General features: G+C 43.3%; 5 protein-coding genes and 1 non-coding gene across 12 annotated transcripts; 4 read left to right on the top strand and 2 right to left on the bottom strand.

Moving 5' to 3' along the window:
• Positions 1–36,277: 36,277 nt before the first annotated feature.
• On the top strand, positions 36,278–58,529 carry col1a1b (collagen, type I, alpha 1b). Of its 2 annotated transcripts, XM_024388104.2 has the most exons (49): positions 36,278–36,494; positions 38,235–38,438; positions 39,139–39,170; positions 39,688–39,723; positions 40,382–40,477; positions 41,156–41,227; positions 42,252–42,296; positions 42,707–42,760; positions 43,091–43,144; positions 43,507–43,560; positions 43,770–43,823; positions 44,096–44,149; positions 44,268–44,312; positions 44,565–44,618; positions 44,902–44,946; positions 45,071–45,124; positions 45,663–45,761; positions 46,017–46,061; positions 46,255–46,353; positions 46,648–46,701; positions 47,039–47,146; positions 47,972–48,025; positions 48,422–48,520; positions 48,757–48,810; positions 49,056–49,154; positions 49,353–49,406; positions 49,603–49,656; positions 49,846–49,899; positions 50,023–50,076; positions 50,283–50,327; positions 50,577–50,675; positions 50,927–51,142; positions 51,343–51,396; positions 51,550–51,603; positions 51,741–51,848; positions 52,398–52,451; positions 52,619–52,672; positions 52,851–53,012; positions 53,361–53,468; positions 53,611–53,772; positions 54,140–54,247; positions 54,586–54,639; positions 54,759–54,866; positions 55,098–55,151; positions 55,479–55,586; positions 55,715–56,006; positions 56,246–56,436; positions 56,600–56,842; positions 57,252–58,529. In XM_024388104.2, the coding sequence occupies exons 1-49, from the start codon at positions 36,413–36,415 to the stop codon at positions 57,396–57,398; spliced, it is 4,383 nt and encodes a 1,460-aa protein (XP_024243872.1). In that variant the 5' UTR covers positions 36,278–36,412; the 3' UTR covers positions 57,399–58,529. The 2 variants fall into 2 exon arrangements, with proteins under 2 accessions (XP_024243872.1, XP_024243873.1); XM_024388105.2 differs by lacking the exons at positions 51,741–51,848; positions 52,398–52,451.
• Positions 58,530–59,726: 1,197 nt separating this feature from the next.
• On the bottom strand, positions 59,727–72,216 carry sgca (sarcoglycan, alpha). The gene is made up of 11 exons (XM_024388106.2): positions 72,097–72,216; positions 71,589–71,717; positions 69,406–69,554; positions 66,646–66,715; positions 64,167–64,365; positions 62,406–62,574; positions 61,815–62,023; positions 61,655–61,681; positions 61,296–61,475; positions 60,462–60,488; positions 59,727–60,342 (listed from the first exon to the last, which is right to left on the bottom strand). The coding sequence occupies exons 1-11, from the start codon at positions 72,131–72,133 to the stop codon at positions 60,336–60,338; spliced, it is 1,203 nt and encodes a 400-aa protein (XP_024243874.1). The 5' UTR covers positions 72,134–72,216; the 3' UTR covers positions 59,727–60,335.
• Positions 72,217–74,055: 1,839 nt separating this feature from the next.
• LOC112224507 (neurabin-2) lies at positions 74,056–98,230 on the top strand. 2 transcript variants are annotated; one of them, XM_024388103.2, is made up of 11 exons: positions 74,056–74,601; positions 74,738–76,338; positions 91,594–91,726; positions 92,044–92,164; positions 92,548–92,652; positions 94,753–94,885; positions 96,365–96,517; positions 96,622–96,675; positions 97,075–97,304; positions 97,540–97,633; positions 97,889–98,230. In XM_024388103.2, exons 2-11 carry the CDS (start codon positions 74,875–74,877, stop codon positions 97,937–97,939), a joined length of 2,538 nt encoding a protein of 845 aa, XP_024243871.1. In that variant the 5' UTR covers positions 74,056–74,601; positions 74,738–74,874; the 3' UTR covers positions 97,940–98,230. The 2 variants fall into 2 exon arrangements, with proteins under 2 accessions (XP_024243871.1, XP_042162102.1); XM_042306168.1 differs by having other exon boundaries at positions 74,056–76,338.
• A 686-nt stretch (positions 98,231–98,916) lies between these two features.
• Positions 98,917–104,311, bottom strand: LOC112224506 (histone-lysine N-methyltransferase PRDM9). Of its 5 annotated transcripts, none has more exons than XM_024388099.2 (7): positions 104,122–104,311; positions 103,729–103,831; positions 103,509–103,607; positions 103,041–103,312; positions 102,530–102,597; positions 102,255–102,445; positions 98,917–102,059 (listed from the first exon to the last, which is right to left on the bottom strand). In XM_024388099.2, exons 1-7 carry the CDS (start codon positions 104,173–104,175, stop codon positions 99,940–99,942), a joined length of 2,907 nt encoding a protein of 968 aa, XP_024243867.1. In that variant the 5' UTR covers positions 104,176–104,311; the 3' UTR covers positions 98,917–99,939. The 5 variants fall into 5 exon arrangements, with proteins under 5 accessions (XP_024243867.1, XP_024243868.1, XP_024243870.1 ...); XM_024388100.2 differs by having other exon boundaries at positions 103,521–103,607; XM_024388102.2 differs by having other exon boundaries at positions 103,729–103,824.
• Positions 104,312–104,512: 201 nt separating this feature from the next.
• trnag-ccc lies at positions 104,513–104,583 on the top strand. The gene has a single exon. It is a non-coding gene; the product is annotated as a tRNA-Gly (tRNA).
• A 788-nt stretch (positions 104,584–105,371) lies between these two features.
• fbxw10 (F-box and WD repeat domain containing 10) lies at positions 105,372–126,546 on the top strand. The gene is made up of 15 exons (XM_024388464.2): positions 105,372–105,949; positions 106,953–107,138; positions 108,317–108,562; positions 111,928–112,055; positions 113,511–113,624; positions 113,853–113,959; positions 114,175–114,378; positions 114,659–114,780; positions 115,520–115,674; positions 115,904–116,046; positions 116,166–116,324; positions 123,762–124,048; positions 124,507–124,707; positions 124,850–125,558; positions 125,713–126,546. The coding sequence occupies exons 1-15, from the start codon at positions 105,412–105,414 to the stop codon at positions 125,939–125,941; spliced, it is 3,528 nt and encodes a 1,175-aa protein (XP_024244232.1). The 5' UTR covers positions 105,372–105,411; the 3' UTR covers positions 125,942–126,546.
• The last annotated feature ends 17,633 nt before the right edge of the window (positions 126,547–144,179 follow it).

Below are 144,179 nucleotides of genomic sequence, written 5' to 3'. Positions count from 1 at the left end.
TCCTGGTAAAATTTTAGCTTGAGAAATCGTTTTTTGGGGGTAGAATGGAAATCTTTAACAGTATGGCACTAAATTGTTTCCCCCAAATAATTTGATATTATTTGATACTTATTCCCTGCAATTCTACACATTTTGTAATGACTTATGCCATGTTAATATTACATCTGGATGAAAATGACCAACAAAATCAATGGGAGCACGCCTGGAGCTCAGGGCCCCTGGGCACGTACCATGCGTCGGCATTCAGCCATGATTACTACAAGTTTAGATTGCTGGCTAGACCCTTGTGCCCGGGGCCCCCTAGTGCCTAGGCGACTGCTTATGTTGCTTATGCCTGGAACCGGCCAAGGAATTTGGCCACAGGAGGTCATGTAAAAAGAATGCCTGTCGTGCCTGGTGTTTGTACTGGAGTGAAGATATCTTAGATACAGAAATGTAGGAATCTTACATCACATGCAAGCTAAGTAGTTACCCGTAGCAATTGTAAAGTGTGATGTGAGAAACATGGCCCTAGTTTAGTGATACTAATTTGAATTAGACAATGAAACATTTCAAACTATTGTCAAAATTGTGCCAACCCAGGCTTATTTAACTTATTTCTGCTTCTCCAATCCCCAGTCTGGTCTGGCACCATTACATGACAAACCACATGTTTATAATTGGTTCTAAACAAATAAATTCAGAAGTAAAGAAACAACTGATAAACATATCAAATAAATGATGGGGAGGTAATGTCCATGCTTCACATATGCTATCTATTACAGCTGAGTATATTCAATATGTTCTGAATTGAGTGTTGAATCTGCTTAAGTGCCCAGTTCCTACGAAAATGTGTTATTTCTTATGCACGCCTGTCCTATGCAGTAGTTGGTATTCAGACTTACCTTATGAAGGTGCGTAACAGGCTTTGCAGGAGTGGTTCCCTTACGCACGGTGAATAAATGTAAACACCAGCAGCATACCACCCTGCATCCCTCTACTGGCTTGCCTCTGAAGATAAGCAGTGTTGGTCCTGGATGGGAGACCAGATGCTACTGGAACTGGTGTTGGAAGGCAATTAGGAGGCACTCTTTCCTCTGGTCTAAAGATAATATCAAAATGCCCCAGGGCAGTGATTGGGGACATTGCCCTGTGTAGGGCGCTGTCTTTCAGATAGGATGTTAAACGAGTGTCCTGACTTTCTGTGGTCACTAAAGATCCTATGGCACTTATCATAGGGCTGTTAACCCTGGTGTCCTGACTAAATACCATCATGGCCACCTAATCATCTCTCGTGTAACTATTCCCCAGATCATTGCTGTAAATGAGACTGTGTTCTCAGTCAACTTACCTGGTAAAAGTGTAATTCAACTGCTGAAAACCCTCCCACTTGCTGACCAACAGATTGTCTTGTGGAGTTTTCATTCAATGGGGATTTTAGTACAAGACATCCCTTTAAATACTGTGTACCTTTAATTAGAATTTTGTCGACAGACTAGAATACATCAAGAGAACGGGTTTAGAAAACAGGGATCAATGAAAGAATATCATCTACGCATCTTCGTCTCCCTTTCAACACCAACTGATAGATAAAAAAATACTCTGATCTTGTAGATTATTTAGGCATATTTTAAGGTTAAGAAAGTATGTATGAATCATAAAAAACAGGTTTGGAGAGCACTAAATATATTGATGAATAAAAAATACTGTGTTGTTTGATTCATTCATATTCAAGTTCAATCCGTTAAATATTGGATGGTGTAAAAAAGTGTACAATAGGGGTTGAACTATAGTCCTATAAATCGACCCTAATTTTCACTCATCATGAAGCTGTATGACAACGATCCACTCGTTGTGAACCGTGTGCCAGGCTCCAGGTTTAACCTGCTATGTGTGGTCTGAGTTACATAATGATTCAAATAGGCTACATGACCCAAATTATTGCACAACGTTAGCCTAACATGATCCACTATTGCTAGCGACCCTCAGGAACAACTACACTGTGACGCCCTGACCTTAGAGATCCTTTTTATGTCTCTATTTTGGTTTGGTCAGGGCGTGAGTTGGGGTGGGCATTCTATGTTTTGTGTTTCTATGATTTTCTATTTCTATGTTTTGGCCAGGTATGATTCTCAATCAGGGACAGCTGTCTATCGTTGTCTCTGATTGGGAACCATACTTAGGTACCCTTTTTCCCACCTGTGTTTGTGGGAGGTTAACTTTGTTTGATGGCACATAGCATTGAGCGTCATGGTTTGTTGTGTATGGTTTATTGTTTTTTTTGTCTGCGTCATTTGTAAATAAAGTCAAATGTACGCTCACCACGCTGCACCTTGGTCCTCATCCTTCAACAACTGTGACATACACGGTGGAATGAAATTATGCAAAATGGAAGAAAACTAACACTAAAGTGAGTTATAAATGTATGTGGGTATTACTAACAGTGGCTCCTGATAGTGACTAATATTTAACCTGACACAAAATGGAGAAAAGCCAGGGAAAGGGTTATAATTAAAACATTGTAGAACTCAGTAGGTTCAGCCCTACAGCAGCCTATAGCTTGAGTTTCCAAATTGTATCTACGCAAATTGAGGGCACACAATTAAAACTCATGAATTAAAACTCATAAAAACATATTACAACCTATGTGTTGTGTGATAATGGAATTGTTTACTCTATAACCTGTTAATTCAAAGACCGAGACAATAAGAAGACACAGTGGCATAATAAATTCAACCACACCTTTGTTTTATTACAAAACCGGATAGCAACCTCTGTCCAGTGAAGTTCATTAAGTATATTGCATGTACAGTAACAGGAAGTTACATGACCTACAGCATGGTCAAGCAAGTTCATGTTTCTGACATTTTCGGTCCGCTAAACAACTATTGCAAGTCGCAAAGAAAACAGGAGCTGCCTCCACTATTCAAGCACCATTTCAACTTCAACATTTCAACATCATCAAATCACCTCTGCTTAGTCTAATACAGTGACAACTAAAAGATTGTAAAAACAATTTAGTTCAATCAATGTAAGCTAAGTATGATGTGGCTCTCCATGGTTCTGATTTCTGTGCGTGCGTGTGTGTGTGTTTGTGTGTGTGTGTGTGCGTGCGCGTTCATGCAATTACAAGAACATGTTGACCCCCCTACTTGTAGAGAAATGCCAATGTCATCCTCTTATCACTCTGTCATACAGTACATGTTTTTAATTTGTCATTGTCCTAGGCTACCTGGCTAAAATGCTTGCTCGCTAGCCTAACTTCCATTCATGAGTAACGTTAGCTAGTTAACATTAGCCTTCTACATCTAGCTACATATTGAACTTTCATCCTCTCAGGCCAGGGGCACAACAAATGTATGAATTAATGGTTGAATCTGATTCGCCATTACAATCATTGGCCAGTACAGAGAATGAAGTAACACCAAATCCCTATCTCCATCCATGGCTAATTTAGGAAAGGGATCATTTTTAGCTAGCTAGCTAGCCACCGGAGGACAACAATACGAGATGCAACAATTAAAGTTTTTCTGTCAATGATATATGCTCTCAATGTGATTTGATAGGAGTGACGCCAAAATCCAAACTGGCTTCCCTTGACACTTTCTTTTTGTGTGCCAGGACCAATCACAGTTGAGCTCGTTCAGTTTAGCTCAACGCTGATTGGTTCATTTTTATACTTTTTTTGTCAAGGGAGGCCAGATGCTCGCTGGCTTTCCTTGCCTTCAATGCTACGGGCGGCTTCCCTTGGCAGCCATGAATACACGCCACTGCAATTGTTACACTTCCTGGGTCGAGCTAGGATTTAATTTTCATGCAAAAATCGCCATGTATTTTCCAATGAGGTTAAATAGTGCACAATAAGTAAAGTGCACTGATTAATTTTACCTGTGAGAATGCAACAAAACAATCATTTTGATAAATCAATCAGGTTCACTGCCGTTACTATTTTTCCCTGTAAATGTTTTGTTACCACAGCTGAAGTCATACAGCAGACCTCTGCTAAAACGGATCCAGCAACATGAAACTAAGTGATTCCAGATGCAGGAGGAATTGAACTCGTGTGTCTATGAGAACAGAATGATGCTCTCCTTTCCTTCCTCAATCTGCCATCCCTTTCTCTCACCTATGGTCTCTATTCAATCCGTATCACAGAAGTTGAGGGCTATAGCGTGGTTGAAATGTGAAGGTCATTTCTGATGGAACCGACATATGCAGCGTTTACCATGAATGCAGTTTCCTCTAATGCGGGAACATTGCCTTTAAATGTTCATTCAGGCTATAATACGGAACTTCAGCGCTAACGATTCAATCAAACCTTTTATCTTCATCACTCGCATGCCTGAACTCAACTTAACAGTACCTGAGTCTGCTCCCTCCTATAGCTGGAGGCATCATGAGGTACTATTAGGGGTCTTTGGTATAAAACAAAAGCAGGCAAACACATGGATGGTAAAGCTGTGTTTGAAACCATGAAGAGATCAAGTTTCAAGAATATGTCATGGAAAAACTTAGACTCATTGGGATGGAGAAAAACTGGAACAAAAGCCAACCAATGACTGGAAATGGGAGAGCCGTTTAGAGGACTAGAAAATTGTTCTATGCTTTTTTTTCTTCAGCTTCTTGCCTGAATACTGTACTCCAATCCTCTGCTTTAATCAGTAGAAAGTACAGTAACTCAGTGTAACAAACATCATAACATACGATATAAATCCTACTTAACATGGAATAATAACTAGTAAACATAACAGCTATGTAAGTATTCAGAAGTGAGTCACTTTAAATGATCTAAAACTAATTTATTGTACATTGAAATAATTCTCAAAGAACCTCAACATGGTAGAAGTACTGTACATATCACCCAAACTGTACAGATCACCAGGCCTGGCTGGCCAGTTAGGCTCTAGACTATATCCACAGTAAATCATTCATTCCCTCCAATCCTAATAACATTCCCTCAGTAAAGACAGGGATGGGCAGGGCAGGGCAGGGTGCGTCAGGGCCAGGAGGGGAAAGGCAGGGAGAGGCAGAGACTCATTTGGTGTGTGTTACTTCTCCCCTATAGTGAGCTGATGAATGATGTAGAATCATGCACAAGGCAGGTAGAGACAGGAGAGGGATAGAAAGACAGGGGGGGGGGTGATAGAGCTAGAATGAGAGGGGAAAGGGAAAGAGAGAAGTGGAGAGAGGGAGAGGGAGAGAGAGATTCAGATTTGGAGATGTGGCAGTGAGGGGGGAGAGATGGCTTGTGTATCTCTCTCAGCTCAGGCATGAACAAAGCTAATGAAATGTTTCTTTTTGGGAAGGTCTCCAACTGTCTGTATCTGCATTGAGCTCTGAACCTCTGAGAGGGATGTACAATGGAAAGATTCACTGATGTGGTGGTGAATGGACAACTTTCTATATTAATTCTCCCAAATGAACATTTATTTGTTAGGCTACATTTCTAGAATGACTTTCCTTCTCACACTCAGCTGTGCGTTTTAGTGATAGTGATGATTGCCAAAGTCAATGCAGGATATGGCTACGGCCGGGTTTCTTGTTTTAAAGAGGGGCTACTCTGGGAAAGCTGTTTTGTGAAGGAATGCTGTCTGCTCAGTCTCAACATGCTGAAGATTAGAGGGTGCAGGTGTTTATGCTTAATGTCCTCCATTAATGTTCCCACTGGGTCAACAACAAAGGAGTTTTCTGTGGCTAAAATCAGATACTACCACTGTATGCATAAATAATAACTATACATGCAGGCTAGAATTGATATTTTCTGCAACATGGCACCCTACTGCATACTGTATATCATAGGCTACATTCTTGTAGTTTAGAATGTTCAAAGATGTGTTTTTGTGAATGTTCACACCCAGACTATAACATTTACTGTATACAATTTTCAACGCCCCCTCCTCCAAAATTGTCGCTTAGGGATTCTTCCACTGTAGTAGGTGCATTTGAAAGGAGGATAATAGTAGTCATTTGTGTCATTTACAGGGAAAGAGGGAGGGGACAGGATGCTTTAAATATACATCTCTGGGTGGGGTACTGTAATTCTGAGGTAAAATATCCTGTACCTATCAGAGGCAAGGAGGAGTCTCACCAAAACCTATGTGTCCCAAATGGCACCCTATTATCTAGATAGTGCACTATTTTTGGCTGTGTGGGGCCTGGTAAAATCTATATGGGAAATAGGGTGCCATTTATAATACAAAATAATTTGGTGGATGCTTAAATTTGACATATTTGAAACAAATGGAAATGTGTTTTTTTGCATATCCCCATGAGAGTGGGGTCACGCCCTGCCATTATCAACAGCAACCCTGGAGAAATTAGGGTTAAGTGCCTTGATCAAGGGCGCATTTGCAGACTTTTCACCTTGCGGATTTGAACAATCAACCATTCGGTTACTGGCCCAACAATCTAACCGCTTGGCTATCTGTTGTTCATTTGGAACTCCGATAATGTCTGTGTAAATAATAATGTGGGGCGGCAGGGTAGCCTAGTGGTTAGAGCGTTGGACTAGTAACTGAAAGGTTGCAAGTTCAAATCCCTGAGCTGACAAGGTACAAATCTGTCGTTCTGCCCCTGAACAGGCAGTTAACCCACTGTTCCTAGGCCGTCATTGAAAATAAGAATTTGTTCTTAACTGACTTGCCTAGTAAAATAAATTATTTTTATTTTTTTTTCCGATCCCTTCCAAAGTTCCATTCCTCCTTCCTTCAACTCCACATCTTCATCTGACTTGTATAAACCCAGAACAAAGAGGAGCTATGCTGTGATGACTCATTCCCTGTTTAAAGTGGGCTGCTCAAAAATGTTTTTCCGCTTTCAAATACACATTTGACTGCAGAGTAAAAGTATACTCACAGGCTACATCTGTGAGACAAAAGCACGTCTTTCCTTAGTTTGAACATAACATGTCTGGTTCCCGTAGTCGCTGAAGTGAACATGGAGCATAATTCATGGGACGTAACAATTGTGTAAACATAGGGAGGATAAAAGATGGTAGGAGAGGAGGTGGGCTAAAATAAATCAAGTTTAAAACATTAATATTTATGTTGAGTCATTATTAGTGGAGCTATTCTCCTAAAAACAGAATAAAACATGATCGACATTACATAATTATTTGTTGAAGACACAGGAAAGACAAATAAAACATACTAGATAGAATTCTATACGCAGCATAGAATATTTGTTTCTTACACTCTTGACAGTAACAGTGCATGCGTGGCCGTGGATTAATCCAACATCCAAAATGCAACATCCATACAAACTAAAGTTGTGTAAGTGCTCTCTTCTGCCCCTCCCTTCTCTCTCTCTCTATCGCCCTCCCTGCCTCTTCTCTCTCCCTCCCCCTCTCTCTCCCCCTCTCTCTCTCTCTCCCCCCTCTCTCTCTCCCTCCCCCTCTCTCTATCTCCCTCCCTGCCCCTTCTCTATCTCTCCCCCTTTCTCTCTCTCTCTCCCTCCCCCTCTCTCTCTCCCTCCCCCTCTCTCTATCTCCCTCCCTGCCCCTTCTCTATCTCTCCCCCTTTCTCTCCTCTCCCTCCCCCTCTCTCTCTCCCTCCCCCCTCTCTCTATCTCCCTCCCTGCCCCTTCTCTATCTCTCCCCCTTTCTCTCTCTCTCTCCCTCCCTCCCCTCTCTCTCCCTCCCCCTCTCTCCCCCCTCTCTCTCTCTCTCCCTCCCCTCTCTCTCTCCCTCCCCCTCTCTCTATCTCCCTCCCCCTCTCTCTCTCTCCCTCCCTGCCCCTTCTCTATCTCTCCCCCTTTCTCTCTCTCTCTCTCCCCCTCTCTCTCTCCCTCCCCCTCTCTCTATCTCCCTCCCTGCCCCTTCTCTATCTCTCCCCCTTTCTCTCTCTCTCCCTCCCCCTCTCTCTCCCTCCCCCTCTCTCTATCTCCCTCCCTGCCCCTTCTCTATCTCTCCCCCCCTTTCTCTCTCTCTCTCCCTCTCCCCCCCCCTCTCTCTCTCTCTCCCCCTATCTCTATCTCCCTCCCCCTCCCTCTCTCCCTCCCTGCCCCTTCTCTATCTCTCCCCCTTTCTCTCTCTCTCTCTCTCCCCTCTCTCTCTCCCTCCCCTCTCTCTATCTCCCTCCCTGCCCCTTCTCTATCTCTCCCCCCTTTCTCTCTCTCTCTCTCCCCCTCTCTCTCTCCCTCCCCCTCTCTCTATCTCCCTCCCTGCCCCTTCTCTATCTCTCCCCCTTTCTCTCTCTCTCTCTCCCTCCCCCTCTCTCTATCTCCCTCCCTGCCCCTTCTCTATCTCTCCCCCTTTCTCTCTCTCTCTCCCTCCCCCTCTCTCTCTCCCTCCCCCTCTCTCTATCTCCCTCCCTGCCCCTTCTCTATCTCTCCCCCTTTCTCTCTCTCCTCTCCCCCTCTCTCTCTCCCTCCCCCTCTCTCTCTCCCTCCCCCTCTCTCTATCTCCCTCCCTGCCCCTTCTCTATCTCTCCCCCTTTCTCTCTCTCTCTCCCTCCCTCTCTCTCTCCCTCCCCATCTCTCTATCTCCCTCCCTGCCCCTTCTCTATCTCTCCCCCTTTCCTCTCTCTCCCTCCTCTCTCTCTCCCTCCCTCTCTCTCTCCCTCCCCCTCTCTCTATCTCCCTCCCTGCCCCTTCTCTATCTCTCCCCCTTTCTCTCTCTCTCTCCCTCCCTCTCTCTCTCCCTCCCCATCTCTCTATCTCCCTCCCTGCCCCTTCTCTATCTCTCCTCCCTTTCTCTCTCTCTCTCCCTCCCCCTCTCTCTCTCCCACGTTGGCTCTAAGTGTTGTTTCTTTTTCTCTAGTTCGATCTGAGGACATGTTTTTTCTTCTCTCTATTTGCACCTCAGCCAAGCGTACTCCCTCTGTTGATGTGGCAGGCAGGCCTGAGAAATAAAATGGTGATCTGTATTTGTGTTGGCAAAGCCTCCAGGACAAAAGGTGTCATTCTCTTTTCACTGGTGTTTATTTGCATGGCTAAATAGGTGGGTTGAAACAGGTGAAGGCTCAAGAGGCCTCCCTGACCTGCACCTCTAAATATTTTATTGAGCATAGCAATTAAAAAGGTGGCGAATGAACTCACTAATTAGGAATCAAAGTCATGGCTGGAATCCCCCTCAATAAGTCAAGTTATTTAAAGGTATTGTCACGCATGGTCTTAGTATTCTGTGTTCTCTTTATTATTTTGGTTAGGCCAGGGTGTGACATGGGTGATTTATGTGGTGTGTTTTGTCTAGGTTTTTTTTGTAGGTTATGGGATTGTGTTGAGTGAAGTATTCTAGGAAAGTCTATGGTTGCCTGGAGTGGTTCTCAATCAGAGGCAGGTGTTTATCGTTGTCTCTGATTGGGAACCATATTTAGGCAGCCATATTCTTTAGGTCTCTTGTGGGTGATTGTTCCTGTCTTTGTGTTTGTTGCACCAGATAGGGCTGGTTTCAGTTTTTCACGGTTTCTTGTTTTGTATATTGTTCTATTTTCATCTTTATTAAAGATGTATAAAAATAACCACGCTGCGTTTTGGTCTGCCTCTCCTTCACCAGAAGAAAACCGTAACACAAATTCAGTGGAAGCCTTATTTTAGTGAGTGTAGGTGGGCCAGAGGCTGGATCTAGGATTCTGATCTATGCGTGTTGCCATGATGTGATGTAGAGAAAGGAAACAGGCGGCTAGCTTGACCCCATTCAAAGGTCCAGCTGAACACGAAGTTTGGAGAAACTAGTGGCTCATCTAAATATGAGCATCTGTCCACAATCAGAAAACTAGCAATCTTTACATAGCCAATCAGAGAATTAGTATCCTCTGGCTTCATCCATTCCTAATTCACAAGTGACTCACTTTCACCTTATCCCTTTTCCAGTTAAACATGTGACGTGGAAACTTCAAATTCAGACATTTATTTATAGTTCTCTTCTTTTTTTAAACTCTTGGCTCAGTTGTCAGTCAGTGTGTCTCTCCTCCCATCAACTCCTCCTGTCTCTTCCCATCCCAATCTCTCCTCCACTCCTTTCCTCTTATTCCCCTTTGTTTTCCTCTCCTCTCTACCACCATTTCTCCTCGCCTCCTCTCCTAGTTAAGAGTGTTGGGCCAGTAACTGAAAGGTCGCTTGAATCCCAAGGAGGAAAAATCTGCCATTCTGCCCTTGAGCAATGCAGTTAACCCCCAACAACAACTGCTCCTTGAGGGCCGATGATGTGGACGTCCAATAAGGCAGACCCCGCATCTCTCTGATTCAGAGGGGTTGGGTTAAATTCGATCGACACATTTTGGTTGAATGCATTCAGTTGTTGAACTGACTAGGTCTCCCCTTCCCTCCTCTCCTCTTGATTTCTTCTGTGTATCTTCCCTGGTATTTCCTCTGAAGGGTTTCTGGTTCCCAGCTGACAGATAGAGGGGCTGTTGGCTGGGCCAGGGCGATGGGATGTGGGATGTTTGCAGTGGATCTCTCTGTCTGGTAGGGGAATATGGAGAGACACAGTTGGGCTGCTCCCGAAGTTTTTCTCTCACTCACCAACAGAATACATTTTTACTTGCTCAAGTCAAATGTTTGTCCATTTGGAACAGAAGGGAGGCAAGGGAGGGTGGGGGAGCTTTGCTGGTGAGACACCAAACAAAGACCTCTCCCTCCAGCCTCGTCACCATGACTACACACTGTCCTTATCCCTGATGATTGTCTTCCGGTCCAGTACTGTTTATCTCTTGTGTCCAATTGAAGGGGCAAGTGAAAACCTGTATCCGTTTTAAAGTTGTATATCTATAGCCCATGTTATTCCTATTTACCTATAGCCCATTTTATTCCTATTTATCTATAGCCCATTTTATTCCTATTTATCTATAGCCCATGTTATTCCTATTTATCTATAGCCCATTTTATTCCTATTTATTTATAGCCCATTTTATTCCTATTTATCTATAACCCATTTTATTCCTATTTATCTATAGCCCATTTTATTCCTATTTATCTATAGCCCATTTTATTCCTATTTATCTATAGCCCATGTTATTCCTATTTATCTATAGCCCATTTTATTCCTATTTATCTATAGCCCATTTTATTCCTATTTATCTATAGCCCATTTTATTCCTATTTATCTATAGCCCATTTTATTCCTATCTTATCTATATTCCCATTTTATTCCTATTTATTTATAGCCCATTTTATTCCTATTTATCTATAGCCCATTTTATTCCTATTTATCTATAGCCCATTTTATTCCTATTTATCTATAGCCCATTTTATTCCTATTTATCTATAGCCCATTTTATTCCTATTTATTTATAGCCCATTTTATTCCTATTTATCTATAGCCCATTTTATTCCTATTTATCTATAGACCATTTTATTCCTATTTATCTATAGACCATTTTATTCCTATTTATCTATAGCCCATTTTATTCCTATTTATTTATAGCCCATTTTATTCCTATTTATCTATAGCCCATTTTATTCCTATTTATTTATAGCCCATGTTATTCCTATTTATCTATAGCCCATTTTATTCCTATTTATCTATAGCCCATGTTATTCCTATTTATCTATAGCCCATTTTATTCCTATTTATCTATAGCCCATTTTATTCCGATTTATCTATAGCCCATTTTATTCCTATTTATCTATAGCCCATTTTATACCTATTTATCTATAGCCCATTTTATTCCTATTTATCTATAGCCCATTTTATTCCTATTTATTTATAGCCCATGTTATTCCTATTTATCTATAGCCCATTTTATTCCTATTTATCTATAGCCCATTTTATACCTATTTATCTATAGCCCATTTTATTCCTATTTATCTATAGCCCATTTTATTCCTATTTATTTATAGCCCATGTTATTCCTATTTATCTATAGCCCATTTTATTCCTATTTATCTATAGCCCATTTTATTCCTATTTATCTATAGCCCATTTTATACCTATTTATTTATAGCCCATGTTATACCAATTTATCTATAACCCATTTTATTCCTATTTATCTATAGCCCATGTTATTCCTATTTATCTATAGCCCATGTTATTCCTATTTATCTATAGCCCATGTTATTCCTATTTATCTATAACCCATTTTATTCCTATTTATCTATAACCAATTTTATTCCTATTTATCTATAGCCCATTTTATACCTATTTATCTATAGCCCATTTTATACCTATTTATTTATAGCCCATGTTATACCAATTTATCTATAACCCATTTTATTCCTATTTATCTATAGCCCATGTTATTCCTATTTATCTATAGCCCATTTTATACCTATTTATTTATAGCCCATGTTATACCAATTTATCTATAACCCATTTTATTCCTATTTATCTATAGCCCATGTTATTCCTATTTATATATAGCCCATGTTATTCCTATTTATCTATAGCCCATGTTATTCCTATTTATCTATTGCCCATGTTATTCCTATTGATCTATAACCCATTTTATTCCTATTTATCTATAGCCCATTTTATTCCTATTTATCTATAGCCCATTTTATACCTATTTATTTATAGCCCATGTTATTCCTATTTATCTATAACCCATTTTATTCCTATTTATCTATAGCCCATGTTATTCCTATTTATCTATAGCCCATGTTATTCCTATTTATCTATAGCCCATGTTATTCCTATTTATCTATAGCCCATGTTATTCCTATTTATCTATAGCCCATGTTATTCCTATTTATCTATAACCCATTTTATTCCTATTTATCTATAACCCATTTTATTCCTATTTATCTATAGCCCATTTTATTCCTATTTATCTATAGCCCATTTTATTCCTATTTATCTATAGCCCATTTTATACCTATTTATTTATAGCCCATGTTATACCAATTTATCTATAACCCATTTTATTCCTATTTATCTATAGCCCATGTTATTCCTATTTATCTATAACCCATTTTATTCCTATTTATCTATAGCCCATTTTATACCTATTTATTTATAGCCCATGTTATACCAATTTATCTATAACCCATTTTATTCCTATTTATCTATAGCCCATGTTATTCCTATTTATCTATAACCCATTTTATTCCTACTTATCTATAACCCATTTTATTCCTATTTATCTATAGCCCATTTTATTCCTATTTATCTATAGCCCATGTTATTCCTATTTATCTATAACCCATTTTATTCCTATTTATCTATAACCCATTTTATTCCTATTTATCTATAGCCCATTTTATTCCTATTTATCTATAGCCCATGTTATTCCTATTTATCTATAGCCCATGTTATTCCTATTTATCTATAGCCCATGTTATTCCTATTTATCTATAACCCATGTTATTCCTATTTATCTGTAGCCCATTTTATTCCTATTTATCTATAACCCATTTGGATGTTTATGGTTTACATGGCTAAAACATGTATGTGCTGTGCCTTGCTAATCAGGTAGACAGAAGTGGAATTTCATGCACTACCTGGCTATCACAAAGTTTAGACTGGTCTTTATGTCAACATAAACCAAACAACTTCAGCCCTAAATTCCATAGAGCATGGGTGTAATTATGACAGCAATGACAGGACCCATACTGTTTATATCATACTTTTCTACCACCACAAATGGATTACAGCAAAATACCACTGTAGATCCCCATGAAACAGACAGGGTGTGCCCAATTCACCTTAAAAAAACTTGCCCTCCCAGTGGGCAAAACTGGTTGCAATGGTGTCTAATGTCTTTAGTGAAGTCATGGTCAGGTTGCAGATAGGTATGCACAGGTATGCTGATTGTAAAAGGATGTTTTATAACATGCTTTTTCGGGGACTTGTGAATTCCAATTTGAGACACTGAGAAGTTGTAGTGAGAAAGACTTCAGGCAGACACGTTTCAGCCTTCGCACTGCCTGTCCTGAGCTACTTGGCTGCTGAGTCACAGATGATGTTCTATCTAGTTTCAATACTGCAGTCCAAGGAGCATCTGGTTTTGTCACACATCAAACATTTTCGTGAGTTAGTAAGCCAATGAACTCGCCTCTAGATAGAGGCCCTGCAAAATACATTAGGCAGCAGAGAGAGAACAGAACCTGTGAAGTTAGTTTGGAGTGCTTTCAAGTCTTTTCCACTGAACAGATATCCTTACCTGTTTTAAAAACTGGAATTGAAATTGTGTATGTCTGCCGCTTGGCATCGTAGAAAACACTGTTAGAAAGTAGCTGCTGAAACAGATAATATCGGCTCAATTTGTAACTTCTTTATGGGACTCCAGACATTGGCATTCACATAAGTGTGAGGTCCTTTAAATCGAAATCTCCTGCTATTCTGATTGGTCAATCGACACTATGGAAGTTTGGATTGCAGCCCAAGGTGATAATATAGCTGTTTAGCTTCTTCAGGGAACAGGGATACAACGCTTGAGCAATTAGAATAAAAGAATCCCTAGCTGGCTGTCAACATTAGAATAAACTGAATCAGTATAGATAGAATAAAAGTGGGAGCGCTGTGGACTGAATTTCTAAAACCAGAAAGTTCACAAAATGGCTGCCCTTTAAACATCATCAGTGTATCATCCAACCCTCTGTTCAAACACTAGCCAGAGCAGACAGGGAAGGAGGTACCTGGCAGGACACCAGTAATAATAAAAAATGAGAAAATTATATTCAAGGCTGCAATCTGTGTGGTACTAGGCCATAAACCAAGTTACCCAAACCAGTCAGTCCTTCTCTCTCTAAAGCCTCTAATTTGGGGACAAAGTATTTTAGTAGTTTATATTGAATGTGTTCTCTGTGCAGAGTCCACATCACTTGAGGCAATGACCTTGCGCTATTCTCTTTCATATGCCACTCTTTTTGGGTAGTCTATGGTATGCAATCCCAAATGGCACACCCTATTCTCCGCATAGGGTTTGGTCAAAAGTAGTACACTAAATAGGGAATAGTGTGCCATTTGGGATGCAGCCTAAGAGTCATCTGAGACTGATGGGTTGGTTAAATCTGCTCTTTATTTCAGGCGTCTGAATTATAGAGCACTGCGTTATGGGAAATGAGTGTCTCTGTGCTATGAGAACTAAATGGGATTTTCTAAAGAATATGATAGAAGAAGACAATGCCTATCCTCTAGTGCAGGGGAGACATGTCACTTCAAGAAGTGAAAAGTACAGTAGCTCTTCTACTACTTACAGTAGAATCATGTCTATTTAGGTTCTGGATAGTCAGCCATTTTGGAGCAGATTACTTTTGTGTGAGCCCATTGTTACGTATTTTGCGTATGTCTTTGACCCTTGCAATAGGAAGAGCTAAACAGAAAACGCTCCGTTGATATCGGGTAAAGAAAGTCAGAATTCAAATAAGCAGCCATTCTGTCTTTAAGGGACATTTTAATGACTGCAGTTAACTGAGGAATTGGGCCGGAACGGCCACTGGTTAAAGGGGCAATCTGCAGGTTAAACAACAAAGTGGGCACCCGCCACTGATTTAGAAAACAGCTGACGGATAGAGCTGGAGAAATTTAGCCACTCTCAAATTCATATACAGACCTATGGATGCAGACTGACCATCCAGAGATTTAAATGATTTACAGCGTTTTCCCCCCCAAATAAAAACAATGGAGTCATTTTTTTTGGGGGGGGGGGTTCTGATGGGGTACAACAGTTGGAACTAAGCTCATGAGGCATAATATATTCTTTGAGAATCGATGGGTATATATCATTATTTAAAAATCCCCCAAAATGTATGTAGCAATCGCAGATTGCCCCTTTAAATTGCAGTGGCCACATTGAATGGTAAGAAATGGAGGTTGAAAGAGAGAACCTAATGTCCTAAAAATCTTCTCCTAAAATGACATACCCAAATCTAACTGCCTGTAGCTCAGGACCTGAAACATTGCAGTTAGATTAACAAGAATTTAAGCTTTCTGCCCATATCAGATATGTCTATGTCCTGTAGAGGTTAATAACAAAGAGGACCCAACTGAAGATTGCAACAAAATATGTATTATTGCTCCCATTTATCACATAGACTTTTTAAACGTTTTTTAAAAAGCTTTAAAGATGTCCTCCAGTGATTTTTGGACTTCTACTGTTGAAAAGCGATATCCCAAGTTTAAATACAATAAAGTACCCATACTTAAGGGTAAAAGAGGCTAACTGCAAACTTCAACTCTACTCTACTGTGCTGTGCTCTACTTTACTGTGCTGTACAGTACTGTCCAAAGTTTTGAAACATAGATGTCTATGATTGGTTCATATTTGGTCCAGACCAAATCTGAACCAATTATAAACGTCTATGTTTGGGCTAAATCAAGGCTGGCCCAGACCGGACCTGAACATCTAAATCAAGGCTGGCCCGGACCGGACCCGAACGTCTAAATCAAGGCTGGCCCAGACCGGACCTGATCTGAACGTCTAAATCAAGGCTGGACCGGAATCGATCTGAATGTCTAAATCAAGGCTGGTCCGGACCGGACCTGATCTGAACGTCTAAATCAAGGCTGGCCCGGACCGGACCTGATCTGAATGCATATGTTTGGGCCAAATATAGGCCGGTCCAGACCATACGTCTGAGGACCTCTATGATTGGTTCAGAAAAATCTACGTCAGAGGACCAAAAGAAAGACGCCCACAAATACATATTAGCAACTACTTTTGACCAGGGCCCTAAGGTCAAATGAATTGCACATGAGCCTCATATGTGATGAGCCACATGACAAATCATAGTCACAACACTATATTTCCCATGATGGGAAACTTCCATCCATGCTAATTGAGTCAGTGTGTCTCTCACTATGTAACTCAAAGTAAGGTTAAGTCCCAAATCACAGCCCATTTCCTATGTCATGCACTATTTTTGACCAGAATGCACAAAGTAGGGAATGGGTGCCATTTGGGACACAGTCCAATAACATTTGGTAACTCAAATAAACCGTAAAGAGGGTCTGCTGCCTCCAGCCTTGGCATCCTATTGTAGTTCTGCCCACCAATGACCCATCTCCAATCCCCATCCCCCAAGCAACATCTGAAAGCTTTAAGCAACACATTTCCTGGGTGAAATAGGAGGCTCTGCATAAATCTTGGTTCTCGTCTGCCCCTGCGTCACAAAAGAACATGTGGCTGGCACCAGGCGAGCCTCAAAGCGCACCACATGAAATATCCTCCTCACAGGCCTCCATGACAGAATCCTCCCCAAAACAAGGAGAATAGACTAATACAGAGGACATGGGATCACAGGTCAACGACAGTATAATGTCCAGGTCTGCGTCCAACTAGTGCACTACATAGGAAATAGGGTGCCATTTAGGACACAGCCCAGGTTAATCCCGGCACCCAGAACCAAATCTCCGGTGGTAGGCTATACCACTCACTAGAGGCTATGTTATGACTAGGTTGAAGAGGACCACAATTGTGGATGTTGTGTTGTGCTTTTGCAAACTCTCAGCGTTTCCACAAAGTCAAACCAGTAAAATGAGACAGTCCAAATGGATCTCATTCTTTACTGAAGAGAGGATTTAGAACAATAAAGAAATAATTCAGTGGATGCAAACATGTGCCAGCAATAACTTCATTTTGATCTCTATTCCCAGTGAGAACAACAGCAGCAGGGAGGAGAAATAGTCTAACGTGGCAACCAATGTTATACTGATCCAGTGGATGGAGGAGGAAGGGGGAGGAAAGAGAACGGTTGTGGCCATTTTAAAATAGGAAAAGGCTTATTCTCTCCCTCCACTAAACAGTGGGTTCAGGGAAGAACACGTATTGAGTTGGATGTTAGGGGAGGGAGAATCAACCGCGGCGCTGAATTCTTTTCCATTGAGGTCACTGCTGCTGCTTCTCTCTCTACCATTCTGATATACTCAGCGAGCAGAAAGAGCTCCTGGTCTGGTCCCTCTGTAAGCTGTTTCAGCACAGAGTTGGGGTGCTGGGCCTCTGTCTGCACAAGCTCAGAAGAGTTTCCGTCTGATGGTGCTCTCCCCATGACCCACAACAGGTAGAGACACAGAGAATCTGACTTTTCACAGTATACCCCTTCACATAGGTCTCATTGGTTTACAGTACATTCCTGTACTGTATATACTAGCTTCAACATTTTTACCTTTATTTAACTAGGCAGGTCAGTTAAGAACATGGACTATGTCAAATTATACCATGGCATTGTTGAATACACATTTCTGATTGGCTTGAAGGGCATTATAGGGCGTGCATTATTTCCCAATTATGCACAGTATATTTGCACGGTAGAATTCAATGGCTATAGTTCTTACATGTTCTATGTTTGTGCTGCTTTTGAAAGCAAACGTTGAATTGAAAACATTATTGGCATTGTTGAATTTGATTGTCATAATAGCAAGCTAGGACTGATGGTTTGGTTCGCTAAACTAGCAAGTCTGTTAGGTCACCAAGGCAACTACTGTTACTATCTCCTAAACTGTCTAGCTATTTAGTGGATGTTGGACACGTTTCTACCTGCAAATGAACACATTTCAAAACGTGTTAAATTATAGCCTTGGTATGAAAGGGATAATCATCGAGGGGCTTTGCATTCTCTGGAAAATAATGCAACTCAGTTGCATATAATAATGCAAAGTCATTCATTATTTTCCAGACAATGCATAACCCCTTGCTGATTATCCCTTACGTGTTCTCACTGGTGAATTAGCAACTCAACCAATACATAGGCACTATTCAGGTATATGTCAGATACTGATATTGGTCCATGACAATTCCGTATTCCAGGTGGGCGCCAGCTGACAACGTCACATTCACATTTGGCATTCTAGTGAGTTACAGTGATACAAAATTACATGCTATATTTCTTGCTCATTATTTCTTGCTCACACATACGGTTTGCACATGTATGAGCTTGTGGTGCACACAAGTAGACACACAAACTCACTCTCAGAACACAGCAAAATCACTAGTGTACATTTAACTCTTAAAGTGTAAAAATGACACTATTGTCAGTGTACACGAGTTCTACTGTACTGAGGTTAAAATAATACTTTTGAAAGTCTTAAAGCTTTAACTTTGTTGCACTGTTCCCCATTTTACTCTTAAAGTGTTCAAATGAACTCAATTGTGGTGTTTGCATAGCTCCACTATAGAGTAATACGCAACACCTACAGTGTAAAACATAACACTTGATTTAGAGTAAACTGGACTCACTTTGCTTAGTGCTGACTCTGTTACACTTTCTCAGTGTAAGAAATGAACACCTGTAGTTTTACAGTAAATCATTGTTGGGTGTTGTTTTAACACTGTATGGTGTAACACCTATTTAGCATATTCCCCATGGTGCCTTTTCTTTTTAAGTAAATTGTAGCGTTAACACCCATGACTGTATGTGTTAGTGACAGAGACTGGTTGTCGGGGCTGCAGATAGCCTAGTGGTTAAGAGTGTTGGGCCAGCAACCAAAATGGCACTGGTTTGAATCCCTGAGCTGACTACGTGAAAAAATCTGTCGCTGTACCCTTGAGCAAGGCACTGAACCTGAATTGCTTCTGTAAGTTGCTCTGGAGAAGACCTAATTGAACTAATTAAAGGACTGTAGCTTTCACCAAGTGAGTTCTTGGGCAAACATTATCATTAAACTGAGACAATAAATTACTAGAATCATAAGGCCTTAATAATGGCCTAGTTTTACCATAACATAATGGTGTTAGGAAAGTCCTGGTTTACAGGCCACATCAGGCATGTAAGTCACATTCTGAAGTGACTTGTAATTCCTGTTGGAATCCAGCCAGAGTTAAGATAGCCAACAGATCAATTTTTGTATTCATTCTGCATTCAGAATGACTTTCAGGATTAGGAAACTTAATTTTAAAAAACACACTACTTAAACCATTTCAATTGGAATATTAAATTTAGTAACGGGTGCAATAAATCAAACTAACTGATTGGATTAGTTTACAACAACTAATGTTATTTATCTTTGTATAGCATAAGATGTATCAATCCAGAAACGTACATGCAAAAACACAGATATTAAAAACAATCCCCCAAAACTCTGCTTGCAGTAGAGCATGCTGGGAAATATGATAATAATGGGTGTGGTTTTAATGATACCTTTTACTCTACACAATGTTAAACTATAACTCTGGTTATTAACACCAACACTGGGGGCTGTTTTACACCACTGAGTGTTAATTTCACTCTTACAGTGTTTTAATTTTATCACAGTGGGCTAAATCAGGGTCACACAGAATGTTTGTTGGTAGCCTTAAACAAATCTACTTTGAAACAAAAGTATACACCTCACACACACGGTTATGGGCTTTAAAAAAAGAAGACACTTGTACTATGTCAGTATTCAATTTTGAGTTTGCATCCCAATATTACCCTTTATATACAGTGCATTTGGAAAGTATTCAGACCCCTTGACTTTTTCCACATTTTGTTAAGTTATAGCCTTATTCTAAAACGTATTAAATAAAACATCAATCTACATACAATACCCAATAATGTCGAAGCGAAAACAAGTTTTAGAAATGTTTGCATATTTATTCCAAATAAAAACAGAAATATCTTATTTGCATAAGTTTTCAGACTCTTTGCTATGAGACTCCAAATTGAGCTCAGGTGAATCCTGTTTCCATTGATCATCCTTGAGCTGTTTCTTAAACTTGATTGGAATCCACCTGTGGTAAATTCAATTGATTGGACATTATTTGGAAAGGCAAACTCCTGTCTTTATACGAACCCACAGTTGACAGTACATGTCAGAGCAAAAACAAATCCATGAAGTCAAAGGAATTGTCCATAGAGACAGGATTGTGACGAGGCACATATCTGGGGAAGGGTACCAAAACAATTTTGCAGCATTGAAGGTCCCCAAGAACAGAATGGCCTCCACATTCTTAAATGGAAGAAGTTTGGACCCATCAAGACTCTTCCTAGAGCTGGCCGCCCGGCCAAACTGAGCAATCGGGGGAGAAGGGCCTTGGTCAAGGAGGTGACCAAGAACCCGATGGTCACTCTGACAGAGCTCCAGAGTTCCTCTGTGGATATGGGATAACCTTACAGAAGGACAACCATCTCTGCAGCACTCCACCAATCAGGCCTTTATGGTAGAGTGGCCAGAAGGAAGAAGGACAACAGAAGGACAACAACTCTAAGCACACAGCCAAGACAATGCAGGAGTGGCTTCAGGACAAGTCTCTGAATGTCCTTGAGTGCCCCAGCCAGAGCCCAGACTTGAACCCGTTTGAACATCTCTGGAGAGACCTGAAAAAAGCTGTGCGGTGACGCTCCCCATCCAACCTGACAGAGCTTGAGAGGATCTACAGATAATGATGGGGTATTGTGTGTAGATTGACGAGGGACGATTTTAGATTTTAGAATAAGGCTGTAATGTAATTTTTTTTTTTTAAGTCAAGGGGTCTGAATAGTTTACGAATGCACTGTACATCAAAGAAGACTGAAATATAACAAGAGCGTTTGACATAGAAACACAGAAGTATTGTTTATTAATTATGAAATGATATATTAAAAATAATAATAACATTCAACCCATGAGTCCACTAAAGGGTGATTTGGTCATTTTACTGCAGGAAAGGGGTAGCTCCTGAATCTACACTAGAAATGCTGCACTGAAAAATCGTCACCGGCCAATTTGCTGTACATGACAGATGGTTCATTTCCCACACTTCCTGCTTAAGAGGGAATACCACCAACACAACACACAGTCAAGAGGCAGGCCTTTTCTCATCATTCATTAACAGCCTCTCGCTGATGTCATGTAAATCTTTATGGCCGTTATGGGCTCTGTAAAAATAAGTTGGGAGTGAATAGAGACTAACCTTTGAACATTAACCTTTGAACATTAACCTTTGGACTTTAACCTTTGGACTTTAGACATCGAGGCAGAGAGGTATAGTGCAAAACTGGTGATGCACAACATTATTTAGATGGGTGATAATTCCATCCACAGGAGGCTCCTGAGAGGAGGATGGCTCATAATAATGGCTGGGATGGAGCAAATGGAATGGCATTAAACACATGGAAACCATGTGTTGGATTTATGTGATACCATTCCACTCATTCTGCTCCAGCCAATACCTTGAGCACGTCCTCCCCCATTAAGGTGCCACCAACCTCATGTGACTCCATCTTATACAGTACATACCAGTGCAAACAGTATAGACAGCTCTTATTATGCTGGTGAACTTTTCTCATTGTTTGTCATTGTTTATGCTGAATCCCACCATGTGAAGTTATGTAATTGCAAAAAGCACTCTAGACTTCTTTCAATACTTGTTTTGATTTCTAATAGGTATTTATTGTGAGGATGTTTACTTGTGAGGGAATGCTATTTAGGTTTTTATAAGTTCACTCTGACTGCTGTTGAAAGCCATCTAGGGTTTACAAGACCGATCAGAGTAAATACACACCATATTTTCACTACAGGAAAATAGACCTGTTAAACTAAGGTTGCTATAACAAAGACAGAAAAAATATTTTTGATTCAGGAATTAATTTACTTGTTCATTGGTAGTTTATGTTTCTTAAAAATGCATCAATGATTTTAAGCATCAGTGTGATATGGTAGATCTGGAACATGTTTTTGTGTGTGCAGTTCTTTTACATTACAAGGAACACTGTTTAGTTGAGCCAATCTCAATGGGAAAAGAGTCCCCCTCCAAAGTGCGTTGGCTTAGATACCGGGACAGATGTGTCTGAGGAACCGTCACGCAGCTGGACCGATGGATTTACCTGCTGTTCTGTAGAGAAGCATAGAATAGGGGGCAGAATATGAAGAGGGAAAATGGGAAAGCAGAGAGGGGAGAGAAAAAATAGTACGCTAACTATGGCTGCCATGTGCTACAGTATCATAACATGCTGTTTCTGTTTGGAAGTGAAGATAAATATGGGAAAATCAGAGGAAAGGGAGGATAAAGTATGCTAACTGTGGCTGCCATGTGAGATGATCACATGCTTGTTTTTGGGCCTTCTTCTCAGTAGCCTGCTGTGAATCAGACTAAACCACATGCCTCTGCTGAGGTAGAGGTATTTCATTTTTCATATAGTATATCAACATGGTAGCAGTCGGTTAATTGAACTTTCCACATGGTAAATTCAAATTCCACATGCTTTTGTGCAGCGCTAACACAAAGAAAGGAAACAAAACCCTTCATATGAATAGCGTGTCTCACTATAAAAGCATCCCTGCACAAAATGAGGTCTTAAAAGGTTGTGGTGAGTTTAGTTTTAGCATGAGAGGAGAGCGTGAGTCATCCGTAAGATGTGCACATTTTCCTCCCAGGGTTCCAATCTTCTCCACTTCCCATCCTGGCTGAGTCAAGGGTGAGGTTTCCCCATCCCTCTTTCTTTCTCTCTCTCTCGCTCCTTTTTCTTTCTTTTTCTTGTTCTCTCTCTCTCACTTTTCTATCTCCCTTTCTCTCTGTCTCTCAGTTCCTCTTTCTCTCTCTCCCTTTCTTATTCTTGCCTTCTGCCCTTACCTCTTCTTTCCCCTTCTCTCAGACTATGAACATCTCTCCAGAGCCGCCTCAGGATTTATGAGTGCTTGCTTTACACTGGAGCGTCAGGTAACCGGGGTAACTGAAGAGATTTCCAGACCAGTCTTTCTATGAGCTCATTTCCCCTAATCATTTTCACATACTCACCTGTTGACATGGGCCTCGGTGTAATGTTTGGCCTTGGCGTAATGTACCTCGTCTGAGACGTTTTCCCCCCAGCCTGTACACTGTACTATAAGTTAGGGTTTGCAGTTGAGGACGATCTGAATTCAGTCTAGGAATCCAGACTTAATTTAAACAGGGAATTTCAAGGCGAGATCTTTATAGATTTCATATAAGTTTTCAAACAACTGACCTCATGCAGAACTTTTTTCATGATCATTAAAGCTAGCTGGACATATAAACAGCAAGACAGCCTCAATAAAGATGATTTGAAGGAATTAAAGGGAACAAACAAAAGATAAAAGGAGTTAGAAATAAACTGTGAAACCCCCTTTTCCCCAGATGTTTCTCTGGCATTGAACCAAGATGGAGATGGACAGCCTGCCAGGGCGAATGGAAATTATGGCTTATGTCGAACAGGCTGAGAGTTTCTGAGTTCCTCTGCATATTTCCAAACCTTGAAACCCTCTGCCATGGATAACAATGACTGCATAATCCATTTGATAAAATGTAAAAGATACATGATTAGCGTCAGCACTCTTGAGGACAGTCTGAATGCCACACAGAACAGCTTGATATAACGGTTTTGGGGCGGTTACATCGGAAAAGCACTCAGCATAAGATTTCAATTTGAACACCTCACATGCAAAAAATGCATTCCTTTTTCTCTCCTCAAATGCTCAACCCCACCCAAAGCCAGACTCCCCTATTCTCCGACACAATAGTCTCCCCCTCTGTTTGGGAGGGGGGCATATAGTTGGTCATCACTCATATCTGTTGACGGCTGGCTTTGTGCTCCAACGTCTCTCTATGACAAATGAACTAGTTGAACCATCAGTCGGTTCCCTTATAGCAGTGGAGTGGATGCATTGGATACAATATCTCACCTTTTCATACAAGAAGTCCTTAACTCCCCCAGAACCTTTTTTAGATCAAGAATAATCAGCTGCATGTACAGCCATAAAAATTATTAACAAGTTGGAAAAACTCTTAGCTCTGCCATAGACATTAAGTATGAACAAGTTGGAAAAACTCTTAGCTCTGCCATAGACATTAAGTATGAACAAGTTGGAAAAACTCTTAGCTCTGCCATAGACATTAAGTATGAACAAGTTGGAAAAACTCTTAGCTCTGCCATAGACATTAAGTATGAACAAGTTGGAAAAACTCTTAGCTCTGCCATAGACATTAAGTATGAACAAGTTGGAAAAACTCTTAGCTCTGCCATAGACATTAAGTATGAACAAGTTGGAAAAACTCTTAGCTCTGCCATAGACATGAAGTATGAACAAGTTCCACCATTGCCCAGCTGTGAAGAAGGTTTCAATTGATGAATGTGTCACACTGCGTCCAGACCAGCAACACAACCCCAGAGAAACTGCGCACTGCCTGGTATGCTTTCTTCACCCCTGTGTTTAGTTGTGTCATGCCTGCCCGCAGAGCACCAGAGGCAGCAGCACCAGCCTTGCACATTATCTGAAGTTAGGGAAGAATTCAGTCATATTTTCCATGTACTCAGTGTGTCTGACTCTGAATGTCTGAGTGGTGGTGGAGCGGGAGTGGGATGAGTGGAGAACACAAAGGCAGGGAGAGAGGGCTGGAGGGCGAGAGGGATGGAGGAAGAGAGGGATGGAGGGAGAGAGGGCTGGAGGGAGAGAGGGATGGATGGAGAGAGGGATGGAGGGAGAGAGGGCTGGAGGGAGAGAGGGCTAGAGGGAGAAAGGGCTGGAGGGTGAGAGGGATGGAGGGAGAGAGGGATGGAGGGAGAGAGGGCTAGAGGGAGAGAGGGCTGGAGGGTGAGAGGGCTGGAGGGAGAGAGGGCTGGAGGGAGAGAGGGCTGGAGGGTGAGAGGGATGGAGGGCGAGAGGGCTGGAGGGTGAGAGGGATGGAGGGAGAGAGGGCTGGAGGGTGAGAGGGATGGAGGGAGAGAGGGCTGGAGGGTGAGAGGGATGGAGGGAGAGAGGGATGAAGGGAGAGAGGGCTGGAGGGAGAGAGGGCTGAGGGCGAGAGGGCTGGAGGGTGAGAGGGATGGAGGGAGAGAGGGATGGAGGGAGAGAGGGCTGGAGGGAGAGAGGGCTGAGGGCGAGAGGGCTGGAGGGTGAGAGGGCTGGAGGGAGAGAGGGCTGAGGGAGAGAGGGCTGGAGGGAGAGAGGGATGGAGGGAGAGAGGGATGGAGGGAGAGAGGGATGGAGGGAGAGAGGGCTGAGGGCGAGAGGGCTGGAGGGTGAGAGGGATGGAGGGAGAGAGGGCTGGAGGGTGAGAGGGATGGAGGGAGAGAGGGATGGAGGGAGAGAGGGATGGAGGGAGAGAGGGATGGAGGGAGAGAGGGCTGAGGGCGAGAGGGCTGGAGGGTGAGAGGGATGGAGGGAGAGAGGGCTGGAGGGTGAGAGGGATGGAGGGAGAGAGGGCTGGAGGGTGAGAGGGATGGAGGGAGAGAGGGCTGGAGGGTGAGAGGGATGGAGGGAGAGAGGGCTGGAGGGTGAGAGGGATGGAGGGAGAGGGATGGAGGGAGAGAGGGATGAAGGGAGAGAGGGCTGGAGGGAGAGGGCTGAGGGAGAGAGGGCTGGAGGGTGAGAGGGCTGGAGGGAGAGAGGGCTGAGGGAGAGAGGGCTGGAGGGTGAGAGGGCTGAGGGAGAGAGGGCTGGAGGGTGAGAGGGATGGAGGGAGAGAGGGCTGGAGGGTGAGAGGGATGGAGGGAGAGAGGGATGGCGGGAGAGAGGGCTAGGGGGAGAGAGGGATGGAGGGAGAGAGGGCGTCCTCCAGCAATGGCAGGTTCCAGAGAAGGAGAAGAAAACTCGACCAAGACAGAGGAAAAAGACCTTCGCTACAATTTGTGTTCAGGCTGAGTTAAGGACAGAAAACACAATGCTTTCCAGAGGTATAGGTTTTTACCAGTATGTGTAATGTCTTCCTAAACACCTGAACATTCTCCATCAAATCTGACCAAATCTGCTCACTAGGTTTAGAGGCAACTTAACCAAATATTCATATGAAATGAGGTTTGTGTCTGAGTGCTGTCTTGATGGCTTATTAAGAATGAAGACCACAGAGGATTAAGGTTTGGAGTCCTCACTACTTTTCCCATGGCCTGTTGGGAAGGTAGCACCACAAGGGGAGGAGATTCATTCAAAAGGGAATATGGTACCTCTTTCTTTATAGGCTATTATTTAAATAACAGCATAAAGTCTTCAAGTTAGTGTTTTTTCCCCCATTTGTTTCCATTTTTATGCATTCATTGGTGGTAAATCTGTGATTCAATTATCTGTCAATGGAGAAAGCTCTCATGAAATAAAGAGCTAAGAGATAAGTCATTCCAACGCCCACTAACTACATGGATCCACCACCATGAGGTGAAATTCATGGCAATACGGTTATCCCAAAATACAATAGAAGCCCCACCACTGGTATTTATGAGTCTGTCCAGAGATATACTCCTACAGTATGATACAGTCCTCTTCCAACATTCCATCCCCAGCTTAAGCAGAAAACTACCACCCTGGATGAAAATGACTAGTATGGAGACGACAAGAGTGGTGCTCCACTACCACCACTCTTGTGGTCCCCTGAAGCCAAACCCATGGGATTTGCATGATTACAGTCCATTACGACACCACTGGCAACACAGCCAGCCCCAGGTTAAGTGAGGTGGATTGGGTTAGGTGAGGAGCATCCACCCTGTAATAAATGTAATTGAGCTTTTCCCATATGCTGCAGATAGACGTACCCTCCTGATAATATTGGACTCTCACTTTGAACAAACTAGTACAGAGCTTGATGGTTTATTTTCACAGAAGCATTGAACACTCCAGGACTACTAAAACACCATATATTTGACCATGTAACTCTCTCACTCTGAGAGAGAGAGATGAAGAGAGAGAAATGGAGAGAGAAATACTAATTATAAAAATACTTGAATCAGTTACAGAACCATTTTAATGTGTATAGTATTGCTTTCTAGGTGTTGTCCAATGAATTCTGTAACCACTCCCTCTTCAAATCAGGGCTGATTGGAAAAATCTGTTCAAAAGAGGACATTGTATTATCATTTCTTTGTACTCCCTGATGAAGGACATGCAGCCGAAACGCATCAGAGTTTTTAAACTTTGTTTCCATTGAACATGCCATAGAAATAAAGGCATTTTCATTAATTATATTATATGAAGAGTGCCTTGGTCCTCCTTTCTTTTTGATGACCAGTTATAGAACCCATTGCCCTTTATGGTTGTGAGGTCTTGGGTCCGCTCATCTACCAAGATTTCACAAAATGGGACAAACATCAAATTGAGACTCTGCATGCAGAATTCTGCAAAAATATCCTATGTAAAATGTAAAACACCAAATAATGCATGCAGAGCAGAATTAGGGCGATACCCGCTTATGATCAAAATCCAGAAAAGAGCTGTTAAATTCTACAACCACTTAAAAGGAAGCGATTCCCAAACCTTCCATAACAAAGCCATCATCTACAGATAGATGAACCTGGAGAAGAGTCCCCTAAGCAAGTTGGTCCTGGGGCTCTGTTCACAAACACAAACAGACCCCACAGAGCCCCAGGATCATGAAACCCAACCAAATCATGAAAAAACAAAAAGATAATTACTTGACACATTGGAAAGAATTAACAAACAAACTGAGCAAACAAGAATGCTATTTGGCCCTAAACAGAGAGTACACAGTGGCAGATAACCTGATCACTGTGACTGACACAAATTTAAGGAAAGCTTTGACAACGTACAGAGCATAGCCTTGCTATTGAGAAAGGCCACTGTAGGCAGACCTGGCTCTCAAGAGAAGACAGACTCTGTGCACACTGTCCACAAAATGAGGTGGAAACTGAGCTGCACTTCCTAACCTCCTGCCAAATGTATGACCATATTAGAGACACACATTTCCCTCAGATTACACAGATCCACAAAGAAAACAAACCCAATTTTGATAAACTCCCATATCTATTGGGTGAAATACCACAGTGTGCCATCACAGAAGCAAGATTTGTGAACTGTTGCCACAAGAAAAGGGCAACCAGTGAAGAACAAACACAATTGTAAATACAACCCATTGTTATGTTTATTTATTTTCCCTTTTGTACTTGAACTATTTCCACGTGATATGACATTTGAAACGTCTCCATCATTTTGGAACTTTTGTGAGTGTTAATTTGTATCGTTTATTTCACTTGTGTTTATTATCTACTTCACTTGCTTTGGCAATGTTAACATTTGTTTCCCATGCTAATAAAGCCCTTAAATTGAATTTTGAGAGAGAGAGAGAGAGAGAGAGAGAGAGAGAGAGAGAGAGAGAGAGAGAGAGAGAGAGAGAGAGAGAGAGAGAGAGAGAGAGAGAGAGAGAGAGAGAGAGAGAGAGAGAGAGAGAGAGAGAGAGAGAGAGAGAGAGAGAGAGAGAGAGAGAGAGAGAGAGAGAGAGAGAGAGAGAGAGAGAGAGAGAGAGAGAGAGAGAGAGAGAGAGAGAGAGAGAGAGAGAGAGAGAGAGAGAGAGAGAGAGAGAGAGAGAGAGAGAGAGAGAGAGAGAGAGAGAGAGAGAGAGAGAGAGAGAGAGAGAGAGAGAGAGAGAGAGAGAGACTGGACTCGGAGCAGAAATTAGGTACAGCTGTCTGGCTGGCTACAGAGAGTGCAGGACAGCACTGCTCAAGGTCTCTTAGGGTTTCCTTATTACATTCCATGACTCATTTTAACATGATATAGGCCTGAATAAATCTACCACACACCCCACAAGGCTGATAAGGTATAGGAAGATATGAGTTGAAAGCGAAGAAGAAGGCCTGTGCCTACTTGGGGTAGATGGACATTTCGATGCACTTCTCTACTCATTCTTACTGAGAGTGTTATATTAATCATCTATGTTTACACAGAACATATCTGCTTGTAGGGTGGCTTGGAAAAATAACTGCAGAGATTATGGAATATGTCGGTTTGTGGCAAGTTGCACAGTATCTAAAGAAAAAGTTGGAGTGTTATCAGGATAACACTACTTAATGTTTTTACGCTTCTATCGCTTCTGACTTCAGAAAGAATAAAGATCTTAGCTACTTCAGATCTATTATGGCAACAATATGTTTTCTTTTACATAATAACAGACATTAACATTTAAAAGTAAACATTTCAGGCAATCATATCCCAAATACAATTTGCCCATTCCTAACCTACAATTTGTCTGGAATGGTTGGGATCACAAAAGATGACTGCCTTCATTTTAGAGGACATAACATGTCTGCATGGAGCCAGGTTAACCCAAATCCTGGGCTCCAAAAATCCTAAATCGTAATGAGCTGGCCATTACATAGTAATCATTATGCATTATGAATCATTTCTTATTCAACTGATACATCGGGGGACTGTTCCGTGCCTCTAGCTATAGATGAACCTCTCAGGGTTCTAAATACGACTTTGTCTTCACAATGATTGATAGTATCAACCAGATTTTGGCATCACAATTATTTGGAGCAAATCTCGCATAAGCTCCATCCGTTTCAAGTAGAAACACGTGGACAAAGCCAGATGCTGTGTTGCTGCTTGCTACAGTGTATAGCTCAGAGGCTTGGAGAGGAATGCTCTGTTTTCTGCCTTTAATATTACCTTTAAAACTATGCCTGCTACAGTGCTCCAAAGCCTAATGGGCTTTAGGCTTTAGTTCAGATATTAGATTCCTATTACAGTATTAAAAGTCTTCAAAGGTGCTTTTTTGAGAACACAATTTTATTACATTCACGTCCTGGCTGACTTTCTGTTGTCTTATGTCAAGAGTGAGATGTGTTTTGACAATAGTGTCTTGGCCACCATTCTCAACCTAGCCTATTCTCTGTAAGGGATGAGTATTGGGTTTCATTGTGGAAAACAGTAAGTCATGTCAGAGTAGACTGTAGCAGTTGCCACTGTGGCATAACGCCTTCTCTCTCACACAGTTACTCTTTGGTTATGACTTCTATGGGCCAATGAAAATATTGGGATTTCCTCTTTGTTCTTAGAGTTGTAAGGATTCTGGGCATCTAATTCAAACGAGGGGGTTTCCTGTTCCTCCTTTCATTAAGACTTGGAGGCTATAAGTCTCCACTGTTGATAACATTACTGTAAGACAGTCATAAAGACGTCCTTCTCCCAAATCCTATTGTCAGACTTTTATTTTAATATAATTCAAAAGTAAGGGTATCTCATTTCTCCTTTTTAAAGATGTGAAGGCTTCCTCCTACCAAATACTGTAGACTTGTATCTAAAATCCTTCTGGCAGTTTGTGAGGCAGGTATTTTAGCAGTACTTGTGAGAAAAAGGTTGTCCCTGGAGACCATACAGACTGCTGAAACGCCACACTCTCATCCAGTCTGTTTCCAAACTGACCACAAGCCTGAACCTTGACACTGTGACCTCAGAAATATAGATTACTATCAATTCAGTCCAACAAAAATACCAAAATCACAAGTTCTGCTTATAACTCCGTCCTGCAGGTTTCCTCCTCGTTTCACTGGAACGGCAGTGTCTTAGCATCTTTAACGACTATGAATGTTACAGAATGAACTAAAAAGGCAGGGATAGACCATCACAAACTCATCGTGCATTTCAGTTGTCTTTCCATTTACTGTAGCATAGCTTTGATGTCCAACGCACTTAAATAAAACATTGACATTCTGATTAAGTGTTTGAAACTCACTGTTCTCACTCCATGAACTTCCGTTCCAACTGAAAGCAAGACCTTTCCCATTGCTCTGGTCCTAAAATGATAAACTTAGTGAGTGATATTAACTAACAACAGCTGCTTGATATTACTGTACAACTAGTACACATTTCTCCCCAAATTGAATTTGTTAGTTGAGCCAGACATTGAGTAGTTGGAACAAGCCTGATTTCTACTCAAAGATAGTGACAATGGGACTGCAATAACCAGATATCCCTATTTTGACAGGACACATTCATGATTACAGAGGACTGAAGGGCAGACGCAAACACTGTGTGACGGCTGGAAAGAAAGAGGGCAAGATTGTGTGTCTGCATTTTTAATTGTAGTTGAAAATACACACGCACACGCGTGCACACACGCACGCGCACGCGCACACACACACACACACACACACACACACACACACACACACACACACACACACACACACACACACACACACACACACACACACACACACACACTATCATTATCCCTAACATTCTCTCTCTTATCAAAGGAGATTCAGGAAGTGAGTTTGCTTGTATTGTGGCTTGAAACTTCTGCCTCAGGGCACCATGAACCATATTCATGGGTTATTATGTGTCCCTTGTAAACAATGGCTTTATATAGTAGGCCTGTAGCAGTGAATTGTGAAGCACGTTAGTAATGAAATGATAAATGTGTAATAGACTGCTTATGAAGAGTATTCACAATATTATCAGGACATTGCACAATACAAGTACTTTCTTAACCACAGAGCCACAATGACAGTGAGCACAATTGATCTTAAATAGGTGACATAAGATTTGATGAAATAGGTGATAGAATTCAAGTAATAGTAGAGATCAACATATAGTACCAGTCAAAAGTTTGGACACACCTACTCATTCAAGGGTTTTTCTTTATTTGTTATATGTTCTACACTGTAGAATAATAGTGAAGACATAAAAACTATGAAATAACACATATGGAATCATGTCGTAAGCAAAAAAGTGTGAAACAAATCAAAATATAATTGATATTTGAGATTCTTCAAAGTAGCCACCCATTGCCTTGAGGATAGCTTTGCACACTCTTGGCATTCTCCCAACCAGCTTCATGAGGTAGTCACCTGGAATGCATTTCAAGTAACATATGTGCCTTGTTAAAAGTTAATTTGTGGAATTTCTTTCCTTCTTAATGTGTTTGAGCACATCAGTTGTGTTGTGACAAGGTAGGAGTGGTATACAGAATATAGCCCTATTTGGTAAAACACAACGAACAGCTCTAATAAGCAAAGAGAAACGACAGTCCATCATTACTTTATGACATGAAGGTCAGTCAATACGGAACATTTCAAGAACTTTGAAAGTTTCCTCTAGTGCAGTCACAAAAACCATCAAGCGCTATGATGAAACTGGCTCTAATGAGGACCGCCACAGGAAAGGAAGACCCAGAGTTACCTCTGCTGCAGAGGATACGTTCATTAGAGTTAACTGCACCTCAGATAGCAGCCCAAATAAATGCTTCAAATAGTTCAAGTAACAGACACATGGCAACATCAATTGTTAGAGAAGGCTGCGTGAATCAGGCCTTCTTGGTCGAATTGCTGTAAAGAAACCACTACTAAAGTACAATAATAATAAGAAGAGACTTGCTTGGGCCAAGAAACACGAGCAATGGATATTAGTCTGGTGGAAATATGTCCTTTGGTCTGATGAGTCCAAATTTTTGGTTCCAACCGCCATGTCTTTGTGAGAGGCATAGTAGGTGAACGGATGATCTCCACATGTGTGGTTCCCACCATGAAGCATGGAGGAGGAGGTGTGATGTGTGGGGGGTGCTTTGCTGGTGACACTGTCTGTGATTTATTTACAATTCAAGGCACACTTAACCAGCATGGCTACCACAGCATACTGCAGCGAAACACCATCCCATCTGGTTTGCGCTTAGTGGAACTATCATTTGCTTTTCAACAGGACAATGACCCAACACACCTCCAGACTGTTTAAGGGCTATTTGACAAAGAAGGAGAGTGATGGAGTGCTGCATCAGATGACCTGGCCTCCACAATCACCAGACCTCAACCCAATTGAGATGGTTTGGAATGAGTCAGACCACAGAGTGAAGCAAAAGCAGTCAACAAGTGCTCAGCATATGTGGGAATTCCATCAAGACGGTTGGAAAAGCATTCCTCATGAAGATAGTTGAGAGAATGCCAAGAGTGTGCAAAGCTGTCATCAAGGCAAAGGGTGGCTACTTCAAAGAATCTAATATATAAAATATATTTTTATTTGTTTAACAGTTTCTTGGTTACTACATGATTCCATATGTGTTATTTCATAGTTTTGATGTCTTCCACTATTTTCTACAATGTAGAAAATAATAAAACTAATGAAAAACCATTGACTGAGTAGGTGTGTCCAAACTTTTGACTGGTACTATATGTTCAGAAGTGTTAATGGAATTGAGAATTAGGTTATTGACAGATGCCTGTCTCCTAATCAATTGTTTGAACAGACAGTCCTTCTCCTCAACTTTCATTTGGTTTTTAACATAACAGACAGTAGAGAAAACTGTTTAGAGCTACAAAATGGTACCTGCAGAAGGCTGTAAACATGGCCCTGCATATGGAAATAAAGGGCAAACCACCCATAGACAACAGCAGGTGCAGGAAGGACAGAAAAAACACAAAGTACTGCAACTGTATGGATACATGTTGAATAATTTCTGAAATATAATGAATATTTTCTGCAAGGCTTAACCTGTGTCCAGGATACCAGCCCATAGAGTCTTTTGTTTTACAACAGTAGCTCAATAACGTTTGAATAATAATGCAGCAAAACATTTCATTTTCCCCTCTGATATGACGTTTTTTCATTGTAATAAGAACGTTAGACATGTTTCTAGGTTGAATGCCCTTAGTGACATACAGCAGAAGAAAACCCGAATGGGAGAAGGAATGAGGTCAGATGTGGCCACGTTTATAGAAGCTGCAACGTGTCCTCTCACTGAGAGTGCAATGAGAGGGCTTTGTAATACTGCCACATTTTCTTCTCTTCTTCTTCTCTAGCGTCATCGTACACGTGGGAGGGGCCACTCAGATTTGGATAAGCTGCATTATGCATGTCATGCAATTACAGTGCATTCAATGCCAGCAGCGATCGTTGTGCTCGATTGTATGCCATTCAACAGTCTTTGTCAAATTCGTGTCAACCATACGCTGAATGTGATGAGTGAAACAAAATCACAAAATGAATGAGCCTTCTATCTCCTGAGAATAAAAACAGAATGTTGGATGCACATTTTAGGTATTTAATTTAATATAAGTTTTCTTCAATAGTAAACACTTGAATGAGAGTGCATTACAAGTAATCTATTCATTTCTAAATCATCTCGACAACTTCACAAACTCATAACACATATCGTTCAAAACATCAGTATCTCAAGCTTCCCCCGGGGCATTTCTATAAGTCCTCTATAACTGGGCCACTCACATGCCATATAGTCTATGTCTAATCTCATCCTAATACAATTCAATAATGTTAACATCAGTGCAATCAATCAATACAATGACATGAGGCCCCTGACCCATGAGAGATGGAGGGTTCCCTAGCCAGCCTTGCATAAACAATTAACATCTCTGTGTGTAAAAGTCTGTGCATATAAGTCAATCAACGCTTAAAGTAATTGTCCAGTAAACATCTCACGTTTAAAAGTTCATATATAATAACTCATACCCAAATAAGGTCCTATACTCATATTTGTGGCCAATGCATAAATTGGAGGAAATAAACAAACACTTCAAAAACCCTACATCATACTTGTATCTCAAACAGATTTCTAAAACAAAATGCTTGCTATTTCCCCATAGAGGATGATGTCATCCTCCTGAGGAGGATGAGCTGGCCAATCAGCCTTCTACTTGCATGAATATTTTTTATGACTTGTATACACCCACAACATTCCAACACAGAACAGCTTATTTTTAACATACTATTTTAGAAGTTGAACTATTTAACTCAAATTGTAATTAATTGTAGGTCATATTTCATAGAAATCTGGAAACACTGGTGACTTTCTGTGCAATCAGATAATTATTCTGATCTTGCATTTCATGACACAGTCCTGAAAAACATCCCCATCCAACAACATCTCAAGATTCACAACACAAAACCAGCTGTTATGCCACATAAAAAAGTCCTTAGGCTACAACACAATTGAAACAATAAAACACTTAATTGCATCTATCAGATATACAGTGTTGGGGAGTAGTGAACTACATGTAGTTCAACTAGTAATTGAACTACATTTTGCAGTAGCTTGGTGGTAGTTGAACTAAATTCAAATCTAGGTCATGTTTTCAGTAGTTAGTTCATGTTTTATATATGTAGCAGTGTAGCTAACAACTGGAACTACACACTACTTTTTTTTTTTTTGCAAAATAAAATATGGGTGAATAAGGCAATAATGTCCTCTCATTTTCAACATCAGACCTGCCTAATTCTCACTTGAAACATAGTTTTTGTGTCTACTAGGCTAAATGACACATTCTGTTAACATCTGATCATATGTTCTTGCAATTTGGTAGTCTATGATATTTCAGATGTAGATATGATAATATATTACAAAGTAGTTTAGATGTAGTGAACTACTTTCCCAAACTAACTTTAGTTAAGTAAATTATATTTTATTCATTAAGGTTAGCTTTAGTTTAGCTGAACTCCTTCCATTGTAAAGTCATTGTTAGCTTGGTAAAGTATATTTGCAGAGCAACTTCCCCAACACAGATATACAGCAGGGAATATAGCCTTCTGTTTTGACTAAGAGAAAACAGATTCCAAAGTGTTGATCAAAACGATGGAGTGTTCTCCACATCTTGCCTCAAGTTGAACAAAAGTGGTCAGTGCAAAGACCATCCACCGGGTCGGGTAACCGTTTGAAGATGAAAAAGGAAAAAACCGCACCGGTGTTTGAATGTCCACGTTTTAACCAAAATGTGAACTTGTTTGACACCCTCCTCCCCCCTTGTGAAGGAGGGACTCCTTTCACTTGTACAAGTTATCTTCTGCGCCCAGGACCTCCCCAAAAGTTTGGCATATAAAAACCCAGTTCACTCATTTGTTTAGGCAGTAGGGAGGTTCTGTCAGGGTCTGGATTGGAGTAACAAAGTGCCGGACCCTACTTTTTATGGTTGGAGTCTGAGGAGTTAAAACAGGATTCCCCTTGCCTCAAAGAGTCTACATGTCTAATATTTAGACATGTTCAGCTTTGTGGATATTCGGTTAGCGCTGCTGCTCAGCGCAGCAGTGCTATTGGCAAGAGGTCAAGGAGAGGACGATAGTAAGTATCACTTTATATGAGATTATGGGACACAGGGACGCTCGCAAGAACAATGGATAGCGCGTAAAGGGACCGTTCTATTATGTTTGGGATGATGTAAATAACGCTTACCTACCCTGTGGGACACCTGACGTTATATTGTCAGCAAATATCATCAAAGGGGTTATATCATTGCTTTCGGAGCTCCGAAGCTCGATGCATTGAACAAGGATTGTATATTTTTTTGCTTCCATGGCTGCTGTTTTCTCTGGCGTGCAGACACATGTTCAGTGAGCCCCATGCGCTCGTTTTTCACGCGCTATTTCATGTCCTCCGGCAAGGGAAATTCTAGCTGTTGCAAAAGCTTGGATGCGCAATGATGACATGATGTTAAAATGGAATTGGAATAAAATACAAATCTACAAACCACTTGAAACAATTATATTACTTATATATTACTTACAAATAAGAAATAGGGAAATGTTTTTCAGAAAAATAATAAAATAGTATTGGCATTGACGCCTATCACCAAAATCTAGGAATTATATTATGTACAATGGCAACAACGAATTGTGCCTGGACTGAAACAAACTCCTGAAAGATTAGGCGATAGGAAAGCCATATTCCCCATTAGCCTACTAGTATACATGGAAATGTGTAGCCTATTTAATACACTTCATGGCATCTGCAATAAGAACTTTCCATTGATTGATTTATAATAACTTTAAACCAGGGAGGCTAATTAAGTGAAAATAGTTGTACTATGACGTCTTCAGGAATTGTCTAGACATCAATTTATCAGATTGGGTGGGTATAGCTAGGGGGGGTGTGGCTCGGTGGATTATAAAGTCATTGTACAGGCTTGGAGCGCAGCTCTGTGGCAGATATTGGAAATGTTGGCTTCATCACCAGAATGACAAAACAAGCCTGGGCCGACTGCCCAAATCACCACACGAACCCTCGCCAGCACACGAACCCTCGCCAGTGTGCCTTGCTTGGCTACATGTAGGATATACAGGCCTGTATGACTTTGTCTATAGGCCTAGGCCTACTTCATATTCTTTCGCTTGTAGTTCAAAGTTCAAACATAGGCCTGGGTAAATGTCATTACACATTATGCATGCCACGAAGATTTTCATGCCATTTGGAAACTTTTTTATGTTTTGCATTTTCACCAACCACGTCACAACTCCATTAGACATCCCCATGGCCTTTGGCCAATACTGGTCTACTGCAAAGGCAACAACCAGTGCAACACAATAGGACATTCAGATCATTTATGTCTATAGTTTGGAAAACAATGAAGAGAGAACCCTGTCTCTGTAGGCTACTTTCTCTTAAAAATTCTCTAAATCTATGATATATCAAAAAATATTCTCTAGTTGGGCCATGAGCCTGGGATGTTGGTAGGTATAGGCCTTGCTAATCTTATGCCTATGTCATTCATTGGGAGTGGTCTCCTAGGATCCTACATTATGACTACCTGTGGCAGGACTCGAGTTTTACAGCCATGACTGGTTTGCTATTTTTGAATTGTTCGTGCATTGTGTCATTCATATTCAACTGGATTTGGGTCTAAATTACACATTAGAAGAAGTATTCTTAAACAGTTTGTTCTGTTTAAATAATGTATCATTTTTTATCAGACATTCAGACAGTATAATTGCAGCAATCGTTTGCTTTTGAAATGCTCACTTCTGATAGGTCTATTCAATTGCCATGTGACTTACCTTACGTTTCCAAAACTCTCCATCTTCGCAGGCGGATTCGGCAGCTGCTCGTTGGACGGCCAACAGTACAACGATAAGGATGTATGGAAACCAGAACCCTGCCAGATCTGCGTCTGCGACAGCGGAACCGTTATGTGCGACGAAGTGATTTGCGAGGACACAACCGACTGCGCCGACCCTATCATCCCCGACGGCGAATGCTGTCCTATCTGCCCCGATGACTCCGAGAGCGAGGGTAGCCTACCTTTGATGACCACTTACACCTGTGCCTTTTGGTAGCGTTCTGGCGCCCCCAGTGGCACCAATAGGCTGCAACGTTTCCAGTTATAGACAGAGGGGGACAAAGGGAACCGGGCGGGCCTTACACAGCCTTACACGCTGGCCATTACTTAGAATGGACTGTGGATACCTCATTGAGGATAAGCAGCAAAAAAAATCACATCGGATATTACTATTGCTTTTCTTTCCCCCACACCTTCTTTATGAATGGATTAACCCTGTTCAATGCTGGAGATGTGGATGTGCAGATACATTTTACACTCACATCTTCACTAGGCAAGTCAGTTAAGAACAAATTCTTATTTACAATGACAGCCTACCGGGGAACAGTGGGTTAACTGTCTTGTTCAGGGGCAGAACGACAGATTTTGCTCCGGGATTCAATCCAGCAATCTTTCAGTTACTGGCCCAACGCTCTTACCACTAGGCTACCTGCCGCCCCAAGGCAGGTATATAGGCCTAATCAGCATTAGGCCTGTAATGCCTTCACACCCTGCTATATGGGATCCAGCCATACATTAATTGTCAACACGGTATTATTGTACATTGAGAATCATTGTTTTACAGGATATGTTTTTTACTACCAAGTTCATGGGTGATATGAGTTTATAAGGGGTAATAATAATATGATCTCTTCCTCTTAATTGATTTCATAGATCCCCAGTTACCAGAACGTCCTCAGCCAGAGGTATTTATGCACATTTTACAACTAGTATAGATTGTGTTAATTATGTTATTATGTCATGTTTTATATGTGTTATAACACATGTATTATTGTGTTATTATGTCATATTTTATATGTGTTATAACACATGTATTATTGTGTTATTATGTCATGTTTTATATGTGTTATAACACATGTATTATTGTGTTATTATGTCAGTGAAAAATCAAATGATCAATGTATTAACATTATTGAATAATGATTGAACTCTGGCCTTCTTACAGGCCTCATAAATAAGCCCATATGTTCATTATGGTTCATATTTATTCAAACTGTGATACCTTTCAACCCTGCTGTAGGCCTACCATGTAATCCTCCACCAAAGGTTCAATGCCTTCATTTATGCTAGGCCTACTCTACGTGTGTACTGACTCTAGTAGTTCATAGCCCAGTAGGCTTACACCGCTCTCATTGAAGTGTCGTGCAGTGAAACAAGCACTGCAGCACACCTGATTCTCTTCCTCTTGTTGTACATCCACAGGGACCACAGGGAGGTGATGGCCCCAAGGGTGACGATGTAAGATTTAAACGGTTTATTTTCAGAAATAAAATGAAATCATACAAACATACATATATATATATATTTACTAAGGGTACAGTTTTTCCATGAAAGACAGGGGGAAAATCACGGTGCATTAGTGTCACTGATTCTTTGGATGAAGCATGGCTTTGTGGAAGGTTGAGGTTGAGATTTGAATTGTAAAAGATTGTAAAAACAGGTGGGTATTTCAGAAGGGGAGGAGCTGGGGTTTAGGCAAAGGCTTTGACTTATCTGCTGTTTCTGTTCAGTACAGATTTAAGTACCTCAGCACAGAAAAGCTATTTTGCAGTATAGTTAATACTATGTCATTTTAACTACTTAACTTATACCAATCTTTCAAAGTAATGATTGACATTAGTTTCTAGAGACTGGTATGTATTTTTCAAGGATTTGACCTATTGACCTATCAACCTTTGGTGGAACATTGACTTTTGCATCACAGGTCAAGTGCTCCTGTGGGTGGTAAAATCCAGATGTAGCTTTCTAGCACATGGAGCCCCAGATTCAATAATTTGAGATTTTTGTTTTGTGGGGAAAACAGCAGAGCCAGAACTGCTATTCATGGCATGCTTATCCATCTCTCTGTCTTTGTTACTAAGAACCTATGTATCTGTCTGTCTGTCCATCTCTCCAGGGTCCTGAGGGTGTTCCAGGTAACGATGGCGTGGATGGCCAGCCTGGCCTGCCCGGCCCCCCAGGCCCCCCTGGACCTCCTGGCCTTGGCGGCGGAGTAAGTTACCGCCATGACAAAATCATATCCAAAGGCTATTTCCTGTGGATATTTACCAGGCACTACCAGTCTAGTACCAGAGTTATCCATATCCATGGTTTTTGGTATGCCTGAGAGGAAATATTAATAGATATCTAAGTTAGAGAGTAGTGAGTGTATGTCCCTGCTCCTTTCAGCACCAGCGGTGTGTGGACAGCTCCCTAGTCTCTAAATCTGGTTTGTGGAGGAGAGGAATTAGACTAGAGACAGAATACAGAGGCACACAATAAACTGTTATGATTGTTGAGACAGTTGGTAGTAGAGGGAGACTATTCCTCCTTCTTGATGGTGATGATAGAAGTGACTAGCCACATTGTATGATTCATTGTTTCATGTATCAAGCTGTTATTTCCCCCTCTGACTAAGGTTGCATCCCAAATGGAACACTATTCCCTATATAATGCACTACATTTGACCAGGGTCAGTAGGGCGCTGGTCAAAAGTAGTGCACAATATAGGGAATAGGGTGCCATCTGGGACTCAACCTATGACTGAGTTACAGACAATTTTATAAACAGTTGTAACCAGTTATGAACAGTTGTAACCAGCCGTTTTGTCACCTCTATGCTGTATGCTTAAGAAACATCCACAACTTAAAGAAATGAGAAAACAATTGATTATTTATTTCCTTTCCTGCAGGTCTTCTCTCCTCAGATGCACCATGGTTATGACCAGAAATCCAGCGGTGGCCAGGCCCAAATGGGACAGATGGTATGAATGTCCTCATCTTGTCTTCCTCTGTGCTGTTTTAGTGATCAAAGTGGAGCCACATTTGCAGGCTAAATTGAGCTAAGAGGTCTGGTCTCAGGCAGTATCAAGCACCATTGTGAACTGTATGCAGCACATACTAGATGACAACATTTATGTTGTCTGGATTCAGAAATGCACAACCATTATGTAAGTGGTCTATACCAAGCCTCTACAAAAGCAGTCTTCAGAGCAGTGTTTAAGATATATAGTTTAAGGTACCAATTACTTCACAATGGAAGAAGTTACACTACACTATAGATACCCATATAAAAAGTAGTTCACTACATCCAAACTACTTTGTGAAAAAATATATTATCTAAATCTGAAATGTCATAGACTACAAATTGCAAGAACATATCACTCTGGAGTCAGATGTTAATAGAATGTGTAATTTAGCCTAGTAGACACAAAAACTATGTTTCAAGTGAGAATTAGGCAGGTCTGAACACAGAACCGCCAAGATTTGAGTTGAATTCAACAACCACCAAGCTACTACAAATGTAGTTTAATTACTAGTTGAACTATATGCAAAACCGTTCGGATGCTACAGACAGAAGTTGATACATCAGCCGTACCGAAGTGCCGTGAAGCTTGTGGGTGTCGTGGAGCAAAAACAACCAACATGTACGTGTTCGTGAGAGTCTCGCCTTTTGATTTCTTTATTATACAGAATCGATTTCCGCGGGGGCGCACACATCAACTCTAGCTAGATGGTATTGCTGTTTTGAAGATCATGGATCCTGTCATGGTTAGGTGACGATTTGCCTATGCAGTGTAGTTTACACTAAGCTGTACAGTACAGTACAACACTTTCAGGTTTGCAGTAGTCCTCTGGTAGTGATTGCTCACAATGATCAGCTATGTATTTTATGCTTTAGATTACAATACCTCACATATTCACTTCATCTCAATCAAGGGAGGTAATGTACTGCTACCAATGGTGTAATTTATGAATTGACTAATTGGTTGTTGTGTTTTCCATCAGGGCCCTATGGGGCCCCGTGGTCTTGCTGGCCCACCAGGCAACACCGTAAGTATCCTTTCATTATTTCTTTTCATTTTCAACAACAACAACCTCACTCATCCCATGTTTTATAAGACAAATAACGAAACATGTATTTGAATCTCTTTTTGTTATACCAGGTGTGATATATAGGTGTAAAAATCATTCCAGTTATAACATTTGTTGTACATACATTTATACAGTATACAGTGTAGTATATTTATATTTGACTTAAGTAATATATATCTTATAACAATACTTCTTATAGGGCCGGTTTCCCAGACAGATTAACCTTGATCCTGAACTAAAAAGATCATTCAATGGAGATTCTTCATTGAGCATGTTTTTAGGCCAGGAAAACCGGGCCGTATTACTAATAACAGTAGTGTATATAACCTCTGTCTCATGGTTGGATCTGTGTTCCTGTCCTCCACCAGGGTCCCCCCGGTCACCATGGTCCCCCTGGCGAGCCCGGTGAGCCTGGCGGTTCTGTGAGTATCCAAAAATGAGAACTTCCTGTTGATTTAAATATCAACTGACACACATTCTGAAAGCACCACTTCCTGACCATGACCAATAGTTGTAGTAGCAGCCCCCATACCCCCAAAAAGCCCCCCCCACAAACACACACACAGACACACACACTTCATCCAATTGTGTTTACTTTATATTTCACTGAGCCCTGACATTTGTGATGTACAGCAGTTATAGTAACTATACTCATGCACTAGCAACCTTTGCGAACCAACATCGACACACAATATCATCAATTTTGAAAGGACACACACACACATCCACTCATCTTTGTTTGTTCCTTGTAGGGTCCCATGGGTGAACGTGGTGCAATGGGCCCCCATGGCAAGAACGGAGATAATGTACGTCATATATTTTGCACGATCTCAATTTTCATTCTATTTCATTCCATTTGTTAGATCTGTAGCTCGAAAGCCCTGTTCATTTGTAAAAACAGAACTCAACATAGACTTGTCTAGTTTTCCCCCTTTGCAACTTACACCACAATATTTTCCCCAATGTATATTGTATTGACATGTTATCATTACATACATTTTAATAATATAATCATAGTAATTGTATCATCCATTTTTTATACAGTTTTTTTATGCCACATTATTATCACTGTTTGTATTAGCGGCAGAATTATTCACAGTGAGAGGACCTCTCTGTCTCTGTGTCTCTCCATTAACCTCTGTCTCCATCCCTCCTCTCTACTCTACAGGGTGAGCCTGGCAGGTCTGGTCGCCCCGGTGAGCGTGGCTCCGCTGGCCCTCAGGTGAGTAGCCCTTTAACCCTATAGGTCAAGGGCCAGTAGCTCCTGTCAAAACAGACCTGGTTCATATCAGTAAAGGACCTACAGGTCAGATTTGTGTGTTTGATGAGAACCATTCTAATAGACCAATAAAAATGCATTTTAGTTTCAACACTGAAAAGGCAACACTATTTTCTTTAGTCCACAACATTTCTTCTTCTCCTATCCTACAGGGTGGTCGTGGAACCCCTGGAACTCCTGGCCTCCCCGGCATCAAGGGACACAGAGTGAGTAGTATAAGGAGGAGGAGGGACTTGAGGATTCTCCAGGGTGAAGTTTATCCTAGGTACAGATCTAGGATCAGCTTTCCCTCCCCAAATCCTTTCCCTAACCATTAGCAGGGGAAATGAATAACTGACCCAAGGAAAGCTACTAAGGGCAACTTCACTCTACTCCCACGATGATATGATGGCCATGACATTACAACTTTCCTACATTACACTCCTAACCATACAGAATAACAGCTAACCTAACAAATGCTCTTTGATATCATCCTCAGGGTTTCAATGGTATGGATGGCGCCAAGGGAGACGGTGGCCCAGCTGGCCCTAAGGTTAGAAGTCTATCTAATGATATCTATCGCCATGTGAGTCTATCATTACCTGTTGTGGAGAACTCATCTGTTCCCTGGTGTTTTCTTCCTATTTTTCTCTGTATCCCTCCGACCACAGGGAGAGGGTGGTTCCCCTGGATCCAGTGGCAACTCCGGTGCTATGGTGAGTATCCCGTTCATATGACAAATACACTTTGATTTCATTTAAGTAAAGCTCTCGTCTCATTAAACACATCAGAGCCCATTAACTCTCGGGAACTTTAAAGATATCAACCTGCTTTCCAGGAGTAGCAAAGACTAAATCATGTCCGTTTTTTAAACAAAACATTATGGCCCAGTGAAAGTAGCCAGCCAGCATTACTGTACTATCTAGCATTACTGAACTCCCTCTGCCTCACCCCTCCCGTCTCCCCAGGGTGCACGTGGTCTTCCTGGTGAGAGAGGCCGCCCTGGACCTGCTGGCTCTTCTGTAAGTACCACACTGCACTGCCCTCACTTCATTTGATTGATAGATTGTTTGATCACAACATGAATCGCAGAAAAACCTTAGACACTATCTCCAATGACACAGAAAAGTCTGAGACTTGATGTCATGTTGATGTATTGCTGCAATACCCCTAAATATCAACTCCTTTCTTTAATGCGCAGTATGCTTACACTTGTTCACCTGGCCAATATGCTTTCATAAATTGTTCTTATCAGAACCAGAAATAAATAGAATTGATAATCATTTCCCCCGCTTCTTCCTCTAGGGTGCTCGTGGTAACGATGGTAACTCTGGTCCTGCTGGATCTAATGTAAGTATCTTTATTACTGGTGACTAACCTGTCAACCTGTCAAAGCAATTCAGGGTACACCATTCAGTGTCATGTGTTGGTCCTGACTATGCGAATTTAACAAGTGTTTATTTGATCTTTTCAGGGACCCACTGGCCCATCTGGTGCCCCTGGATTCCCCGGAGGTGCTGGAGCTAAAGTATGTCATACCCCCCACCCCAACCCGCTAACCCTAACCCTAATCCTCTTGTTGCATCTCAATTCTCCCAAAGTGTGCCCTTGTACAATCCTCACCATGCATTTTCAAAGCACTGGATAGAGGCAGTTTCACCCATATTTCTTACACCAGCCTTTTTCTCTCAAATCCATGATTTAAAGTGAACAAGTACACTCTTAGGGCAGAAGGACAGAGAATTAGAACCCAGATTGAGAACCTGATCTGATATAGGCAGTGGCCACCAGATGGCATATGTACACCTCGTCAGTACAGAGCTCTATCAGAGAGGAAACAATGAGAAGAGTGAGAAGATGAAGTCGTACAGAATATGAATGACATAAAAACAACAAATTATTAATTATTTTCCTACATTCCTATGCACACACACACCCACACACACACACACACAATCCCCCCTCTCCGTCCCCCTACACACACACACAACGGTAACATCAGTCACAAAGACTAAATATCCAGTATGCATACGCCATCCTAATTCCCTCTCTGCTGCCCCCCTTAGGGAGAGACCGGTCCTCAAGGTGGACGTGGCTCAGACGGACCCCAAGGATCTCGTGGAGAGCCCGGTAACCCCGGACCCGCTGGTGCTGCTGGACCCTCTGTGAGTACTGTTGTGCATGCATATGCTTGCCCTGATATGATTATTTGTCCTGGTTGCTAATGCTTATATGTCCTTATCTTACATACTGTATATCCTTATCCTTATATATATATATATATGTGTGTATATTCTTATGGTTTCCCTCATAGTGCACCATCTAACCTCTGACCCCTGAAGTTTACTGTAATATAATGTCCCCCAACCCCTTCCCCTCTCTCTTCCTCTCTTTTCCCCTCTTCTCCTCTAACCAAACAGGGTGCCCCTGGAGGTGATGGCCAAGCAGGAGGCAAGGGTTCCACTGTAAGTATGAGCCATGTGGATACATCAAACTGATTGTTCAGATGATCTATGATAGATTATGTTCAAATTAATACGGGTAATACTTCATATAGAAATGATAATATATGCCAATATATGCAAAACGACTAACAGTATAGTATGTCCATACTGGTACTGGTACACTAACGTTTGTCTCCTCTTGTCTGTCCCAAAGGGTGCTGCTGGTATCTCTGGTGCTCCTGGTTTCCCAGGAACTCGTGGCCCCGCTGGACCCCCTGGATCTGGTGGTGGACCCGGCCCCAAGGGTAACCATGTGAGTACCACTGTTACGATCACTATTTTGTAAATTGGTCAAATAGCATTTAATGTATACGCTCGCTATGCTGCATTATTTTGTGATGTGCTTGTGCTATTTTGAACAAGCAGTCATGGCGAGTATTGTTTTGTAAATTGGTACAACACAAAATTCAATAGAACACAGTCATTTAATGCCTCTCTATGGGGTATAACTTTGTAGCACTTCACTCCATTTTGTGATGTGTAATATTGACCAGGAAGTAGTGGTGTGTTACCTGATGTGATTTGTTTGTTTGTTTTTCCCTTACAGGGTGAGCACGGAGCCCAAGGCCCCAAGGGAGAGCCCGGTGTAAAGGGAGAGCCTGTAAGTCTGCAATGAACTCTATGATATATCACCTATGGAAACACAATCTTGCACACTGTATTTAGCAATCAGCTTACCATGTCTGAAAAATTTAGAGCCTGTATCCGGGACACAGATTAAACAAGCCCAGTTCTGGACCAACAAGCATCTTCACTGGAAAATCCCAATGAATGCAGCTTTTTGTTCAGGACTATGATCAATCTGTGTCTGGGCCATAGGTGTCTAACCCAGGTGTATAACCTGTTTCTTCTGAAGCTGTTGTTAGACTGGTGAGTTTACTGTACTATGGGTCTGGTCTCATGTCTGACCCCTCCTTTCCAACTCTTTCTCCAACCAGGGTTCCGCTGGTCCCGGTGGACCCCCTGGACCCTCTGGTGAGGAGGGAAAGAGAGGCGCCCGTGGTGAGCCCGGTGGAGCTGGTGGTGTTGGACCCCCTGGAGAGCGTGTACGTTCCCCACCTCTGACTCCTCAGCCCCCTTCTCCTATGTCAGATAACCCTTCCCTGAAGTGCCTCTCCTCATAACAAATGTGTCTCTACATAGACAGATTCATTTCAAAGTGTTTGCGTTTTGTTTTCTCCATATGATGACAGTAAATATGTTTATTTATTTTAGAATTTGAAAAACCATAAACCAACCATCAGAGCCTCATCCACCAGTCTATACTACTTAGAGCCTCAGCCACCAGTCTATACTACTTAGAGCCTCAGCCACCAGTCTATACTACTTAGAGCCTCAGCCACCAGTCTATACTACTTAGAGCCTCAGCCACCAGTCTATACTACTTAGAGCCTCAGCCACCAGTCTATACTACTTAGAGCCTCAGCCACCAGTCTATACTACTTAGCCTCAGCCACCAGTCTATACTACTTAGAGCCTCAGCCACCAGTCTATACTACTTAGAGCCTCAGCCACCAGTCTATACTACTTAGAGCCTCAGCCACCAGTCTATACTACTTAGAGCCTCAGCCACCAGTCTATACTACTTAGAGCCTCAGCCACCAGTCTATACTACTTAGAGCCTCAGCCACCAGTCTATACTACTTAGAGCCTCAGCCACCAGTCTATACTACTTAGAGCCTCAGCCACCAGTCTATACTACTTAGAGCCTCAGCCACCAGTCTATACTACTTAGGCCCACAACCATCTGCATACTGTAGAATACGTTGAATTCCCAGGGGTCAGTGTTTGTCAGTCAAGCCCTGATTTTGTGACATGGTGTGCCTGTGCTATGGTCCCATGTGTAATTTTGGTCCTGTTTCTTCCAACAGGGTATGGCTGGTATGCGTGGTTTCCCCGGCTCTGATGGAGCTGCCGGTGGCAAGGTGAGTCAACAGTCAGATATAATGATAATGATATAATCCTATAATAATATGTGTACCTTGTGTATGCGACCAATACACTTTGATTTGATTTTAATAGTTAATAAACCCTCAACTATAAAGCCATGGTCTAAGAAACATGACACCTGGTGTGTGGAGTGAAGCGCCATGTTTGGTCATACATGACATGAAGGAGTACTGTAAGCATCGTAGCAGAACATTGTATTGAATCTAGAAACACATTTTATTCAGCACATGATCCTTAAATATGCTGTCTGTGTGTGTCCTTATGGTTACCCTCATATAGCACTATTTCACCTTTGAGCCCTGGAGCTTACTGTAATGCTTACCTATCAAAACATGGCGCAGACATCACCAATTGATCTTCCTATGTGATAGGGTGGCCCTGGTGAGCGTGGAGCCAATGGACCAATGGGAGCCCAAGGTGCCACTGGTGAGGCTGGTCGTCCTGGCGAGCCTGGCATGCCTGGATCCAAGGTGAGTGGTACCTGTCCACATCTCTCTCTATTTCTCTCTTTCTCATTGAAAAAACAAAAAAACGACCATCAATTCACCATGTGACCTTTAACTTTACTGTAAGAGCATGCACAGTTTAGGACATGATATATCATTCACATAGATTTTGTGCAGACTTGTAGTCTTTGAGTATTGTAACCTGTATTCTCAGGTAGAATTTCATCTAATGAGTTTTCTTCTCTCCCTGCCTGCTGCAGGGTATGACTGGTAGCCCTGGTAGCCCCGGACCCGATGGGAAAGTTGGCCCTGCTGTAAGTACTACTGACCTATTCACTGCAAACTCAATGCATCCCTAATTACTATATTATTACTATGATATATAATAAACTATATTGGAAAGAGGACATTATCGAGAGGACACGTTTTGTCCTCCACGTCTCTTAGTCGTGATGCAACGACTGTGGATCATGTGGTAGTCATGTCATTTGTTCAATCTGGAAGGCACCAAACCCTTTCATAACATGTGTGATCCTTCTCTTCTCCTGATGTACTGTAGGGTATCACTGGAAACGACGGTCGCTCCGGACCCCCAGGCTCCTCAGGAGCCAGAGGTCAGCCTGGAGTCATGGGATTCCCTGGACCCAAAGGACCTGGTGTGAGTAAACAAACAAGCTAACAAACATACAAACAAATTAACATTAATTTCCCTCCTAAATAGTTGTTACTAACTAATTATTTTCACCATACTATTTCATATACTGAACAAATCTAAATGAATGTTAGGGGTCGTGTGTTCAGTGTGTTTTCTGACACACTGTATAAAATATAAATGTTGTCTGTCTCTTCCGTATAGGGTGACAATGGCAAGCCCGGTGAGAGAGGTGAAGCTGGAGCTGTTGGTGGTCTTGTAAGTAAAGCTATACTTATACCTGAAACAGATAGGATCGATCCTTCATACTGTGTCCTTTATGCGATATGGGCCCAATTTTGGACTGAAGTCCATGTTAAGTCAACTTATATCAAGTCAGAATAGGGCCCTTTGTCTATAAGCCATTTGTGTGTTTTCTTCGGTTTGTAATAGACGCCATCTTGTTTCTGTCTAGGGTGCTCCTGGTAAAGATGGTGACTCTGGTGCTCCTGGACCCCAAGGGCCTGCTGTACGTATTCACAAATATCTTTCTTAGAATGAATGGTACATTTAGCCACACACATCTCCAGTACATTGTCTCCTTCAATATTGGATTGTCTCTTAACACATTGAGACACATTTGTATGAATTCATTCATGAGCCACCCAGACACCATACTTAAACTGCGCGCTGATATAGTTCCCCCCTTGTGTTCCAGGGTTCTCAAGGAGAGAAAGGAGAGGGCGGCCCCGCCGGGCCTAATGGATTCCAAGTAGGTTACCAATCACAAACCTAACCTCCACAATCATTACTTGTCTCCATATTCACATTTTCAACCAATAATGTTTCATGTTGACCTGAAATCCCAACCACACCTCTCCCATCTTCCCTATAGGGTCTGCCTGGAACTCAGGGAGCTACTGGTGAGCCTGGCAAGGCTGGTGAGCAGGTAAGTAGTACCCTCCATCACAGAGGTCCTATAGGTTCTAGATGTAATTCCATGACATATTGTATTGAAATTGGAAAAGTATATCTTATATACTGCTGGAAAGCAAGTTTTTTTTACCCAAATGCAGTTGTTGCTATAAAAAGGGCTATAAATACATTTGATTGATTGATTGATTGACTGAACCCCCCTCCCCTGTCGCTCCACAGGGTGGGCCCGGTGAGGTTGGAGGTCCTGGCCCCAGTGGATCCAGAGTAAGTACAGTACCTTACTGCAGCTCTGAATAGGATCTGAACCCCCAGAAGCTGCCATCTGTCTAAGCTTCCCTCTTCAGTAGCTGTTCCATTACTAAACATGATGTTCACGGTCTTCTCCTCTCCTCCTATCTTCTTCTGCTCCTCTCCCACCGTCTTCTCCTCTCCTCCAACCTTCTCCTCCTCTTCCCCCCGTCTTCTCCTCCCCACCCCTCTTTTCCACCTCTTCTCCTCCCCTCTCTTCCTCAGGGTGACAGAGGTTTCCCAGGAGAGCGTGGTGGCATCGGATCTGCTGGCCCCGCTGGACCCCGTGGAGCCAATGGTTCTCCCGGTAACGATGGAGCTAGGGTAAGAGAACACTGGCGAGCACAGATACAGATGACGTCATTGATTAAATAATTCACTTGGTCCTTATGTTGATCCAAGGACTGAGAATTACATTAGGCCCCATACAACCATATCATTAGTCATTTTCTTATTTATTTTTGCACCGCAACAAATATTTTTCTGGATGTAACATTTTTTTTGTTGATATATTATTTGGCCATAATGTGAAAGGAGTTTTAATGTATGTGTCTCTGTCTACCATATTTGTTCAGGGTGAGAGTGGTGCTGCTGGTGCCCCTGGCGGTATGGGAGCCCCAGGTCTGCAGGGAATGCCCGGAGAGCGCGGCTCAGGCGGCAACTCTGGTGCCAAGGGAGAACGAGGTGATGGTGGCCCCAAGGGAGCCGACGGTGGCCCTGGAAAAGACGGCATGCGTGGTATGACTGGACCCATCGGACCCCCTGGACCCACTGGTGCTCATGGAGAGAAGGTAAGAGCAAAATGCTGTTTGGATGATACGGTTTGATTACTCAGTAAACAGTGCAATATCATTTGTTGAAAAACTATAGTGTAGCTACAGCCTTGATGTATAACATTCTTTTTTAAAGTATTAAGTATTCAATTGAGACAAATATGAGATAGTTTTATTCTCATCTGGTCGCCACTCTCTCTTTCTCTCTCTGTGTTTAGGGTGAGGGTGGTCTCGGAGGCCCCCCTGGCCCCACTGGAGGTCGCGGTTCCCCTGTGAGTATCTTTCAATGACATACTACATCTTCATCTGCTTATGACGGTGATGTAATACGCCAAATGATGGCACGCCATTTGTCTTTATCACACTGTACAAGCTTTTCATTCCCAACCTCTGACCCTGTGTGTTTTCCAACCATAATCCTCCAGGGTGAGCGTGGTGAGCATGGTGCCCCTGGACCTGCTGGATTCGCTGGACCCCCTGTGAGTAGCATCATCACCCAGCCTGGTCCAGTCCAGAACACTCTGAAGCTGGTCACTGTTCTGTTTCCAGTGGAATCCCATAACCCAGTAATGACCAGTCCTGACCAGTCCTTTCCACTTCTCTCTTCCCACTTCAGGGTGCTGATGGTCAGCCTGGCAACAAGGGAGAGACCGGTAACAACGGCCCCAAGGGTGAGGCTGGTGCTCCCGGGCCCGGTGGACCTGTTGGTGCTCCCGGACCTCAGGTATGGCTGTCTGAGGCTGTCCAATCAGCTTTAACTCCCGACCCCCCAGACCCTCCCCCCCAACTAGAACATTTTATAATGTGTCCAACTGATGCATACTTATCATTTGCATTCAAATTTCCAAGATAGATAGAAAAATACATTTTTCATGTTGCTGTTTGTTCCTGAATCAACCAATTCAGGATCAGTTTGCAAATATACAGGACAAGTTACTTTTAGCTAACAGGGCACCTGTGTACAACATATATATCCTGAAACGTACTGTAATACAGTGACCGATTTAAAAAGTGCTGAATAGGTGACTGAATAGGTGATGTGACTGTTAGTTTGTCCTGTGTTTGTTTTTATTTGATTTAATTTCACCTTTATCTAACCAGGTAGGCTAGTTGTTCTCATTTACAACTGCGACCTGGCCAAGATAAAGCAAGCAGTTCGACACATACAACAACACAGTATTAAATAATATAGTAATGTTCAGTGCATATATTTATTATCCTAGGTTCTATTTATTGTCTTTATGGCCTAAATCCCTGCTGTTTGTGTCCTCAGGGGCCCGCTGGTAATTCTGGTACTAAAGGAACTCGTGGTGCACCTGGACCCCCTGTAAGAACCTCAAACTTCTCCTCAAAGCAACACTTTTAATTGCTTTCAACTGAACAAAAATGTATACAAAACATATAGTTGTAAAGTATGTGTTTTTTTGTGAAAGCTATTCTGTTATCTCATGTGTGTGTGTGTGTGCGTGTGCGTGTGTGTGTGTCTGTCTGTAGGGTGCTTCTGGTATGCCTGGTCCTGGTGGGAGAGTCGGTCCTCCTGGTGGAAGTGTAAGTTCACCTAACCAAGGTCCTCCATCTTCTCAACAATCTACCAAACAGTCCCATTCATGCACACTGAAACATATCACGTTTGGCTTCTTGAGTTAAACATCTTTAACTCACATACTTTTATATTTTAAAAAATGTTGCTCTGAACAAACTCGCCTCATCTCCTAAATGTTTTCAGGGAGCCCCCGGATCCGCAGGCCCCCCCGGCCCCGCTGGTAAAGAGGGACAGAGAGGTGGACGTGGTGAAACTGGTAATGCTGGTCGCCCTGGTGAGGCTGGAGCCGCCGGACCCCCAGGTCCCTCAGGAGCCTCTGGATCTAAGGGTAACGATGGTCCAATGGTAAGTAAAGTAAAGTAAACATATATAAACAACAACAGCAGCAATAAACAAAGTAGTAAACAGAACAACACATCAAATACTAAAGGGATGAAGGGATATTGGGCCAAAACAACAATTATTATATATTTCAAGCATTACAAAACAAAATAAAAACTATGTAATGTACCAGATGGAATGTTAAAAAACAACAACTATAAAACAGAAAAAAATACAAATTAAAATCTGTAATGCTACTTTATTTGTAACATATGTATGTAGTCAAGTTTAAACCATGTTGATGCATCTCTTTATAAAGGCTTGTTCTGTTTCTCCCTGCTGCAGTGAATAATCTGTCATCTTTTTCTCCAGGGAGCCCCAGGAACCCCCGGACCCGGAGGTATTGCTGGACAGCGTGGTATTGTGGGTGGCCCCGGAGGAAGGGGACCCAGCGGTACTGCAGGAATACCAGGAACAGCTGTGAGTGTTCCCATCAACAACAACCCCCCCAAAACACTGACCATATTACTCTTAACCTCTTATCAAAAGTATTAACTCACAAAAAAAGCACTTTTGTCTTAGCTTTGTCTTAACCCTTGACTTGTCCCTTGTCCTCTCTCAGGGAGAGCCCGGTAAGCAGGGACCTGGCGGCCCCGTCGGTGAGCGTGGCTCCCCTGGCCCCATGGGACCCCCTGGCTTGTCTGGTGCGCCCGGTGAAGCTGGTCGTGAGGGTTCCACTGGTCACGATGGTGTTTCTGGTCGCGATGGACCCCCCGGCCCCAAGGTAAGCTTCCACTATCAAACCACCTGCTACACTGAACCTCTGTTATAAACAACATTGCTGCTGGATAATACATATAAACAGACTATTTGTCTTATAATGTATACACTTACTGCATTTTTAAGTAGAGCTTTTCAAGATGCTCAAAGAGCTTTACAGTGTAAGAGAGGAAACTCACCTCATCCACCAACAGGAAACTCACCTCATCCACCAACACTTGTCCATATCACTGGCGACATTACCCTGATGGCTCTTTGTCTGTGTGTGTGTGTGTGTGTGTGTGTGTGTGTGTGTGTGTGTGTGTTGTGTGTGTGTGTGTGTGTTTGTCCGTGTTTGTCCGTGTTTGTCTGTGTGTGTGTGTTCATTGCAGGGTGACCGTGGTGAGAATGGTAATGCTGGTTCCCCTGGTGCTCCCGGACCTCCCGGTGCCCCCGGTCCCTCTGGTGCTTCTGGCAAGTCTGGTAGCCGTGGAGAGTCTGTAAGTACCTCTTCTCGTCAATTTAGGGGTCGACTATATTAACATTCAGGCCTTAGAATTATTTATTTTTCATTTTGGACATTTGTTGGACTAGCTCGCAATGTTACCCTGACATACCCTGGGATACATCAATGTTACCCTGACATACCCTGGGATACATACCCTGTGATACATCAATGTGCTGTATATGAGCAGATTAGTGAATCACCATTCATTCAGGTATTATTTATATATTTTATTATATGCAGTTATTCTTTACGCACGTATCATTATCCTTGATTCTCTCTCTCTCTCTCTCTCTCTCTCTCTCTATCTCTCTCTCTCTCTCTCTCCCTCAGGGTCCTGCTGGTCCCGCTGGCCCTAACGGTCCTGCTGGTGGTCGTGGTGGTCTTGTAAGTTTTCTGTCAGCATTTTGGCATCCATACACCTTAACCTAATGCTTTGTAAGGCTGTCCGATATTTATTGGCAGTGTTGAATACCTGTTTGACCCCTTGGCCTATCTCTCTGCAGGGACCTGCTGGTGCTCGTGGAGACAAGGGAGAGGCTGGAGAGGGTGGAGAGAGAGGCCACAAGGGACACAGAGGTTTAAACGGCATGCCCGGTCTTCCTGGACCCTCTGTGAGTATACCAGGCTTATTATATTATACAACTCCTGACTAATCTAATGGATCATATGTTAAAGTAAGGTGCTACTCTTTATGCTTATGTACTGCCATTTTAAAAGTCGTTTTTATCGGATTTGAGGTATTAAGGAAGCATGCACATTGTCTCTGGGTTGAAGATCTGTTGTTCTCTAGGCTTTACCATGGCTGATCTAATGTGTGATTAATGTGATGTGTCTGGTTCTAGGGTTCCCCTGGCGAGTCTGGGCCTGCTGGACTTAACGGACCTTCTGGACCCCGAGTGAGTGTGAAACACACTTCAAGCCCACCAATAGAACATGAATCAAGGCTGATAATACAATATACATATGTCATGTTGTGTTCTTTACCATAACAACACGATTACACACATCAGATTACGCAGGGATTTCCGATCTATTCCTTTATTAAAGCGATGTTGCCGGTGGAGTGGAAGGAATAGGACCTCTAAATGAAGGCAATTGATGAAGGCTGAAATGTCAAGTTGTTAATAGTTGTTTAAATAAATAATGGTGAGCGAGTGTTGTGTCTGTTCCTTTTCAAGGGATATGACTTCTAAAGGAGTTGTTGTTTTGTCTCTGTCCTACAGGGACCCCATGGTTCTTCTGGCTCCACTGGCAAAGATGGCATGAACGGTCTGCCTGGACCCATTGGACCCCCCGGACCCCGTGGTCGCAATGGAGAGATGGGAGCAGCTGTAAGTCTCACACTGACCTCTTCCTTTCCTCCACAAGCACACACAGCACACAGAACACAGCACAGAACACAGCACACAGCCTTTGAGGACAGTTTTGACCCCTTTCTATCCTCTTCTTTCCTACCCAGGGTGCTCCTGGTTCTCCTGGTCTGCCCGGACCTCCAGGTCCCGCTGGCGGCGGCTTCCATGTCGCACCGATCTACAACCAGGAGAAGGGACCTGACCCCATGCGAGGAGGAGGAGGATACCACTACCGCGCTGACGAGCCTGACATGATGAACAACCGTGACATGGATGTGGACACCACCCTGAAGAGCCTCAGCCAGAAGGTGGAGAACATCCGCAGCCCCGAGGGATCCCAGAAGAACCCCGCCCGCATGTGCCGTGACATCAGGATGTGCCACCCCGAGTGGAAGAGCGGTAAGTTCCAGGCTCAGTCCAGCCCACCTCCAGACAGACACTGGTCACGGGCTAGGCATGCTGTGATCAGTGATTGATTGGTTGGTTGAAATTATAAGACACTCAAAACACAGCCAAAAACATCAAAGAGCTAGCAGCCTACATAAAAAAAACTCAAAGAATAACTTGACTTTATTTAACTTTTATTTTCACCTTAAGCACCTTGATGGCTTATCTTCTGTTCTTTCTTTAACCCACAGGCCAGTACTGGGTGGACCCCAACCAGGGCTCTCCTCTGGATGCTGTCCAGGTCTACTGCAACATGGAAACCGGAGAGACCTGTGTCTATCCATCCCAGGATACCGTCCCCATGAAGAACTGGTACACCAGCAAGAACATCAGGGAGAAGAAGCACGTCTGGTTCTCAGAGTCTATGGACAATGGCTTCCAGGTATGGACCATTCAGCGTAACCAGGTGACAGAATGACTCGGTCTTACACTCAAACCTGGATCGCTAGGGACATGGGACTTGACTTGGACTTGAGGTTTAGTGTCCTGCCTTCACTACAACACTACCTTCATGATACTAACCCCCATCCTCTCTCCCTCTCCAGTTCCAGTATGGTAGCGAGGGATCCAACCCAGAAGATGTCAACATCCAGCTGACCTTCATGCGCCTGATGTCCAACGAAGCTTCCCAGAACGTCACGTACCACTGCAAGAACAGCATTGCCTACATGGACGAGGCCACAGGCAACCTGAAGAAGGCCCTGCTGCTCCAGGGAGCCAACGAGATCGAGATCAGAGCCGAGGGCAACAGCCGCTTCACATACAGCGTCAGCGAGGACGGCTGCACGGTGAGACGCCTACTACTACGGTCTACTTTTACTGTCCTATACTCTCTTCCGTTATCTTTCAACTCCCTTCTGAGCTCTTCCACTCGCTGCTATCTCTTCTCTCTTTACTCTCGTATTTAACTGTCTTCTACGGTCTTCTACTCTCCTCTTCTCTCTTCTACTCTGTTGTCTTTATATCTCGCCTCTCTTTTTTGTTTTGTTCATCTGCTATCACATGAGGTGGTGCTGCATTGGCTTCCTTTTGAGATTAGACAGTGTGAAATGCATATTAAGGAACTCAAGATAGATGAAGTGATTAAATAAAAGAGAGGTTATGTAGAGGTTAGTGTGTTACCAACCCCTTTTACCAAGACTGGTTTTTGATTCTGACCCATGCTCCCTCCTCTCTCTCTCTCTCTCCATTCCACAGTCACATACTGGCACATGGGGCAAGACAGTCATCGACTACAAGACATCAAAAACATCTCGCCTGCCCATCATTGACATCGCTCCTATGGACGTTGGTGCACCTGATCAGGAGTTTGGCGTCGAAGTTGGCCCCGTCTGCTTCGTATAAAAAAAAGAAATGTGGACATGAAATTGTTTTTTTTCTAGCCGTCATCTCTAATTCTATTTTCTATGCATTACCTACAAACTCATTCGGTTGCCAAACAGTTCCACGAGTTTGAAACTACTCTGCTGAAGACGTCGTTTGTGTGTTTTTGATTCTGAATAATTTGTTTGAGGGGACTGCTACTTCAACCGAAACCTACAACAAGCAAGGACACTTAAAAAATAATATTTTGTTTCCACTGGACACAAGAAAATGATTTTAAGTGGTAAAGTGTAAAATCTCCCCCGGAGAAACACAATGAGATACAGGTGACTTTTTTTACCACTGCGGAAGGACAATGAAACCATCAAATGCTATGTACCATTTTCTGGTATTAAATACATCTTAAAAATCGAGTGTCTTGTTCTAAATTCATGACAAAAAAAACCATCTGAAAGTTCACCTTCACTTTAAATACCTTAATGGCTACCTCAGAGAAGAAGTCCATGTTACCCTAAATGTTTCATGAACTCTAGGGCAGATTTTACGCTACAGGAGTATTATTAGAAAGAAAACAACTGTCAAAGGTGCTATAATATCAACACATGAGGTCCAGTTATTGGTATTTGATAGAGAATTCCTTTCCTGTCATAATTAGCTAACAACCATCGGATCTTTGGTGCTAACAAATCAACACAATGTCTTCCTTGTTGTCAATGTAGTTCAATTGTTTTCTTTGTCAAGTGTTGGTTAATTAACAGTTCCGGAATATGACTTACTGTGGATATAATTCATGCTATGGTGTCTGGTGCAGATTTAAGCAAGTGGTTTTGTTTTTAGTTATATTTCATTTCCCCTGCCCCCACCTGATGTTTAAGTGTCATCCCTTTATGTGTGCCTTACCCTTCCGATTGTCCCTTTCACTGCACCACTCAACCCCCCCATCCTTTCGTTTGTGTTTTGTTTGTTGAAAAAATAGAGTTTCTAAAAAAAGAAAAGAGTAAAAAAAAAATCTGAGAAGCAGACACACTTCCATGGTTTTGAAAAAAGAGAATCTGTACTGATGTTGTACATGTATAATAAATCAAGATGTTTTTAATTATTTGGATACTGAATAAAGCATGTGAAGTGGTCTACTCAATGTTTGACATGTCACCTTGGTTTCCTCCATTCATTTCACATCATACCTAAATCAAACCAGCAGCCGACAATCCAGTGACAGTGGCTGATTGATTATACAAATGTAATATTTTATATAGGTTATTTTTGGCTGTTGGTAAAATAATCTCCCAAATAGTTTAAAGTGTAACTTCCCTTAAAATCCTGAAATGTGATATTCTAGGCACATTGTCAAACACATCATTCCAAAAATAGCCCATGTTGACCCCTTTTTTGGGAAACATAATATTAAGGAATTAACTGTAGCCCTAGTTGTCACAACTGACTTGGTGGGCTATCCATTCCTCCTCATCGAGCCCTGAGTGTGACTTGCGCGACAGATGCAGGATGGTAAGGAGCAATTTGAAAATAAAAAAAAAGTGACGTGCTATTAGGCACAGTTGTTTTGGTTGAAATAAACGAACAATTTTTTAAATCTCTAGTGCTCCAAATGTGCAGCTACACAAGAATTACGCAATAATAAATATTAGTTGACCATAATATACATGACCATCTGCATAGTCAGCCACACATTTTGATTGAAGCTTCTGAGCCTTATCACCGTTTTGTTCGATCCTATAATTAGCAATGTAGCCTTGTACTGACCCCTAGTGGAATTCCATGGAACAGTTCTCGAATTACGACAGAGTGGGGCAGGCTACTGTGTGGGTTACTGTCCGTCTACCTACTGCAGGTCTTCTATGGAAAGACGTTTTAACATAATCTTCCAAACCAGAGTGCTGCGTGGCAAGACACGTTCACAAGTCCAGTCACAAAACGGAGACATGCTGAAACGTGTGGATGCTATTCTACTACAATGCCCTTTTATGGATCATCTGCATTTTTGTTTTGTATATGAAGCCCAGATGACAAGTGGAGTTTTGATTCTGGTAATATATATACTTTTTAAAGGGAATTTGTCTTCCTAAGGATGATTTGGATCAAATGGAATAGTCGATGCTGCATGCTCCTGTGTGTGGTGCAATTTGAATTGTGTATTTGTTGTAGCCTATTTGTCTGTTTTTATTGTGTTCCTAATTTGCTTCTCTTTGATAGTATTATGGTAAGTACTGGGCATGTCTTGGCAGCACTCCTCTGAATAAGCAATCAATGGACCAATGTTGTTAAATGGAAATGACATAATTATTACACAGACTATTTGGTGATGGCGCTGACCATTAAAACAATAATAAAGATGGTTAGGGGTTTTATTAAGGAAAAACATTCAATATATTAATTCTACCTCTACATGTAGGCTATATATCTACCAAGGATTTTGTTTTCAAAAATACATAATGCACTCCATTAGTCCAAACCTATGGCAGAATTAATTAAATCCACTAATGCATAAAAATGTTTAACACAAGTTCAGAGGTTACAGTCACTCAACACTCACTCCTACAGAAAACTCACATGATTTCACTATAAATTTCACATGTGAAATCATATTTAAACTGTGTTTTTGGAACACTTCACGTGATCACGTTTTCACATGTTTAACTTTATGTTATCACATGTTACTTTACATGTCATATTTTATCACATTGACTTCACATACATGACATTTGATCACATGAAAACATGTGGTTTTTTTGGAACACTTCAAACATTCACATGTGAAATTCATGTGGTTATTCCATAAGGGGAGTCACTCCAAAGTATTTGTAATCAAAGTATAATGTGATCAAGAAAGAGGATAAAGAAATTATAATGTGAAGAGAAAACATCTCAAACCCTACAGCAAACCAGCAGCAAACCCATAATACATTCAGTGGGAGTACAGTATGTCCTGTTTGGATGGCTTCATTTCCTGTTGGAACAAAAACAATATTGTAAAAAATAATCCATGTATGTATTTCCTAATCGTTCTTTTCTTGTTGTTGTACAGTTCTACTCATTTATTCAGACACATTTATTTGACTGTGTTACCTGGGTAGTGTGTCAGTGTTGATTTCCCTGCAAAAACAGATGAAGAATTGAACGTTATGGTTGAAATTAATAGCAATGATTGTGCTTTTGTTTTGTTTACTAAACAGCCTATTGCTAGTTTAATTAAAGTAATAATGTGTATATAACATACATGTGTTGAATAAAATAAAAAGTAAATTGTATGTTGCAATATTAACCATCAACCCCAATATTAACCACCTTTATGCCTGATTTGAAATTTACTGGTTCACTTTGAAGTTGCTCCACTAGGTGATGGTATAAGTTACACCAAATATCATAATCCAAGTGGAATACATTTTTATTTAACTAGGCAAGTCAGTTAAGAACAAATTCTTATTTACAATGACAGCCTAGGAACAGTGGGTTAACTGGTTAACAGGGGCAGAATGACAGATGTTTACCTTGCCAGCCATCCCGAATCTCTCTCTCTCTCTCTCTCTCTCTCTCTCTCTCTCTCTCTCTCTCTCTCTCTCTCTCTCTCTCTCTCTCTCTCTCTCTCTCTCTCTCTCTCTCTCTCTCTCTCTCTCTCTCTCTCTCTCTCTCTCTCTCTCTCTCTCTCTCTCTCTCTCTCTCTCTCTCTCTCTCTCTCTCTCTCTCTCTCTCTCTCTCTCTCTCTCTCTCTCTCTCTCTCTCTCTCTCTCTCTCTCTCTCTCTCTCTCTCAATACCTATGGCAACAAACAAGTTGGCTAAAGCACAGACCAACTACACCAGGCTAGGATTGAGTAGTAACAGTAGACTACTCACTGCTGGGCCACCAGGTTGAGCTACTGCAGTGAACAATCTACTAATAGTAGTGACAGTAGACTACTCACTGCTGGGCCAGGATGAGGGGGATGCTGGGGCTGTCAGTCTGGAACGGTGGGGCCGTCTCCCCGGTGCGAGCGTTGAACATGGACAGGGTGGAGAGGGGAGGAGGGACCCCACGACACCCAGCCATGCTCCGCAGCTCACTGGTGTTACCATGGATGGTGTGGTGGTGGTAGAGCTGGATACTAAAGGAACAGACAGAGGGTAGGAAGGTTTATATACATTAGTCAAGTGTGGGGGTCATACTAAGCTTATCCTTGGCAATTATCATTGTCCATCTTCCTTAATCTCCTTGATGGTGTGATGTAATACATCTTCAGTCTCATGTAGTGGGTTTAGATATGTGGAATGGAAGGTTACGTACTCTGGTGTCTTTCCATCTCTTCTCTCACTGCAAATAAAAACAAAACATGTTATGTAACAACTATGAATAGGAATACAAAGTTGCCAAACAGTAAAGATATTTCATAATTGAAGGTTGCTAGGTTTTCAGCCAATCTCAGTGGAGTACAAAAGAAACATACACTCCCTCTCGTCTGCAGCACATGATGTAGGCCAGTAGGAGACACAGGATGATGGCCAGAGCCAGGGGGACGATCACAGTCACAATGTAGTCTGGCAGGAAGTCTCTGGGAGGGGGGGACTCAGGTGGGTCATAGACCCCCCCAGCATCCAGGATACCTGGGCCCATGGTGGGGGCAGGAGGGGGGATCACTGGTCTGGACAGATCAATCTATGTACAGTAGACACAGGGATGGCAGAGGAGGACACATATTTAGGAGGGAGGGAATATAAGGTGATGACCGTGTTGATATGCTATTTAATGTTATTTAAATGATTAAAACGCTTGTTCCCACCAATCTACACCTTGAAAATGAATAGCAAAAAACATGTTGGCAATGCTTGTGTGTGAGGCAGATTTACCATTAAATGCAGCTCTGGCTTTGGATGTGTGTAGATTAGCTCACTCTACAAAAATTTGACATAATACCTGCAGGTGATTCATTTCATTATTCATTCATATAAATGTCACTGTTAGTAATGTTATGTTTTCCCCCAAAGTAATCTAATGATAAAAAATGATGTTTTGGATATACCAGTGCTTGTGGACTCACCAGTGTGGACTTGCACCAGGTGACACAGTTGCCTGGGTAGGAGCAGACCTTGCAGTCCCCAGGGATCTTGGCCCTGCCCCCGGCCTCACACTGTCTCCTATGTTCAGCAGTCTGGAGCCTCAACAAGCACTCAGAGAAGTACTGGTCTGAACCCACCTTCACATACACCCTGGGACCCAATGCATGACACTGGCTTAGTTAACAATGGCTGTACTGTACCTACTGTATATTCTGAAATGTATCATGTGCTGAAAACGTCAATAAAATATTCCCTTGATTTAAATTTCAGTTTGAGTTTGACCTCTTTCATCCCCCCCCAAAATGTTTTGATACTGAAAATGCTGAATGTTTTCTGATCATTAAATCTTCACGTTGCATGATTTGACGATTTTTGTTCAGATACACTACTGTTCAAAAGTTTGGGGTGACTTATAAATGTCCATGTTTTTGAAAGAAAATCACATTTTTGTCCATTAAAATAACATGAAATTGATCAGACATACAGTGTAGACGTTATTAATGTTGAAATTGACTATTGTGCTGGAAACTGCAGATTTTTTATGGAATATTTACATAGGTGTACAGAGGCCCATTATCAGCAACCATCACTCCTGTGTTCCAATGGCACATTATGTTAGCTAATCCAAGTTTATAATTTTAAAAGGCTACTTGATCATTAGAAACCCCTTTTGCAATTACGTTAGCACAGCTGAAAACTGTTTTCCTGATTAAAGAAGCAATAAAACTGACCTTCTTTAGGCTAGTTGAGTATCAGAAGCATCAGCATTTGTGGCTTCGATCACAGGCGCAAAATGGCCAGAAACAAAGACTTTCTTCTGAAACTCGTCAGTCTATTCCTGTTCTGAGAAATTAAGGCTACTCCATTTGAGATTTTGCAAAGAAACTGAAGATCTCGTACAACGCTGTGTACTACTCCCTTTACAGAACTGCGCAAACGGGTTCTAACCAGAATAGAAAGAGGAGTGGGAGGCCCCGGGACACAACTGAGCAAGAGAACAAGTACATTAGAGTGTCTAGTTTGAGAAACAGACGCATCACAAGTCCTCAACTGGCAGCTTCATTAAATAGCACCCACAAAACACCAGTCTCAACGTCAACAGTGAAGAGTTGACTCTGGGATGCTGGCCTTCTAGGCAGAGTTGCAAAGAAAAAGCCATATCTCAGACCTGCCAATAAAAGAAAAGATTAAGATGGGCAAATGAACACAGACACTGGACAGAGGAACTCTGCCAAGCAGGTCAGAATCCCGGAGTCGTCTCTTCACTGTTGACGTTGAGACTGGTGTTTTGTGGGTACTATTTAATGAAGCAGCCAGTTGAAGACTTGTGAGGTGTGTTTTTCTTAAAATGATCAACTAGTTTAGCTAACACAACGTGCCATTGAAACACAGGAGTGATGGTTGCTGATAATGGGCCTCTGTACACCTATGTAGATGTTCCATTAAAAATCAGCTGTTTCCAGCTACAATAGTAATTTACAACATTAACAATGTCTACACCGTATTTCTGATCAATTTGATGTTAATTTAATTAACAAAAAATGTGCTTTTCTTTAAAAAACAAGAACATTTCTAAGTGACCCCAAACTTTTCAACAGTAGTGTACATGTACACTACAAGGCCTAGTTGGGGAATGAATAGTGTGAATTCATAGTGCACTTCTCCTTCTGGTCTGGGATGCTCTCTGTTGAAAGTTAGTATAGGTGACAGTTAGCGACAGTTGAAATGTGACACTTCTTTACCCTTCGTAGTGTCCAGCCAGAGGCAGAGGGACACGGCCACCTCGGTCCAACGCAGACGTGATGTTGACAAAGTCCAGCCTGTCTGTCTTCCACATCCTCATCATATCCTGCCTGATCTCTTCCTGAACTGTAGAGGGCAGCACCTTCTCAATCTCCCTCAGTGGGATGAAGAACTCAGCCTGGTAGGGCATTCTCTTTGCTGAAAGAAAGGCCAATGGGAGAAACAAATAAACCAGTATTCACTGCTGTCACTGTGTGTATCTGAAATGGCACCCAATTCATTACTTTTGATCAGGCCTCATAGGGCTCTGCTCAAAGGTAGTGTGCACTATATCGGTCATTCTACAGAACTCGTGTAAATTGGGGGTTGGAAAAAAAATCACATTTGTGTCCTATTTCTCCCAAACTTTAAGCACATATGTCTTCTAACATATGACAGATAGACATATCTACACACTGTTTGTATTGAATATTTGAAATATTTACCTGAATTCCTTACCATCCCACTAAATGTGTCACTACTGAAACATAGTGTAAAAGTTGCCGTAAAGGGAGAACCATACACAGTAGTGATCATTTTGATTAACCTTCTATTACAGATTCATTTTAGACATCTTATTTGCATACCAAATTAAGAAACTTGTTAGTTGATATAATTAATTAGATGCATAAGTAATTCAGTTTTAAAATGTTTAAATTTACCTATCTTTATTTTGGCAAAATAACAGGCGTTTTGGTGTCAAATGCCAATCATAAAGTTAAATACAGGGCTCTAGATGGGACTAACTCGTTTTGGTATAGGCATTGAGGGCTTCCACCATTTAAAAGTAGTCAACTGGGTGGGGATTCCTATGGGTTGGGAGGGATCAGCTTATGATCAGCGCGCATTGTCTTCTTCAAATTGGGTTGCTTATGGTTTGTAAAGCAAAGACTATCCAGGAGCCAATACCAATATTTATACAAAGACATTGGTCCCAAGATCCAGACCCAGTGAGTTGAGACCATGACAACTTATAGACGGAATAGATCAAGAGTCCATGGGCCCTTTTTCAATTGTAATACACTCAAGTAGAGTAAACTTGAGTACAGTACAGTACAGCACAGTACAGCACAGTACAGTAGAACATGGGACATTAGGGTACAGTAGAGTAGGTTACAGTACAGTAGATTACAGTACAGTACAATATAGTAGAGCACAGTGCAGTATAGTACAGTAGAGTAGGTTACAGTCCAGTACAATACAGTAGAGAACATGAGAGCCCAGTAGAGTGCAGTACAGTAGAGTACAGTAGAGCTCAGTAGTGTACAGGGCAGCATAGTACAGTAGAGCACAGTACAGTAGAGCATTATAGACATCTGTGTTTTGCCAAAAATAAGTCAATGTGTGGGCTTTTGGGTGGTTGGAGCCCAATGCTGGCTATGCATCTCAATACTCTACACTTTTTCCTGAAGTGTGCACTTGTCCACATGGTGGTCCTCTGTAGCTCTGTTGGTAGAGTATAGCGCATACAACTTTAAATTGGCGATAGCCTCAATGGTGCTGCCCGTGCTGTCATAGACTCCATAATGGCACAGATACAACGATATATATATATCTATAGTGTGAATTGTTTCGGTTGTGATCGTTTCGGTTTGGAGAGTTTTTGACTGATTTTGGACTTTGAAGAAGTCCCATAGCTAACATATCGTTCATTTGGACAGATGTACATCCCAGCAAACATATACTTTAGTCCCAAAACCATACTTTACATATTTCCAACTTGCTCACAAATTCTCTCCAAAATGCTTGCAGTCAGACTACTGTGGCCATAGTGGAGAGGGGTGCAATCCCATCACCTGATATGTGTAGGGTTTTAAGGGACATTCATTCGAAAGTCTTTCAAAGTGTGTTTCTGTAGTGACGTCAAAACTAGGGACAGCATTTTTCAGAGAAATATATTTTTTAAAACTAAACCACAGGAGCCTGCTGAGGAGAGAACTGCTCATAATAATGTCTAGAACGGAGCAAATGGAATGACATCAAACACCTGGAAACCATGTGTTTGGTACCATTCCACCCAATCCACTCCAGTCAATAACACAAGCCCACACCAACCTCGTGTGAAATAAACCAAACAAATAATTAGATCAGTATCTTTCAATGTAATAACAGAACAACTAAATATGTTCTATTGAAATAATAGTGTTAAAAAAGAATAATCATGAATTGCTTTATTTTCAAACATGGGTTTGGGACAGCCACCTCTCAATAGATATAGGTGTATAAACAATGAATTTAAATTATATCAGTTGAACAATATATATCAGTTGTTATTGCCGAAGTTTGGATACATTGTTTGGGGCGGGACAGCAATTTACACCACTTCTGTAGAATCACTCATATAGAGTGAAAAAGTAGTGCCATTTTGGATGTTTAGACTCGATAGTATGATGTAATATATTATCTCCCAGAACTGTTCTCCCATCACAGAATACATACCTGGAGGGTCAATCGTTATGATCAGTCTGTCTCTGAATGTGTCATAGCTCCGTTTGTTAGTCACTGTGATCTGAAATGGAAAGAGAAACAGTGAGATGTTAAAGGATGGCCGGGATGTCTTAACACCCCGGCCATCCTACAATCTAAGCTTGATGCCCTCAATCTCACACAAATGATCAATGAATCTACCAGGTACAACCTCAAATCTGTAAACACAGGCACCCTCATAGATATCATCCTAACCAACCTGCCCTCCAAATACACCTCTGCTGTTTTCAACCAACATCTCAGCGAATCACTGCCTCATTGCTTACGTCTGTAATGGGTCTGCGGTCAAATGACCACCCTTCATCACTGTTAAACGCTCCCTAAAACACTTCAGCGAGCAGGCCTTTCTAATCGACTTGGCCCGGGTATCCTGGAAGTATATTGACCTCATTCCGTCAGTAGAGGATGTCTGGTTATTCTTTAAAAGTGCTTTCCTCACAATCTTAAATAAGCATGCCCCATTCAAAAAATGTAGAACCAGGAACAGATATAGCCTGTGGTTCACTCCAGACCAGACTGCCCTTGACCAGCACAAAACATCCTGTGGCGTATGGCATTAGCATCGAATTAGCCTCACGATATGCAACTTTTCAGGAAAGTTAGGAACCAATATACACAGGTTAGGAAAGCAAAGGCTAGCTTTATCAAACAGAAATTTGCATCCTGCAGCACAAACTCCAAAAAGTTTGGGGACACTGTAAAGTCCATGGAGAATAAGAGCACCTCATCCCAGCTGCCCGCTGCACTGAGGCTAGGAAACACTGTCACCCCGATAAATCCACAATAATTGAGAATTTCAAGAAGCATTATTCTACAGCTGGCCATGCTTTCTATCTTGCCACCCCTACCCTGGCCACCCCAACAGCCCTGCACCCCCCACAGCAACTTGCCCAAGCCTCCTCCATTTCTCCTTCACCCAAATCCAGATAGCTGATGTTCTGAAAGAGCTGCAAAATCTGGACCCCTACAAATCAGCAGGGCTAGAGAATCTGGACCCTCTCTTTCTAAAATGATCAGCTGAAATTGTTGCAACCCCTATTACTAGCCTGTTCAAGCTCTCCTTCGTATCGTCTGAGATCCTCAAAGATTGGAAAGCTGCTGCGGTCATCCCCCTCTCAAATGACTGCCTCGCCTGGTTCACCAACTATTTCTCAGACAGAGTTCAGTGTGTCAAATCGGAGGGCCTGTTGTCCGGACCTCTGGCAGCCTCTATGGGGGTGCCACAGGGTTAAATTCTTGGGCCGACTCTTTTCTCTGTATACATCAATGATGTTGCTCTTGCTGCTGGTGAATCTCTTATCCACCTCTACGTAGACAATACTTCTGGCACTTCTTTGGACACTGTGTTAACTAACCTCCAGATGAGCTTCAATGCCATAGAACTCTCCTTCCATGGCCTCCAACTACTCTTAAATGCAAGTAAAACTAAATGCATGCTCTTCAATCAATCTCTGCCTTCACCTACCCATCCGTCCAGCATCACTACTCTGGACGGTTCTGACTTAGAATACAAATACCTAGGTGTCTGGCTAGACTGTAAACACTCCTTCCAGACTCACATTAAGCATCTCCAATCCAAAATTAAATCTAGAATCGGCTTCCTATTTCGCAACAAAGCATCCTTCACTCATGCTGCCAAACATACCCTCGTAAAACTGACTATCCTGCCAATCCTTGACTTTGGCGATGTCAATTACAAAATAGCCTCCAACACTCTACTCAGCAAATTGGATGAAGTCTATCACAGTCCCATCCGTTTTGTCACCAAAGACCCATATATTACCCACCACTGCGACCTGTATGCTCTCGTTGGCTTGCCCTCGCTTCATATTCGTCGCCAAACCCACTGGCTCCAGGTCATCTATAAGTCTTTGCTAGGTAAAGCCCCGCCTTATCTCAGCTCACTGGTCACCATAACAGCACCCACCCATAGCACGTGCTCCAGCAGGTATATTTCACTGGTCATCCCCAAAGCCAATTCCTATTTTGGCCGCCTTTCCTTCCAGTTCTCTGCTGCCAATGACTGAAGCAAATTGCAAAAATCACTGAAGCTGGAGACTCATTTCTCCCTCACTAACTTTAAGCACCAGCTGTCAGAGCAGCTCACAGATCACTGCACATGTCCATAGCTCATCTGTAAATATCCCATCCAACTACCTCATCCCCATACTGTTATTTTTTTTCTTCTCCTTTGTACCTCAGTATCTTTACTTGCACATTCATCTTCTGCACATCTATCACTCCCGTGTTTAATTTGCTAAATTGTAATTATTCGCCACATTGACTTTATGTTTGCTTATTCCATGTGTAACTCTGTGTTGTTGTTTGTGTTGCACTGCTTTGCTTTATCTTGGCCAGGTTGCAGTTGTAAATGAGAACTTGTTCTCAACTAGCCTACCTGGTTAAATAAAGGGGAAATAAAAAATATCTTATCCTTTGACCATTACAAGCTACATACTGTGCCCAGAAATATCCTTCACATTCATGCTTCAAATATGTTTAACATTTTTCAATGCAGAATCATACATATTTCAACCGAGAGAAGTTATAAACTAGATCCTCATGACAGTGTGACTGAGTCCCAAATGGTACTCTTATCCCCAATCTGGTTCTGGTCAAAAGTAGTGCACTATGTAGGGAATAGGGTGCTATTTGGGACGTAATCTGTGTGTATCTCAGAGAACCCCTAGTTGATGAGTCTGCTCTGTGTACCTCTATCATACTCTTTCCCTGGGCCAGTGGGGTGCCGTAGAGGAAGCCGTTATCATAGTGGTGCCTCTGGGTAAATCGAAGCCAGCCAGGCAGGTCCGGGAAGGACTGCATGTTGCACTTAAACAGCATGGGATCATTGTAGACCCGCCCTGATTTTCAGAATGGGAGAGAAGAGAGAAGCATTATGGTTGTTGGTTGTATATCATTTGAACCTTACCGACACCTACCTCATGATACCCGCTGATTTGTTGTATGAATGTCAGTTGGGACATAACAATACACGTATGGAAGCTTTAAGTGTAAAGATATGAAGAAATTACAATAAACAACCAACATTTATATCTATTCATTGGGAAGGCTTTACATTGTTAGACTATTGCTATAAGTAATGACAAGCTTCAACCCACTGGGCACGAACTGGTTAAATCAATGTTGTTTCGACTTCATTTGTCAACGTATTGTGACGTGTCAGTTTACGTGGAAAATACATTAGATTTTTTTTTAAAGGTTATGAACTGTGGTTTTGAGTTTCAAATTTCAACCACAGGATTATGTCATCATGGTAATCATTTTTCTAAATAGACAAACCTTGTATAAAATATGTTGAATTTGTACCTTTGAAACCATGTCAGATCTTCAACTTAATATCCACTATAAGAATACAATAGGCTGGACAGCACCTCCTACTGGAGAGTTGATCTATCTACAGTTATCCCTCCAGTCTCACACCCAGGGTTTTAACAACACCCAACCCTGCTTAGCTTTGATCTTTTTCAATGACTGTCACCAATGTGCTATCATGGAAACAATTGTTGAACAATATCCACTTCATAGATTCACTGTTGATATCGAAGTCATTCCAAAGTGTAGGTTCAACAGAGCAAATGAAATTAAACCAAACCTTATCAGTCGTATATCATCAAAGATGCTATTTAGGCCCATATCATTTGGGAAGTCATCAACAGCTGTTATTTCAATTCAACCCAGGATTCAACTAAAAATATACAATACATACTGTATAGGCCAAGGGCTTCAAGCTTTGGTTGATTTCAAATAGAATCTACATGTTAATAATAAATACGTTCGATTCAAGTCTCCATCTCAACCAAAAATAAAAGTGCAATAATAGGATTAGATCAAATCAAGCTGTATTTAAAGTATATGTAAAGTTTGACTTGATTTAGTCCTGTTCTTTCATTTGTAGACAAACTGGATTTAAAACCAGTCTCAGTGGCACAGATGGAGCTGTCCAAGTAGAAGACACATCTCCTTTAAAACTTGATATTTGTTTGCGTTGGCAACCAAACACAACTCCATATAACTTTTGCAATACAGTAAATAGTCTTTTAACTTCTCGGCAAGTTAACAAATTATTTTCTGGATTCAGGTCTCCATCTCATCCAAAAATAGAAGGTAAAGAATGGGATTAAGCCAGTGGCTCAGATGGAACTTTACAAGCAGTAGATACATCTCCTTTAAATGTTGATATTTGGTTATGTTGTCAACCAAACACAATTCAATATTACCTTTGGAAGACAGTAAAATCCCCTAATGTTAAGGCTATCTTACAAACTAATGTAACAGTATATACCCAACCTTAAAATAAGTAACACAACCATGGACATATTTTGAGGATACAGTAACAATAAATGTCTTCACATTTTCAGGGTCGCAGGTTTGTGGAAATCTTCACAATTGCTCTATTAATCTGCACAGAATCTCAAACAGAATTGATCCCTTGTACCATTCTTTAATGTAGTCTCAACTAACTGTAATCCAGGTCATTTCATTGTGCTATTATTAGATCAAGCACAGTGAAAACACATTAAACTTGTTGTATTAAATAAACAAAATACCTGACATTGTATTCCCATTTGAACTTTATAGTGTGCTTTTAAATGGTTGAAAGCACGATGATAACACAATTAGGTGACAATTAACCAAGAATATGACTTTTTATTCCATTGGAATTTGGTTATGCTTTTCGATGGTTGAAAACATAATAACAAATTGGAATTCAACAAACTTCTGGCAGTCTTTTTGAGTGGGTGAAAATAGGTTGGAATCTCATTGATTAATGTACATGTATCTACCAAGTATTACCCACGTTGAAATGACGTGGTGTGCCCAGTGGAAAGTTAAACTGTACACTAAGAGGTGACTTACTGAAATCTCAGCCTTACCATAGTGTTTCAGGAAGGGTTCAAATTCATTCTGGAAGGCCTCTCTCTGCAGCTCGAACACAAACAGCTGTCCCACAGGGGTATAAGCCTTGATGTCTGCCTTGACCACTAGTACACTGGTCACACACACTGCGTACATGTAGATAGGAGCACAAGTACCAAAGGATATCACTATTGGATATGGCAAAGTTACATGAGGTTAGAAATAGCATGAAACTTGGACAGTGAACTGATTTGCACTTAAACACCATGTAACACCAGTACGCAGCATAGCTGTTAAAACTATATTTTCTGTAATTTCACATGATGTCATATAACTTCAAAATTGTATATATACTGGCAGCACAATATGACTCCTCTTGTTAGACACCTACTTTATTTAATCACTGGTAAGTTCTCTAAAACATACATTATATTAGCTATAGAAGAAGTGATCTTTGTCAATAATAAAACCGCTTGTCAATGTTGTCATATTCACTATTATAAAGTAACAAATACTTAACCTTGCCTGTTAAAATAAATCTCCAGCCTGTCCAGTCTGCCATCTTGTTTTGAGCTGTGATTGACAGGGCCAAGAGGAGAGGAGGGCTAGGTCACTCCCAGTCAGGCAGGCACTTCAGGGCTATTTCTGACCCACACACTATACAGTAATAACTTCCTGAAGTGTGTGTGTGAGTACATGTGTGTGTGTTTGTCTGTCTGAATGTGTGTGTGTGTGTGTGTGCCTGCATGTCTGTAGGTTTGAGGTATAATAAAAACACTAGCCGTGTAGTCTGCCTTCCCTGTCTAACTGTGTCCCCTAGTCTTCCACCCCTCCTATACAATGGTAGAAAAAACTATACTGAACAAAAATATAAATGCAACATACAACAATTTGATTGATTTTACTGAGTTCAAGTTCATAAGAAAAAAACAACCAATTTTTAAAAATTCATTAGCCCCTAATCTATGGATTTCACATGACTGTTTCACATGACTGTTTCACATGACTGTTTCACATGACTGTTTCACATGACTGTTACACATGACTGTTTCACATGACTGTTACACATGACTGTTTCACATGACTGTTACACATGACTGTTTCACATGACTGTTTCACATGACTGTTACACATGACTGTTACACATGACTGTTTCACATGACTGTTTCACATGACTGTTACACATGACTGTTTCACATGACTGTTTCACATGACTGTTTCACATGACTGTTACACATGACTGTTTCACATGACTGTTTCACATGACTGTTACACATGACTGTTTCACATGACTGTTACACATGACTCACAGACACACAAAATGAGCCACACAATGGGCCTCAGGATCCGGTTGTGAGGCTGGTTGGACGTACTGTCAAATTCTCTAAAACGAAGTTGGAGGCGGCTTATGGTTGAGAAATTATCATTAAATTCTCTGGCAACAGCTCTGGTGGACAGTCTCGCAGTCAACATGCCAATTGCACGCTCCCTCACAACTTGAGACATCTGTGGCATTGTGTTGTGTGACAAAACTGCACCTTCTAGAGTGGCCTTTTATTGTCCCCAGCATAAGGTGCACGTGTGTAATGACCATGCTGTTTAATCAGCTTCTTGATATGCCGCACCTGTCAGGTGGATGGATTATCTTGGAAAAGGAGAAATGCTCACTATCAGGGATGTAAACAAATGTGTGCACAAAATTTGAGAGAAATAAGCTTTTTGTGCGTATGGAAAATGTCTGGGATCTTTTCTTTCAGTTCATGAAACATGGGAACAACACTTTACATGTTGCGTTTATATTTTTGTTCAGTGAAGATTGCCATTAATCATATTCAATCAATCCTCCTAATTATCTGGCAATTGTTATTCCACAAAATATATTTGGGGAGAAAATGAATAAAAAATAAAACAAATAAAAGCTATGAAATAGATTAGTCACTCTACTGTTTAATTTCTACTACTGAAACACCCCTTAAAATGTATCTTCTATGTTCTCTAAAAATGTCATTGCTGGTTGATGGGCCTTTCCATATTATTCACACTGATATCACTGACTTTCCAGTGGCTTTCGTGATTTACATCAAATATGTAGCTATGCTACTATATCTAGCCTACACCTTAGACTATGTAATCTTAAACTATATTACGGATCATTAAAAAAAGTAGACTAGGTTAGCCTTATGCCGCATTGAAAATGCCACTATGTACTGTATGCGTCAGGGTGTGCACAACATGGCCTATCTCAATGGGAGTTCTGCTTCTTTGTTCCATATGTTGTAATTTCGAATAAAAATACATTAATGGTCGTTATGTTAACCGTTATCTGCCTATATATTCTGAGATAGCTCATTTACAGTCTATTCGTAGCTAGGGAAAACGCATTGGACTGACACGGTATGGAGCGCATTATTTAGATGCAGACTACGAGGCATAGTCTACTCTACGCCCTCACAAGAATGTAGGCTATCACCGACTACTGCTAAAACATTGTATAACATATTATCATCAAACGTGTAGGCTAGACAGGCACTAGTGAATGCAGGAAGCGACGATATAAAAAGGATACATCATCATTGGACACAGTAATCTGATGCATGCTGGTTTTGATTTCGTCAGGGTCCTAAAGTGCCCAAAAAGTGTAAAGAAGATTTCTGTTGATTTGTCTCGTCTACTTGATATCATAATTGTAATTATATAGAACTCGTGTATGGAGTAGACCTTCACATATATTGATTATCGCTAGGCTAATATTCAAGGACTAAAAACGTAGAGTGAACCCGACCGGTGCTATGACCCAGTTTCGTCCCATCCTCCGTAGCGGTCTGCTTTTACGCGAGCGAGGAGGACCCAGAGCCAGAAATCAGCAGTTCAGAAAATCAAGAGATCAAAATGATGATGCTGCTCTCGAAAAGGGATTAAACTGAATAAATCTGTCGTCAGTGGAAAATACAGCGTTCATTGGGTTACTGTTCCAGTTTTCTGCAGTGATGTTTTTGTAACCAGGGCATTTTCTCCAGGTTTTTCCGTCAGGTTGGTGTTTTAATTACTAGCGAGTTTGACTAATGAATGCATCGTTTTTCACTTTCCTCCATTCCATAGGATTGGGATACTGGATGCACGCGGCCTAAAACAATAACCGTTGTTTTTTTATTCTCCTGCTATTCAGTTCTAGTCGGCACGTAGGTTCACCGTCTCCCCAACAGAATTGACTGTTGGTGAGAACGGACCGATTTGTGCTGACAACCGAGGAAGAGAAAGGGAGAGATGCCGTTGCTGAGCAGCCGTTGTGAAGCTTGACTGATCATGATGAAGACCGATACCTCATCTTCCAAGAGCACCGGCTCTGGTTCGACGCTGAGGAGCCCATCCCCACACCGGAACGCATACGAGGCGGGGATACAGGCGCTGAAGCCTGTGAAGGACAATGCTGCAAATGGCGATTATATGCAGGAAGGCCCCCGCGGCCGCCGGAGCTACGGCTCCAACGTGCACCGTATCAAGAACATGTTTCAGCAGATGCAAGGCCCAGGGAGCACATCTCCCGGCAGGGAGGGGGAGGGAGGGGAGGACCTGGAGAAGACTACTGAGAGGGTGCGTCTCTCCCTCCCCAGAGCCGGTAGCCTGAATGAGAATGTGGACCACAGCGCCTTGCTGAAGCTGGGATCCACTGTCTCAGAGCGGGTTAACCGGTTCAACCCCAATGCCAAAGCAGAGAATGGGCAGGCTCCCCTAGCCTCATCACCCAGCTACTCCAAGATGCAAGAGACACGGAAGATCTTTGAACAACAGCAGGCGGCACAGCAGCTGGAGCGGGAGAAGCAGGCCGCTGCCACCAACCGGGTCCTGCTGAAGACAGAGCGGACCTCTGGCCTGGGCTTCCATGATGGCAGGCTGGACGTGGTGGCCCGGTTCAACGGCAGCACAGAATCCCTGGACAGCCTGGACACCACCGAGGCTGTGTCCCCCACTGTCTCCCAGCTCAGCGCTGTCTTTGAACGGGCCTCAGAGCTCCGCAACAACCTGCACCGCCTCTCCTCCACCCCTCCACTGCCCTCCCGGGGGGTCAGCACCAAGGTGGGGGTGCAGCTCAATTCCAAAATCATCTCCAAGAGGGCGAACCGTGCTTCTGCCCTCCCAACTGCCAGCCAGGAGGAGGAGGGTGGTGGGGGGCGCAGCCAGAGGGACCTGGATGGGCCTCCCAGAAGCCTCAGGGCTGCCCCCTCATCCTCCTCCACCTCCGATGGCCTGAATGTAGGGCAGAATGGAGGCCACAGTGGCCCGACACTCCCCAAGCCCAAAGAGGGCCGGGATAAGACTGGAACCCAGGCCAAAGCTGAAGGCCAGTCTGAGGATCACTCTGGTGACCAGGAGCCCTGCAGCAACTTAGTGAAAGCTGACATCCACCACATCTCTCTGGAGAATGGGGAGAACAGTACAGAGAGCGAGGCCCAGGTGAGGGAGACCTCTCCCAAGGGCACTAGCAGTGAGAGAGGTAGGCAGGGTGGAGATGGAGTGATGGGCCAGGGGGGTACAGCGGAGGAGGGAGAAGAGAGAACTGTAAAGGATCAGTCAGGGGGAGAACAGGTGGATATCAGAACGTACAGCGCAGTGGGGGAGGACTCTGGAGGGAGCCAGCGGGATGAGGAAGAGGAGGATGAAGATGAGCCGTATGAGCCTGAGTCCAGCTGTCATGAGAAACCTGGTCTGCCTGAAGAGGAGGACCCTCCACCCAGCCGGAAGATCTCCTTCAGCACGGGGCCTATCAAGGTGAGCTCACACTCTAATAGAACATACATGGTCACGTACACACCATTGCACTGCATTCAATTATATTTAACACGTCACAGTCCTTTTGTAGTAGTGTTTGACTTGGTCACTACCACGGATTTCCTTCACGCCATACATTACTATACGCTTAGTCCCCCCCCTTTCCTCCTCTCCTTCTGTGCCAGTAGCCTTGTTCCCAGCCAGTTGCCACTGCCTGCCTGCATTCCCACTGTGCAGCTGACATGGCCCTGAAAGAACCAGTCTGTCGATCCTTATCTGAAATGCAGCGGGAGCTAGCGGTAGCTCCCTCTCTCTCTCTCTGTAGCTCCCTCTCTCTCTCTCTCTGTAGCTCCCTCTCTCTCTCTCTCTGTAGCTCCCTCTCTCTCTCTCTCTCTCTGTAGCTCTCTGTAGCTCTCTCTCTCTGTAGCTCTCTCTGTAGCTCTCTCTCTCTCTCTCTCTCTCTGTAGCTCTCTCTCTGTGTAGCTCTCTCGCTCTCTCTCTCTCTGTAGCTCTCTCTCTCTGTAGCTCTCTCTGTGTAGCTCTCTCGCTCTCTCTCTCTCTGTAGCTCTCTCCCTCTCTCTCTCTCTGTAGCTCTCTCCCTCCTCTCTCTCTCTCTGTAGCTCCCTCTCTCTCTCTCTGTAGCTCCCTCTCTCTCTCTCTCTAGCTCCCTAGCTCCCTCTCTCTCTCTCTGTAGCTCCCTCTCTCTCTCTCTCTGTAGCTCTCTCTCTCTGTAGCTCTCTCTCTCTCTCTCTCTCTCTCTGTAGCTCTCTCTCTCTCTGTAGCTCCCTCTCTCTCTCTCTCTCTCTCTGTAGCTCCCTCTCTCTCTCTCTCTCTCTCTGTAGCTCCCTCTCTCTCTCTCTGTAGCTCCCTCTCTCTCTCTCTCTCTCTCTCTCTCTCTCTCTCTAGCTCCTCTCTCTCTCTCTCTGTAGCTCCCTCTCTCTCTCTCTCTGTAGCTCTCTCTCTCTCTCTCTGTAGCTCCCTCTCTCTCCTCTCTCTGTATCTCTCTCTCCCTCTCTGTAGCTCTCTCTCTCTCTAGCTCTCTCTCTCTCTGTAGCTCCCTCTCTCTCCTCTCTCTCTCTCTCTGTAGCTCCCTCTCTCTCTCTCTCTCTCTCTCTCTAGCTCTCTCTCTCTCTCTCTCTGTAGCTCCCTCTCTCTCTCTCTCTCTCTCTCTGTAGCTCCCTCTCTCTCTCTCTCTGTAGCTCTCTCTCTCTCTCTCTGTAGCTCCTCTCTCTCTCTCTCTGTAGCTCCCTCTCTCTCTCTCTCTGTAGCTCCCTCTCTCTCTCTCTCTGTAGCTCCCTCTCTCTCTCTCTCTGTAGCTCCCTCTCTCTCTCTCTCTGTAGCTCCCTCTCTCTCTCTCTCTGTAGCTCCCTCTCTCTCTCTCTCTGTAGCTCCCTCTCTCTCTCTCTCTCTGTAGCTCCCTCTCTCTCTCTCTCTCTCTGTAGCTCCCTCTCTCTCTCTCTCTCTCTCTGTAGCTCCCTCTCTCTCTCTCTCTCTCTCTGTAGCTCCCTCTCTCTCTCTCTCTCTCTCTCTGTAGCTCCCTCTCTCTCTCTCTCTCTCTCTGTAGCTCCCTCTCTCTCTCTCTCTCTCTGTAGCTCCCTCTCTCTCTCTCTCTCTGTAGCTCCCTCTCTCACTCTCTCTCTGTAGCTCCCTCTCTCTCTCTCTCTCTGTAGCTCCCTCTCTCTCTCTCTCTCTGTAGCTCCCTCTCTCTCACTCTCTCTGTAGCTCCCTCTCTCTCTCTCTCTGTAGCTCCCTCTCTCTCTCTCTCTCTCTCTCTCTCTCTCTCTCTCTCTCTCTAGCTCTCTCTCTCTCTCTCTCTGTAGCTCTCTCTCTCTCTCTCTCTCTGTAGCTCTCTCTCTCTCTCTCTCTGTAGCTCTCTCTCTCTCTCTCTCTGTAGCTCCCTCTCTCTCTCTCTCTCTCTGCTCCCTCCTCTCTCTCTCTCTCTCTCTCTGTAGCTCCCTCTCTCTCTCTCTGTAGCTCTCTCTCTCTCTCTCTCTGTAGCTCTCTCTCTCTCTCTCTCTGTAGCTCCTCTCTCTCTCTCTCTCTCTGTAGCTCCCTCTCTCTCTCTCTCTCTCTGTAGCTCCCTCTCTCTCTCTCTCTCTCTCTCTCTCCCTCTCTCTCTCTCTCTCTCTCTCTCTGTAGCTCCCTCTCTCTCTCTCTCTCTCTCTCTCTCTGTAGCTCCCTCTCTCTCTCTCTCTCTCTCTGTAGCTCTCTCTCTCTCTCTCTGTAGCTCCCTCTCTCTCTCTCTGTAGCTCTCTCTCTCTCTCTGTAGCTCTCTCTCTCTCTCTGTAGCTCTCTCTCTCTCTCTGTAGCTCCCTCTCTCTCTCTCTGTAGCTCTCTCTCTGTAGCTCTCTCTCTGTAGCTCTCTCTCTGTAGCTTTCTTTCTCTAGCTCTCTGTAGATCTCTAGCTCTCTCTCTCTCTCTGTAGCTCTCTCTCTCGGTCTCTCTGTAGCTCTCTCTCTCTCTAGCTCGTTCTCTGTAGCTTTCTTTCTCTAGCTCTCTTTCTCTCTGTAGCTCTCTCTCTGTAGCTCTCTAGGTAGCTCTCACTCTCTCTGTAGCTCTTGCTCTCTCTCTGTTGTTCTCTGTAGCTTTCTCTCTGTAGCTTGATCTCTCTCTCTCTCTCTCTCTCTCTCTCTCTCTCTCTCTCTCTCTCTCTCTGTAGCTCTCTCTCTCTCTGTAGCTCTCTCTCCAGCTCCCTCCAAAATGCTCTCTGTCTCTCAGTAGGTCTCTCTCTCTCTGTGTCTGTAAATAATTGTTAGGGAGGAACAAAGAGGCAGAATAACTAGCGTAGCTGCTTTCTTATTGTGTGTTAGGATAATCATGACAGGCTTGACTTGTTAAAGGTCAACAGCAGTGGTTGGTTTTATATCGATGGCGGTAATGCACCTAAAAAGATAGGTGTACACTGCCATTAAATCCAAAGAAGAAGAAGAATGGTTGAGTTATATTGGCTGGTTGGTTCATTCCCATGTGCTTTACTAAGTTACACATGAGGAAGAAGTAATATTGATGATTTCTCTCAGCATGGTAAAGAAGTTATCCAGATATGGCTGTAGCCTCCTTTATCCAGACTTAGCATATTTAATTGCCTGCTTATGGGCCATATACTGGAGATGGCTTCCCATTTTATTCAAACTCGTTAGGTAGGTTTATGCTACAAGAACACCTATCCCAATGGGCAATAAACAAGTTGTCTGGCTTTCACAGAGAAGTAAACATTCACACATTTGCAATGTGTTTTCTACAAACCGATATGATATTGATATTGAATAAAAAATGAAACTGATATTGATTTTCCGTATCGTTGCCCATCACAAATGACTCTAGACATAGACGTATGTTATTGTAGACCCCGTAATAAGCTGGAGGCTACATCCATGTCAGGGCAAGGAGGGTAGAAGTTGATTCAGTGACTCTACTGACTGGGAAGTGTAATGATCCACGAAGCAGCGTACGATTCTCTGCTCCCCCAGCTCAGTCATGAGCTGTGTTCCAAATGGTAACCTATTCCCTATATAGCACACTACTTTTGACCGGGGCACACTGTAGGGAATGAGCTCTGGTCAAAAGTAGTGCCCCACGCAGTGCAGAAGTACTATTTGAGAAGGTCCGGTCAGTAAAATGTCCTAGGTGTTAAAGGTCCAGATGGATATTGTCATTTATCAGCATAGTAACAAACCCTGCCTTGCAACCCATGTGACCCCAAACTGTTAACACTCCTCTTGTTGGCGGAGAGAAAATGTTGCTTTTTTAAAGCTGAGTTCCTGCAATTCTACTAATTTTTCCATGCATTATTTGTGTTTATATGATACCAGGGGTCAATGTGATACCCGACTGCGCCACAACCCCCCCCAAATAATATTATTGTTTTATTTACATTTTGTAGTCGGGACCCGCGGTCCGTATTGACCCAGTTCCGGATCCGGACTGTGGACTGTGTCCGCCGGTTGAGTATGGGAGATGTAGGGAATGGTCGTTGGTCAAAAGTAGTCCACTATGTATGCATCTCCCTCACTAGCTTTAAGCACCAGCTGTCAGAGCAGCTCACAGATTACTGCACCTGTACATAGCCCATCTATAATTTAGCCCAAACAACTACCTCTTCCCCTACTGTATTTATTTAGTTATTTATTTTGCTCCTTTGTGCCCCATTATTTCTACTTTGCACATTCTTCCACTGCAAATCAACCATTCCAGTGTTTTACTTGCTATATTGTATTTACTTGCCACCATGGCCTTTTTTTGGCCTTTACCTCCCTTATCTCACCTCATTTGCTCACATTGTATATAGACTTATTTTTCTATTGTATTATTGACTGTATGGTTGTTTTGCTCCATGTGTAACTCTGTGTTGTTGTCCGTGTCAAACTGCTTTACTTTATCTTGGCCAGGTCGCCTGGTTAAATAAAGGTGAAATAAAATTGTAATAATAAAAAAAGAAAAATGTAGAGAATAGGGTGCTATTTGGTATGTAGACCTGTTCTCTGCTACCCCAGTTCAGTCTCCCTGCCCGGAGGTCTCCAGCATTAACATGGAGAGTAGAAGCCCTAGCTCTGCCAAGTCAAGTGTGCGTTGATACTATTAAGTCCCACACTCACACATGCAGCGCCAGCTCAAGCAGCTACTGAAACAGCTATCATGACCATCCAAGTTCTCTCTCTCTCTCTCGAACAGAGTCATGCATCGTCAAATTGTGTTTGACCAATGACGCAATTGAATCAGTGTTGTTTCCATGTAATTTCACTCCAAAGTGGAATAGACGTTGAATTGATATCTGTGCCCGGGGGTAGGCTATTTCATAAGTTATGTTATGTTTCAACCAGTTATGATAACCCATAATTCCAGATCACTTCAGTAGAAGTTGTGACCCTATGAGAGTATCAAAAAGAGAGAACTGTGACTTCCTGTAGGGTTTTACATTGGCTCGCCATCTGCGTGGTGTGACAAAGCAGCGACAGCTCATTAGACCTAACAGAGAGCAGAGTGGGTCGGTCTGTGCTGTGGTCTTGTACCCGACAGTAATAACAATAATCTATTGCATTTCTGTCACGTTTTTTTTTCTAACAGAAATAACACTCAAGGCGCTTTGTGGCTGACTGTCTCCCTGTCTTTTTGATATGTTCAAGTAGAGCTCGGAAAGGAAACCGAAAATTATAGACACCAATCAACTTATCGCAGGCATTTTGCTGATCTCGTTCGGTACAATATATTTCAGAAATGTGCAGTTTGAAACTAAATGTGTTTGCTAATGTGGCTGAGAGTTAATGGGATAATTGCTGTCTACGACCATCAAACTAGTGGTGGTAGTTTAAAGGATCATTGATTAAAAACGCACCTGAAGGGTAGAACTTGTCATTCTATTTATCGTCATCGCATCAATTCAAGCAATTTTCTCTCAATATGGATTTTTGTCCATATCGCCAAGCTCTATGTTCAAGAAATCTCAAAGCGATTTGTGGCCGACTGTCAGTCTTTTTGACATGTTCAGTCTAGTACTACTGTACCCAACAGTGTCTGTACTCTGAAACCCTCCCATCACACTGACACAGTCCTTCACTCTGTATCAGAGTCTCTTTTGTTATTTAGATTGATGTGGGAATGCATGGGACTCAGAGGAAGGACAAATTGAAGGCCCTTTATTTGGTGGCTAAAATGTCATGGTTTAATGACTGCCAGGACTTTGGTCACACAGTATTGTCACTAGCTTTTTTGTTGTTGCTGAATGTCTGTTTGTCTCTGTGTATTTTTCTTCTGTGTCTTTCTTTTGCTGTTTCTATTTCTATCTCACTGTCTCTCTATCTCTGTGTGTCTTTCTCTCTGTCTCTGTCTTTCTCTCTGTCTTTCTCTCCTTCGCTGGTACAGGAAGTGCTCGTGCTTAGCCATTATTTTGTGAATATTTCCCCCTCATCGTATCTGCGCTCTCTCTCTCTCTCTCTCACCCAGACGCCCACACATAGGAGTTGTTGTGGTGACAGCCACTGGGGTCTGTGTCAAATGTATTTCTTTTTTTTCTCTCTTCTCAAACTGGCACACACAGCATCGCTGGGGTAAAGTTCAGTTCACACTACTGGCTTTGTTCACTCTAACACCCTCCTCTCTCTCACTCCCTCTCTTTTTTTCTCTTTCTCCATCTGTCACCATTCTCCTCTTGTTTTATGATAAGTTGATAAAAATAGCAGCATTGTAATTACCACAGACAGGCCTCTCCTTTGGGGGCTGTCTGCTTGTTTTAAACACAGGAACCTGCTCTCCGGTTCCTCATTTCTTATTTGTTTTATTGTCCTTACTCTATATTTCCTGTTTTACATCACTGTATTTCATAACTGTTCTCTCCTATTCTCCTGGTACAAGATGCTTTCAATTATTGATCCTAATGTTGATTGGAGTGTGTGTGTATCATTTTTTACAAATAATCTCCTTTGAATTTGTACCGTGTGTAGAAAAAAACTCTGCAACGTACACTCTTTCAACCAGGGACAGAATTCCCCTTTGTCCCTCTTCAACTATCTTTCCACCTCTGTCCATTCTTCACCAAGAATCTGATGAATATTTACAGCCTACACAGTGGCATCCCATAATAGTCGGAGCTAGCTTCAGTCATGAATACACATTTGATTGTTGTTTTTTTACACTGTCTGCAATTCAAACAAATAAAGAATACACAAATATTTTTTTGATGTGATTATAGCCCAGTAGACTTTGTTGACTAGATATTGAAATGGGTTGAAAACTTATTTAGCAGGTATGTTTGCAAGCGTTAGTAAAATTGAGGGTTTTTACTTGGACCACAAGGGAAGCCAGAGAGATGTAATGCAGAGAGATGTAATGCAGAGAGATGTAATGCATCACAATGTGGCCAGGTATGAGAAAACGGGTTCACTTGTAAGGGACAATTGGCCAGTCATCTCACACACTGTACTACCAAGTGAATCTAATGGCCAGTCACACATTGCCCATGAGAGGGGGATGGGGGACCAGACAGATTATCAGCAAGGTCATTCTGTCCCACTTTTTTGGCTGGGCTGCACCGTATTATACAGTCTATGGGCTGGACTGTATTATACAGTCTATGGGCTGGACCGTATTATACAGTCTATGGGCTGGACTGTATTATACAGTCTATGGGCTGCACCGTATTATACAGTCTATGGGCTGGACTGTATTATACAGTCTATGGGCTGCACTGTATTATACAGTCTATGGGCTGCACCGTATTATACAGTCTATGGGCTGCACCGTATTATACAGTCTATGGGCTGGACCGTATTATACAGTCTATGGGCTGGACCGTATTATACAGTCTATGGGCTGGACTGTATTATACAGTCTATGGGCTGGACTGTATTATACAGTCTATGGGCTGCACCGTATTATACAGTCTATGGGCAGGACCGTATTATACAGTCTATGGGCTGCACCGTATTATACAGTCTATGGGCTGGACTGTATTATACAGTCTATGGGCTGGACCGTATTATACAGTCTATGGGCTGGACTGTATTATACAGTCTATGGGCTGGACTGTATTATACAGTCTATGGGCTGCACCGTATTATACAGTCTATGGGCTGCACCGTATTATACAGTCTATGGGCTGGACCGTATTATACAGTCTATGGGCTGGACCGTATTATACAGTCTATGGGCTGGACTGTATTATACAGTCTATGGGCTGCACTGTATTATACAGTCTATGGGCTGGACTGTATTATACAGTCTATGGGCTGGACTGTATTATACAGTCTATGGGCTGGACCGTATTATACAGTCTATGGGCTGGACCGTATTATACAGTCTATGGGCTGGACCGTATTATACAGTCTATGGGCTGGACCGTATTATACAGTCTATGGGCTGCACCGTATTATACAGTCTATGGGCTGGACTGTATTATACAGTCTATGGGCTGGACCGTATTATACAGTCTATGGGCAGGACCGTATTATACAGTCTATGGGCTGCACCGTATTATACAGTCTATGGGCTGGACCGTATTATACAGTCTATGGGCTGGACCGTATGTATACAGTCTATGGGCTGGACCGTATTATACAGTCTATGGGCTGGACCGTATTATACAGTCTATGGGCTGGACCGTATTATACAGTCTATGGGCTGCACCGTATTATACAGTCTATGGGCTGCACCGTATTATACAGTCTATGGGCTGGACCGTATTATACAGTCTATGGGCTGGACCGTATTATACAGTCTATGGGCTGGACCGTATTATACAGTCTATGGGCTGGACCGTATTATACAGTCTATGGGCTGGACCGTATTATACAGTCTATGGGCTGCACTGTATTATACAGTCTATGGGCTGGACCGTATTATACAGTCTATGGGCTGGACCGTATTATACAGTCTATGGGCTGGACCGTATTATACAGTCTATGGGCTGGACCGTATTATACAGTCTATGGGCTGGACCGTATTATCAGTCTATGGGCTGGACCGTATTATACAGTCTATGGGCTGGACCGTATTATACAGTCTATGGGCTGGACCGTATTATACAGTCTATGGGCTGGACCGTATTATACAGTCTATGGGCTGGACCGTATTATACAGTCTATGGGCTGGACCGTATTATACAGTCTATGGGCTGGACCGTATTATACAGTCTATGGGCTGGACCGTATTATACAGTCTATGGGCTGGACCGTATTATACAGTCTATGGGCTGGACCGTATTATACAGTCTATGGGCTGGACCGTATTATACAGTCTATGGGCTGGACCGTATTATACAGTCTATGGGCTGGACTGTATTATACAGTCTATGGGCTGCACCGTATTATACAGTCTATGGGCTGGACCGTATTATACAGTCTATGGGCTGGACTGTATTATACAGTCTATGGGCTGGACCGTATTATACAGTCTATGGGCTGGACCGTATTATACAGTCTATGGGCTGGACCGTATTATACAGTCTATGGGCTGGACCGTATTATACAGTCTATGGGCTGGACCGTATTATACAGTCTATGGGCTGGACCGTATTATACAGTCTATGGGCTGGACCGTATTATACAGTCTATGGGCTGCACCGTATTATACAGTCTATGGGCTGGACTGTATTATACAGTCTATGGGCTGGACTGTATTATACAGTCTATGGGCTGGACCGTATTATACAGTCTATGGGCTGCACCGTATTATACAGTCTATGGGCTGCACCGTATTATACAGTCTATGGGCTGGACCGTATTATACAGTCTATGGGCTGGACCGTATTATACAGTCTATGGGCTGGACTGTATTAGTCTATGGGCTGGACCGTCTATAGGGCTGGACCGTATTATACAGTCTATGGGCTGGACCGTATTATACAGTCTATGGGCTGGACCGTATTATACAGTCTATGGGCTGGACTGTATTATACAGTCTATGGGCTGGACTGTATTATACAGTCTATGGGCTGCACCGTATTATACAGTCTATGGGCTGGACCGTATTATACAGTCTATGGGCTGCACTGTATTATACAGTCTATGGGCTGGACCGTATTATACAGTCTATGGGCTGGACCGTATATACAGTCTATGGGCTGGACCGTATTATACAGTCTATGGGCTGGACCGTATTATACAGTCTATGGGCTGGACCGTATTATACAGTCTATGGGCTGGACCGTATTATACAGTCTATGGGCTGGACTGTATTATACAGTCTATGGGCTGGACCGTATTATACAGTCTATGGGCTGGACCGTATTATACAGTCTATGGGCTGGACCGTATTATACAGTCTATGGGCTGGACCGTATTATACAGTCTATGGGCTGGACCGTATTATACAGTCTATGGGCTGGACCGTATTATACAGTCTATGGGCTGGACCACCCAACGCAATGCACACCACAGTACAGTCCTGCAGCATGCAGCCTCTGTGTGTCGTTTCTGTATGTGAAGGCTAGGGCTCTGAGACTGCAAGTAGCAGATAGTTCAGAACAGGCAGTCTATGAATGAAGATGTTAATAGGACACAAGACAACCAATCTCATCACTTTCCATCCCATAATTCTACTTTGGTAGTTGAAGAAAGCTCTGACTAAAGTGCCATTTCAATGGGACATGGGGAGAATCTCAATTGCGTTGCCTTGATTCCTCACGTCCACTCTCCTCGTCTCCTTCTCAAAACCCATTGGGTGAGATTGTCAGAGGGGAGGGATCTCTGACCTTTGCATCCAATGGGTTTTGAGGAGGCCAGGACAGAGGATGCAAAGGAATCAAGAAAATGCCATTGAGATTCTACCATGCACGGAGAGCAAATAGTATACAGTGAAAACTAACATCGTGTAAAAAAGAAAATGTAATAGGAAGAGCGACTAAGAGTTTTATAAAAAAAGTGTGAAACTCCCCAGTGGTAATGTTAATAGGTTAGCAGCTGAACTTGTGGAGAGACTGTGTGGAGAGGAACATGCTATTTCTGTTGTGAGAAACCAGCTAAACTCACCCGTCAACACCACATCCACACAGCCTATTGGGTTTAAGCCAGATTTGGATTTGTTTTTGGGGAAAGCAACAAGAGGAGGAACAGGGTAAACTGCTTTCTACTAGGACCGTGTTTCCCAAAAAAGGAAAACGTGCACCCTTTAGGGATCCTGGGGACAGAGGTTGGGAAACCCGGTACCAGGAGGATGTAACCACTTGACCACAATGTTACCCAACCACATCCCTCCCAGCCAAGGGCTGTGTACCAAGTGGCATCCTATTCTCTAGTTCAGGGGTAGGCAACCCCGGGCCTGGAGTGCCGCAGGCACTTCGTGTTTTGGATTTAACTGACCTGGAAGACCAGGTATGTTGAATTTAGGCAATGCACACTGTGTTGATCAAATCTTCAAGTTATTAACCTAGTTTCGACACAATTGTCAGGAAATGCTTCAGGAAGCTTTGTTTCCCCTTCACTACATTTGACCAGGGCCATAGGGACTAGGGTGCCATTTAGGGTGCAGCCAAGGAGTCATTGTGGTAATTGTTGAAAAAATATATAACAGCATGAGGGCATGACCTCTATATACCTCCCATAGTACCAACCTAGTCATTTGTGTGTTGCTGGATGCTTTTTAATATGTGATACATTCCAAGCGGTTTCCCTGTTTGGATTCCCTGTTCTGACACAAACAGAAGGCGTTAGCTTAGTTTAGCTACTGGCTGCACACACTGCTTTTGTAGGGCGATTGGTGGCAGAGAGGGTTGGAGGGAGGGGTGTTCCTGGCCATCTGTTATCCACTGTGACCTATTATCTGTCACAACTGGAGCAGCAGCAGCATGTATCCTGCCCCAGCCTCCCCCTGCCCCTGCCCCAGCCTCCCCCTGCCCTGCCCCCCACCTTAATCCCAATGTTTGTCTCCTGAAAGGGGGAAAGGCAGGCTCATGTCGCTCATTGACTGCCACAATGCCACCTTATCTACCCCGCCCAGCTCAGTCAGTGTTCAGCGACTCTGTGTGTGCGTGCATACAGTACAGAAGGGAGGGAGGGAGGATATGAGAGCATCATGTAAGATGATCAGTGTCTGTCTGGCCTTTAGTGGGATACTCCCATATAAGGAAGAAGTAAATCTCTTGACTTTGGAAGGAGAAAGTGTTAGCTTTCTGTGTGTGTGTGCGTGCGCCATGTCAGTGTGTGTGTGAGTGTGTGTGCGCCATGTCAGTGTGTGTGTGTGTGTGTGTGTGTGCGCCATGTCAGTGTGTGTGTGTGTGCGCCATGTCAGTGTGTGTGTGTGTGCGCCATGTCAGTGTGTGTGTGTGTGTGTGCGCCATGTCAGTGTGTGTGTGTGTGTGTGCCATGTCAGTGTGTGTGTGTGTGTGTGCGCCATGTCAGTGTGTGTGTGTGTGTGCGCCATGTGTGTGTGTGTGTGTGTGCGCCATGTCAGTGTGTGTGTGTGTGTGTGCCCATGTCAGTGTGTGTGTGTGTGTGTGTGCCATGTCAGTGTGTGTGTGTGTGTGTGCGCCATGTCAGTGTGTGTGTGTGTGTGTGCGCCATGTCAGTGTGTGTGTGTGCGCCATGTCAGTGTGTGTGTGTGTGCGCCATGTCAGTGTGTGTGTGCGCCATGTCAGTGTGTGTGTGTGTGCGTGTGCCATGTCTGTGTGTGTGTGTGTGTGTGTGTGCCATATCAGTGTGTGTGTGTGCCATGTCAGTGTGTGTGTGTGTGTGCCATGTCAGTGTGTGTGTGTGTGTGTGTGTGTGTGTGTGTGTGTGTGCGCCCATGTCAGTGTGTGTGTGCGTGCGCCATGTCAGTGTGTGTGTGTGCGTGCGCCATGTCAGTGTGTGTGTGTGCGTGCGCCATGTCAGTGTGTGTGTGTGTGCGCCATGTCAGTGTGTGTGTGTGTGTGTGTGTGCCATGTCAGTGTGTGTGTGTGTGTGTGTGTGTGCGCCATGTCAGTGTGTGCGCCATGTCAGTGTGTGCGCCATGTCAGTGTGTGCGCCATGTCAGTGTGTGCGCCATGTAATGTGTGCGCCATATCAGTGTGTGTGTGTGCCATGTGTGCGCCATGTCAATGTGTGTGCCATGTCAGTGTGTGTATGTGCGCCATGTCAGTGTGTGTGTGTGCCATGTCAGTGTGTGTGCCATGTCAGTGTGTGTGTGTGTGTGTGTGTGTGTGTGTGTGTGTGCCATGTCAGTGTGTGTGTGTGTGTGCCATGTCAGTGTGTGTGTGTGTGTGTGCCATGTCAGTGTGTGTGTGTGTGTGTGTGCCTTGTCAGTGTGTGTGTGTGCCATGTCAGTGTGTGTGTGTGTGTGTGTGCCATGTCAGTGTGTGCGTGCGCCATGTCAGTGTGTGTGTGTGTGTGCGCCATGTCAGTGTGTGTGTGTGTGTGCGCCATGTCAATGTGTGCGCCATGTCAGTGTGTGTATGTGCGCCATGTCTGTGTGTGTGTGTGTGCGCCATGTCAGTGTGTCTTTGCCTTGTCAGTCAGTGTGCAGAGCTGAATCTGCAGGCAGATGATGCAGCCCAACACAGGCAGGTGGTACAGAGTACAGACACATCTGGATGTAGGAGACTTGTTTCCTTTGACACATGTTAATACTCTATACTGTCTGAACTGTAGTTGGTCTCTGGTCACCAGGCCTTGGGGTCAGGAAGGGCCACCAGCTGTGGCCATTAAACTCGAGGAGCGAACTGCCATTTGAGACGGTGGCCAAATCCCAAATTACACTCTACTCCCTATGTAGTGAACTACTTTTCAATTCAATTCAGAAAAGTGGACAAATCAAGTTAAGTGCAATTCTATTAGCACTATGGTGGTGCTTCAGACACAGAACAAACAGGCACAGATACAATAAATAGACAAGAATAGGGCTTTGGTCAAACGTTGTGCCCCACATAGGGAATAGGGTGTTATTTCAGATGCACACAGTTAGAGAGCTTTGGGGGACCACTTTCAGTTGTTTTAACAGTTGATGTGCTAATGCCCTCAAACTCAAATCTGGACCTCCATGCCAGTTCCACTGCTTCCTATCATTCTTCCCCTCTAATCAGGGACCTGGGACACCAGGTGGGGTGTACTTAATTACCAGGTAGAACAGAATACCAGCAGTAGTCCGGACCTCGTAGGGTAAGATTTGAATACCCCTGTGCTAGTGCCAGGCTACATCCATTCACACGAAGGCGAAACATATTTTCTGTCTGCTTATAATCCAAATGATCCTAATCCGCCGAGATACAAAGGTAACCTAAATCACACAACCTATTTAGACCATATGCCAAACCCACACCATTGGTCTACACCAGTCAGAGGTTTACTGGTTTAGGTAGTCATTAACGTGTGTGTGTGTTCCTAAATGTATAGCTCTGAGCTGGCATTTACGTGGTCATAGGCTGCGTCGTCAACAGTATATGTACGGTACAACGGCTGCTTTGATGCAAGACCTCTTCTGGGTGTTCTATTTGAAAACCTTTGATCCAACTGCACAGACCTAGATACAGTTTAGCCCAGCCAAAGAAATGTGCCTCACCTCAACCTTCCTAGTATTCAATGATGTATGAAAACAGATAATAGTCCATTTAGTTCTCTCAGGGGGAGGTTGGTTGAATCATAAGGGCAATGTCAAATCTGACAAGCACTTCACTGTGGTTGCTACGGAGACAGAGACCATGTGATTTAGATGACACTGTACAAGCAAAGAGGTGTGTGTGTGTGTACTGATTACTGTGAGACGGGCACAAACAGATGACGAAAGGTAGCAAACATGAAGACCGTTGTAACAGAGAGGAGGAGGGTTATTCATTTGGAGGGAAACGATTAAAAGATGAGAGGTTATATTGGGGAGTTTGGAGAAGAAGCAAAAGAGGGAGATGTAAAAAAAAAAAAAATTAAAAGCCAGAGGGAATGAGGAGAGTGAGAGAAGAGAATAGGTTATTGGGGATGGAGAGAAAAAGAGGAGAGGAATGAGGGATACGAATGGGAGGGTGAACAGTGAGATGGAAAGAGAAGAGAGGGTAAAGTACCGAGCAGGTCCTGTGTAGCTTTAGTAGGAGAGTGGTTATGTGAGGTGCACATGTGACCTGAGCCTCCCTGGAAGACCAGAGAGAAGAGTGGCCGAGAAAGAGAGGGTGTGTGTGTATGTGGCAGCTGCAGTGGCCAGGACTGCATTAGAATTCTGAAGGTGCTTATGTATACTGTCATGGGCTAATTCCCAAATAGCTCCCTATATAGTGCACTACCCATAGGGCTTTGGTCAAAAGTAGTGCACTATGTAGGGAATATGGTACCATTTGGGATGCAAAAATGCTGTTGGAGCTGGGCTAAAGTGGAAGCTCTGCTCTGAAATGGGTCACTATCTATTTTATGAGAGGTGCCTGGGTTTTATACCGGGGTTGATTTGAAGTCTGTTACCTGAATATAATAGCATTTTGGTAGTTGAAACAAGCTTTAACTGGCAAAGTTGGTGATGGAAATGGTTTGTGTCCATTTTTATTAGATGAATGACGTGACAGTATATTGCACTAAACACTATGTGGTCACCCTTTTCACTGTGTCCCACCTCCATCCCACCTCCATCCAACCTATCAGAACATAATGGAACTAAGGCCCTCTTCTGACATGGATAGAAACATCCTCATACTCAATGATAAACCTGCAACTACTGCTCAATCAGTAAATCTATCAACAACAACAAAAATATATTTTATAAAGCCCTGTTTACATCAGCAGTTGTCACAAAGTGCTTTACACATGTACCGCCTAAGTAAAAAGTATGTTTAAACAGTTTTGTAATAAGCTACTTTGTGTTCTCTTCATCTGTCAGGTGTTTGCCACCTACCCCAACGAGGACTATGATCGTCGGAATGAGGACGTGGACCCCATGGCTGCGTCTGCAGAGTACGAGCTGGAGAAGAGGGTGGAGAGGCTCGATCTGTTCCCCGTCGAGCTGGAGAAAGGTACACCTCAGCTCAGTTACCCCATAACCTTAATGTGGCAATCTGTGATTCGAAGAACAACAAAGAACATTCCAGATTGCTTAAGAAAACTCCCCTTCACAGAACTGTAAAGAGGAGTTGTAATCGCCATTCTCTTGAGACAATCAGAGATCAATCCCCTCACTCAATCAGCACGCATCGATCATCCCTCCATCTGCCTTCCAGTTATCCCTTCTCCCAAGAGGGATATTCTGATTTTAAAAGCTATTATGAAACAAAAGAGCATTTAATTTTCATCATGGATTACGATGATTTTATTGTTTTCTCACTGTCCTCAGATGGGGATGGGCTGGGTATCAGTATCATTGGGATGGGGGCGGGGGCAGACATGGGCCTGGAGAAACTGGGCATCTTTGTCAAGACGGTCACCGATGGAGGAGCAGCGCATCGGGATGGCAGGTACGTTACAAAATGGTGGCCTTCATCTACGGCTTTTCCAGCTACACTCCTGGCAGACTTACCTGAACAGGTTCTGCATGATGTAATACATCTAAGAAGTAATCAAGCATGTGAGATGAGCCAAACGTGTATGTCTAGTAGTAGTATTCACATCTCTGTCTAGCTTGTGGATTTTGATATGTTATTGCTTTTCCACAAATAGGTTTGGAATAATAAAGGGAGTCAATTCGGTCGCATTACGGTTCCTTGCGGGAGCAGGTCTCGCTAGCAAAACAGATTTCTACCTCCGAGACAAACCTGTATGAATGGTTGAATGAAAAAGTAAGCATATTATAAGACTGTGGTGCTGAGGTTGTTGTGCTGCTTTGTGTTTCTCCACCCAGGATCCAGGTGAATGACCTGATCGTGGAGGTGGATGGGACCAGTCTGGTGGGGGTCACCCAGACCTTCGCTGCCTCCGTCCTCAGGAACACCACAGGCACTGTCAAGTGAGGATATGTTTTTGGCAATAGTGCGCTACTTTTGACTAGGGTCTATAGGGCTCTGGTGAAAAATAGTGCACAATATAAGGAATAAAGGTGCTATTTGGGATGCACACTTTGATGCAACACTCTGATGTTACAGAGGCTTCTAGTTCATTCATTTTTAGCAGGTTTCTTTTCCTCACCAACTAAACCCAGCAAAAAAATAAACTTTTTTTTCAGGACCCCTTTTTCAGGACCCTGTCTTTCAAAGATGATTTGTAAAAATTAAAATAACTTCACAGATCTTCGTTGTAAAGGGTTTAAACACTGTTTCCCATGCTTGTTCAATGAACCATAAACAATTCATGAACATCCACCTGTGGAACAGTCGTTAAGACACTAACAGCTTACAGATGATAGGCAATTAAGGTCACAGTTATGAAAACTTAGGACACTAAAGAGGCCTTTCTACTGACTGAAAAACACCAAAAGAAAGATGCCCAGGGTCCCCGCTCATCTGCGTGAACGTGCCTTAGGCATGCTGCAAGGAGGCATGAGGACTGCAGGCCATAAATTGCAACGTCCATACTGTGAGACGCCTAAGACAGCGCTACAGAGAGACAGGACGGACAGCTGATTGTCCTCGCAGTGGCAGACCACATGTAACATCACCTGCACAGGATCGGTACATCCGAACATCACACCTGCAGGACAGGTACAGGATGGCAACAACAACTACACCAGTTACACCAGAAACGCACAATCCCTCCATCAGTGCTCAGACTGTCCACAACAGGCTGAGAGGCTGGACTGAAGGCTTGTAGGCATGTTGTAAGGCAGGTCCTCACCAGACATCACCAGCAACAACTTTGCCTATGGGCACAAACCCACCGTCACTGGACCAGACAGGACTGGCAAAAAGTGCTCTTCACTGACGAGTCGCGGTTTTGTTGTTCAAACTTGTTCAGTTTATGTCTCAGTTGTTGAATCTTGTTATGGTCATACAAATATTTACACATGTTAAGTTTGCTGAAAATAAACGCAGTTGACAGTGAGAGGACATTTGTATTTTTTTGCTGAGTTTACTACTGCCTTGAGAACAATTAGCTACTGAGAGGGAATAGAGTTGCCTTGATGGACGCCTCTCTCAAACACTTGAATACAGACAGTTTAAATGACTTCATCAAGTCTAATCCCTACTCTATTTTCTTTGTAGTACTGTGTGACGCGAGACTCCGTTAAGGTTTTCTGTCCACATTTTCTTCTTAGTTTTGCAGTGGCTTTAGACTCTAGAGAAGACTGTCTAAATGACCACATCCTCCCACATACATACTGTGTAGACCAGGGCATGCAGAGTAGTCAGTCATCAGAGGTCAAATGGGGCCATGATGAAGAGTGAAAACTTCCCTTCGAGATACAGCAACAGAACCACAGACAAAGCTGAAACTCACGTTTGAACCATGGAAGAGCATAAAAACATCACCATCATGCTCACAGCAGGCATCAACACAATTATCATTCTGAAATGCCAGAGGGGTCTATTTGTGGCTGACTGAATGGGGCACCAGAGTCGCCTGCCTGTTCCTCAATCCCCAGCACTGCTTTGTCGTTGTATACAGGCTCATTCATTCATAATTATGGAACTAGTGATCAGTAGAGCTATGGAGGTAATTGTTAGTGTGTGTAATTGTTGTGTGACTTTAGAGAGAGCTCATGCATTATAGATCAGTAGACGGGGAAGGAAGGGTTGAGGCAGGCAGGCGGTCAGTTGGGCCTATTCATAAAAATGTCAGCCATGGGAATGGATGGGTGAATGAGGTTGGGAACTGTGTTTAGCATTTAATTACCTGATAGTTTACGGGGGGGATTCTAAGGCTGTTGTGGTGGTCTTGATAACTGACTGACTATGGGTACTCATTCTGAACGGCACTACTCCGATTCCTCTTACATAGCTGAGGAGAGTATTACACTGAAAAACACGTCTCTCTCGGAGCATATTGGGTCAAGGTTGAGAGGTTATATAATTCAGATTATTTAACCTCTTGCTAAGGGACCATATCACAGAGGTTCCTCTTATTGCAGTCCACATAGAAAGCCATTTTCAAAATCTGTAATTGTATGCAGGTTTCTGATTGGTCGGGAGAAGCCGGGCGAGCAGAGTGAGGTGGCCCAGCTGATCCAACAGACCCTGGAACAGGAGCGCTGGCAGAGAGAGATGATGGAACAACGCTACAGCCAGTACATGGACGACCAAGAGGTAGGTCTACAACCAGTCTAACCAACCAGTACATAGATGACCAGAAGATAGGTATACAATTGGTCTACAACCAGTATAGGTAGGTCTACAGCCAGTACATAGATGACCAGAAGGTAGGTATACAATTGGTCTACAACCAGTATAGGTAGGTCTACAGCCAGTCTACAGCCAGTACATAGATGACCAGAATGTAGGTATACAATTGGTCTACAACCAGTATAGGTAGGTCTACAGCCAGTCTAACCAACCAGTACATAGATGCCCAGAAGGTAGGTATACAATTGGTCTACAACCAGTATAGGTAGGTCTACAACCAGTCTAACCAACCAGTACATAGATGACCAGAAGGTAGGTATACAATTGGTCTACAACCAGTATAGGTAGGTCTACAGCCAGTACATGGACAACCAAGAAGTACAGTACAGATGGACAGACGGACAGTTACTACCAGAACGTGTCCAATAAGAATACAGATGTTTTCTTTATGTTGTGAAATGTTTTGATACTTTGTGCCTTAAAGAACACGACCCTGAACACGGCTAGTTTAGAGAGGAACTGAAACCTGGTCACTATTTTAATTTAAAAAAAATTATAATACGTATTTTTAGGTAAATTTTTCCCTCTGTGTGTTCTCTTTTACCCTTTAGGATTAAGATACTGTATGTGTGCCAATCACATCTTTGTCAGAATTGACCCAAAGACGGTGGCTGTATCGAGTGAGCTGAATGGGCGTGTGTCCTTAGCTACGCTGTTACTGTCCAGTATAGCCTCCAGACAGTATAAACACACGTGTGCTTCCCAAATGACACCCTATGGGCTCTGGTCAAAAGTAGTGCACTAAATAGGCAATAGGGTGCCATTTGTGATGCATACCAACAGGTCAGTTTAGAGAGCATAGGCCAAATAGGATAAATTAAATTCTGTCTCCCTAGGACTTCTTTTTCAAAATGAATCAGTGTTTCTGATGTTTTGGCCTCTTCATCTCTGGGTTGTTAGGTTAGAGATTTTAGAGTACTTACAACCCAAAAGGATGATTTTTTTTCCCTCTAACCTCTGTCCAATCAAAATCCTATGAGGATGCAGGACATTCTTATGTTCTCCATCTTATTACGTTGACATGCAGAATGATGGCATAATGGTTGAGGGTTTGTTCTGTGTTCCCTCCCCCAATCTAGGGATGCTCTTCAATGGTGTTATAGGCCATCTAGTGGCCAGTCTCAGTACCAACCAACCATTTATTATTTTATTTTACCTTTATTTAACTAGGCAAGTCAGTTAAGAATGCATTTTTATAACCATGATGCTGTTATAGTAGCAGCAGTCACAGGCATTTATAAAAATACTGTGAAATGGGATTGATGGAAGCATATTGAACCTATTCAAATATGCAGACACTTTGGCCCTGTCAATTAAGAGCTGGAGATCAATTAAACCCCAAACCGAATAGTTACTTCGGGCTCACCGGTCCTCTTTCCCCAGGATGGTGAATATGGTACTGATGAGGAGGAGGATGAGGAGGAGGAGGTCAGCCCCACGGAGCCGTCTGCCATCGAGGTGTTTGACCTGGCTGAGAACGAGGACATCTCTCCCCTGGAGACGGACCCTGAGAAGCTGGCCCATAAGTACCGGGAGGTGAGAGGAACCAATAAAGATAAAGGGCGGTGTCGCCCTGTTCCTTATATACTGCACTACCTTTTGGACAGATTTTGCAACAACTTCCTTAACTCTCTCCTCAGCTTCAAATAAAGCATGCTGTAACACAGGCAGAGATCCAACAGCTGAAAAGAAAGGTAGGTTATGTTGTATTATGTTGCTGCTATGCTATGTTGTCTTAGGTCACTCTTTATGTCGTGTTGTGGTTTCTCCCTTTTTCGTGATTGTGTGTGTGTGTGTTGTCCTATATTTTTATTTTAATATTTTTAATTCTAGCCCCCGTCCCCGCAGGGGGCCTTTTGGTAGGCCGTCATTGTAAATAAGAATTTGTTCTTAACAGACTTGCCCAGTTAAATCCAGGTTAAATAAAAGAAAGTTATATTGTGATTGTTATTAAATGTGATGTCCCAATGTTTAATTGTACAGTACATCTACTACTTAATTAATATTCAGTGGCATTTACGGCCAGTCCGTTTGTCTACGTGTGTGTGTGTGTACTTACGCGCATCTGTGTGTGTACTTCTCCACACTCCCAGCTGAACCATGCAGAGCAGGATAAGCAGCGCTGGCGTATGGACAAGAACCAGCTGGAGCAGACCCTGCAGGAGAACAAGGAGCGCATGGAGAAGCTGGAGGGCTACTGGATGGAGGCCCAGAGTCTGTGTCAGGCTGTGGACGAGCACCTGAAGGAGACGCAGGCCCAGTACCAGGCTCTGGAGCGCAAGTACAGCAAGGCGAAGCGCCTCATCAAGGAGTACCAGCAGAAGTAAGGCCGGGCCATACACACACACACAGAGGTTGCATTGCTACTAGCGTTAGCGCAATGACATGCTAGCTGTTCCCATAGACTTCCAGTCATGGAGCCATTGACTATCCATTTAAAAGCGCATCTCTGCAGAAAAATATTTTTGCAGTGGCAACAATTTGGGCCACCGCTGCTAAATTAATATAGGGGAAACACTGAGTGTGATTAGTGTCTCTCTGTGACGTCTCATCTGTAGGGAGATTGAGTACCTGAAGAAGGAGACTCAGCGCTGTGTACAGGACGGGGCCGAGGCATCACTGAAGGAGGAGTCAGGACAGCTCCATGAACAGGTAATAGTGGAGACTGATGGCTGTATGTGTGGCTCCAACACCAAGGTTTGTGTGTTCGATTCCTGCTGGGGCCACCGATACGAAAAATGTATGCATGCATGACTGTCAGTTGCTTTAGATAAGTGTCTGTTAAATTATATATATTTCATTGTGTGCAGCCATTGGGGAGACAATTGGTGAAGCAGAGCATTGGTAAAGTTTCTAGTAGTCTATCATAATACATAACTGTAACCTTCTGTGTTACTTTGGTTGCAGGTAGCAGATCTGGAATGCAGGGTTGAAGAGCTGAAATCTGAACCTTTATAAAAGCCTGGTTTCCTATGTCTCTTCAAGAACATGAAGTGAATACCAGGATGTTAGTGTATTTTCAGTGGGCCCAGGGTATTTCTTGCCTCAAACTTTACTATTGGTTTGCGGTTGCATACGTGTACCCTCAGGCTTTGTATTGCTGCATATAATCTCTTTATCTAACAACCCTTTTAATCCTGTTTTTGTTTGTTTTGTGAATATTTCCCATCTGGTAATATTGCCAACGGCTACTGGTTTGTCTGATAGTTTAATCAACCATTTTCTTAACATTAAAAAAAATACTGGCAAGAACTTCTGTGGAGCTCTAACCGTTGCTGTTCCGTATTTGGCCATTTGATAGAAAAGTGTTTGAGTGAATTAGAAAACCAGGCTTTTGATTTCAATTGAAAAAACAAATTCCTTTTCTTTGTTTTGTGATGTTTTATTTTCTGGGGTTGTCATTTTACAGCTGTAATACTGTGTGGTTTATCAAACAAAGTTTGGTTTGTATATATTATTTTATTAATACATGTAAAACATTTAACATGTATGCACTAATGGAATCAAGAGTTGGTGCATATGATAACTTATGTGACTGAGGAAGACGTGTAATTGTAGAATGTTGACACTGGAGAAGATGTAGAATGATTGTGTTGGTGCTTCACTGGAACATAAGAGAATACCGTAGGTTATCCATCTCCTTCTACAATTAGATCAGCAATCCAACCTTTGCAGGGGTTTGTCACTCAACTTCAGTCGACTGCTGCCTACCTCTGAGTTAACAACCGTAGAGCATGTGTATTGTTAGCCAGTCAACTCCGCTACCCAGTAATGGCTACTGATGCGATTCAGTAAGAGCATAGTAAACCTTCAGTAACAACCCATTTCTTAATAAGTAACTGAACTTACATAAAATAACTCATTGTAAAAAGGACCAGAAGAGAGAGTTTCCAAATCTGCTGTGCTACAAAGGGATATGGACAAGAGTTGAAATATGATTTTTAATTTTTTTTTTATTGTGGATGTTATCAAAGATGTGTTCAACACTGACTGAATGGCAGACACAAGAAGTGGAAAGTGTTGGGAAACACAACTGATGCATGTTCATTAGAAACCAAACAGAATAAAATGGACTGAAACAGGGAAGGACTAGTCCTATCTGGACTTGTCTGTTGTGTACCCTAATGAACACAGCCATGGACTCTGATGGTGATGAAACAGCAGCTACTCCCCATTCCCCTGACTGTAGCACATGGAATCACTGCCAGGTAGTATTCACCTGCTTCTTCACTTTGGAGGGAAACTTACTGTAAAAAGACGATTTATGTCAACTCCCATACCAGTGTTTGTATAGTTAAGATGACTGAAATATTTGATTGTTTATATGGTAAACGCCATATGTGAGGTATTGGATTAAAGCTGGTAAGATAAGCAATGGAAACTGTCTAGAATGGATATTTGTTGAATTTCGGAGGCAAGACCTGGGTGATTTCACAAAGACAGTGTTGGATAATTTTATGACATGAAGAAATATCTCATGAGCATGTTATGTATTTTCATAAGATTTTAGGCTTGTACAGGGCACATGCTTTGCATTATGTTTTGTGGAATAAATGGTGAACCGTGATAATGAAGTCAGTCTTTTAAATTCATTTTCTATTTCCCTCATCTTCGGTTTACAAACTGAATTGTCCTCCAGGTACAAAGATGCATTACATGACCAAAAGTATGGACACCTGCTCGTCAAACATCTCATTCCAAAATCATGCGCATGAATATGGATTTGGTCCCCCTTTGCTGCTACAACAGCCTCCACTCTTCTGGGAAGGCTTTCCACTAGATGTTGGGGCTTGCTTCCATTCAAACATGAGCGTTAGTGAGGTCAAGCAATAATAAAACACAAATCACATGCTTGTACTTGTGTTGTAAATAGAATGGTATTCTGATCTGTGAATGTTGCTCTGCTACAGAAATATCAACTTAACCAAGTAGTAAATAGTGTGTGTGGTGCAGCCAAATTATGAGTGCATCTTTTCATGGTGTCTCGTCAGGTGATAATTTCGTGAAAACCTTTTGACACACTGATCACACTTGTACAGTTTCTCTCCGTTGTGCAGCAGCTGGTGAGCTTTCAGACTCTGAGGTCGACTGAAGCTTTTCCCACATTCAGGACAGGTACATGGTTTCACCCCAGTGTGTTTTCTCTCATGGCGCTTCAGATCCCCAGATTGACGGAAGGTCTCTCCACACTCTGTACACAGGAAAGGCTTCTCCCCTGTGTGTATCCTCACGTGCACATTCAGCTGTCCAGAGTGGCTAAAACACTTCTCGCAATAAGAACAGCGGTATGGCTTCTCTCCTGTGTGAATCCGCTGATGCTGCTTAAGGCTGTAGAAACAAGAAAAACCTTTCCCACAGTCATTGCACAAGTACCGTTTGGCTGTGACTGACTGGAAACACCTGTGCGATTTGAAGCATTTAACATACTTGTAGCTCTTCCCACACTGAAAGCAGAGGTGGACCTCTCCCCCCTCTACGGCCTTCTGCTCTGGCGGAATGAGGCCTGAGCCCAGGCCTGAGGCCTGAGAGACATACTCCTCAGGGTGGTGTCTCTTAACGTGCTTCCGGAGGTACCTCTCCTCGGTGAAGGAGAATTGGCAGTAGGAGCAGGGGACAGCTTCAGAGCTCAGCTGGATGTCCTTACATACTTCTGCCTCCAGGTGGCGCTGTAGACCGGCAGCCTGACTGAAGAACCTTCCACAGCGGGTGCAGCAATAACGCATATTTTCCTTCGGGTGCTTGTTGAGCTTGTGCTTCTTCAGGGTGGTGTACCGTTTGAAGGTAACCCCACATGTAGAGCAAGAATACGGCGGCGGCCCCACCACGACCTGGATGCACTGATGGGATCTGAGAGACTCTGGGTTGTCGTAGGTTCCCTGACACTCAGTGCAGCTGTACTGGGCCTCCTCTCCAACAGCCTCTCCCTCAATCTCCTTCTCCATGTCCAGATCTGAATCAGGATCTGAATGGGATCTCTTCTTGGTACTGATTTGTTTTGGTGCGTTTGTCTTAGTTTTGGCTTTAGAGGTCCTGGTGGACTTTACTCTGAGGTTCCTTAGTCTCTGAGAGGGAGCTCTTCCAGTCTGGGTCTCTGTTGGTGAATCATTGAAGGTGGGCTCCGGTTCCCAGGCGCTGTCAGAGGCCGGCCGGGGCAGATTCTCACCTCTGACCTCTACTACTCGACGCTTCTTCTTCGTTCCATGAACTCGTAGCTGGTGCCTCGCCAGGTCATACCCCTGAGCAAAACACTTCCTGCACTGGGGGCAGCAGTAGGGTCTGACGTTGGAGTGGACAGCTCGCATGTGTCTTTGGAAGTGACCCTTCTGTTTAAAGCTCTTCCCACACTGAGAGCAGCTGTTGGCCTCCTCACCTCTTTGTGCCGGCTCATCTGTCTGGGGCTCTGTATGTAGAGCATCAGAGGGGAGTTCTGGGGATTCAGGTTTATGGGTGCTCTCCTCTCTGACCTCTACAAAAGCCTGCATTTTGATGACCTTTTCCCTTTGGTCATGGCTCTTCATGTGCTGACAAAGGCTGCTCTCCACAGTAGAAGAGAATGGGCAATGAGGACACGGGAATAAGACAGAGGTCCCTGTAGGTGGAGCATCAGAGGTGGAGGACTCTGTTTCCTGGGTCCTGTCAGGGGATGGCTGACTCTTCCCTCTGACCTCTTCAGACATAAACTCTTCTATTCCCTGCTTCTTCTTCTTTCCATGAACTCGTATCTGGTGCCTGGCCAGACAAGACAGCTGAGCGAAACACCTCCTACAATGGATGCAGCAGTACGGTTTCACCTTGGAGTGGACATTTCGCATGTGTCTCTGGACGTGGCCCTTCTGCTTAAAGCTCTTAGGACACTGAGGGCACCGGTAGGCCAACTCCCCTACAGAGGACGACGACATCGGGTCTGGCTTTACATTGCCGTTAGAAAGGTGATTGTCAAGCTCACTCAGTTCAGACGCAGGTGATAGGTCCAGAGAGTGTGATTTCTCTGTATGTTTTTGAAGGTAGGACTTGGTGGTGAAAGTAAGCTGGCACTGACAGCAGAGGAAAACCTGAGACGACAAATCTGTCCTAAACTCTGAAACAGAGAGAAGAGAAGACGCAAAAGTTAGGTCTTACTAAACATTACTAAAGTGACTGGCATTCTTTCAACCTTTTTGAGTTTCAGAAATGTAATATTCCCTATTATTATTCCTTATACACCCTCACATAAGCCTTCTAGACGCCCAGTGCCTGAGCAAGGTCGTAAAAGGAGACTGGGAACGATAAGTACCTGAAGGGGTGCACTTTCGGAGCCAGATTTGGTCAGAGGGGTCCCTAAACCTTTCGATGAATCTGCCCCCAGGCCAAAACAGGAACTCATCTCCTGGGGGGATGGAGCGGCAGCAGTGGAAGAAAACAATCCCCCTGTACTGGAGTGCTATGAGATTACCCTCCTCTTCATTACGAGCACAGTTAACATACCTGAGAGAGAGAGTGTAATGTGACTTAGACAGACAGACAGACAGACAGACTGTAGAATAAGTGAGGGTACGTCCTACAAGTTACCTCATCCAGTTGGAATGAGTGTCTCGTGCAGCGTCAATGTACTCAGATTCACTCTTACTGTTCCAGACCTGAAAAAAAAGGCTATGCTTTTATAGAAAAACATGACAAATAATCTCAGCTGACTCGGCACAACAGTCATAAATAGAGTATAGAGACAATGCTTAAGATTTCCATGGAATAGCACTATAGGTGCACCCAAATATCACCCAGGGTCCTAGGGTTGTGGTCAAGTAGGGAATAGGGTGCCGTTTGGGACACAGTTTTACACAAACTATAGTACAGTACTTTGTACATTATTTAACCTTTATTTTGACAGGGAGTCAAGCTGAGACCAAGGTCTCTTTTATAGATGAGCCCTGCAAATAGAAAAATATACACATATCACTATGGAAAGCAAAACAGATAAAACACATCATAGGAAACGAACACACTATTCAGTAAAAAGGTCCTAAATCAGCCATCTGAATATCCCTACATATCACAATTGCCCAGTATATCAGTACTCACTCACCTCCCAGGAATAGTCACTTGCTACTGCTCTTTCCCTGGTAGTCACCTCCCCCTCACAGGGGCCAAAGTGCATTCCTGGGGCCACAGCTGGCCCTTGGTTTAGGACCCCCAGGCCTGCCCCTGGGATACTGGACCTGCCTACCACCAGCCCATGGGGTAGGGTGAGGAGGGCCCTCTGGGGTATACCCATTGGAGTGGGAGAGTCCAGCATGAAGGACAGACCACCTTGGACATCACACTGGTCTTTGTTGGAGGTATGACACTCCTCACAATCTGTAAAAATAGAAATACAAAGTGATAGGCCTAAGTAAGATGGTACAATCATGTGGTAAGCTAAACTGGATATAACATGGCCTTCCACTTACCAACTGTAGATCTAAGCAACTATGATTTGAAAGATGCATGCAAAGACCATTGATGGCCTTGGAATTCAAGATAGTCAGAGTACACAGAATTCGTTCTCACTCACAGAGGTCATTACCGTTGTCATCTAGTAGTTGATGACCCTCCTCTTGGCCTTGTACCACAGTGTTCACCAATATATTCTGGACCAGGCTGTCAGAGAACACTGTGACAACACAGATCCAGTGAGAAAATGGAGTATATGACAAATGTTCCTGACACAGGAGTACATGACAATCACTATCTGAAACTGATTGAATTTGGCTACTGCAGCCTGAGTACCACACCTGCAGAGGGGTTGTCTGTAATGATTTGGACTTGGCATCCCTCCTCTGACACACCAGGATCTGCCCACTCCACGACGATCACTTCTTCAGACATCACTGTAGACTCCATATTCGGTTAGTAGTGTAGCAATGACAGTGTTAGCAAGCACAACAGCCATGTATCAGGACAAAACCTTCACCCTGTGTGATAAACTATGGCAAAAGCCATTTGTCCTAATATTATACCAATTTCACGAATTAATTTAACAGTGCATTAGCTACTAAAGAAAATACAACATCTAAATGTCAAAATGCACAATGTTGTTGGCTAGCAAGCTACATACAAAAATGCGATGTGGAATTAGCATTATCTTGCAAGATAGCTAGCTAGTGTTCAAAATAATATTGACACACCTGGACAACCTGATCTTCTTGAAACCTGTAATTACTAATAATCTTCGTTATCATTTAGATACTAGTGTATGTCAATTTTGGAAAACGGATTTGACTTTTGAGGAGAAAATTCATGAGTAGCTTCTCCTTCTTCAAGTTGTTTTGATGGCGGACCGCAACCATTCATGGGTAGCTTGTATCGCAAATCCCTTTACATGACCCGGAAGTGAAAATCTTCCACAATGATGGCTTGCCTCTAAAATGTGACTTTTTGCAATGATTGACTATGCTTTGATGACCAGAGTATTATTCATACACTTTAGTTTTTCCTATACAATAACACAATCTTATAAATTAATTTACACGATGAAGGAGATCTTCATATAATCGCAAACTACATTAACTATCAGCAGCGCCGCTGGTGTAGTGGTATCATGGAAGATTCCCATTCTTTCGACCCGGGTTCGATTCCCGGGCGGCGCACTGATTTTGCTATCTTGACACAGAAATGCAGTGTTGTGTTCTATGGTGCATTAAATGCACGATTACGCAAAGTAACAACAGCGATGAGTTTACTTGGTTAGTCATCATCAGCAAAACTGTCTACATTAAAAAAAAATCTTTCGACGCTTGGGCTTGCTTGGAAAACAGACGCTGAATTGCATTGAACTCTACATCGGGCAGAAATTGCATTTTGAATCTGGAAAGTTTCCTCTCAGAATTTTGAATAACATTACATTTGAACGTACTTTACCGGTTGTCCATGCGGTTGGTCAATTTGGTGGTAAGAATATGAGACAATATATCCACAGGAAAGTATAATTATGTCAATTTCCATCACCTGAAGCATGAGCACAAGATACAAATAATAGTACATGCACAAGACACATGCATACTTGGCGAGCTTGTGCAGTTTACATGGTTCTGATCATAATTTAATGATCGAAATCTGAAAGCACTACCAGTGCTTTGAAAGGTTGATGTGATTATACTTTCCTATATTGTCTCACATTCCTACCGCACAGACAACTGGTAGTGTACGTTAAAATATAAATGTATTTAACATTCTGGCTTGTAAAGGTTGTGACAGGAAACTTTCCTGATTCAAACGCTAATTTCTGCCCGATTCAATACAATTCAACCTCGGGTTTCCAGGCAACCAAAAAAAGTTGACAAGCAACCATTGGGCTAGTCGCATGGCAACAACCAAGCAACAGCGATAAGAAGTTCCAACCAGGTTGCAGTGCAGCCAGTCGGAAACATACCTTTTTTAAAGATTTGGAATTAAACTACGCTTAATAAACCAACGCAATGAAACGCTTTGGATCAAAAGAACAGTGTGGATATAGAGTCGACACAATAGACAGGCTTTGTTGCAAGAAGGAAGATGCAGATTTCAACGTCTGTGGATATTGCCAATCTTGCATCTTCACTTCCAAGCTCCACGATTCGACCCAGTGGATGTCGCGCGCAGGGGACTCGTCCAAAAGGAGATTCCTTACTGGCATTCTCGTGCGGTGCCAAAGTGTCGAGATTCTCGAAACCATCCAAAGAGTACTGCAAGTGACATTTGGGAAAGATTTCACCTATACCAGGTCACGACAGAAGTCAAGTGTTTCAGAAGATATGACCACTTGGAGCCAGGACCGAGCGCTTGACACCAAACTTCTTGGGATAGAGATGGTTGACACTTGGGACTGGTTCAGTCGCAGCCACCACTGGACAAAATCCAACTATCTTTTAGGAATTCTTTCCCTATGCGATACAGGGCTTCTTTACATGCTTGGAAACTTGACAAGTGTGCTTATAGTTAGAGCAAAACGGGCCTTCCTCCAACTTAACGGTACAGGTACTTAAAGTAAAGATTCACCCATTTTGAATGTGGAAACCACTCTCACTACACTGGAAGTTAATAGGAATACGACTTTTAGATCGCAAAAACTTATTTCATACATGTCAGATTTCAATACTGGCCGATGTCATAATGCGGGAGGTTGACTTCTCTCAAATGAGCTATTTTTGCGATATTGCTACCTCGAGAAATGTGTAATTTAACAGAGGGTCTAAGGTTTCTCCAGTTTGTCTGCTCCTTCAGTCCAGGGTGCATTTCATGGTGCCATTGCGAATATCATACTCCTCTCTGACGCACAGATCTGCAGGTTGAACATGGGGATATTGTAGACTCCTAAATTGTTAGTGAAGTGCAATTTGTAGCCGATTTTACAGCTAACTAGCAACTTCACATGCCGACTTTTTCACATATTGACTTTGGTATTATTGTGTATGTAGTTACGCTTGCTAGTAGGTACTATGCAGGTAGGCAGCCCAAAGAGAGAGAATTGCATTGTGGGTGTTGTAGTCGACTTGAGCTGCAACAGATCTCCGCAACGATATTCACATGTTGCTACCAACCTTGTCACATATTAGTGTTATGCAACACTGTAAATTATCGGAATGAGTGGTTTTGTGTTAATTTTTCTTTATACTACTAACCCCAGGAATATAATATAATAACTTTTATTTCGTGTCTTACTATCTTTCTTTTTATGATATATATATATTTTAAACTCAGCATCGTTGGGAAGGGCCGTAAGCAAGCATTTCATGGTAAAGTCTATACCGTTGTATTCTGCGCATGTGACAAATAACATTTGATTTGAATTAGTTTTATGACAACTTACTGAGGCCCTCCACTAAGTTCATTTTCAGTCGAGAACCTTTGTAGCCTATATAATGACCACACATGAAATGATATTCCATGCAAAATTGTGAAAGTTATCTGTATGAATTGTAGGCTAATTTGCAAAACTGCATGTATTTTTAACCCATAATAATCAAACCTCTCTTTTCAGTGCTGGAGGATGAGGATCATGAGGATGACACCTCCTCTATCCCAGAATCCACCTACTCTTTCAACTCGCAGGAGGGCCAGCTCCTCATCTGGGCCAGCTCCTTCTATGACCCTGTCAACATGCATCATGAAACTGACATCAACACCATCGATGGAGGCCAGGAGACATGCCATGATCCAGAGCTCTGTGAGTGTTGCTGTTAGAAATGTTTTTGTGTTTTGTTGCAATCAGGAATGAATGTTAGTAACTGTAGGCTTATCTACGGTCAACCTGTAAGGGCAGTGGGGCAGGGTTGGAATGGCCATTTGGCAATTCTGGCATATGCCAGATGGGCTGCACCATTTTTTAGTTGGGTGGGCTGGTTGAAATGTACACACATTTTAAAAATATATACAGTGCATTCGGGAAAGTATTCAGACCCCTTACCTTTTTCCACATTTTGTTAAATTACAGCCTGATTCTAAAATGTATTACATTATTTTATCCCTTATTAATCTACACACAATACCCCATAATGAAAAAGTGAATCAAAGGTTTTTTGAAAGTTTTGCAAATGTATTAAAAATAAAAAACAGAAATACCTTATTTACATAAAAGTATTCAGACCATTTTCCTATGAGACTCGAAATTGAGCTCAGGTGCATCCTGTTTCCATTGATCATCCTTGAGATGTTTCCACAACTTGATTGGAGTACACCTGTGGTAAATTCAATTGATTGAATTTACCCAGTGACACCAAGGGGAAATGTTGTGATGTTAGTGAATCACATGCAGCCATGTGATTCACTAAAATAAAATGATGACAAATACATTAGTCCGTAGGTCACTCCCATAGAATTCACTCCCAATAAGGCCTACTTTGAATCATTGATATCCCAGACTTACTGTATATGCTCAGTGTGCAATAGCCTGGGGATGAGGTTAGGAGCCCTGTAATAGTAATTAACACTTAGGGTAGGTGTAGAACAAATAAGGGTTAATAAGCAGACAGACAGAGAACAAGAAGAAGCACAGAGTGACAGCAGAAAAGATGCTGAGACTGGGAGGCAAACAAAATGGTGAGCTGGCAGTGTGCGCAGTGATGTGGGCTGGTGTGGATAAAATGCCAGGGCTGAATTCTTGTCCCAGTCCGCTCCTGCAGTGCCTGTGTTAATGAATTATTATGATAAAAATGTCATATGATAAAAATGTCATGTTTGATTAATAGGACAAATATAAGCACCCAATAAATTATTATTATTATAATCAAAGTAGACTACAACGATCATTGACATTTTGGTTGGTCAAATGTTTGTGCACTCTTCAAAGTTCCCCATATCCAGTCCTCTATGAATTTCTACCTCATTGTGTTTCTTTATTTTCAGCCAATAGCTGCCAACTCCATGTAGCTCCATGGGTGGTGGTGGGTGCCAGCCCTACCTCTGAAGGCCTGCAGGGCTTTGGCAGTGTGTGTATGGGGGTGGTGAAGGAGGATAGTGACACAGACTCCACCTGTTCAGACGACCCTGCTCTGATGGTGGTCCCTCGGTCCTCCACCTCTCTGTCTGGGGTCCGCCGATACAGAGACTTCATCCGGGGTCTCCCTGTTCATCTTGCCAAGAGGATTTTAGGTGAGCCACCATGTACCCCCCACCCTCTACCCCTCCAAAACATGTCTAAGCTATCATTCAAAGGACTCTGTGGTGTTACATGAGAATATCTATCCTCAGATGTGTAGTGGAGGGTAAATGCAACTAAACATGCATTGAAAAAAATGCATTGAAAGTATATAGGGAGCATAACTTTTTCACCGTGATCGGTGATCAGTTAACCCACCTATTTTGTTTACTACTACATCACTGCATATCCCCCTCTCCAGTATTCTACATGAATAATACTAGTCTCAGCAGCTATTATCAAATCATATTTGTCACATGTGACTGTGCATAGATAATAAACAGCGAGTAGCAGCAGTGTAAAAACAAAGGGGGGGGGGGTCAAATAGTCCGGGTGGCCATTTTATTAATTGCACAGCAGTCTTATGGCTTGGGGGTAGAAGCTGTTAAGGAGCCTTTTGGACCTAGACTTTTGGACCTAGGCGCTCTGGTACCGCTTGCCGTGCGGGAGCAGAGAGAACCGTCTATGACTTGGGTGACTGGAGTCTTTTGCAATTTTCTTCTGACACGCCTAGTATATAGGTCCTGGATGGCAGGAAGCTTGGCCCCAGTGATGTACTGGGTCATACGCATTACCCTCTGTAGCACCTTACGGTTGGATGCCAAGCAGTTACCATACCAGGTGGGGATGTAACCGCTCAGGATGCTCTCGATGGTGCAGCTGTAGAACTTTTTTTGAGGATCTGGAGACCCATGCCAAATCTTTTCTGTCTCCTGAGGGGGAAAAGGCATTGTCGTGCCCTCTTCACGACTGTCTTGGTGTGTTTGGACCATGATAGTTTGTTGGTGATGTGGACACCAAGGAACTTGAAACTCTCAACCCGCTCCACTACAGCCTCGTCGATGAGAATGGGTATGTGTTCAGCCCTCATTTTCCTGTGTAGTACAATCAGCTCCTTTATCTTGCTCACATCGAGGGCAAGGTTGTTGTCCTGGCACCGCACTGCGGTCTCTGACCTCCTCCCTATAGGCTGTCTCATCGTTGTTGGTGATCAGGCCTACCACCGTTGTGTCATCAGAGAACTTAATGATGGTGTTTAGTGATGAACTTTGTCGACACTATGGTGTTGAACGCTGAGTTGTAGTCAATGAACAGCATTCTCACATAGGTGTTACTTTTGTCCAGGTGGGGAAGGGCAGTGTGGAGTGCGATTGAGATTGCGTCATCTGTTGGGGCGGCATACGTATTGGCATGGGTCTAGGGTTTCTGGGAAGATGGTGTTGATGTGAGCCATGACCAGCCTTTCAAAGCACTTCATGGCTACCAAGATGAGTGCTACGGGGCGGTAGTCATTTAGGCTGGTTACCTTAGCTTTCTTGGGCAAAGGGAATATGGTGGTCTGCTTGAAACATGTAGGTATTACGGACTCAGTCAGGGAGAGGTTGAAAATATCAGTGAAGACACTTGCCAGTTGGTCCACACATGCATTGAGTACACGTCCTGGTAATCCGTCTGGCCCCGCGGCCTTGTGAATGTTGACCTCTTTCAAGGTCTTGCTCACATTGGCTATGGAAAGCATGATCACACAGTCGTCCGGAACAGCTTCATGCATGCTTCAGTGTTGCTTGCCTGGTAGGCTCGTGTCACTGGACAGCTCGCGGTTGTGTTTCCCTTTGTAGTCCGTAATAGTTTGTAAGCCTTGCCTAGTTAAATAAAGGTTAAATAAATAATAAAATAAAACAACATCCAACAAGCGTCAGAGCCGGTGTAGTAGGTTTCAATCTTTATATTGACGCATTATATTGACGCTTAGGATTCTATCTCAATATTGACGCTTTGCCTGTTTGATGGTTTGTCTGAGGGCATAGAGGGATTTCTTATAAGCGTCCAGATTAGTGTCCTGCTCGTTGAAAGTGGTAGCTCTAGCCTTTAGCTTGGTGCGGATGTTGCCTGTAATCCATGTACGTACAGTCACTGTGGGGGGGGCATCGTCGATGCACTTATTGATGAAGATGGTGACTGAGGTGGTGTACTCCTCAATGCCATTGGATGAATCCCGGAACATGTTCCAGTCTGTGCTAGAAAAACAGTCCTGTAGTGTAGCATCTGCTTCATCAGACCACTTCCATATTGAGCACGTCACTGGTACTTCCTGATTTAGTTTTTGCTCGTATGCAGGAATCAGGAAGATAGAATTATGGTCAGATTTGCCAAATGGATGGCAAGTTAGAGCTTTTTTCTGTGTATAGAGTAAAGGTGGTCTAGAGTTTTTTCCCCTCTGTTTGCACATGTGACATGAGGTAAAACAAATTTAAGTTTGCCTGCATTAAAGTCCCTGGCCACTAGGAGCGCCGCTTCTGGATGAGCATTTTCTTGTTTGCTTATAGCCTTAAACAGCTCGTTGAGTGCAGTCTTAGTGCCAGCGTCGGTTTGTGGTGGTAAATAGACGGCTCCGAAAAATGTAGATGAAAACTCTCTTGGTAGATAGTGTGGTCTACAGCTTATCATGAGGTACTCTACCTCAGGCGAGCAATACCTTGAGACTACCTTAATATTACTCCATACCTTCCCTAGCTGCTAGTTTATCTGGTCGATCATATTGCAGATTCAGTGTGTGCAGAAGTGAACCTGTGCGTGTGCACTTCGCTGACCCCTTATGCAACCTGATATGCAGTGCTTATCTGGCTCTGTTCAGGGACAGCGGTATACTCTGCACTGTCTTCTTTTGTCTAGATTGAAGTACCCGTTGACATTTCCTTGAATCAGCCCCATAGAGAAAGGTATCCGGGCTAAATAGCTATGCCATGGTGATGACTTTGTTTTGCAAGGCTACCCTTTTAAAGATCTATGCCTCTCCTGCTTCACACCTTGAGCTGTTCTCCCTGGATATTGATGAGATGGAAGAGCAACAAACCTTTGCTTAGCAATCAGTACAACAATTCCCTTGGAGGTGTTGTTAAAATGTTGTTATGTAGCCTTCATTTACATTTGAAAGATATGTGTTTGCATAATGATGGTCCAATTCTTATATAAAAAAAATATATAATTTTAAAATACCATAATAGTTTTCTATTTTTTAAACAAAAGACATTTACCTTTTCAACAACTGTTCAATATTTGAACCACTATCTCTGAATAATTTTCTCATTCCATGCTTTTAAACACAAAATGCCTTGTGACATCACCTAGGTTTCCTTGGTGCAGACGGAATAGAATTTCAATCCGAATTCTCTCATTCTGTTATGAATAATCGCAAGTGGTCGTCCTTCAATGGACCACATATCGATTAGATCTACAGTATGGACTGCGGCAACCTTTGAGGGATGGCTGCTTTTCACCATACCCTCAAAGATTTAAGTGCAGAAGTTGCTTGTTTCAGGTCTTCTAGACAAGACCTCTCTGTACAGCTGCAGGGATGTCTCCCAACACTGGCGCTACCTGACGGAAGACACTCAGGAGGACCTTAATGCCAAGAAGATGGTGGAGAAACAAGCTACGTTGATGCAGGTACTGTATGGTGACTATTAAAATACCACACTCTAAATCCACCAATGACACAGATTTTTAACATTTGGGACAATAAAGATAATGATTATTGAAGAAAAATAAGTAGCAGGAGCTGCTCTTGAAGGGGAATAGTACTAAAAAAGCGAATGGAAAAAGAATAACTACAAATAAGTGTTAAGTCAAATTTGTCTATATTGTAAAAAAAAAAGTGTTTTTTTTTTTGTGTGCTTTTTGTTCTGCATATAAGGTAAGGTTTAGTAAGGTTAGCAGTGGGATTAAGGTTATGGTTAGGTTTCCAATCAGATTTTAGGACTTTATGGCTGTGCTAACTAGTGACCACGATGCAGTCATCTCAATAAATCCCAAATGGCACTCTATTCCCTACATAGTGCCAAATGTTGTAACCACCTGATTTAGATTAAATGTGTGCATCAGTATGATCCCCAGAGTATCTTGAGCCACTTTTAAAATCAATCAAACACTCAATATCTTTGCCAAGTGGCATAAAAAAAATCAAAGTCAAGGCACTTGTGTGGGTTTGCAAGTTAAAAAGCTTTTCATGTGTGGGCTAGTTCATTATTAAAATACACCAACACGTTTCAGCCAACGCCTTCACCTTGATGAAACGTGTTGGTGTATTTCAATAATGATCTAGCCCACACATTAAAGAGTGACTGAACACGCTCAATTGGCACTTGTGTTTTTCTGTTTCTCATTCGGAAAACAAGATTTCAGTCTTGGAGATGTTTTTTTCTGACCGATTCTGCATTTGGTTAATAATGTTTGTCCCCTTCACACACTGTAGATGCCAAACATAAGCTTATTTCACCCAAAAAATCGAAGATAACTGAAGAAATATTAAATGAATTTGGACATTTTTGGCAAGGATGTTATAGTTGTGTAATATTAAATCTAAGGTGTTTAGTGCAGTGTATATATGTATATATATTTTTAAATGCGCAGCGTGTTGTTTTGTGCTGGGCAGGTCTGTCTCACTGTCTATGATATTGGATAGAGAGCAATCACTGCAGCTGTTCACCCCATTTTAGTAGGTAAATGGACATCATCGAATCCAAACCCAACCTACATTTACCCGTTGTGACACACGGACGTTCCAAACGCCGTTTTAGACGAGACTGACTTTATGACCAAGATGATCCTATTCACACTTTGTAGTATATTTTGACACCAGAATAACTGTTTCTGACTCATATCAATGCCACATAGGCCAATTTCAAAGGGATTCTCTAAAAACTCTTTAAAGGCTTTTTAGCTTGCAAACCCACACAAGTGTCTGGATTTAGATTTTTTTATGCCACTTAGCAAATATATTGATTGATTGATTTTAAAAGTAGCTCAAGATAATCTAGAGATCACACAGATGACAGGTTGTCTATTATCATCATGCTAAGTACATGTTAATATAAACCTGTGTGACTTTTTTCCCCCTCTCAGAGCAACAATACAGGTGTCAGCCCTACATATGCCAAAGTCCGCAAGGTCCTAGTGCCCATCAGGGAGGATGAGAAGCACATGCACCACGTAGAAATCTTCTCCAAAATCAGACAGGTAAACACATCACTATCTACCTTATTATCATATCAATCAATGTCACCACTTATCCCAAATGACAAAACTGCTCCAGGGGATGCTGCTTTCATCGTATGTGTGTGTGTGTTTGTGTGTGTGTCTCTTGGGGCTTGTGAAAAGCAGAAGACGATTCTATTCTATATTCTGATGACTAGAATATGATCCCCTGACGTTTGTACTGGCTATCCGTGGTTGTCTGTCCTACAGGAGAGGGGCTTTGAGGCCATCTATGCTGGCGTTAGAACCCGAGCCATACAGATGGAAGAGAGGAATGTCTACTGTGGAGTGTACAATGTTCTGGTGCTGCTGGACAGGTCGGTAACGGTAACCACAGTGTCTTTGTAACATTATAGCACCTGCTGCAAGCAAATAATACAGTAACAAGGCCTATATTTCAAAGTCTGGGAGTGTGTCCGAAATGACACCCTATTCCCTATATAGTGCACTACTTTTGACCAGAGCCGTATGAAAAAGTAGTGCATTGGGGCCATTTGAGACGTAACTGATGTATCTTTGTTGTGGTCAACAGGGAAGACCCCTCCAGGGTGGTGCACTACAGTGGAGGTCAGCTGGTGGCCGTGGGCTCCAAGGACCGCGTGGTGCGTCTGCTGGACGTGCTGACACTGAAGGAGGTGTCCCCGGTGATCCAGGGCCACGCCGGCTCCATCAGGGCCCTGCTGCTCTGTGAGGAGAGAGGACTGGTCATTAGCGCCAGCTACGACCTCAGCATCAGGTAGGAGGAGGGTAAAGGCATAGAAATAGAATTACTAGAATGGGCATCTCTAGTCAATAAGACCATCATGGTAGTTTGGACCCGTTTCACTCAATTCTATGGGTTTTTGAATTTGGCTTGAAAACACAGCAATGACTGTGATGAAGAATGACTGTGTTTCTAATGCTAAACTTGTGATTTACTGTCAATTGTAGTTGACCGTGCTAATTTAGGTGATGATACTTATTGATTCTTTATGAATGACTGGTTTGATATATTGTATACTGTACATTCACTATAGGTGTTGGAATCTGAAAACAGGCGTATGCCTAATGCTCTTCCGTGGCCACTTGGGTACCATCAACTGCCTGGACCTGCATGGGAATTGTCTAGTCTCAGGGGCCAATGATTGCAAAGTCAAAGGTAAGTAAGTGTCACACGTAAACCTCACCAGCCATGTTGCGTGCGTGAGCGTTTACACATGTTATTTAATCATTTCACCCACACCACTCAATATGTAGTTGACCTTGCTAATTTAGGTGATGATAATTTGTTCCCCTTTAAAAATATGTTAATCTTTTTTATTTTCTAGGGCTTGGTTCTTTCTTTCAATCAAAACTTTAATGTAGATGTGTTAGCTTAAGTCAAATTACTACAGGATTTAAACGTTAATGTCACAAAATAACAAGTCTTCAAGAGCTACAGCGTAAATTCTCTTGACTGACGGTCTTTTTCCTGAATATGCCGCAAGTTCCCTCCTTGTTGGATATCAGGAAGACACAAACCCACGTGGATGCTTGAAAGACAAACGAGGAATGATAACTAAAGATAACTAACTAAAAACTAGCTAGGTTTCCCATTTTATCTGTGGATAAATCTTTGGAGTAGAAAAACACACCATTTTTTTATGACTCCGGGTCAAAATTCTACAAAGAAGCAGATAAAAAAAGAAGACTATATGTATGTCTGCTAAAATTACAACCCAGTGTTCATCTCCCATGACAACAGCAGCTAGATAAATGCTATGAATATTTGATGTGTTTCGACCCCTAATTAATATAGTTGGTGGTTGGTGTAGTCAGCATGTCAGGCAGTTTGCTTGTAAATGTATCAACCTCGTTTTGTGTGTTAGTAACTTTGTGTGCTTTCACCTCCATGGCAGTGTGGAACCTGCAGACAGGGCGTTGCTATGAGAAGCTGAAGTTCAGGCACCACAACCCCATCCTGTGTGTGAAGATAGACAAGGCTCTAGTGATGAGCAGCTGTGACAAAGGGCTGGTCAAAATGTGGGGTATGGAGACCGCCTCACTCCTCAAGGTAAGATGGTCTGTACTCTGTCAGGTCAATGTCTTCATTGACCTTTTTACACAAAAGGCATCCATATCTATATTTTCAGGAGTCTTATCTAGTGGTCAGAAGAAAAGATGTACAGTAAACTCAAACAAGGGCACATGGAATTGGGTCTCCCATTTCAGTAGGTTTCGATTTGAATGTTTTTTGAGTGAAATTGACACTGTCCTCCCTCACCAAAGTCCCTGTCTTCCAGGTAATCGATGCCCACCAGAGCTCTGTAAAGTGTCTGTTCTTCGACCAGTGGCACATCCTGTCAGGTGGTTCTGATGGACAGGTCATGGCCTGGAGCACCAACTGTGACATAAAGAAGAACCTGATGACCTATCGCCATCCAAAGTGAGCATAAAAAAAATGTCATACAAAAAATAACAAGCACTTTTGTTTTTGGTACTGTTTTTGACTGCTTTATCTCAAGGTTAGTTGAATGCTGTGAGTGTGTGTTTGTCATCCTCTAGGGAGGTCCTGGCGCTGATCTACCTCTTTCTGCGTGTCATTACCGGCTGTGGGGACGGGAAGATCCGCATCTTCAACTTCCTGACAGGGGACTGCCTGAGAGTCATCAAGGCAGGGGGTCAACACAGCCCTATCCAGTCCCTGCACACACACAGCAACAAGTAAGTACTGTACTGTCCCTGCATCCACACAACAAGTTAGTGATAATTAATTTAACAAGTGAGTAATCATTCATTTAATTCTTACTTTGACAACCATGATTTTACCCAGAAGCGTATGTCTTTAAGACATCTCCCTCTCTTCTCTGCCCCTCCTGGTTCCCTTTCAATCAGTCAACTTCGGTACAACATACTATGGGGAGTCACACTCTTGCGACTTCGGTTGAAGGATGTAAAATCACGCCTGACGGATTGCTAGGCCTTGCTATACTAATTAATAAGATGGCAAAAAATGCAACCTAGACGATGAAGGCTAAGCCGGGTTAGTGTTTGCGACCATGCCCAAATAAATAAATAGATACTCACGATTCTTGTCTTGTATGTCTCGGCTCGGTGCATGCTCTGGCATGCCCTTGCTCAAATCAGTTTGTGTGAAGGACTAGGGGATGGCTGACACTGTTCCCCTACTAGTCCACGAGCAGGTACTCTTAACAATCGTGTAACGTTTTTAAGGGGGCTTGGTGTTTCCGATAGTGACTTCCTCTCCCGAGTGCCCGTACCACGGCTGTCTGAGTTGTGGGAGATGAATTGGCTCTTTGGCCAGAGCAAATGTTTTGTCTGACTGGGTGTGTTGTGTGCGTTGGCTGCCCGCTCTCAACCTGACTCCTGTATGCTCTGTGGCCAGTTATGGGAGGCTACTCGAAGAGAGAGGGTGGCCAGTTTCGGTGGGTACCCCACCACCGCCTGTGTCTGCCTCAGTCAAGCACTGCTTGCCCTTTCTTCCCAGACTTGTCAATGAAGGGTCCAGTCCCACCTCGTTGATCCAGTCCTACATAGACTTTTGAGACCAGGCTAGCTAACAAGCGCTGCATAGCGTGCTAGCCAGGTTAGTTAACTCATCGAGGAGAGCTAGCTCATACTAGCTATTCCTGCATCGGATGGAGTTGCTTGGGTAGCTCTGTTGTTTAGTATACGTAGCGTTAAGTCGTTTGGTTATTCTAAATGGACGGTGCTGCTGTCAAAGATGCTAGCTAGCCTAGCTTAGACTAAAGAACATCCTGGCTAACGTTGGTTACCATTTTTTTTCACTTCCAGTGAATGAAGCTTACTAGTGTTCCCCCGGCATTAGGCAACCCAATTCCTATTTTCAAGTTGGAAGGAGTGGAGAAAGCGGGGCGTGCGTGCTCCTCCAATTAGGAAGCAGCTCGGGTAACCCTGGAATGAGGGGCCTTAGCACAGGTCTGAGCAACCAGTGCGCCATTCTGCAAAAATATTACTGTGATGGCAGTGCCCCCACCTTTTGTTATGGTAAACGGGGTACTATGTCAGTCATTTCCAGAGCCCTCTGTGCACATAAGGGCATTAGCTTAATACACGCTACTCAGTCTCATGTATTGGAAGCTTGTCCATGTTTAATGCCCCACTGGTACCCCACATTCCATTCTGTTCATGGTGTTCAGGGGGCATATCAATCTTACCAGGATGGGAGACATATTACCTTTCTGTCCACAAGGGGCACCCCTCCCCCATAGGTGGCTCATAATATATAATATAATAATATACAGTGCAATCGGAAAGTATTCAGACCCCTTCCTTTTTTCCACATTTTTTACGTTACAGCCTTATTCTAAAATGTATTAAATTCTTTATTTTCCTCATCAATCTACACACAATAACCAATAAGGACAAGTGAGATCTGATTTGTAGAATTTTTTTCAAATGTATGAACATTTAAAAACAGATACCTTATTTACATAAGGATTCAGACCCTTTGCTATGCGACTCAAAATTGAGCTCCAGTGCATCCTGTTTCCATTGATCATCCTTTAGATGTTTCTACAACTTGATTGGAGTCCACCTTTGGTAAATTGAATTGGAAAGGCACACACTTGTCTATATAAGGTCTCACAGTTGACAGTGCATGTCAGAGCAAAAACCAAGCCATGAGGTAGAAGGAATTGTCCGTAAACAGGATTGTGTCGAGGCACATATCTGGGGAAGGGTACCAAAACATTTCTGTAGCATTGAAGGTCCCCAAGAACACAATGGCTTCCATCATTCTTAATGGAAGAAGTTTGGAACCACCAAGACTCTTCCTAGAGCTGGCTACACGGCCAAACTGAAAAATCAGGGGAGAAGGGCCTTGGTCAGGGAGGTGACCAAGAACCCGATGGTCACTCTGACAGAGCTCCAGAGTTCCTCTGTGGAGGAAGGACAATCATCTCTGCAGTACTCCACCAATCAGGCCTTTATGGTAGAGTGGCCAGACGGAAGCCAGTCCTCAGTAAACGGCACATGACAGCCCGCTTGGAGTTTGCCAAAAGGCACCTAAAAGACTCTCAGACCATGAGAAACAAGATTCTCTGGTCTGATGAACCCAAGATTGAACTATATGGCTGAATGCCAAGCGTCACCTCTGGAGGAAACCTGGCACCATCCCTAAGGTGAAGCATGGTGGTGGCAGCATCATGCTGTGGGGATGTTTTTCAGTGGCGGGGACTGGGAGACTAGTCAGAATTGAGGAAAAGATAAACGGAACAAAGTACAGCGAGATCCTTGATGAAAATCTGCTCCAGAGCACATAGGATTTCAGACTGGGGCGAAGGTTCACCTTCCAACAGGACAACGAGACAATGCAGGAGTGGTCTCTGAATGTCTTTGAGTGGCCCAGCCAGAACCCGGACTTGAACCCGATCAAAAATCTGAAAATAGAGACATGAAAATAACTGTGCAGCGATGCTCCCCATCCAACCTGACAGAGTTTGAGAGGATCTGCAGAGAAGAGTGGGAGAAACTCCTCAAATACAGGTGTGCCAAGCATGTAGTGTCATAGGATTCAAGGCTGTAATCACTGCCAAAAGTGCTTCAACAAAGTACTGAGTAAAGTGTCGGAATACTTATGTAAATGTGATATTTCAGTTTATAAATTTTTTATAAATTTGCAAAAAGTTATACCGCCTGTTTTTGCTTTGTCATTAAGTGGTATGTTGTGTAGATTGATGGGTAAAAAAAACAATTGAATCCATTTCAGAGTAAGGCCTTAAAGTGATCAAATGTGGAAAAAGTCAAGGGGTCTGAGTACCTCCCGAATGGACTGTATGTCATTTAGCAGAAGCTTTTATCTAAAGCTTTATCCGGGAACATTGCTGATTCTTGCCTGTCCCTAATTAGTCCCTATGAGGTGTCTAGTGATGCAGGTTATGGGCCCTGTAGGCGATTGGTGGTTGGTAGCAGAGTCGAGGGAACAAGCAGGGTTGGACACGGCCATGCTATTTTGCCACACACAGTCTCTGTGGTTCATATAAACCCCAAAATGAGTTGTCTTTCTCCAGCTCAATGCTTTTTATTCCTGGGAATTTTATTTTATCTTGAATCTCCCCCCTCTGTTACCAAAGAAGGGGGTCCATTTTTCAGAGCTGTCTGACCCATTACCAGGTAGGTTACAAGGTGCTTTTGTTGCCTGTACCTTTGACTGTGGTTGGGTAACCTCCATGATAAAGTTTTTTCCCTGGATCTATTTTTATTTGTGCGGACCAGCGCTGAGTGCCAGACTGCACTGCCAATAGGGGTACATCACTGACGGGCATAGCCCTTGTACCCAGGGTGGACCGGGCTTTAGGCAAACCTTGGCATATAAACACAGTTTTTTCAACCCCAAGTTTCACAGTGTTCATGCATATCAAATGTTTTGTTTCTCGTACATGTGAGTTTGATGGAAAGTGTCTCTTCTCCATGTTCAGACACATAGTTGTCAAGAGTGGTGGAAATGGAAAAATAATCAATCTTTCCAAGTCCACAATGTGGTGTTCCGCCCCTTCAGATGGCACTTCACAGGAAGCTCGCTGTCTGCTCCGACCAATGGCGTGCATGCGCAGTGTTGCCCTGGATCAAGCGAACAGTGACGTCAGGGTACTGGCTACAATTGGTTGTGCATCCCCCACGCTTCTGCAGTGGCATCACGTCAACTGTTCCCGAGGCCTCAACGCCCGTTTTGAGGGAGGAGATATCCTCTCGTCTCTAGAAGCAGGCAATCTGAGTGGTTCCTATGTCGAAGATCCAGGTTAGCTGGTACAGCCAGTACTTCCTGGTTCGGAAAAGGGACTGGACTTTACCTCCCATTTTAGACCTACAGTACATGCCCTCAAAAGCACCTCAGAGTCTACAAACTCAGAATGCTCATGAGCTGCTGGCAATTACAGCCAATTGGCTGGTGGCAGCGGAGTCGAGGGGGCAAGCAGTGTTATACACATCCATGCTACTTTCCTGTATTCAGTCTCAAAGCTTCATAAAATTTGATTTGATTTGATTTGATAAGAAACCTGAAAAAGAGCTGTCTGACTCCATCTCAGCACATTCCGTTTCTGGGTCTTGAGCTAGACTAATTAGCTTATTGCACTATCCCCACGGAGGGTGTCCAGGTTCCAACTCTGCTTAGCCAAATTTAATCTGAGGCACACAGTGCATTTTTGCCAGTGCCTTCACCTACTGGGGATGATGGCTTCTGTGATGGAAGTTGTTACCGTGGGGCTGTTGTTGATGGGGCCCTTCTAGCGCTGTGTGCTAGCCACTCACCTGGATGCATCTTGCAGCCTAAGCCGGTTGCTTCAAATCAAATCAAATCAAATTTATTTATATAGCCCTTCGTACATCAGCTGATATCTCAAAGTGCTGTACAGAAACCCAGCCTTAAACCCCAAACAGCAAGCAATGCAGGTGTAGAAGCACGGTGGCTAGGAAAAACTCCCTAGAAAGGCCAAAACCTAGGAAGAAACCTAGAGAGGAACCAGGCTATGTGGGGTGGCCAGTCCTCTTCTGGCTGTGCCGGGTGGAGATTATAACAGAACATGGCCAAGATGTTCAAATGTTCATAAATGACCAGCATGGTCGTATAATAATAAGGCAGAACAGTTGAAACTGGAGCAGCAGCACGGTCAGGTGGACTGGGGACAGCAAGGAGTCATCATGTCAGGTAGTCCTGAGGCATGGTCCTAGGGCTCAGGTCAGTTGAAACTGGAGCAGCAGCACGGTCAGATGGACTGGGGACAGCAAGGAGACATCATGTCAGGTAGTCCTGGGGCATGGTCCTAGGGCTCAGGTCCTCCGAGAGAGAGAGAGAGAAAGAGAGAATTAGAGAACGCACACTTAGATTCACACAGGACACCGAATAGGACAGGAGAGGTACTCCAGATATAACAAACTGACCCTAGCCCCCCGACACATAAACTACTGCAGCATAAATACTGGAGGCTGAGACAGGAGGGTTCAGGAGACACTGTGGCCCCATCCGAGGACACCCCCGGACAGGGCCAAACAGGAAGGATATAACCCTTCAGGTGTCCCTGTCATGCCTATGGGCCATGGCCAAGTGCTGGGACCCTCTGCTATTGTCAGGGGTCTCCCATGGGCTGAGTGTTGGGTAAGCTGTACGAAGGCAACTCTATTCAGGGGGTATGGACCCTGGTGCCGAGCACACTGCATATCAATTACCTGGAAGTCCTAAGTGTATCTGGCGCTTCTCCCTGCTTTTGTCGGGCCAGTTTGTGCTGGTCAGAACCGACAATATGTCAGTGGTGGCGTGCATCAATGATCCCGAAGAGACTCTCTCCCTCCTAACTTTGGATCGCTCCCTATTGCTGGTGAGCAGTGCACACATACACTCCCTTTGGGGATGCATGTCCTCGATTGCCTCTAGCTCGGGTCCTGATCTTTTATCCAGAAGTCACCCTCTCTCAGGAGTGGAGGCTACACCCCTGGGTGGTTTTCGGCAGGGCCGATGTATATATTTACGAAGCGTGCATTGTCGTCAGTTTTTCTCGATGAGGAAACCGAGCGTTGGGGAGGGTGCTCCTGGAGGGCTTGTAGTTGAATTTTGTGCTACTCATAGCCCAAGCAACCATGGTTGGCGGAGAATCAACTATTCCAGGCGCACAGGCAGGTTTGACTCCCTCGGCCAGAAATATGGGGTCTGTGGACTTGGCCCCTCAGATGTCCACTCTCGCGGTGGTTTACCTCCGAACATGATTACTACTATTCGTCTGCAAGGGCGCCTTTTTTCCACTGGAGGGCTGTATGTGTGCGTGGTAGCCAGACAGAAAGCCAACGCGTGCAGTATGAATGATACGGGAGGAAGAAATCCGTCCTGCACAGACCTCTACTATGGTCCCAAAATAAAGGAATTGTTCCTTTTCAGAGCAGGGTCATTCATTCTCCACTTTGAAAGTGTACATGGCGTCTATTTGAGCGTGTCGTGTGGAAAAGGAGGCGCCACAGCAGGGCTTGTGTCCTGGCAGGTTCTAAAAGGATGTGCGCCATCTTGTGCCAGTTTCTCAACCTATTCTGCTGACTTGGGATTTGGGTTGGGATGCTCTGCGTGTGGCCTCCTTTTGAACCAATGGAGTCTGTGGATCTGAAGATCCTCTCCTGTAAAACCCAAGGCTTTTGCCTCAGCTAAAGGTTCCTTCACACGTTATTCGTACATCGTTTCTGTACTCAGTTCGCCCAAGACGACTCGTGTCCAAATGGGGCCTTTGCCCTGAACCTCAAGGCTATGATCTACAGGTCATTAGCTTTTGAGACATTTTCCTTTATGCCTCCTCCTTTTGGTTCTGAAGAGCAACAGAGGTTACATGCCCTATGTCCTGTGCTAGCATTATGCACATACATTGAACGGACCAGGAATGTCCGGTTATGTGACCAGCTTTTTGTCTGTTTTGCTAATCCAGTTCGTGGCAGGGCACTCTTTATCCAGCTGGATTTTGGAGGCTCCCTTGCAAATAGCAGCCAGGGTTACCTGGCGGTGTACATGCGCACTCAACCAGGGCCCTGCCAGCATTTTGGCTGTTGTTTAAAGGGTTGACTATAGGAGATATTTGGGCTGCAGCGAGTTGGGCATCACCACAGACTTTTGTGAGGTTTTATCGCTTGGATGTCACTGCTCCCAGTGTGCCACATCTTGTAGGGGCATGTCTGAGTGGTCTGCCATGGGCCGTTTAATTTAGTATCTGTTGGAGTCGTCATGGCGCGTGATTCTATTTCCCCACAGTGTGTTGTACCGAAGTTGACTGACTGAAAGGGAACGTTATGACTAGAACTACTGTTCCCTGAAGGAGGGAACTGAGGTACAACATCTGTTTGGAAACACGCCACCCGTTCCTGGGCTCGGTGAAGAGCCGTGTTAAATTGAAGGAATGAATCCGAGTCTCACACTTATCACCTTTGGAAGGTGCGGCTTCCAGCGCAGCGCTGATTACATTGGCCTTGTCAGGTGTGATTTGAGATACTTCAACCGAAGTCGCGGGAGTGCAACTCCCCATAGTACATATGTTGTACCTCTCATTTCCCTCCTTCAGGGAACAGTAGTTATTGTCATAACGTTCCCTTTCATTCTTGCCCTTTCATAACGTTCCTCTTTCTTTTCCACCCTCCGTCTCTCCCTCCCAGTATGGTGGTGAACACAGGGACCAGTCTTCTGATCTACCAGTTCACCAGGGTGCGCTGGGACTACTCCGTGCTGGCCGAGAGGGAGTTCTTTAACGAGTTCAGGGGTACTCTTAAAAGCATGCTCAATAAAGACAAGTACCCCTACTCCTACGTGCGGGCTGAGCGCATGACACAGGTGGGCTCGTCCAATCGTAAGATCTACGACCGTGAGGGCAAGAAGCCGGAGAGGCCCGAGCTGTCCCACCACGCACGCTCTCTGTCAGCCCCCAGCATGCGCCGAGCACAGGGTGAGTGGTTTTTGGGGCCTGGTGGCCGATTAGCCTACTGCTAGCCTTAAATTCAACCTGAATATCGCTCCATTATCGCTCGATTTTATTAACCCCTTGTCTTCCCAGACACCTTCCTCTACCCTCATGATTTATCTCCTGTCTCTCATCTGAATATTGCTCTGAAATAGTGTGTTATTTCCGTTTGCAGACACCTCTGTATTCATTGATTGTTACATGTATGTATGTATGGCATAACAACCATATAATAGTGGTCTACAGAACATAGAGCATGGGATAAAGCACAAATAGACTGGACCACCAGGCTAGGCTAATATCATCCTGCTGTGACTATACTTTGTCAAGGTCTCTGACATAGAAATATAATTTCCATGAGGATGCAGTCAAATTGCCATGATCTTAGACCCTTTTTCTTCGTTCTACTAATTATATTTCTGTGGTCTCTCTGCTCTCCAAAGCTGCGCAGAAGGAGTCTATGAGGCCGGCCACGTGGAGTGAGCTTCAGGGCCACCGTAGGAGCCGGGCCTACATTGACCTGCAGCCAGAGTTCATCACCAAGCCCCCCTCGGCCATCTCTCCTGGAAGACCAGTCAGCGGGCACAGCCAGGGCTCCCAAAGCAGGGCCAGTCACACGCCCAGGAGCGAAACCACTGGCCCAGGTGAGATAGAATGGAATGCAATAGAAGTTGAACATAATTGAGAGAGACAGAAACGAGACAGACTATAGTCCTTATGGCTGTATAACAAAGGGCATGTTTACTATTGTTCCTTGTAATCAACCGTATATGCACCCTCTCACAGCCAGGGAGCTGTCTGTAACGACTAAGTGGGTGCTGACGCGCAGTGAGAAAGCAGTGAAAGACCGAGTGAAGAAGAGGGGACCCCATCGGCCCGTCACCCCTCAGCATGTCCTCCTCAAGGTCAACTCCACCCACCAGCCGCAGGGAAGCGACCAAGCCGGGGCCAACATGAACCTCAACGCCCAGGTACGAGACGCATGGGGCTCCCCTCCACCTCTACCTGTCCAGGGGATGGATCCAGAGCCCCACGCCTCACCATTCCCACCTACAACCCCAAAACAGAGCCCCCAGAGTCAGTCACAGAAGGCCCCAGCAGGACCCAGCCACCAGGTCTTGCAACATGGCATGACCAAGACTTACGTCCCCCTTATGACCCGCACTCTGGATCTCAACCTGAGGCAATCCCTCGACAGCCGTGAAATCTGTTCCAGTAGTCCCTCCCCAGCTGTGATGCGGCCTCACACCAGCCACGCAGCTTCCACCCAGCGCACGCCATGCCCCAAGTCAGAGAAGAAGAGGCCCCAGACCTCCTGTGGTATTGCGGGTCTGGCGGTGCGTAAGGTGGGGGCATTCACTACCACTGCCCAGTCGAATGTCCAGGCCCCGCAGCGCATGTTCATGAAGGTGAGCAGCAAGCGACCAGGACGCCACGTGAACTTTGAGATGCCCAATAAGGCCATTAGCCGGTACAACCCTCTAGACCCATTCAGGTATGATATGCATAGAATTACACATAGAACAAATACATTATAAGATCTCTATGATAGTATGCCTTTATGTTGTCAAACTAATTTTTAAGTATTTCTTGATTTTTTTCTATCCATCTATTAATTCATTTGTTAATTTATTTATTAATTCACTCAGGGAGCGTGGGGCCTTCAGGCTCCACACAGACACCCAGCTGGAGGAGTACTTCAGGGTCCAGAACCACCAACTGAATCAGCAGGGGGAGGGATGCTATAGGACCAGGGAGGACCAGGACAGACAGAGGAAGGGGGTCTGGAAGAGGAAGGTCAAAGGCGTCCCTGCCTTAGACTTCCCCAAGCAGGACCAGGTGTATGCCCCCGAGCTGGGCCATGAGTTCTACATCTGAGATTGTCTGAGAATCAGCTGGACAGGTGTTTGGCTGGCTAAACCCAATACACACATGGAGCTTTTTGAACTGTGTGACCATGCCAGGGCAAGAATAGAGCCCAGAGCTTTTGCATGTATGATTCTCCCCCTCTTGGTTTGCTGATCCTGGACCTTCTATGCAAGAGTTATTTTTAAAGAGACTATGTGCACCACTATTTGTGTATCATGTATATATATAGATGCATTTCTGTACTCCCACCAATCCATATATTATTTTTGTAATCTGATGAGGAGATAGCAGATTATTTTCTTTATCTGGTCTAATGAATGATTTTTACTTCACCTGTTTTGTGTCAGAAATGTGTATTTTTTTTATGTGACCATATGTTGATATGTTCCAAACTCAACCTGAATATTGCCCCAGTGTCCAGTAGGGGTCAGTATAATACCATCTGATTGTTGGTTAGTCAGCTCAGAGAGAGAGGTCATAGGGGTTTCCATCCCAATAACCTCTCCTTCCTCCAGAACTGGGCACTCAATCACTACTCCCCACTGAAGTCCACAAGCAATGGGAAAAAGTGAGAGGAGGAGAGCACTTAGATGAGAGAAGGAATTATACAACGAGCAAAGTGATGATGCTGTTTGTATGTGGCTGCAATGAAAGTGAACTGTGCGGGTGATCAGGGGTGTAGTCATATCGTCGATTCTGTTGAAAAAATGTTGGCAACACTTTACTTGACACCCAGCGCCATAACACATTATGACATGGTCATAACCATGTAATAATATGTCATAACAGCTGACATATGTCATAACATGCAACCTACCAAACAAGGCAAAACATAACATTACACCATAGCCTACTTGTCAACAGTATGTATTGTATGCAACAGTATTTTCAGAAATGTAATATATTCAATTATCATTGTAATTGCGCACATATTGATGTCATACATGCACCTACCACAATACTCTGTTACTGATTACTGGGACGCACGCATGAGCAGATTTCAGGAGCAGATTTCAGGAGCAGGACAAGACTAGAGGTCGACCGATTAGGATTTTTCAACGCCGATACCGATTATTGGAGGCCCAAAAAACCCTGATGCCGATTAATCGGCCGATTAAAAAAGCAATAAAAAACATGTATTTGTAATAATGACAATTACAACAATACTGAATTTGAACTTAATATAATAAATAAATAAATAATGAAACATGTTCAATTTGGTTTAAATAATGCAAAAACAAAGTGTTGGAGAAGAAAGTAAAAGTGCAATATGTGCCATGTAAGAAAGCTAATGTTTAAGTTTCTTGATCAGAACATGAAAACATATGAAAGCTGGTGGTTCCTGTCACGCCCTGGTCTTAGTATTTTGTGTTTTCTTTCTTTATTTGGTCAGGCCAGGGTGTGACATGGGTTTATTTTGTGTTGTTTATGTATGTTTTTTTTCGTCATTAAACATGTATCGAATTAACCACGCTGCATTTTGGTCCGACTCTCCTTCAACGGAAGAAAACCGTAACAGAATCACCCACCACAGGACCAAGCGGCGTGGTGACAGGCAGCGACAGCAGGAGCAGCGAAAAGAGGAATGGACATGGGAAGACGTTTTGGATGGCAAGGGTTGTTACACTTGGGAGGAGATACTGGCTGGAAGAGATCGCCTCCCATGGGAACAGGTGGAGTCACTTAGGAGAGCAGAGGCAGCCGGAGATAGGAGCCGGCGATACGAGGGAACACGGTTGGCAAGGAAGCCCGAGAGTCAGCCCCAAAAATGTATTGGGGGGCTCAGGGAGAGTGTGGCAGAGTCAGGGTTCAGACCTGAGCCAACTCCCCTGTTTATCGTGAGGAGCAGCGATCACAGGACTTCTGGACTTGGGAGGAGATATTGGACGGAAAAGGACCCTGGGCAGAGCCTGGAGAATATCGCCGCCCCAAAGAAGAACTGGAGGCGGCGAAAGCGGAGAGGCGCTGGTATGAAGAGGCAGCACGGCGACGCGGATGGAAGCCCGAGAGTCAGCCCCAAAAATGTATTGGGGGGGGGCTCACAGGGAGTATGGCTACGCCAGGTAGGAGACCTGCGCTAACTTCCTGTGCTTACCGGGGGGCTAAAGAGACTGGGCAGGCACCGTGTTATGCTATGGAGCGCACGGTGTCTCCAGTGCGGGTGCATAGCCCGGTGCGGTACATACCAGCTCTTCGTATTGGCCGGGCTAGAGTGGGCATCGAGCCAGATCAGGTTGGGCAGGCTCAGTGCTCAAGAGCTCCAGTGCGCCTGCACGGTCCGGTCTATCCAGTGCCACCACCTCCACACACCAGTCCTCCGGTGGCAGCTCCCCGCACCAGGCTTCCTGCGCCAGAGCTGACAGTCTGCATGGAGCAGCCAGAGCTGCTAGTCTGCATGGAGCAGCCATCGCTGACAGTCTGCATGGAGCAGCCAGAGCTGCCTGTCTGCATGGAGCAGCTAGAGCCGCCGGTCAGCCAGGATCTTCCAGATCCGCCAGTCAGCCAGGATCCGCCAGTCAGCCAGGATCTTCCAGATCCGCCATTCAGCCAGGATCCACCATTCAGCCAGGAACCGCCAGTCAGCCATGACCTTCCAGATCCGCCAGTCAGCCAGGATCCACCAGTCAGCCAGGATCTTCCAGATCCGCCAGTCAGCCAGGATCTGCCAGAACCACCAGCTAGCCAGGATCCGCCAGTCAGCCAGGATCTGCCAGAACCACCAGCTAGCCAGGATCTGCCAGAGCCTACTACCTGCCTGAGTTTCCTCTCAGTACTGGGCTTCCTCTCGGTACTAGGCATCCTCTCGGTGCTGAGCTTCCCCTCAGTGCTGAGCTTCCCCTCAGTGCTGAGCTTCCCCTCAGTGCTGAGCTACCCCTCAGTCCCGAGCTACCCCTCAGTCCCGAGCTTCCCCTCAGTCCCGAGCTTCCCCTCAGTCCCGAGCTTCTACCTCAGTCCCGAGCTGCCCCTCAGTCCAGTGGGGTCCTTGGTGAGGGTTATTAGGCCAAGGTCGGCGGCGCCAATCAAAGGTCGGGACTAAGACTTGGTTGGAGTGGGGTCCACGTCCCGAGCCGGAGCCGCCACCGTGGACAGACGCCCACCCGGACCCTCCCCTATGGGTTTTAGTGTGCGGCCGGGAGTCCGCACCTTGGGGGGGGGGTTCTGTCACGCCCTGGTCTTAGTATTTTGTGTTTTCTGTATTTATTTGGTCAGGCCAGGGTGTGACATGGGTTTATTTTGTGGTGTGTTTATGTATGGGGGTTTTTCGTAGGTTTTGGGATTGTGGCTTAGTGGGGTGTTCTAGCAAAGTCTATGGTTGCCTGAGGCGGTTCTCGTTGTCTCTGATTGGGAACCATATTTAGGCAGCCATATTCTTTGAGTGTTTCGTGGGTGATTGTTCCTGTCTTTGTGTTAGTTGTCACCAGATAGGCTGTATAGGTTTTCACGTTCCGTTTGTTGTTTTTGTATTGTCGTGTTTATTCGTCATTAAACATGTATCGTATTAACCACGCTGCATTTTGGTCCGACTCTCTTTCGACGGAAGAAAACCGTAACAGTTCCTTTTAACATGAGTCTTCAATATTCCCAGGTAAGAAGTTTTAGGTTGTAGTTATTATAGGAATTATAGGACTATTTCTCTCTATACCATTTGGATTTCATATACCTTTGACTATTGGATGTTCTTATAGGCACTTTAGTATTGCCAGTGTAACAGTAAAGCTTCTGTCCCTCTCCTCGCTCCTACCTGGGCTCGAACCAGGAACACAACGACAACAGCCAGCCTCGAAGCAGCGTTACCCATGCAAAGCAAGGGGAACAACCATTCCAAGTCTCAGAGCGATTGACGTTTGAAAAGCTATTAGCGCGCACCCCGCTAACTAGCTAGCCATTTCACATCACATCGTTACACCAGCCTAATCTCGACAGTTGATAGGCTTGAAGTCATAAATTAATATGGCCGAATCTGGAAACTATCATCTCGAAAACAAGACGTTTATTCTATCAGTGAAATACGGAACCGTTCCGTATTTTATTTAATGGGTGGCATCCATCAGTCTAAATATTCCTGTTACATTGCACAACCTTCAATGTTATGTCATAATTACGTAAAATTCTGGCAAATTAGTTCGCAAAGAGCCAGGCGGCCCAAACTGTGACATATACCCTGACTCTGAGTGCAAGGAACGCAAGAGAAGTGACACAATTTCACCTGGTTAATATTGCCTGCTAACCTGGATTTCTTTTAGCTAAATATGCAGGTTTAAAAATATATACTTGTGTATTTTAAGAAAGGCATTGGTGTTTATGGTTAGGTACAAGTTGGAGCAACGACAGTCGTTTTCGTGAATGCCACCGCATCGATTATATGCAATGCAGGACACGCTAGATAAACTAGTAATATCATCAACCATGTGTAGTTAACTAGTGATTATGATTGATTGATTGTTTTTTATAAGATAAGTTTAATGCTAGCTAGCAACTTACCTTGGTTTACTTACTGCATTCGCGTAACAGGCAGGCTCCTCGTGGAATGTGATGTAATCAGGTGGTTAGCACGTTGGACTAGTTAACTGTAAGGTTGCAAGATTGAATCCCCAAGCTGACAAGGTAAAAATCTGTCATTCTGCCCCTGAATGAGGCAGTTAACCCACCGTTCCTAGGCCGTCATTAAAAATAAGAATGTGTTCTTAACTGACTTGCCTAGTTAAATAAAGGTGTAAAAAATAAAAAATAATCGGCCAAATCGGTGTCCAAAAATACAGATTGTTATGAAAACTTGAAATCGGCCCTAATTAATTAGCCATTCCGATTAATCGGTCAACCTCTAGACAAGACATCCTCTTTTTGACTGATGACTGACATAAGGGCATGTACATGATAGGCCTATCTGGCTTATATGATTATGATGGTGTTATAAAGTGCATTTTCTTAGTCCAAGTAGAATGACACAGGATGGTCATAATGCATGTTCGACAAAAAAACACAACTGTTAAGAATTCATTACAACATCAACAAAGGAATTAAGAAACAAACTTTCAAACGAAAGGAAATTCTTGCCAGGGAAAAAAATAATTGAATAAATGTGGGTTTTGACACGAATGTAGGTGTCATAACCACCCATTAAACAACCCAATATATGTCACAACAGGTGTAAGTATATGGGTCAGGACAGTGTTATGATCATATTATGACACGTTATGTCAGCTGTTATAACATATTATGATATGGTTATGACCATGTCATAATGTGTTGTGACGTTGGGTGTCAAGTAAAGCGTTACCAACGTTTCTTAAACAGAAGCAAATGGAGCGAAACGGGGTTAAACCTTCCTGAATTTGTCCAATAGAAACTGTTTGGACTAATGATTACACCCTAGATCCGTGTGCAAGGCTGGTATTGAATGTGTCACTGTCTGTTACCTTGATTACTACAATTTGTCTCTCGACCTGTTATAAACTTTTATTCATAGGCTAGGTTATATCAACCTCATGATGGACATAGGGAACATTTGAGTATCATGTAGTAGCCTAAACCTATCAATGTTACATTGAATATGTGAATGACAGTCATCCAATTGTTTAAATAGTTTTATTTCACCTTTATTTAACTAGGTAGGCCAGTTGAGAACAAGTTCTCATTTACATTTACAACTGCGACCTGGCCAAGATAAAGCAAAGCAGTGTGACAAAAAACAACACAGAGTTACACATAGGATAAACAAAAGTACAGTCAATAACACAATATACAAATCTATATACAGTCTGTGCAAATGGAGTAAGGAGGTAAGGCAATAAATAGGCCATATTAGCGAAGTAATTACAATTGATCAAATTAACACAAGTGATAGATGTGCAGATGATGATGTGCAAGTAGTAATACTGGTGTGCAAAAGAGCAAATAAAAACAATATGGAGACGAGGTAGGTAGGTGGGTGGGCTATGTACAGCTGGGCTATGTACAGCTGCAGTGATCGGTAAGCTGCTCAGATAGCTGATGCTTAAAGTTAGTGAGGGAGATATAAGTCTCCAACTTCAGCGATTTTTGCAATTCGTTCCAGTCATTGGCAGCAGAGAACTGGAAGGAGAGGGTGTTGGCTTTTGGGATGACCAGTGAGATATACCTGCTGGAGCGTGTGCTACGGGTGGGTGTTGTTATGGTGACCAGTGAGCTGAGATAAGGCGGAGATTTACCTAGCAAAACTTATAGATGACCTGGAGCCAGTGGGTTTGGCGACGAGTATGTAGCGAGGGCCAGCCGACGAGCATACAGGTCGCAGTGGTGGGTGGTATATGGGGCTTTGGTTACAAAACGGATAGCACTGTGATAGACTGCATTCAGTTTGCTGAGTAGTGTTGGAGGCTATTTTGTAAATAACATCGCCTAAGTCGAGGATCGGTAGGATAGTCAGCTTTACAAGGGTATGTTCGGCAGCGTGAGTGAAGGAGGCTTTGTTGCGAAATAGGAAGCCAATTCTAGATTTAATTTTGGATTGGAGATGCTTAATATGAGTCTGAAGGAGTTTACAGTCTAGCCAGACACCTAGGTATTTGTAGTTGTCCACATATTCAAAGTCAGAACCATCCAGAGTAGTGATGCTAGTCGGGTGCGGGCAGCGATCGGTTGAAGAGCATGCATTTAGTTTTACTAGCGCTTAAGAGCAGTTGGAGGCCATGGAAGGAGTGTTGTATGGCATTGAAGCTCATTGGACATTTGATAACAGTGTCCAAAGGGCCAGAAATATACAAAATTGTGTAATAGAAATAAAGCCATGCTCATTGAAAAAATATGAATCCTCCCTAATCTTAAACGGCACTGACTGCCTTTGAATTTCATGACTGTTTAGTTGGTGGCGGTAATGCATCAGTAGGTTGCCAATAGCCATTTAAAAAACAGAATAAGAAGGCAGCTAATGGTTCTAACGTTAGGCAAGAAACAATTACACTATAAAAACTAAGAATTTGTCTCTCAAAGAGTGAATTAATTAATGGACCTTGGATGGAGGGGGGCAAGACAACTCAAATGTGAAATCCATTAACGCCAAGATAATTGCATTCATTGCCCTTGGCAATCAACCGTTCTCTCTGTCGTGGGTGTTGTTGGCTTTCGCGAGGGGTCGAGCACCGGTACACACTACCAAGTGCACTATTTTTCATATGTTGCCCTACTAGTTACACAGTAATAGCGTCACTGCTATTAGCTTCACGACACACTATGGAACGTCGTTTGGGTCTTTGCGTGTCAAAAAAGATACACGTCAAATAACACTATTTGACTCGTTAAATAGGCTTTTAATTTGACAAGTCAAATAACACAATTCTATTATATAATGTTATGTTCTGAATTTTCACGCGCAAGCAAGCGCCACCACTACCAGTAGCACTGTCAAAGCTGTACAAAAAAGTATGCAAACAAGCAAACACCGGCCAGGAACGATGTGTTTACAATACCGCATTGGTAATAAAACATGATTTGTTCGACCGCAACGTCTGGGGTAGCTAGCTAGCTTTAGCTTGGTACCTAGCTAGCACCGGGACAACCAGCCTGAAAACATTGACCAGTAGAAACTGCAGTCATTTTCATTATTCTTAGCAATGATTTGGGAATGTTTCTCAATTCACAGTTGTTTCAGAGTCCCGCCATAAGAGCTACAACGCTAATGTTCTCTGGGTGTCACTGAGTAGACTGATATCCCCATGTCATTGATCCACAATCCATAGGTAAGGCTGTACAGTGAAATAAGTATGCCCCCAATGCAATATTGAAGTATAATACATCCAATGTGATTTCAACAGATTTTTGTCAAATTGACAAATTATTGTATTTTGTTGATTTTATATAACAACATTTCAACCTCGTTTAGCATGATCTATTCAATTATGGCATAATTCTACTATTTGTATTAATTTGTGTCACTGTCAATGACATACTTTTATTTTGAAGGCTAACCGCAAAGTCCACTAATCCTTATTGCTAATCCTTATTGTGGCTAGCTTCACATTGATGGGCCCGAACACCATTAATTAAATAAGAACTGTCTTATAAATTAGGGTTATTTTAGAAGATAACACCTAGCTATATAGTTAGCTAACTAATCTATGTGTAATAATAACGTAAAAAAATTATGAACGCGTTAAATTATTATGTGACATGCAGTCATATTCAGGCCTGATTGGTCAACAAGCTTATTTGGGAAAGTGATCAGCGCAAACCCTGAAAGCGTAGAGGTAGAAAAATTTGAGCTCTGCTCTACTTGATGCAAATTTCGAGCGAAGCGTTGGAGTGAAGAGATGTCAAGAGGAGGTGCCCGCCTCTGGACAAAACCCGCTGTACGGGTATTAAGCTATGACTTTAGCATTATGTTAGTAGCCTACAGAAATCCCCCTCTTCAAAAACCCTTTATTGTCTAAGAAAATTCCGCCTCCAGAGATTGTAAGCAGATACCTGGTACAAGTTTACTGTGCACTTCACTGCTCTCAAAGTTCAATCACGGCCCTCTCTCTCTCCGATGCCTGAGTGAGGAGCTATGAGGTCATTAGAACGAGACCAGTTGGTTGAATTGTCCTTTCCAATAAACCAAAGCCATTCAATCTGCCACCTGCCCTCTGGCCCCGGTGCCTTTGGGGCATCATTAAAGGGTAGAGGAGGAGGAGATTTGGGGAGGGAAGGTTGGACTCTTCCTTTGACTACAGCAGCAGAACAGCTGGAAACTATAGCGAAGAGAGTAGAAAGAGGTAGAGAGGATAGCGGCAGGAGAAGAGAAGACACCCCCTTCTGAGATGATCCTCATTCAGAGGCAGCCCTGCTGCTAATTTGATTTAATCTGCAGAAAATTGGGGGTTTACGGCAATGCGTCTTCCCCCTCTCCCTTTTCTCCCCGGGCACCGGCTGTGTGAGGTAGCAAGAGGACAAAACACCCCCTGTTCCCCTCTCCAGCTTAGCCCGATCAGGCAGTTCAAACCTCCATTGTTCCCCCAGGTATGGAAGCCCTTGTCTGGGGTCACCAGAGCCACGGGGAAATAACGAGCGTGAAATCAAAGTAAAGGTAGAAAAGAGAAAGTCTTCATGGATGGTGGAATGCCCAGAGACCTTCTGCTCCTAGAGTTGGCCTAGGGGTGGGGTGACTTAAGGGGGAGGGGATGTTGGAGGTTGGGGTAGAGGACAGGGGGGTAAAAGCTTTAAAGAAAGGACAGTTACCCATAGATCTATGGAGGCTATGGGGTGGAGGTTGGGCCAGAGTATACAAAGAGACTTTTTGGAATAGGACCTTGTTGACCCCATGACATAATCTGCATGGTTTTGCATCTGCATAGACTCAGCGATATAGGCAGATATTTGCATTTCCTATAGTTAATTTGTCAAATCAATTTTCTTATTTTTCATGCTGTTTCAGTGGCAGATTTGAACTCTAGGACTAAGGGCACTTAGCGAGTGCCTGTCTGTCATGGTTCAGAACATGGTTGACACGATCAAGATCTGAAGTTGTAGGCTATTTGCATGACACTCAGACAGTAGGCTAACCTGCCCGAGGCTGTGCAGACAGACATCACACATACTAACACTGATACTAACAAAAAATTGAATTGACAACCATGTCAGACTTCTGACAAGAATAGCCATTGATTAAACACTGTTGCAAAGTATGTAAAAAAAGAAAATGTCTGCGGTTTGGGCCTTTTATGATGTTATTGATTAAAAGCTATGGACTACAGGGACAGATTGTTCTAAAGAGGTAGCCTGTGTATCATATCCCAGGGACCCATTGGCCAAGGGTTAAGGTTAGCGTTAAGGTAATGGATATGGCTAATAAAGGAAACTTAGTACACTTGAAAGGTAGGCTCTGAGACACAGAGGTATCTATTGAGAATCAAAACCACCAGGGACTGATAACAGCAATGACATCATCACATGGATGGGATCAGAGCTTTACATTTGGATCTATTTGGAGCATTTGATCTCAATATAAGGCTGTGGTGGACATGTCAATCAGTCAAGCACTCTAATCCCTGAATAGAATAACCCCAACAGCCAAGCCTTGTTGGAACAGAGCAATGTTTCCATCCTTCCCCGTTCCTTAGGAGTGAGTGTGTTTGTGTGTGTGTGTGTGTGTGTGTGTGTGTGTGTGTGTGTGTGTGTGTGTGTGCTTGTGCGTACACGTGCTTGTGTGTGAGTGCAAAGCTCAGTGTACGCCCAGTGTGTGGAAATCAGATCGGCCTGCTTTGCCTTGGCTACTGACCTCATTCGCAGATAAAGATCACAGGTGTAAGGGGATCTGACCACAACGAGGAGGAAGCAATTAACGGTAACACCACCACCACTTTACGGAACGGATTAAGAACCAGCCAAGCCAAATGGATAAGAGGCAGATCTGATTGGCTGGTTGCTCATTGATTGGCTAACCAGTCAGTGATGGGGGTGGCAGGTAGCGTAGTGGTTAGAGCATTGGACTAGCAACCAAAAGGTTCAAGCTCAAATCCACAAACTGACAAGGTAAAAATCTGTCAGTCTGCCCCTGAACAAGGCAGTTAACCCACTGTTCCTAGGCCATAATTTAAATTAAGAATTTGTTCTTAACTGACTTACCTATTAAAATAAATCAAATGGACTGATTGTGTTTTTGTGGTATAACTATTTTCCATCCCAGGCCAGGGCTCTTGATTTAGCCTAGAAGAGTGGGAGGTGAAAGAGAAACCACTGACCACACATCAAGGGGAGGGTGATCAGAAAGGGTGCTGGGAGCCGGTGATTGGTTATGTATAAGAGTGGCTCCATTTGATTGGTTGTATATATTAGTAGTGAGAGTGGCTCAGCCTCCCATTAGTCAGAGGTGATAGGGCAGAGTTGTTCTCCACCGAGCACCAAGGTCTCTCTCATACTCTATTACTTATCACTGTACATCAAATGAAAGGCATGACTCTCATCTCCAAAATAAAACAAACACAGCTAACACATCTCTCCCTGTCTCTCCCTCTCAGCCCTATGTGCCATTTGGGGACAGTTTGAACTGTTTGTCTCTAGAGGTCGCCCTTGCTTCACATATCACCATCATGGCTGTGTGTCAAATTTATATGAAAGCAGTTTTAATAATGCACATGCCAGTTATAAATGATTTACCAGGAGCAGCCCTACACTGCACCGTGTCATTAGTTCCAAATAAAACTCTGTGTTTTCACTGTCAACCCACTGTCTCCTTGTACGTCCAGTTACTATCAGAGTTTACTGTCTATCTGTGAGTTTTGTACTGAAATGGAGGAACAGGACAGAACAGCATGGCTCTTCATCCACTACGGACCCTGCTTAGCCTGGTCCCAGATCTGTTTGTGCTGAATAGTCAACTCTTATGGTCAATGTTATGCCAAACAGCACAAACATATCTAGGACCAGGCTATATATTCTGCTTTAGTCCGAGTTGTAATCTATTGAGGGCTGTATGTAAATAGACTGTAACAACAAAAACATTATTTCCAGTCCCAGTGTAACCAAAACATGAAGTAACAAAAGCAATGGCAAGGGAATTACAATAGCATTGTTCATGCTGTCAAGATGCTGATAATGGTTAAGTAACATATGTTTTACAAGCTATTTAAAATCCAGTTATTCCATTTTCATGAGATGTCGATGTGAATGTGTGCCACTACTACTATTAAACCATAGAAAAGGAGTGCCAGCCCAGGGATTGACCTGTGGTCTCAATAGCTCCCAGTTATAGCCAAGCTACCCCAGACATCTGCAGGAGACAGACAGTGTTAAGTGTCATAATTCCACTATTTTCCGAGACGTAAATAGGGAGTCCGCGTCACAAATGTCACCCTATTGCCTTTTACAGTGCATTACATAGGGATCATTGCACCCTAAATAAAGGGAATAGGATGCAATTTGGGACACAGTGGTGAAGGTTAAAGGTCACCTGCATAAAACTTCCCTATTTGGGGCCAGTTGGACATTCGGTGGCTGGGGGGTAAGCAACCAGCAACCTGAAACAAGTGGCCAATTCACACAGGAAAGGTTTTGGGTAAGCAAACTTTGACTCGGTTTCCTGCCCCTAACAGAAACAAGACATTAATTGTAACACAACACTACAGAGGTTCTTCATGCACCAGGGAAGCAGAACAAAACTAACCAAGTGGCCCAGAGCTGCAGCCTGGGCACCTGACAAAGGATTAGAGGTTCAATGTTTTCAATGTTGAACAAAATCGCACCATGGTAGCTAACTCGAATTAGAGGAAGTGAGTAATTGCCAGGAACATTTTTTGTTTATGGAGGCGATAGCAGAAATAAATCAACTGAATCAGTCTGCTAATTATGCATACCTTTTTAGCACTGTATATTCTGTGTACTGGTGTGTCAAGACATCCACAAGCCCTGCTATGCATTAGACTGCAAATGCTAGGCACCTCTTCGATCTTTTTTGAATAGGCTGCTGCAAGTCAGACAGTTGTCGTCAGAATGAAAAAATAAGGGTAGATGATTGGGCTAGAGAGACACTTGAGGTAAAATTCCTTCACTGTGAGACAGTGTGTGTAGCAGATAACCTCCTGGGGGCCAAGTGGAGGGGCCACATCAATCACACATATCATCATTCAGTTTAAAGTAAGGGGTTCAGAGGTGTTTGATCTCTGAGTCTTTTTGCCAAGTCTTCGACAATCATCTACATAAGGCTTCCCTGTCATCTGGTGCCCTGTCTGACCCAGACTCAAGGATTCATCCACTTACCCTAAAGACAGAGTGAAGCAACACTGTTTACTCCCATATGTTTAGAAAAGAAAAGCAACAATGGTGCTTTTTTTTATTACAGAGTCTGCTGTGGAATGCCCACTCTAGAAACTTAGTCTACATTCCAAATTGAACCCTATTCCCTATGTAGTGTACTAGTTTTAATGGGCTCCGGTTTAAAAGTAGTATACTGCATTGGTAAAAGGGTGCCATTTGGGGCACAACCATAGAGATTAGTGTGTGACGTGTGTATGTGTATAGGACACAAGGTTAGGCTGTGCTCTCCTCTGGCTTATCAGGCTCTGCCGCTCCTCTCCAGCCCCTGCCCCGACCCCCCGGAGAAAGACCCTGGTGTTATCAGGGGCTGCAGGAGAGCAAACATCTGTAGTTGACATGAGCTCACCGCTAATTGCTTGTTAAATGAGGATTAAGTGCCTGAGTCAGGCTCTGAGGAGTGGGCTGATAAAAACGTCCATTAGTCCCGTCCCAATCTGAGTGTGTGTAAGAGGATGGCATGTCTGAGGCTCGAGGTTAGTGATAATTTAGAAGTGAAACTACAGCTACAACCTGGTTTGTTGTTCGGGACAAGGTCTGGTGGATAGGGTGATTTAAGATGTGACCAGCAGTAGTTAGCCCAAAGGTCTTTGGTCAAAAGTATTTCAGTAATATATAGGGAATATGGTGCCATTTGAGATGCAGCCCCTTTTCTTGGAGGGCCAATGGGTAACCAGGCTCAGATATTTCACAGCTCTCTGTCTGTGACTCCTATCATGTTGACACAAGTGTTGTATAAAAAAAACAAAGAAAACATTACACCAGTTGTGTTTTTATGTAGTTGTCATAGGGAATATTGTCAGGAAACAATGATGACCCATTTCAGCTGTAACGGTTCTCTTGTGGTGAAGGAGAGTCGGACCAAAATGCAGCGTGTAGATTGCATCCATGTTTATTCAACAAACGTAACACGAATCTATATTAAACACTACCAAAACAATAAACGTAACGAAAACCGAAACAGCCTAATACTGCTGCACATACACACAGACCAAGGACATCAAGACACTAAGGACAATCACCCACGAAACCCAACACAAAACAGGCTACCTAAATATGGTTCCCAATCAGAGACAATGACTAACACCTGCCTCTGATTGAGAACCATATCAGGCCAAACATAGAAATAGACAAACCAGACACACAACATAGAATGCCCACCCAGCTCACGTCCTGACCAACACTAAAACAAGGAAAACGCATACGAACGTTGGTCAGACCGTGACATCAGCAGCAGATGTTTGAGGTCACCAACGTTGGTAGGGTTTCTGAAATTGGATAGAGGGTAAATACATTTGACTATAATATAAAAATAAAAAATCCACATACAGTATACATGGCCACGTTTCCTAGCTGCTGTAGGTTTACAGTGCTGTCAGTCACTGGGGATAAAACAGCTGCATATATTTAAAACAAAATCCATGATAGCCAACAATGACACAATAACCGCTCTTAGAGCCCCTGGATCCATTTTGGATTCTGAGAAACAGTCCACGATCTCTCTCATCAGTGAGTGGTCTAAGACCGCTGAGACAGTCACACACAGCATGATAGGTCTCGTTGCTCTCGTCATTCCCTGATTCATCCCCCCCACCCCCCCACCCCCCACCCCATCTTCAGCTGTTAAAACAGCATAAATGATGGCGGTAATTGTTTCAGTGTGTAGCCTGTTATTTTAATGTGCCAAACTGGATGAGTCAGGAATAAAAAATAAAAAACAGTAAATGGCAAGTATTTTCTGACTACTGACAATCTTAACGTTTTGGCACACACAGGCTTACTTTTTGGGATAGTTTGACTAATTATCAGGTGTTTCCAATTTCTCCACAGTGATATGAAATGGATACCACCAGGAGACAGAGAGAGAGGCAGGGCAGGGTTGTCTTTTCACCATGACTGACCGGCAACTATCTGGACAGATTTTACAGAAAGCCTAGGGCTAGATGGATTTGGCTCCTCTATGCTTTTGGGCCTTCTCTCTCTGTTTCTTAATCCTCTAATATTTCTTAACATCCTCTCATTGTGTAACGGGCCCATGCTGAGAAGCATCTGTTTGGCTATTGTGAGGATGGCTGAGGTAACAGTTAACCAACAGGGGACAAGGAGAACATAGTTATAGTTATGGTGTTCATATTAGGACAGTCTAAAAGCCGATTTATGGTAAATCTAACATCTGCCGTGGCCGTGCAGCATTCACAGCAATGTGGCCTTCGCAGAATTCAGAGCATTCATACTTCTTGTGCTTCAGGGAGCTATCTCACTCATCCAATAAATTGGTTTTCACCGCACAACTCGTAGTGATTCAGGCCTAATCTCGATAGCCATTCAGCTAATTACTAGCAAATGGCTAAACTAAAAAGACAAGACCTTACCTGTTCTGAGATGTTGGAGTCCATTTCCCGGTGCTTGACATAGGAGATCAGCCAGGATAGCATGACATAGGGGTGGCAGGGTAGCCTAGTGGTTAGACTGTTGGACTAATAACCGGAAGGTTGCATGTTCAAATCCCTGAGTTGACAAGGTACAAATCTGTCGTTCTGCCCCTGAACAGGCAGTTAACCCACTGTTCCTAGGACTCTCATTCAAAATAAGAATTTGTTCTTAACTGACTTGCCAAGTTAAATAGAGGTAAAATTTTTAAAAAAGGCTGTATCGTATCTCCAGCTTGAATCACTCCATTACCCCCCAGCAAAATTAGGCTATTGCTTGTATGTGTATTTGACACTATGTTGAGGTAAAAATGCTTGTATGGATGTAATTCCCAATATATCCAAATTGGATTTTAGTAACCACAATGTGGGCCTGTTACAATTCATCAGGTGAGGAAGACAGTTTTAGGGCTACAAGAGGTACACCTTTAATCTAACAATATAATGCTCATCTTTATAAAAATATTCTGATAGAAAATTTAAGAATTAGACTCCTTCTGTATGCCTATATCTGTATAGCAGTAGTAGCTTATCTGACATGTATAAAGAAGTTGATGTCGGGAACATGGCGCCGGCATCTCTCTATCTTCCCCTCGGTCTGTCTAGGGCTAGGCCTAAGCTCGTCTCCCTTAATATTCATTTGTGGACACTTTATGGACACCTTACAAGCCTTTGTAAGCTTTTAGGCCTATATGCATGCATTATAGGTTTATAGGCCTATATGCATGCATCTGAATGATTATTTTAGGAAAGTAAAAACCAAAAAAAACAATAGACTATAAAGTTTTGAAGACCCTACATCAAAACACAACAAACAGTTTTTTTTCATTTGTTACAGGCAGTTTTAAGGACACATAACTGTGGATCATTTGGCTAAAACCATTTGTTTGTTGATTTTACCTTTATTTTACTAGGCAAGTCAGTTAAGAACAAATTCTTATTTTCAATGAGAGCCTAGGAACAGTGGGTTAACTGCCTGTTCAGGGGCAGAACGACAGATTTTGTACCTTGTCAGCTCGGGGATTCGAACTTGCAACCTTTCAGTTACTAGTCCAACACTCTAACCACTAGGCTACCCTGCCACTGGTAGTGCCCAATTGGAGGTTTATTTCTCCCTCCAAAAAAGCATCAGTCTCTTGGGATTTGTTTTCCACGGTCCTTTTCGGAATGGGTCTGACTGTCCTTGGGTCCATTCGGAAAGGGTCCAACTTTTTGACTATATCAAGACTATATCAAATCAAAACAAATGGTATTTGTCACATGCGCCAAATACAACAGGTGTAGAACTTATTAACGTGAAATGCTTTACTTACAAGCCCTTAACCAACAATGCAGTTTTAAGAAAATAGAGATAAGAACATATTTACTACATAAAAACTAAAGGGGAAAAAAAGTAAAACAATAAAATAACAATAATGACGCTATATACAAGGGGTACCGGTACTGAGTCAGTGTGTGGAGGCACAGGTTAGTAGAGGTAATTTGTACATGTAGATAGGGGTAAAGTGACTATGCACAGATAATAAACAGCGAGTAGCAATGCAAATAGTCATGGTGGCCATTATTTTGATGAATTGTTCAGCAATCTTATGGCTTGGGGGTAGAAGCTGTTGAGAAGCCTTTTTGACCTAGACTTTGTTCTCTCTGCTACCGCATGGCAAGCAGTACCGCAGCACCGTCTATGACTTAAGGGACTGGAGTCTTTGGCATTTTCTGGGCCTTCCTCTGACACCGCCTAGTATATAGGTCCTGGATGGCAGGAAGCTTGGCCCCAGTGATGTACTGGTTCATACGCACTACCCTTTGTAGCGCCTTACGGTCGGATGCCGAGCAGTTGCCATACCAGGCGATGATGCAACCGGTCATCACGCTCTTGATGGAACAGCTGTAGAACTTTTTGAAAATCTGGGGACCAATGCCAAATCTTTTCTGTCTCCTGAGGGGGAAAAGGCATTGTCGTGCCCTCTTCACAACTTTATTGGTGTGTTTGGACCATGATAGTTTGTTGGTGATGTGGACACAAAGGAACTTGAAACTCTCAATTACTCTCTTTTTTCTTGTTTGCTTATGGCCTTATACAGCTCGTAGAGTGGTGTCTTAGTGCCAGCGTCGGTTTGTGGTGGTAAATAGATGGCTCCGAAAAATATAGATGAAAACTCTCTTGTAGATAGTGTGGTCTACAGCTTATCATGAGGTACTCTACCTCAGGCAAGCAAAACCTCGAGACTACCTTAATATTAGACATTGCGCACCAGGTGGTATTAACAAATAGACACACACTCCCATCCCTCGTCTTACCGGATGTAGCTGTTCTGTCCTGCTGATGCACAGAAAACCCAGTCAGCTGTATATTATCCGTGTTGTCGTTCAGCCACGACTCACTGAAACATAAGATATTACAGTTTTTAATGTCCCGTTGGTAGGATGGTCTCGAACGGAGCTCATCCAATTTATTCTCCAGTGATTGCACGTTGGCAAATAGAATGGATGGTGGAGCTGGGTTACCCACTCACTGACTGAATTCTCACAAGGCACCCTAATCTGTGCTGTATTTCCTTATTTTCTTCATTTGAATGACGGGGATTTGGGTCTTGTCCGGGAGCAACATTATATCCTTATTTACATAAGTAATCAGACTCTTTGCTATGAGAAATTGAACTCAGGTGAATCCTGTTTCCATTGATTATCTTTGCAATGTTTCTACAACTTGATTGGAGTCCACCTGTGGTAAATTAAATTGATTGGACATGATTTGGAAAGGCACACACCTGTCTATATAAGGTCCCACAGTTGACAATGAATGTCAGAGAAAAAACCAACCCATGAGGTCTAAAGAATTCTCTGTAGAGCTCTGAAACAGGATTGTCTCGAGGCACAGATCTGGGGAAGGGTACAAAAAAATGTCTGCAGCATTGAAGGCACCCAAGAACACACATCCTTATTGTGAAGCATGGTGGTGGCAGCATCATGCTGTGGGGATGTTTTCAGCAGCAGGGATTGGGAGACTAGTCAGGGTTGAGAGAAAGATGAACGGAGCAAAGTACAGAGAGATCCTT

The sequence above is a fragment of the Oncorhynchus tshawytscha genome, linkage group LG25 (assembly GCF_018296145.1).
Source record: "Oncorhynchus tshawytscha isolate Ot180627B linkage group LG25, Otsh_v2.0, whole genome shotgun sequence".
Lineage (NCBI taxonomy): Eukaryota > Metazoa > Chordata > Actinopteri > Salmoniformes > Salmonidae > Oncorhynchus > Oncorhynchus tshawytscha.
This window is presented reverse-complemented; position numbering and strand designations above follow the sequence as displayed.

Coding starts and splice junctions, on each gene's coding strand:
- col1a1b (XM_024388104.2), top strand. CDS start 36,413: ATGTTCAGCTTTGTGGATATTCGGTTAGCGCTGCTGCTCAGCGCAGCA. Junction 49,155..49,352: donor CTGGACCCAAAGGACCTGGT/GTGAGTAAACAA, acceptor TCTTCCGTATAG/GGTGACAATGGCAAGCCCGG. Junction 56,007..56,245: donor CCACCCCGAGTGGAAGAGCG/GTAAGTTCCAGG, acceptor TTTAACCCACAG/GCCAGTACTGGGTGGACCCC.
- sgca (XM_024388106.2), bottom strand. CDS start 72,133: ATGGCAGACTGGACAGGCTGGAGATTTATTTTAACAG. Junction 62,024..62,405: donor CCTGGTGCAAGTCCACACTG/GTGAGTCCACAA, acceptor TACTGTACATAG/ATTGATCTGTCCAGACCAGT. Junction 60,489..61,295: donor CCCCTCATCCTGGCCCAGCA/GTGAGTAGTCTA, acceptor CTGTTTTTGCAG/GGAAATCAACACTGACACAC.
- LOC112224507 (XM_024388103.2), top strand. CDS start 74,875: ATGATGAAGACCGATACCTCATCTTCCAAGAGCACCGGCTCTGGTTCG. Junction 92,653..94,752: donor AACACCACAGGCACTGTCAA/GTGAGGATATGT, acceptor AATTGTATGCAG/GTTTCTGATTGGTCGGGAGA. Junction 97,305..97,539: donor ATCAAGGAGTACCAGCAGAA/GTAAGGCCGGGC, acceptor TCTCATCTGTAG/GGAGATTGAGTACCTGAAGA.
- LOC112224506 (XM_024388099.2), bottom strand. CDS start 104,175: ATGATAACGAAGATTATTAGTAATTACAGGTTTCAAGAAGATCAGGTT. Junction 103,313..103,508: donor TGACAACGGTAATGACCTCT/GTGAGTGAGAAC, acceptor CTATTTTTACAG/ATTGTGAGGAGTGTCATACC. Junction 102,060..102,254: donor CCGAAAGTGCACCCCTTCAG/GTACTTATCGTT, acceptor TCTCTGTTTCAG/AGTTTAGGACAGATTTGTCG.
- fbxw10 (XM_024388464.2), top strand. CDS start 105,412: ATGAAACGCTTTGGATCAAAAGAACAGTGTGGATATAGAGTCGACACA. Junction 116,047..116,165: donor ATGACCTATCGCCATCCAAA/GTGAGCATAAAA, acceptor GTCATCCTCTAG/GGAGGTCCTGGCGCTGATCT. Junction 116,325..123,761: donor CTGCACACACACAGCAACAA/GTAAGTACTGTA, acceptor TCTCCCTCCCAG/TATGGTGGTGAACACAGGGA.